At 42.7% G+C, this 119,498-nt stretch overlaps 1 protein-coding gene across 1 annotated transcript; it reads left to right on the top strand.

Annotated features, from left to right (window-relative positions):
* Nucleotides 1-18,165: 18,165 nt before the first annotated feature.
* On the top strand, nt 18,166-110,545 carry LOC124775564 (low choriolytic enzyme-like). The gene is made up of 12 exons (XM_047250397.1): nt 18,166-18,176; nt 25,178-25,358; nt 28,214-28,280; nt 28,710-28,813; nt 32,015-32,096; nt 47,346-47,463; nt 54,496-54,671; nt 70,067-70,135; nt 90,855-90,964; nt 102,016-102,106; nt 102,183-102,259; nt 110,333-110,545. The coding sequence occupies exons 1-12, from the start codon at nt 18,166-18,168 to the stop codon at nt 110,543-110,545; spliced, it is 1,299 nt and encodes a 432-aa protein (XP_047106353.1).
* Nucleotides 110,546-119,498: the final 8,953 nt, after the last annotated feature.

Raw genomic sequence — 119,498 nt, 5'->3', positions numbered from 1 at the left:
CTTCTGTCTTACTTGCCCATGAGTGGTAACAGCAGCACTTACCGATAAGTGCACTGTCATACCATCTCTGAAGCGACCGATAATCTTTCCGGGTCGTCGTGAGTCTAGAAGTGAGTTGGAGACGGACCAGGAGTGCAGTGGGACACGGAGTAGCGTCGGGGACGGAGCGCCAGTGAGGTACTGCTGGGGACACACATGCACTGTCCGACGGAAGGACACGGGAGAGGGAACAACCGTTGGTTGGTCGTACGGTCGGTCGTCTCATCGGCCGACGTGTATTTCCATGTGTGAGGCAGTCGGTCTGCTGGTGCAGAGAAGCGAGGAAGTCTCCGTGGCGCATAGTCAGGCCGGAGTCGCTGGCAGCGTGCACGCGTGGCTGGAGTTGTGAGGCGCTTCTTGCGAGGGTTACGAAGTTCGTCGCCCACCGATCCTGGACGCTAAAGCTGAGTGCTCACTTAACCTACTATCAAGCCTCAACTGCTGTCACTTCTCTCGTTTGATCCTGGTTGTCGCTTTCTGGGAGATTCCTGTGAGCAACAGCGTGTGTGCGCTGGCTAGAATTGCAGCTCTCTTCCTGTGTGGCGTTTAACTTAATTGATATGGTTGAGAGCAGGATACAGGGGCTGCTGGAGTGGATGGATGAGCAACAAATTGAGGATAGATTATAAAATTTAATTTATTACGCAAGAAAATTCATGCAAGGTACTGGTAACAACTTACTGACATATAACTTGTTCAATTTAAATCTACATCAGCTGATTTACCACGAATCATCGACAAGTTATCTAACATCAAACAATCTGCAAATATGAGATTTAAACCTTTCCCAAAATTTTAATGCTTGTAAAATGTCATTACGAAACACAGAAAATTACCAAACTGGTCATGACCTAATGGGCACAATGGCTTACAGGAAACAATGACGTCAAGGGGTTTCCAAAACAGTTTAACACTCAACAGCAGTGAGTAAGTGAAAAGGACCAAAAACAAACACACACGGCACTTACAATTAGCCTTGAATTATTCCTAGCTGTGGTTAAGATTGAAGTAATTTTAATCCAACAGGTAAACAGTGATGTCACAGTAGACTTAAACCTTACTTGACTTGCGTGACAATTTGGGCGTCCCTTAACTGACATAAGTGCAGTAAGAAACTGAAGCCGCGCGGGATTAGCCGAGCGGTCTAAGGCGCTGCAGTCATGGACTGTGCGACTGGTCCCGGCGGAGGTTCGAGTCCTCCCTCGGGCATGGGTGTGTGTGTTTGTCCTTAGGATAATTTAGGTTAAGTAGTGTGTAAGCTTAGGGACTGATGACCTTAGCAGTTAAGTCCCATAAGACTTCACATACATTTGAACGTTTTTTTTTGAACAAACTGAAATGCAATTTAAAGACACTCAAGTAAGGGCATTGTGAGACACTTCATCAACAATTTAAGCAAACACACCCACATAGGCACTCCAGTTCATACGTAAATCAACCAGGGCACAAGTCAGTATTTCGACATGCGGCGTGAGAATACTCACTGCTGAGCAGCGCAAGCCACAACACGACAGAAAGAAGTCTCGCTGTAACTCCACCAGATGAAGATGCACCAAACTAACAGCTCATCTTTAACAATATTAATCCAAATGCCGCTAATAAGGTAATGGCCAGAATAACACCAGCCCGTAGCCACAGCGTGAGGAAGGTTGAACTTGTAAAGAGAACGAACGACAGCGAGTCACTGCAGCACCTCCAGAATGCAACTGCCACACTCACACCACTTGGCCGGCTGAAGTGGCCGTGCGGTTAAAGACGTTGCAGTCTGGAACCGCAACACCGCTACGGTCGCAGGTTCGAATCCTGCCTCGGGCATGGATGTTTGTGATGTCCTTAGGTTAGTTAGGTTTAACTAGTTCTAAGTTCTAGGGGACTAATGACCTCAGCAGTTGAGTCCCATAGTGCTCAGAGCCATTTGAGCCATTCACACCACTTGCCGACGCGACTTCCGCGGTCTTCCGGCGTCGCTCTGCCCAGACCCGCTCGCCTCTCCCTGCCCGAGACACCCTTTCAACTTCCCGCACGGAATCCCAGAGGGCTCACCACCCCGCGCACCGCAAGGCGAATCGAAAGAGATCGAACACACTACACCGGAACAAATAAATCGCAGGAGCACACGGCACATTAATTTAATTCATTCCTTCATTAATGAAGTGTACCAGCGGTATCGTCTGCCTTGTGGCCGTTGGCGTTCCGGTGAACTGCTCTGGTCGTTGACGTAGTTTTTGGCAGTGTATTTTCCTCTTCATGTTGATGCTGTCCAGCACGGCGTGTAGTTCGACAGCTGAAGTGTTGTTAGTAGTTTTGGGCGTTTATTCTGACTTGGCTGGATTGGGCACCAGCATCCAGAACGTTGTGCTATTGACATCTTGTTGTCGTTTTGCTGGTCGGGTGGAGCATAAGTGATCTAGTTGGTTGGTCCGTCTGATGGCTTTTGGGTGGTTCCCTTCCGATTAAGAGGTTGTCGGTCCGGCTTCCTGTCTCACCTAAATGTGTTTTAGTGTTACCTTCCCAGTCCGACCCTTGAAACATTCTGAGCGCCGCTCCTTGTGTTTTACATACTGATTGCCTTTTTAGTCTTAACTACTCTGTGTGGCCTTCAGCCGAGTGTTAGCTTATTAACATTGCAAGGCTTTTCTTCTTAGGCCTTAAGCCGTAAATTTGTTTTCTGCATGATGTGTGGCCTTCAGCCGAGTTTTAACCACTCTAAAATTCAAAATTTAAAATCGTTGTCTTTCTCTTAAGTCGCAAGATTGTTATTCTTTAGTATGAGGCCTTCAGCTGTGTCTTACACGATATATACTAAGGTAAGGCCTTCAGCTTTTCAAATTGAAAGCTCTTCTTCCTAGGCCTTAAGCCGTTAAATTGTTTTGTTGATTTGCGGCCTTCTTCCGAGTTTTCAACCTATTCAGATTTAACACTGAAAATATTTGTCTTGGCCTTAAGCCGCAACACTGTTCTTGATTAATATGTGGCCTTCAGCCAATTTCTATGGAAAAAATTTAAGCTAAGGCTTTCAGCCTATTTATATTGAAGATAAAAAATTTTTTTTCCAAAGAAGTGAAACCTCCTGAAGAACTCCTGTACCTCAATTCCTTGCTTAGGCCTTGTGCCTTGGATTTTCGATGTGGCCTTCAGCCGATCTAAATTAAATCAAAGGAAGTCTTTCGTTAAAACCTCATCAGTTTTGATTCTTGCTTATGTGATTGTGTTTTTCAACAAATAACCATGGACCTTGCCGTTGGTGGGGAGGCTTGCGTGCCTCAGCGATACAGATAGCCGTACCGTAGGTGCAACCACAACGGAGGGGTATCTGTTGAGAGGCCAGACAAACGTGTGGTTCCTGAAGAGGGGCAGCAGCCTTTTCAGTAGTTGCAAGGGCAACAGTCTGGATGATTCACTGATCTGGCCTTGTAACAATAACCAAAACGGCCTTGCTGTGCTGGTACTGCGAACGGCTGAAAGCAAGGGGAAACTACAGCCGTAATTTTTCCCGAGGGCATGCAGCTTTACTGTATGATTACATGATGATGGCGTCCTCTTGGGTAAAATATTCCGGAGGTAAAATAGTCCCCCATTCGGATCTCCGGGCGGGGACTACTCAAGAGGATGTCGTTATCAGGAGAAAGAAAACTGGCTTTCTACGGATCGGAGCGTGGAATGTCAGATCCCTTAATCGGGCAGGTAGGTTAGAAAATTTAAAAAGGGAAATGGATAGGTTGAAGTTAGATATAGTGGGAATTAGTGAAGTTCGGTGGCAGGAGGAACAAGACTTCTGGTCAGGTGACTACAGGGTTATAAACACAAAATCAAATAGGGGCAATGCAGGAGTAGGTTTAATAATGAATAGGAAAATAGGAATGCGGGTAAGCTACTACAAACAGCATAGCGAACGCATTATTGTGGCCAAGATAGATACGAAGCCCACACCTACTACAGTAGTACAAGTTTATATGCCAACTAGCTCTGCAGATGACGAAGAAATTGAAGAAATGTATGATGAAATAAAAGAAATTATTCAGATTGTGAAGGGAGACGAAAATTTAATAGTCATGGGTGACTGGAATTCGAGTGTAGGAAAAGGAAGAGAAGGAAACATAGTAGGTGAATATGGATTGGGGGACAGAAATGAAAGAGGAAGCCGCCTGGTAGAATTTTGCACAGAGCACAACATAATCATAACTAACACTTGGTTTAAGAATCATGAAAGAAGGTTGTATACATGGAAGAACCCTGGAGATACTAGAAGGTTTCAGATAGATTATATAATGGTAAGACAGAGATTTAGGAACCAGGTTTTAAATTGTAAGACATTTCCAGGGGCAGATGTGGACTCTGACCACAATCTATTGGTTATGACCTGTAGATTAAAACTGAAGAAACTGCAAAAAGGTGGGAATTTAAGGAGATGGGACCTGGATAAACTAAAAGAACCAGAGGTTGTACACAGATTCAGGGAGAGCATAAGGGAGCAATTGACTGGAATGGGGGAAATAAATACAGTAGAAGAAGAATGGGTAGCTTTGAGGGATGAAGTAGTGAAGGCAGCAGAGGATCAAGTAGGTAAAAAGACGAGGGCTAGTAGAAATCCTTGGGTAACAGAAGAAATATTGAATTTAATTGATGAAAGGAGAAAATATAAAAATGCAGTAAGTGAAACAGGCAAAAAGGAATACAAACGTCTCAAAAATGAGATCGACAGGAAGTGCAAAATGGCTAAGCAGCGATGGCTAGAGGACAAATGTAAGGATGTTGAGGCCTATCTCACTAGGGGTAAGATAGATACCGCCTACAGGAAAATTAAAGAGACCTTTGGAGATAAGAGAACGACTTGTATGAATATCAGGAGCTCAGATGGAAACCCAGTTCTAAGCAAAGAAAGGAAAGCAGAAAGGTGGAAGGAGTATATAGAGGGTCTATACAAGGGCGATGTACTTGAAGACAATATTATGGAAATGGAAGAGGATGTAGATGAAGATGAAATGGGAGATACGATACTGCGTGAAGAGTTTGACAGAGCACTGAAAGACCTGAGTCGAAACAAGGCCCCCGGAGTAGACAATATTCCATTGGAACTACTGACGGCCGTGGGAGAGCCAGTCCTGACAAAACTCTACCATCTGGTGAGCAAGATGTATGAAACAGGCGAAATACCCTCAGACTTCAAGAAGAATATAATAATTCCAATCCCAAAGAAAGCAGGTGTTGACAGATGTGAAAATTACCGAACTATCAGCTTAATAAGTCACAGCTGCAAAATACTAACACGAATTCTTTACAGACGAATGGAAAAACTAGTAGAAGCCAACCTCGGGGAAGATCAGTTTGGATTCCGTAGAAACACTGGAACACGTGAGGCAATACTGACCTTACGACTTATCTTAGAAGAAAGATTAAGAAAAGGCAAACCTACGTTTCTAGCATTTGTAGACTTAGAGAAAGCTTTTGACAATGTTGACTGGAATACTCTCTTTCAAATTCTAAAGGTGGCAGGGGTAAAATACAGGGAGCGAAAGGCTATTTACAATTTGTACAGAAACCAGATAGCAGTTATAAGAGTCGAGGGACATGAAAGGGAAGCAGTGGTTGGGAAGGGAGTAAGACAGGGTTGTAGCCTCTCCCCGATGTTGTTCAATCTGTATATTGAGCAAGCAGTAAAGGAAACAAAAGAAAAATTCGGAGTAGGTATTAAAATTCATGGAGAAGAAATAAAAACTTTGAGGTTCGCCGATGACATTGTAATTCTGTCAGAGACAGCAAAGGACTTGGAAGAGCAGTTGAATGGAATGGACAGTGTCTTGAATGGAGGATATAAGATGAACATCAACAAAAGCAAAACAAGGATAATGGAATGTAGTCTAATTAAGTCGGGTGATGCTGAGGGAATTAGATTAGGAAATGAGGCACTTAAAGTAGTAAAGGAGTTTTGCTATTTGGGGAGCAAAATAACTGATGATGGTCGAAGTAGAGAGGATATAAAATGTAGGCTGGCAATGGCAAGGAAAGCGTTTCTGAAGAAGAGAAATTTGTTAACATCCAGTATTGATTTAAGTGTCAGGAAGTCATTTCTGAAAGTATTCGTATGGAGTGTAGCCATGTATGGAAGTGAAACATGGACGATAAATAGTTTGGACAAGAAGAGAATAGAAGCTTTCGAAATGTGGTGCTACAGAAGAATGCAGAAGATTAGATGGGTAGATCACATAACTAATGAGGAAGTATTGAATAGGATTGGGGAGAAGAGAAGTTTGTGGCACAACTTGACCAGAAGAAGGGATCGGTTGGTAGGACATGTTCTGAGGCATCAAGGGATCACCAATTTAGTATTGGAGGGCAGCGTTGAGGGTAAAAATCGTAGAGGGAGACCAAGAGATGAATACACTAAGCAGATTCAGAAGGATGTAGGTTGCAGTAGGTACTGGGAGATGAAAAAGCTTGCACAGGATAGAGTAGCATGGAGAGCTGCATCAAACCAGTCTCAGGACTGAAGACCACAACAACAACAACATGTTGAGTGCAACTGACAGTAACTTATTTTGGCCCCTTTGCACAAATATAACTGCATTCGCTCTGTCCTGCTAGCCCAGGGATTTTAGTGTGGTTTTCGTGAGCAATAAAAAGGGCCGAAATTATCTTTATGTTGATCTCTATTCCAGTTTTCTGTACTGGTTCCGGAATTCTGGGAACCGAGGTGATGCAAAACTTTTTGATGTGTGTACATCGTGTCTACACCAAACGGCTGGTTCTATTGCTATTCCACATCTATGTTGCCCTGCAGATGTGGTTCAGGCTCGAAAGATCTGCACCCTTTGTACACACTCTGGCCCGGTTCTAAAAGTAATATTATGGTGCAATATAAAGTTACAGCTGTAACTTGGTTTGAAAATATCTCATAGCTGTAACACTATTCTGATGTTAGTAAGTATCTAAAGATAAGTGTTTGATTCCTGCCAGATGTACAACGGCAGTTTTTTTCCGTTGGTCAGGAAGCGTTGTAGGAGCGAGAGTTTGGGAGGGTGTGGTTACATTGTCATTAGCGCAGCCCTCACTTAAAATGAAGTTACATTGCGATCCCGACTGAAAGTTATAGGAAACTTCAGGTTGTGGATTATCCAGCTTGCGAGTTATCCGTGCATTGTGTGCCAATTTTTGAAACAAATAAAAACAAAACAATAAGTATTCTGTTAGAATCCGAGCAAATATATTGGTATGGAACACAAATGTTTGGTAGCAGAAACGCAGATGACGATATAGTCCGCGATTGGATAAACAGTAGTGTCTGTGCACCAGGATTTGAGTAACTAAATTACGCGGACTTAGTGAACAAGGCGTATTCGGCAGAGGAAGAGAGCGAAGTTGAAGCGACCGAGGGACCAGTTGTGTATACCGGACTGAAATGTGTTCATCTGTTTTTAGAGTATGCAGGACAAAACCCGTTTGACTATACCGATGGTCTGGCTCTTCGGAAAACGGGGACGATCCGTTGTCAGGAGGAAAACTGATTGAAAATCAGAAAACTGGACCCTCATTTTCTGAAAGACAGCTTAAAACATGTAGTTTGAAATACAGTGTCAATTTCCGTCTAGTAAATCGTAAGTTGCGGGGGGGACTGGGTGATATCAGACGCGGTTAATATTGGACAAGAGCCATTTCTAAACTCGGCCAATATAGTCGGCTCCTGTCGCACCACTGATGTGTGAACTGTGGAGGAACGAGATCTGTAACGCGATTTTGAATCAAAACAAATGTGTGTTGCGGAGTGCCAACAAAGTCATCTGCTTCTAGGGAATTTCCAGTTCTTATAGTTAACTTTGGAGGATTGTGGCTCTGGCTCTGAGCACTATGCGACTTAACTTCTGAGGTCATCAGTCGCCTAGAACTTAGAACTAATTAAACATAACTAACCTAAGGGCATTACACACATCCATGCCCGAGGCAGGATTCGAACCTGCGACCGTAGCGGTCGCTCGGCTCCAGACTGTAGCGCCTAGAACTGCACGGCCACTCCGACCGGCGGAGGATTGTGTTTGCTTGATAGTATGTAATATTGCATTTTTATTATACCCTTAGATAAAAGTGACATTATTCTCTACACTGAAAGCTGCGAAAATATCTAACAATAGTAAGAACAATGGGAAAGCGTAAATAACAATAAAACAGTCCGATCTATTATTCAGGAGTTATGTCAGTGTGACGCCACAGACGGTGCTGATACCAAGGACTTCCTTCATTCGCCAAGCAATTCACAGATGAACATTCTTCAGCCGACTGCAGATTTAGGCGGCCTCACCACTTCGTTCGGGCAGTTCCAGTTCCTGTTATGAACGAGTTACCAGCATTTATCAACAAATAACGTTCCATTGTCGCAGTCGAAGCCGGATGTCGCAGTGTGTAGCTATGAATTGAGCCCGAATTAAATTACTGTCACCGACAGCAGTCGCAACTGAACTTGTGTTATATTAGGTAGTCGTCTGTCACTGAGTTTGGTTAGGCCAGTTCAGAACTCTTACTTCAGTACCACTCCCTGTTATCAAACTAAAGTTGCGCATTTATTGTGTACATTCTTTTACTGAATGAGTGTTAACTGTTTCTCATCAAATTGTCAACGTTATTTATATTTTAGTATAATGCTGCCTTGTGACTGGAGAGTTGCAGCGTATAAGCCAGAGGTGTTCACATTACGCCTTTAAACTGGTCATGCTTGTCTGTTAACCAGGTAGGCAAGCTGCAGCAAGTTACCAGCTGAACGTGTCGCCGGCACGTTAGCTCAGCGTGTTCGGTCAGAGAGCTAGCTGCCCTCTGTAATTTTGTTCGCTTTCACTGATGTGTTATGAGTGGAATTCGGAAGTTGATGAAAAGTTTTTCTTTACCCGAGTACCACAAAACGAGGCTCAGTTAAATATACAGGGTGATTATAATTAAAGTTAAAGTTTCAAAACGCTTTACAAATACCACCACCGGTCATAGCGGCGTCAAATTGCAACGGAATATTATTCGAGAAGGAGGAAAACGTGTGTGTCAGAATACGTAAATGGAAACAACTGTCACGCACACGACCCGTTGAAGTTGGTATAAACACGCCGGGTACACGGCTTTTCCTCCTTTCGCGTCTGCGACGTTCACCATGACTGTCTCAATGCAGGATCGCCCTCTGCTTGTAAAGCTATATTACAAGAATGATGACTCTGCACACGTCGCTCTGCAGAAGTTCCGGACACTGAAGGCTTTGAAAAAAGGCATTGGTCCGATGACTGCCGTGGGTCTGGCGAAAATAATTCGGAAATTCGAAAAGACGGGTTCTTTTGGTGTGCAACCTGGTAGACGGAGGAAACGAATTTATTCGACGTCAGCAGAAGCAGCGGCTACAGCAATGCAGGGGTGTGCAAACGTGTAGTGCACGGAGAATGGTCCGAACATTGGACATACCCGTGAGCACGGTGCGTAAAATCCTACGAAACATCCTTCTTTGCTAACCGTTCAAAATTACCCATGTGTACGAGCTGCTTCCTGTTGACCTGCCAGCAAGGGAGACCTTTGCTTCAGATTTTCTTGCTCGCATGGAAGTGGGCAATGATTGGCCGTGGAAGATCTTGTGGACAGGATATGTCAATACACAGAGTTGTCGAAAATGGGAACGAAAAATTCACACGCAAATCAATCAGTACCACCTCATGCTCAAAAGGTCACTGTGTGGGGCGCGTTTACGGCATCATTTATCAGAGTGCCATATTTTTTCGAAGAGACAGGTGCTTCCGGTCCTGTTATCTGTACCGTTGCTGGCAACCGCTATGAGTGTCTTCTACGCAACCACGTCATTCCAGCTCCGCAGCAGCGTGGATGTGTAGATGGGATCATTTTTATGCGTATCGTATTCGTCCTCCGAAGTGGCGTTGTACAGTGCGACCTTTCCTGTTGACCACTGAGGAACTTTACTGGAAGACGTTGTTTTCCTGCTTCTCGATAACGCTGCAAGGTCACGCACGAGGTAGCTGGAGAGAAGGGTATAAATGTCCTGCTGGGGTAATGAGACATCGCATTTCCGTCATAGTTTCTTGGAACAGACATGTACACCAACGAAGAAAAGTTAGTTGTGCTTCTAGTGTATGGTGAAAACAGAAGAAATGCTGTTAGAGCAATAAAGCAATATGGAGAGCTGTATCCTGATCGTGAGCGTCCTACGCGCCAGCTTCTTGCACGTATTTGCAAGAAACTGCTTGAATCGGGATCATGGAACGCCATACAGAGGACAAGGCAGAAAACTGCAACTGGTGAGGTACATGAAGAGGGCGTTCTAGCGTTCGCACATAACGACGCTACTGTTTCGTCGCGACGTATCGCCTCGGAATGTGGTATAAGTCAGAGACGTGTTCTAAGCATATTGCACTGGCATAGATTTCACCCGTTTCACCTCTCATTACATCAAGTACTCTTCGGTGTGGACTTCGAACGGCGCCAGGAATTTTGCCGGTTCGCTCTGTAGCGCCTACAGGATGATCCAACGTTTTTCCAACGGCTGCTTTTTAGTGAAGAACCGACTTTCACCAACCACGGTAATGTTAATTTGCATAATATGCATTACTGGTCAATAGAGAACCCACGTTGGCTTCGACAGAGGCAGCATTAGCAACAGTGGAGTGTTAATAAAAAATAGCACAAGCATGAAATGTGATGTATTCAAGTATCCCCTGTCCCTGCAATTCACTGTCTAAACGGCATCTTTGTATCTGTTATCGTTGGGGAGATAAAAGGGGTGTTATGACTTAGCTGCCTCACCCTGTATATTCCGAATTCTTAATTTCTGCCCAATCACATTTAAATTAGGTTTCTTCATTTTGCTGCTCCCATCGTTATGAAAAATGAGCTGCAGTGAAACCACCTACGCAAACATATACCTGGCTAGTCATGTTGGATTGATAGCGCAACTGTTATCATGTACAACAGGCTGAATGGATCCCGTAAAGCTTGCCAGGCTTGCTTAAACCGAAGTCGGTCCGTTTGAACAACCGTGCTCCAGTAGACATGCGCTCTTGTGTCTCCGTTGAGGCAGGCTGAGCTGGTGTAATGGTTGCGGCAGCGATAGGAGCAGGCAGGCTGGAAGGAGAATTTGTAGATCCCCGGCTGCGAACACGACTCCTCAGTACAACAACTGTTGTATGGAGCTCACTTCCCGCTTCCTGCTACCTTTATGTTAGTCACAAAAACTGTTTGGTGAATACTACAACGCATTACAATCTCATGTCTGACACAACCCGACAAAGATTTAAACGTCCAAATTCAATTATGGAAAAAATGTTAAAAGTAAATGAACGTATATTCTTATGACACTGAGTTTTATAACTTTTTAAATTAATGGTCATAGTACTGTTTAGTGTGAAAAATGTTCCAATAAAATATTAAGAAAGAAATGTAATTTCGAAAAAGCCCACGTGTCCAGTACAGCCAGCCTTCCCTTAAAGGAGTGGCCTTTCTAATGTGACATGTAACATGTTTGGATAACATAGCAAACCAGGGGACCAGTGCGAACCTTTCACACATTTATAGTTGCGGATAATGACAGTATTTGGAGTAAGTGTCGTCTTGGGCTAAGAGTAGTTGTGGCAATGAAGAGCAAACATCTTAAAACAAACCGAATGAAGTGAAAAAACAATAATCATTAATCTATGACACATCCTTGTGTATGCAGTTCTATGCATATAATTTTGAGCAAAATTCCCTACAGAGAATTACAGTACCTCGGTGTAAACGATATGTGACGTGAGAATGTATTCTTCGTGTTCTGTTTGTTTTTAATTTTCTTCAATGAATAAAAAAAGTTAGTTGATTTAGTTACCCTTGAAATGGCTACATACAATTATCTGTGAGCAAAGACGGGATCTGTAAGTGTAATCTCACTCTTTGAAATGTTTGTCCCTGCAACTTGTTTATAGTGATCGCAAATGTTAAAATTAACCTTAAGCGCGAAATCGGTAGGCAATCTTAGAAGCCCGTTAAAAAACCTTTCACAATCATCCCTATACGACTAGTATGCGTTGAGAAAAAAGAGATGTCGTCATATGATAGCAGTTTCCGGCAAAACCATTCGTGTTGTGGATTATCCGAGGATTCTCGGGTCCGCATTAAGGGGACACAGTCGCGAACAGGCTAAAAAAAAATCGATTTTTTTTAGTCTTAATCTATTCTACAATTATTTGGCCAAAGAATGCCGTTTGTTTCATACAAATCTGATTATTAGATTCGGAGTTATTAATTTGTTCGTGAAGCATGGAAACTAGCGCCACGTCCATTTTTGCTGTGTCTTGCGCAGTAGTCAGCATTGACTATAATACAACAATCATTTATGTTCCACGGACATAAATACTCTTTATTTGGGTTGCAAGAGAGAATTGTTATTCTGATGTTTGCCAGCCTGTCTGCACTGTCGACTATCGTTTGTCAGTTTCTTCATCCTAGTTGTTTACGTTTTGGTGATACAAATGTAATGATTTTGTGAAACGTTATAATACAATGTGTAGAATAAGGAAGTTTGGATATAAGCCTAAGTTTCGTGGACATAAATATGCAAAAATAAACCGCGAAACTGCTAGGTTTGAACAGGGGGCAGAAAATAATATTGAAAGTGAAGTCAGTGCGAGTGTCAGTGCTTCAAGCAAGAAGCTTCTAGGTGCTGCCGGTTTTCCAAGTGCCACTCAAATGCGTGACAATGCAATATGTGGTGTGAACAGTGTTTCTGTTGTTACTGACACAAACATTCTGATCTCCATGAGGTTATTACGTGAACTTATCGAAAAACACACAAATTGTAAAAACTGTGGTGGAAACTTACTTTGCACGAAGATGTGGTGAAAACCAAGGGAATTGTTTGTAATTTAGTTTTGACATGTTTAGAATGTAGCTTTACTGCCAATACAATGTCATCCCATGTAACAAGAAGCAGATTGTATGAAAACAATATAAGATTAGTGTACGCACTTAGATCTATTGGAAAAGGGCGAAGTGCAGGTGCTGTTCTTTGTGCATTGATGAACATTCCTCCACCTCCAAGGAAGTTTGATGTTTACAACAAGACTATTGGTGCAGTTGTAGCTGAGGTAAATGAATCTACAATGTTGAAAGCAGCCAAAGAATCAGTTCAGTTGAATGATACGAAATCTGACCCAAGGCAAATTGCTGCTGGTTTTGATGGCAGTTGGCAGAAACGGGGGCATATATCCCTAAATGGCATTGTGTCAGCAACTTCTTTTGATACTGGGAAGGTTCTGGGTATTGAAATTGTTACCAAGTTCTGTGACATCTGTAGCAAAAATCCCACTATACAACATGTGTGCAAAAAGGACTATGACGGTTCTAGTGGAGGCATGGAAGTGGCTGGTGTTGCTAACATTTTCAAAAGGCCTGTGCAGTCAAGAGGTATCCTCTATACAGACTATCTTGGGGACGGGGACAGTAAGGCTTATCAGAAAATGGTAGAAGATAAACCTTATGGGCCTAGAGTCAAAATTAATAAACTGGAATGAATCACGACTTCTAAAGATATGTAAGGAGAAAAAGTTAGGTGGTAAAGGGGGCTGACAGAGGCTGAAATAGACAGGATCCAGACTTAATATGGTATGGCCATTAGAAATAACTGCAACAATGTAGAAGCAATGAGGAGAGCCATCTGGGCTATATTCTTTCATAAAATTTCAACAGAAGAGGAACCACAACATAACATTTGCCCACAGGGACCTGACAACTGGTGCAAATTCAACAACCCAGTTACATCTTCCAGCTATAAGCACAAACATTCAATTCCAGATAAAATCCTGCTAGCCGTGAAACCCATTGTCAGAGATCTTAGCCAACAAGAGCTCTTGAAAAAGTGTCTCCATGGAAAAACTCAAAACCCAAATGAAAGTTTGAATTCTGTCATTTGGACAAGGCTACCAAAAACTGTTTTCGTTAGAAAAGAAACACTAAAATTTGGTGTTCATGATGCAGTGATGTGCTTCAATGCTGGTGTGTCAAAGAAGACTAATGTATTAAGACTCTTGGGAACAAAGGATGGTATCAATACTGAAAGGGGACTGAAAAAGATTGACATGGACCATATCCGTTATGCTGATATTTCTGCAGGAAATGCTACCAAGAAGGCCAGGATAGCCAGAAGATCAAAGAAAAGAAGATAAAGATCAAGAAGCTGAGCCACAGTATAGCCCTGGAATGTTTTAAAAGTGTGTCTGTATGACATTGTACATTACTTTCTTGCATGTAAAACTTTAATACCATTTTTCTCAAAACTACATTTTTTGACCTTCTGGTACACTTTTCTCAAAAACTATGACTGCTACAGACATCAGACTTACAGTATCTCTTGTTAATACAACGATGATTAATTAGATAAAAAATAGACCAGTAGTGATAAAAAGAACAGATTTACAAGCTACAAGATGTTTAGAAAAGTTTTAATTTTTTGTCTTATAGAACAAAAAATGATTACTCAAGAAATATATAAAATACATTAACCATTTTTAATGTGATTTGAGAATGGAGTTTCAGCGGTACACTGTAAAAGTTTCAGGTCTTTATCTCCATTAGTTACTTCAGAAAGTGTACCTGACGTTTGCTCGTTTTGGCATTGATTCCTTATGGGAGTTCCCTCGCGACTGTGTCCCCTCAAGCCGGCTAAGCGGGGGCCCTCTGTGGGCGCCACCCAGCGGGAGTGGAGTGCGCCGTGACGATGCCCGCCCTGTCGCTGTAGGGATTGGAAAAAACCAGCCGGTTAATACCGACATCGATATTTTAGTTCTTGCATAACCGGATTTTTCTTTATTTGTTTAGTTTCATTTATAACAGTCTTATTTATACACTGACAGAAAAATTCACAGCAGCAAGATGGAGTTCTGCTATACAAATGAACGTTAGTAGGTGCGGTTCTATGAGGTGCATTCAAGTTCTAAGGCCTCCGATTTTTTTTCTAATTAGCTACTCACCCGAAATCGATGAAACTGGCGTTACTTCTCGACGTAATCGCCCTGCAGACGTACACATTTTTCACAACGCTGACGCCATGATTCCATGGCAGCGGCGAAAGCTTCTTTAGGAGTCTGTTTTGACCACTGGAAAATCGCTGAGGCAATAGCAGCACGGCTGGTGAACGTGCGGCCACGGAGAGTGTCTTTCATTGTTGGAAAAAGCCAAAAGTCACTAGGAGCCAGGTCAGGTGAGTAGGGAGCAAGAGGAATCAATTCAAAGTTGATATCACGAAGAAATTGTTGCGTAACGTTAGCTCGATGTGCGGGTGCGCTGTCTTGGTGAAACAGCACACGCGCAGCCCTTCCCGGACGTTTTTGTTCCAGTGCAGGAAGGAATTTGTTCTTCAAAACATTTTCTTAGGATGCACCTGTTACCGTAGTGCCCTTTGGAACGCAATGGGTAATTATTACGCCCTCGCTGTCCCAGAACATGGACACCATCATTTTTTCAGCACTGGCGGTTACCCGAAATTTTTTTGGTGGCGGTGAATCTGTGTGCTTCCATTGAACTGACTGGCGCTTTGTTTCTGGATTGAAAAATGGCATCCACCTGTCATCCATTGTCACAACCGACGAAAAGAAAGTCCCAATCATGCTGTCGTTGCGCGTCAACATTGCTTGGCAACATGCCACACGGGCAGCCATGTGGTCGTCCGTCAGCATTCGTGGCACCCACCTGGATGACACTTTTCACATTTTCAGGTCGTCCTGCAGGATTGTGTGCACAGAACCCACAGAAATGCCAACTCTGGAGACGATCTGTTCAACAGTCATTCGGCGATCCCCCAAAACAATTCTCTCCACTTTCTCGATCATGTCGTCAGACCGGCTTGTGCGAGCCCAAGGTTGTTTTGGTTTGTTGTCACACGATGTTCTGCCTTCATTAAACTGTCGCATCCACGAACGCACTTTCGACACATGCATAACTCCATCACCACATGTCTCCTTCAACTGTCGATGAATTTCAATTGGTTTCACACCACGCAAATTCAGAAAACGAATGATTGCACGCTGTTCAAGTAAGGAAAACGTCGCCATTTTAAGTATTTAAGACAGTTCTCATTCTCGCCGCTGGCGGTAAAATTCCATCTGCCGTACGGTGCTGCCATCTATGCGACGTATTGACAATGAACGCTGCCTCATTTTAAAACAATGCGCATGTTTCTATCTCTTTCCAGTCCGGAGAAAAAAAATCGGAGGCCTTAGAACTTGAATGCACCTCGTACATCTGAAAGATGATGTCTATTCAGATTTCGCTCCTGTCTCATAAGGGTGGCGATAGTAGCACCATTTGAGGATGCACACCAAGTTTGCTTTAAATACATGCTGTAACGGTCGTGAGCGTTACTTACTTTTGAGATTGCCTGTGCTGAGTTGGTGCGAGTCAAGAATGCTTTTAAGGCAATAAGGCAACAAAGATGCCCCCGTCAACACCTCACTGAGTCTAAACGAGAGCGTGTAATAGCGCTACAAGAAGCTGGATGTGCCTTCTGCGATACTGCAGAAAGACTTGGCAGGAATGTAACTTCTGTACACGGTTGCTGGCACGGTAGTAACGACATTGTACAGTCGCAGGAAGGCTGGGCTCTGGATGGCCGCTTGACACTACCGACAGGGAAGACCATAGTGTTTGGCGTCTGCTTCTGGCGCATCACACTGCATCTGGAGCAGTAATTTGAGCTGCAGATGCTCCCATGGTGACACAACGAATTGTTACAAATCGGTTACTTCAAGGACAGCTCCGAGCCAGAGGTCTCGTAGCGTGCGTTCCATTGACCCCAAACCACCAACACTTCATACTTCAATGGTGTCAAGCGAGAGCTCATAGAAGCGCGGGGTGGAGGTCTGTTGTGTTTGCTGATGAGAACTGGTTCTGCCTCGGTGCCATTCATGGGCATATGTTGGTTAGAAGGATGCCTCTTGAGAGACTGCAATCAAACCGTATGTGTACCTGACACACTGGACATATACCTGGAGTTATTGTCTAGGGTGCGATATTGTATGACTACAGGAGCTTTCTCGTGGTTGTCTCATACACCGTGACTACAAATTTATACGTCTGTTTGTTGATTCGACCTGTTGTGCTGCCATTCATGAAAAGCATCCCAAGGAGTGATTTCCAACAGGATAACGCCCGCCCACATGCCACTGTTGTAACCCAACATCCTACACACAGTGTCGACACGCTGGTTTGGCTTGTTCGATCACGGAGCTGCCTTCAGTCGAGCACGTATGGGACAACTCCAGCGTCGTCCACAAACAGCTTTAACTGTCCCTGTACTGAGCCACAAAGTGCAACAGTCATGGAACTCCATCTCAAAAACTGATATCTGTCACCTCTTCAACACAATGCATGCTCGTTTGCATGCTTGCATTCAACATTCTACCGGTTACACCGGTTATTAATGAACCAGCATTTCACATTTGCAATGGCTTATCTCGTGCTTAGCTTAACCTGTGATCTTGCAATGTTAACCACTCTGCATTACTCTACATTAATTATTCGTCGTTTAAGATGTTCTGTGGCTTCTGAATGATTGGTTTAGTGTTTGAATGATATTGCTTCTGATGAAAGCAGCTGACTTACAAATCAGCTCATTATAGAACGAGTGCTTATGACATACTGGACAGTAAATATGGGCCACTGGATTAATTCATTACTCAAATTTTAACTGTTGCCACATGATTGTTTCAGATAAACGATCTATTTTGATTACTATATAAAGCGTTCATTTAAATTTTTGAAAGAGCATTCTGAATTTTATCATCAAAAAATGAATTGTATTCAAATTCATGTTTAAAAGTAAGTTAATAATTTGACTATACAACTTTTTTTTTTATAATTCAAAATAATTAAAGTAAACAAAACTCTAGAAGTTGTGCACAAAAGCTTCTTATTTGCCTTCCTTTTATAGGAAGTGATAAAAGTGTAAGGCAATAAGGTAACAATAATAAGTTAAAAACGTAAGCATTCATTTATTGTTTATAAAAAATAGAAAGTATCTGATCTGCTGCCTGTGTCTAGGATTGTCTATTTGTAGTCCTTGGAAATGCACAACACTAAAAGTAGAGTTCTCTAGCCTCAGTTTTCATTCTTTAGCAGTGACTGTCCCTAATGCCCTTAAGGTGAGTGGTCATTGCATCTGACTCCCACGCAGCGGACTCGGGTGGGATCCTGGCTGGGTCGGAGATTTTCTCCGCTCAGAGATTGGGAGCTGTGTTGTCCTCATAGTCATTTTCTCATCATGGATACGCAAGTCTTCCACCGCAGCGGCAATTGAAAAGACTTGCTACTCGGTAGCAAACTTTCCGAGCTGGGGAGTCGCGGTCGTCAATGCTATTCGATCATTTCATTTCGGTATTATGAGCCTCGATTTTTGAGCAGAGTGTCAAAAAATTAGAGTCGCGAGGAGAATACTGCTGGATTTATTACAGCATTCAACCCCTGATTACTTGTCGAGAAAGACAACGAACAGTGTATAGACTAAGTTTTTTTTTTATTTAACTATTTTATTTGACATTTTGATTCGATGTATCATTAAACTTATAATGCATATGACTGAGGAAGTCTTAGAAGTTTTCGGTTATTGTTCGATTTCTATGTCTGTTACCAGAAATAATAGCAATAACGAACCGGAAATTGCTTATTTATGATACTGGTTACTTTGAGCGGTTTTAAGAGTCAGGTTAAACTGGAGATGAAGAAACAGGTTCTAACAACCCTACCACAACAAAGTTCAAAATTTAATAATGATTGTGGTGTTGCTCACGCTGCTAAATACTGCATTTTCGGGCAACAACAAAGTTATTATGTGGCAGGTGTCATTGGAGCACAGTTAATAAAGTCATTTCATGTAATAATGAATAAACTAGGCACTCATCTTTTCGTGTTTCCTACGCTGGTCTCGTAAAATCATGGCTCAATCGTCGAAACTCTAATTGGTGAAGATTCCAAGCTCGGATGCAAAGAGGCCTAGGCTTTATTCTGCGATATTCAAAAGTTTTATAGATGTGATTCACAAACCATTCTTGAAGATTACACTTTTGCAGGACAATGTTGGTGTAAAAAAGTAATCAGAACTCCGAATTTAAGTTACACTTTCTTCTTATTGCTTTTGTTGCAATATCACGTAACACACAAAACATCACTTCACAATGCAAAACATGCTTGAAAACAGCTTCCTCACATTTAATAAGCTAACTACAATATGCGTCTTTCCAACATGACGTCCAAGACTTGACTTTCTCAAGGTCCGACTCTCTAACTAACTAATAATCGCTTACGCGCCCAAAAATCAAGAGTTACAAGTACGACAAAGATCATAGTCGCAAAAGAAATAATACACATAAGAGTAATATCATTGCAATATAAACATATCGATGTATCAAAATACCTCTACATTAATGAAATCAAATCTGAATGTTGTCTCAGAAATATGTCAACTACTTTACAGAAACGCAGTAGAGTATTACTGGTATCGAGAGGTTGAGTTGAGGTGCCATAATGGTTTCATAATTCAAGTACCATTACAACACCCCCCCCCCCCCCCCACACACACACAATTCCATGCACAAACTGCATGGGATTGGGTGTCCCAAATAGCAAGATAATAAGGTATGATAAAGCCTACACTCCTGTAAGTAACTTAGTGCTTTGTGGTCAGAGTAAACAATCACTTTGTACAAGAAGATAATTTTTAAATTTGTTGAAAGCCCAATGTATAGCCAAAAGTTCTTTTTCAGTCACAGTGTAAGTCTTTTCATACTTTTGTAATACTCTACTAGCAAATGCAATGGAATGGTGTTCAATATGATCTCTTACTACTTTTTCCTAAAATAAGTGTGCTATTAATCCTGTATCACTGTTGTCAGTCAATAAACAGAAGGGTAAAGACATGTCAGGCCTATATAGAATTCTGCTCTGTGAAAGTTGTTTCTTTATCTCATCAAATGCTTTTTGACAATCAGATGACCAATTCCAGACAGTATTTTTCTTTAATAGATCACATAAACAAGAAGCGTCCATAGCTTGAGTACTGACATACTTTCTGTAAAATCCAGCAAGACAAAAAAAAGATTTTAATTGTTTTTTATTTTTAGGAACAGGAAAATTTTCTATAGCTTCAATTTTTTTCTCTGTCAGGTTCAATCCCCTTTTCTGAAATAATGTGCCCCAAAAATTTCAATTCACTTACTCCAAATTTACATTTTTCTAACTTTAAGGTCATACTCCCTTCCCTTAATTTTGTGCACACCTGTGTTAGCAATTCAAAATGTTTCTTCCCATGTTTTTCCAGAAAGCAAAATATCGTCTACATATACAGTAAGTTTAGACAGTAGTTCGTCCCCCAAAACAAGATCTAATCCTCTAATAAACTCAGCAACAGAAACGGTTAGTCCAAACGGTAGAACACAGTAATGATAACTTTTTCTCCCATACAAAAATGCAGTGTATTTTCTAGAATTTATTTCTAAAGAAATTTCGTGAAAGCCTGAAGTTAAGTCAAAGTTGCTCATGAATTTCACACATTCAAATTTATGAAACAGTCCATCTATGTTTTCTGGATGATCATCTTCTCTTTTCAAAATTTTTTTAAGGTGCCTAGAATCAAGTACAAGTCTAACACCACCTCCACGTTTGGAAACCGCCACCAAAGGATTATTATAATCACTGTTACTTCTTTCGATTATACCCCATGCTTCCATTTTTTGTATCTCACTCTCTACTTCTTTTCTTTTTGCAAAAGGAATACTATAAGGCTTGAGGAAAAAAGGTTCATGATTTTTAAGGTGTAAAGTGCATTGATAATTCCTGACTCTTCCAGGTTTTTCGTTGACAACATCTTGAAATTCCCACAATAAATTTTCCAACTCTCTCTTTTGATCACCATCCAAATTAATTGCTTCCTCTACTTTGCTTTTAACTAGGTTTTCACAATTTTGACCAGAAAAATTTAGCTCAGATTTGTCACCAAAACAGTACAAATTCTCTTCATAGTCTATGATTTTCCTGACATAATTGCAACCTTCTCCACAGTGTATAATAAACAGTTGTGTACACGCAATAATATTGCTTTTGGGTTCACACACAATTAACTTCATCTCACTCCAGCTAAATGCAGCACTTACCTTTAACACCCAGTCCATGCCAAACAATATGTTCTCTTCTAAACTTGGAATAACAAGACAACCCTGCTCAAATTTTACATCTTCTATTTCAAATGATAAAAATACTTGACTTTTGATGACTTTACTGTGTTTGCCTGTAGCTCCTTTTATCACAGGGGCCTCAACAAAATCAACACTGTCTTTAATTTTATTTCTGAATTTTTCTCAAATGACTCCCTGTATCAATGAGACATTCAGCCGCCCAATTGTTTACTTTAGCTTTAATGTATGGACACCCTAATTCACATTCTTCTACTTTTTCTTTTAATGGTTCATGTAACAGGTCATTTTCAATTTTTCTAAAATAACCCACATTATTTTCCTGATCAGTTTTTAATAGCTTCACACACACATTGACACTTTCATTAACATCATCTATGGATACAACAGTTTGAGCAGACAACAGATATTCATTACATTTTACACTTTGCCACCAGTGAGGATATAACCTCCTACAAATTTTAGCTAAATAGTTCCACAACTCTTCCCTATCTGTTTTGTAATTGCAACTGTTCCACAATATTTTTAAAAAATTTTCACCTTTTCCTACAGAACTTGTATGTGGGTTTAAAATACTTCATACTATTAACTGGCACAACATTACAGTCCTCTGCTACATTAGATTGGTTACACTAACTTAACTTTACCTGTTCTTCAGATGCATGAGTGTCCTCTTCCTCATTACTAACCACACTTACCTCATCATAATGCTCACAATTATCAACTTCATTATCACATAGCTTCACTACTTCACTTGAAATAATCTCGACGAATACCTGATACTCACCCACAGCATTAATTTCACCATTACTTACCTCTGTACACTCTCAACAACATCATTAACTTCCATATTTTCGTCAAAATCAAAACTTTCCTCATCATGCATCCTATACACAGTCACATTAAGTCCCATCTCTCTCTCTCCATATAACTTTTCATTTTCATTAAATAACTTATTCAAATCAGAGCTGTAATATTTGCCAGATACTTCAGAATTACATAGATTATCATTCTCTACCCAATTATAAAATTCTGACACAATTGCAATATCCTCATCTGGTTTGTTCTCAGAAGTAGTTACCTTGTTGCTTTCAACATGATTATTTTCTCTTGTGTATCCCAAAATTTCTGATCAAAATTTAAAGTATTAATTTGGTGTTGAACATGAGTGTCTGTTATTTGTGGTGTGTATTTGTTTTGTCTTTCAATGGTTTTATTATAATAATAAATTACATTTCTCCTTCTTCTTCTGTCTGTAAATTCCCAGTCGTTATTGTAGGTCCTATTGTGATTAAATTTTCTCGCCCCAAAACTGCGGACCCTCATTGAGGCGGTCTGGAGTTTTCCTGCCTGTTTTCTCTGTTTGATCTCCAATTTTTTCCCCCCTGTTTCTATTTCCGAAATTTCTATCCCTATTTCTGTCATTACCATTATGATCCCTATTGTTTCCCCTGTGTTCTTCATGTCTATTGTCTCTGTATTTCTCTCCTCTCTCCATACCTGTTTGAATACCACCCCCCCCCCCTGTTGGTGTTCACCATGGTCAAAATTTTGCATATTCCCTCTTTCTAATGCCCTATCCAATTTATCCACATATTTTAAAAATTCTTCCAAGGAATCATCAGGCCCATGAACTAAATCCCATTGCAATTTTTCAGGTAGCCTTCTTTTCAGCGCATCTATTTGTGTCATTTAATCAAAAGGTTTATCTAAATGTATTAATTTTCTCAACTGATCTTTACAAAATGCTTTCATGATGCCCACTCTCCCTCTGAAAATAGGTCCATTTAAAAATTCATATTTAGTCCTCCCCTGTTCAGACTCTGACCAAAATTTGTTTAAGAAGCTTTTCCCAGAATTTGCAAAGGTTTCCCACTGATCGAAATGTTGGTTAGCCCAGGATAGGGCCTTCCCTTCAAGAAATTTTTTGACAAATTTAATTTTTGAATTATCAGACATTCCTGGCACAAAATTGTCCTTACAATGGTGCAAAAAATCAACTGGGTGCAAATTATCACAAGGAAAACTTTTCACTAACAGGTTCGACCATGCTGGTCCACGACTGTAAAAATTCTTGTTAACAACATATTCTTCAACTTGATTTATTTTAATTTTTAATGTGTCTAATTTATTGGTAAGATTTGATTCTAAACTGTCAACCTTTTTCTCAACACTACTGATTGCATTAACATTGTTTGCTTTCAAGTCATCTAATTTTGCATCTAGTGATTCATTTTCATTTGGAAGTTCCTGAATTTCCCTGATTCTGTTACTATTTTCAGCAATGAACTCATTTTCAAAAACAATTACTTTTTTCTCCATATTGTCTACCCTCGATTCTATCACCTTTAGGTTATCTTGCGGTGTATTTTTGACCTAAATTAACTCAGTTTTTATTACATTTAATTGTTTATTCAAATTCTCCCCTAACCTTTCGTCAATTTCAGCCTTCATTACAGATTTTAAATTATTTATATTTTCATTTTGTTTAGTCAAGAGTTTCAGAATTAACTCTAACTTATCAATTTTTTGATCTCCCCCAACTATTTCTTCCCCTGCATTAATTTTATCTATTATTAACTGTTAACAAAAAATGAACCACTAGAAATGACAATACCAAATTACAAAATTCGTTAGAATTTTTGCTTAACTTATAGCTGAAGTCTTCTCCGTCGGAATCCAGTCGCATTGTTTAATTTAAATCCATTGTCGTCCCATTGTTTTTTGCGTCCATTTTTCGTCCTGTGGTTGTCTCCTTTTGATTGTCAGGTTTTTATCGATATTTTTCATAACAGATTCACTATGTACAGGGGATCACAAATTTACCATTGAAGGGTAGCGTGGAGGGTAAAAATCGTAGAGGGAGACCAAGAGATTAATACACTAAGCAGATTCAGAAGGATGTAGATTGCAGTAGGTACTGGGAGATGAAGAAGCTAGCACAGGATAGAGTAGCATGGAGAGCTGCATCAAAGCAGTCTCAGGACTGAAGACCAAAACAACAACATGTACTTTTCCTGAAACACATCTACAGTTAATTTTTGAATATTTGGTGCTGCCTATCCCGGACGAGCCCCCACATTCTAACAACCCTACCACAATAAAGGTCAAAATTTAATAATGATTGTGGTGTTGCTCACGCTGCTAAATACTGCATTTTCGGGCAACAACAAAGTTATTATGTGGCAGGCGTCATTAGAGCACAGTTAATAAAGTCATTTCATACAATAATGAATAAACTAGGCACTCATCTTTTCGTGTTTCCTACGCTGGTCTCGTTGTAAAATCATGGCTCGATCGTCGAAAATCTAGGTGGTGATGATTCCAAGCTCGGATGCAAAGAGGCCTAGGTTTTATTCCGCGATATTCAAAAGTTTTATAGATGTGATTCACAAACCATTCTTGAAGATTACACTTTTGCAGGACAATGGTGATGTAAAAAAGTAATCAGCACTCCGAATTTAAGTTACACTTCCTTTTTATTGCTTTTGTTGCAATATCACGTAACACACAAAACATCACTTCACAATACAAAACATACTTGAAAACATCTTCCTCACATTTTATAAGCTAACTACAATATGCATCTTTCCAACATGACGTCCAAGACTTGACTTTCTCAAGGTCCGACTCTCTAACTAACTAATAATCGCTTACGCGCCCAAAAATCAAGAGTTACAAGTACGACAAAGATCATAGTGGCAAAAGAAATAATACACATAAGAGTAATATCATTGCAGTATAAACATATCGATGTATCAAAATACCTCTACATTAATGAAATAAAATCTGAATGTTGTCTCAGAAATACGTCAACTACTTTACAGAAACGCAGTAGAGTATTACTGGTATCGAGAGGTTGAGTTGAGGTGTCGTAATGGTTACGTAATTCAAGTACCATTACAAGGTATAACCTAAAACCGGTTGTCTCGACGATAACCGGCGCCCCTGTGTTGCAGGCCGCTGCCGCGCCCCTGGCTGGCGCAATCCCTGTTGGCCGCCGCCGCCACAGCCGCCGCCTTCGACCTGCCATTCGGCGTTCCCGACCACGTCAGTCGCACCGGCCTCCACATCTTCCAGCCAGACAACTTGTTGCTAAAAAGTATCACCCTAAGTAATCCAGCATTCACGCACCACGAGGTACAATACTGAAGACACCGAAAGCCCACATAAATCTATTCTGTTTCTCTACTTACTCCGCACGACACGTAGAGTTCTTATCTTCTTCATCAAACTCACTTTAAATTTGAATTATTGTTTCCGGTCTTATAGAGGGCTCACATTTCTGCAGTCCCCGTCTCAAAGATTCCAATGCCTCACTACCTCACACATCCTGGTATCCTTAGCCCAGCGGTTTCCGCTGTCGTTACCTTGTAAATTGTCTGTCTCTCCTTAGATATTAACACATTTGACATGTCCAACAGAACAGATGAACAGATACCACTGGTGCTACAGCTGCCATATAGAACAAACTATTAAGAGAAATTAGGACATTCGGCCGTCTACAAGCACTGAAATGAATCAACGGTGAAGACCGAAAATTTTTGCGGGACCGGGCTTCGAGCCCAGCTGCTCTGCTTCCCTAGAACGGTAGGCTTAGCCGTCTCGGCCATCTGGACACGCTTCCGGTCTGACGTAGCTCTGAGTCTGTCACGTGCTAGTAGCCCCCTTCTCCTTTAGCATCACTGCACGACTGCTCGCAGCATTCGCGAAGTCCCGCAGGGGTTCTGAATATTCTGAATATACACTACTGGCCATTAAAACTGCTACACCACAAAGATGACGTGCTACAGACGTGAAATTTAACCGACAGGGAGAAGATGCTGTGATATGCAAATGATTAGCTTTTCAGAGCATTAACACAATGTTGGTGCCAGTGGCGACACCTACAACGTGCTGACATGAGGAAAGTTTCCAACAGATTTCTCATACACTAACAGCAGTTGACCAGCGTTGCCCGGTGAAACGCTGTTGTGATGCCTCGTGTAAGGAGGAGACATGCATACTATCACGCTTCCGACTTTGATAAAGGTCGGATTGTAGCCTATCGTGATTGCGGTTTATCGTATCGCGACATTGCTGCTCGCGTTGGTCGAGATCCAATGACTGTTAGCAGAATATGGAATCGGTGGGTTCAGGAGGGTAATACGGAACGCCGTGCTGGATCCCAACGGCCTCGTATCACTTGTAGTCGAGATGACAGCCATCTTATCCGCATGTCTGTAACGGATCGTGCAGCCACGTCTCGATCCCTGAGTCAACAGATGGGGACGTTTGCAAGACAACAACCATCTGCACGAACAGTTAGACGACGTTTGCAGCAGCATGGACTATGAGCTCGGAAACAATGGCTGCGGTACCCTGCATCACAGACAGGAGCACCTGCGATGGTGTACTCAACGACGAACCTGGGTGCACGAATGGCAAAACGTCATTTTTTCAGATGAATCCAGGTTCTGTTTACAGCATCATGATAGTCGCATCCGTGTTTGGCGACATCGCGGTGAACGCACATTGGAAGCGTGTATTCGTCATCGCCATACTGGCGTATCACCCGGCGTGATGGTATGGGGTGCCATTGGTTACACGTCTCGGTCACCTTTTGTTCTCATTGACGGCACTTTGAACAGTGGACGTTTCATTTCAGATGTGTTACGCCCCGTGTCTCTACCCTTCATTCGATCCTACATTTCAGCAGGCTAATGCACGACCGCATGTTCCAGGTCCTGTACGGGCCTTTCTGGATACAGAAAATGTTCGAAAATGATTTCTCACGATCTAAGCACCCAAACTGCGTGAAAATGTAATCACATGTCAGTTCTAGTATAATATATTTTTCCAATGAATACCCGTTTTACATCTGCATTTCTTCTTGGTGTAGCAATTTTAATGGACAGTAGTGTAAAAAATGTTGTTGAGGTTGTTTCACTAGAATATTTTTGTAAGAAAAAATGAATAACTGGGAATCAGGGTTTTGACACTTATTGCGCTCTATGCTTGTTGTGTAGCACACCACGTACAATAGACGTGAAGCACAGAGCAGAAACTGACGTAATCTGGTTCCTCTCACAGTTTCTCTGGTGAACTGGTATCTCGGTTGCACTCTTTAGGCCTACCGTGCCTGTCTTGGCAAATGCGAGGACGTTGTATAATAACATATGAACAGTTAAAACATTCATGACACAGGTGATACAATTCGCAAACATATTGGTTCATTACGTTACTTCCTAAGCAAGATTAAGGTGACGTTGCGGCCACTGGAAGGACAGCTGGGAAAAGAAATAAAACAGACATCCAGGATTGGCCAGGAATACCGCTGTAAAACTACTGCAGGCTACTACCCAATTAGCCTCCTGTCTATTAATTAAAAACAAACAGTATTTATAGAAACAATGAAAATTTCAATGTTTAATTCAGGTTTTATTCGAAAATTGTTGATTTGTAACGTGAAAAAATGGATGTTGTATAAAAAATTTAAAAAAAAATCAATAGAAGTTTATCATGTAGTGCTAGAAAACATAACTGCCTCAAAGAAAAAAAAGGTAAAATTTAAAATAAACGCACAACAAAAAATATCAAAAATCGCTTCGGTACTTCGTCAAGCTCATATGAAACGTGTTTCTGTTATTCACAAATAGCTCTCACACTTATAAATAAATACAGAAAACTTTTGCCTTTAATCGTGATGAAAAAAACAATAATGATTATACAGGTTTTTTAATGTTTTGTATGTAAATTGCGCTTACATCAAAAGTAATTGCTTTGGTTATATAAAAGTGGAGAAGTTACACGATCAAGTTTCTCTCTCATACATTCACTTATGTTTCTTTCTCTGGCAATGCTAGCAATACTACCATTAATCCTACCATTTGCTACATCGTCTATGTTCTCTACCAAAAATACCGAACCATAATTGTGGCAAAGCGCCACTCTAGCCAGGGCCCGTCACCTGTGAGCAGACATGTTGATCGGTGTGCCTGTTGTGTGTGTTGCAGGAAGCAGACGAGCCAGGGGAACCCATCTCTGACGAGGAGTTCGCGCTGTCCGCCACCTCTGCCGCAGGTGCGTGCCGGTACTTCAGCCACTTTAGAAGAACACACAGTCATATAAGTATTTTTCCTTTTCACACTCCGTTGTACAATGGAGGAAACAAATTTTAACATTCCTTGCTCTCTGATTTGCAGGTTGCAGATGTAAATTGTGATGTTTCAAAATTATACATCTGCGACAATTCAAGTGTATATTTACAGACATTTCAGTGTTATTTGAGAGGGGTACGTCAAAAACGTAAGCTTGAAAGGTCACCTCCCACCAAAAGAATTTTTTTGCAGTTGGTGGCTTAATTTATTTCATTAAGTTTGCCTAGAACATTTCGAAATGGCGTGGTATACTCCTGGGCCGGAATGTACGGCTTGGTGCTACCTCGCTGCCTGCGCCGCCCTTGGAGTTCGGAACCAGCAGCGCGATGTGTTGTGTTGTGTGGTGTTACAGCGCTGCAGGAGCCGCCACTGGACGACGGCTCCCCGGACCCCATCCTTGCTGCGGGGCTCTTCGAGGGCGACATCGCTGGGGTCTCCCCGGAGGACGTTCTAGAGGTGAGTGGGCGTCGACACAGTGTACCGCCAACCGTCGATCGGAAGTGCAGCACTGTATCCGAGTCAAAACTCGTTGCCTGTGAACATACCAGGCATAAAAGATGGTTATAGATTAACTTCTTGTTGACATCCGTTGGTTAGAGACATTGAGAGATTTGTCACAAAAATAATCGTGCCTTTTTTCTCTTTGCATTGATTTGTTTCTTTTTCATTGTTTCCATTTTTTTTTATTTGCTGCAGTGAGTTGCACTCTTGAGAATCTACTGCAGTTCGAAGACTTGCAAACAAGAGGGAAATCGCTCCTTTAGAAGCACAATAAATGCGAATGTATTACTGTTTATTTAAAAGACTCTGAAAAGTGGGGTTTTGGCTGTCTCATTCTACCTTCCACTGTACCTTCAAGAACGTTTCCAAAAATTTTTGCATGCGAACATACTCGCGCTTTTTTCAGCATGCAACGCACCTCAAACTCCCTCAAGCTCCCCTAAGCACAACTCACTCACATCCAGCAGCACATCGGTGTTAAGTCGCTCATACCCATCCACTCCCAGTCGCCCTTTCTCTCTCACTCTTTCAGCCCAGCTCGTTGTCGTTGTCTCTTCGTGTCTCTCTGTTATTGTCTCCTGTGTTATAGCCACAGTCCCCTACGTTCTGTGTTACTATTAGTTGTTCTCTATATCTATATAGAACATACATGCAACTCTTAGATCGACGACTGACAGAAATACGAGTAAGTCAGTCTGGTGACAGTCGAACATTTTTCCAAGTCCAGCAATGCTCAAAATATTTATGAGTCCAACTGCAGTTGGAATACTTCCACGTCCCAAGACCTAGCAATTATCAGAATTCCTTAAAGTCAAAAGAGAGCCGAAAATATTGCGAAGTCCAAGACTATCCAACTGGTAGAAGTTTTTTAACACCATACGCGACAGTTTCACCACTCATTCCACAAACTAACATGCCTATCTACAACCGAGTCCTGCAAGAGACTGCCTTCTCAAGAGTTGTAACGTGGTTACTTATTCTAGGATTGAGAACAAATGTGTAAGTTGAAATGACATGTTCAATGTCGCAATTTTAGCACAAAAAATACACGCTTTTACGCAGTTTTCAATTTCACAACATAAAAACAATTATCAGGATAACGCATCTCGCCGATATCAAACAGTGAAATAATCCTAAACACAACAATATTAAATATTAACTCTCAGAAAGAATATTAATCCTAAACACAACAATATTAGAGTTTAATTAGAAGTTTTTTTACAAAATTGTTCCTACACGTACATTATCATGTTGGTCAGTACTACGAAAATCTTCCGATTCCGGTTCATAGTTCAGTACTATTTAGGATGACAATCAAGTCTACGGTGGATGGTTAGTTATGTGACAAACTGAACGAAAGATTACCCAAGGCCACTTGAGTTTATAGTGGACGCAAGCTGGTGAACCAACAAAGTTTATGCATCTGCATGCGGTATTTACCTTAAGCTGCGACGAGCTGCCGTCTGCTAGGCTGCTCTCTTCTGCTGAAATTCCTGTAAAACTAATCAAACCTTTGCTGAACTTTCCAGCAGAAACTTTCCCTATGTTTCTCGTTACGCGAGAAAACATGTACTCAGCCCTAGTCTTTGTAGGTGGCGATATGCACGCACATGGTTGGAGCAGGCTGCATATTACAGTGCCCTCTCAGTTCTCTCAAGAACAATTAATGCTCCATTCTGCACTTAACTTTAGTTCAGGGAAGAGTCCCTGAAAATTTCTCTCTTGTCTTACTCATGGCCGAACTGCCTCCCCCACTTGGGTTCATTCGTTCTTCATGTTCATGGCCTTTTTCGACCTATAGGAGCATTCCTCTTATTTTTTGGAAACTCTCTCTACCAATCGCAATGTTCCTTCCATCAAACTGCGTCAAAACTCCAGTTTTTTTTTCCTAGTGCGTTTCCGCCAATCGGACGTTTTGCGCCCATTATAGACGTCTAAAGTACATTGACCTTCACATGTGTCGCACTCGCTGGACACGTGATCGGAATGCGTCACTGGTTTTGTTCGTATCCCTTTGGAATTCCAAAATGCAGCTTTCTAAAGCTTTTTTTCTGTCCCTCTGTAGATGTGCCGCTACATGCATTTCTCCTGCCTGAGTCACCTCGTTGGGTCATTGACTTTCCACCTGCCACCCCTTTAAGTGGTTTCTGTGGTAACCCCTGTGGTGTGCCTTCTCTTCTGCCGTTGTCCCTCTGGCTTTCAAACTAAATCGCCTCACGCTGCTTGTTCCACCTGCTGCTCAAAGACATGCATTATATAGGAACAGTGTGTTAATTAGCATTGATTGTCATCCCTTTTTGCATTACATACTGATAGGCAAATTTGCTCACAACCGCTGAATTACATTAGGTGTCATATTCACCTTCTCGTTGCGATGCATATAGCCCTCATGTAAGGTGCGAATCTGACTTTCATTTATTTTGCCACCTTACAGAGTTTCTCTCTCCTACTTATGGTCACAGTGACCATTTTTCAGTGCCATTCAATGTATATGTTGCTTTAAGACATAAAATTATTTCAGTTTACTTGTATGTTATACAAATCAATTTACAGGGCTATTCATTCAACATCTCATGATGTGTATATAACGTCCCTATTGTTAATATTTTAGTGTAATGCGTACATTATTGATATTACGTTTGGCAACATAAAATATTACACAAAGGCAGGTAGCTTAGTAATAGTATGAAGTAATTATTTTCTCTTGTGTTTAGGAAGGGCAAATCAGCTGCTTTTATGGCTGGGTGTTACTGAGAGTGGGTGAATCATGTCGGAAACCTTTTCACATAAATTACCTGAGTACAAATGGCAGTACCACCAGTGCACTGCTCTTTTATGCCTTGTGTACGTAATACTACCGCCACATGTATATGGGCATATCTCTATACTATGACTTCTGTCACCTGGGTGTATGATGAGACCGATGACCTCGCTGTCTGGTCTCCTTCCCCAAATAACCCAACCCAACCCTCACCTGGGTGTATTTTGTTCAGCCCTGGATCTGCTGCCATAATTAATTACGACTGTCAGCCATGATACCAGTTCTGGATACCTGGTATGAATGGTTTGCCTTCGAGATGAGTGTTTGGAGTCTTTGGTCAGTGTGTTAGCAGTGTCGCAGTGCTGAGACCCCGCTGTGTGGTGTGTGTTTTTCAGGACCCGGATGCCGCCTACCACGACGGATCGACGCGGCGTTGGGAGGGTGGCGTGGTGCCCTACGTCATCTCTGCAGCCTTCAGTGAGTGTCGCCACCGCATGCCGTCTACAGACCGGTTCTTACAGCTTCCGACGCCGCGCAGTTACACAGAGCTTGTGATTCATGCGAACAGTTTTAATGTGTCGATTATAAACAATTTTTACGAAGGCATTTATCCTGCACTCACGATAATTTACATATGTACGCGTCCATTCTGGGAATTAGCCATTATAGATCTGCTGATAAACGATTAAGAACGCGTATAAAACAATGAGTTCTCTTGAAGAAAAGCGTCTACTGAAGCACAGTCAACACAGATTCAGAAAATATTGTTATCGTGAAACACAACTAGCTCTTTATTCATAAACTGATTCTATATTTATAGCTTTCCAGGAGGCTTTTGACACCATCCCTCAAAACCAACTTCTAATCAAATTGTGTGCCTGTGGATTATCCTCTCAGTTGTGCGACTGAATTAGTGATTTCCTGTTAGAAAGGTCACAGTACTTAGTAATGGACGGAATATCGCCAAGTGAAACAGAAATGATACATGGTGCTCCCCGAGGGAGTGTTATAGGCCCTCTGTTGTTCCCAATCTACATAACCGATTTAGGTGACAAACTGAGCAGCCCTCTTAAGGGGGGACGTTAGCGAAAGCGACGAAAATTGTGAAAAATTTGTTATTGAATCTTCATTTACTACACAATGTTTAAATTTCAATTCTTGAACATTACTTTCCAATTCCACTTCTACGTGGGATAAAAATGACAATTAACAAAAGCTTGCAGGGGGCTACGCACCTTTGTTGTTCTGTATTTCCTCATATTATTTATTCTTGTGGTGTTTTCTTCCAGTTTTATGCAGCCACAATGTGGGAATATTTTGGTGCTTAGCAGATCCAGAACTTCTATAAAAGTGTATTCATGGAAAACCACGCAACCAGACAACATTTCTTTAGCGCATAATGCTTGTTTAGTTTTTAACTGTGCTAATATTGGGAGACTATGGACTCTACAGATGGTAGGATTTGATCCAGGACCTTTCACGCTGTCGATATTCGAGGAAACCGATAACAGGAGGCTTAATGCAGCTGACATTATTGTTGCTCAATTTCAAAACCAGGTTAACCTAAGAGGACAAGGAAAGAAAAGACTGCTTGAGGATGAAGAGGAGGATCCATATGGCTTGCTCTAGTTCACTCATATAAGGTAAGGCCTGATACTAACACTGTCAAATCTGTGATTCAGGTTTTCCGAACTTATGTTTTGGCAACTCTTGTACCTTTTCCTCTCAAACCACTGACATTATAGCACCTAAATTCGACGTTCTATTAGTCAATAATGTAGTGAAACATTTTGTGGAAGGAATTTTCATTTTCTGCAGTAGGAAGCCATTTACGTGAGAGAAAAGTCCTAAGATTTGGTGAATTTTTTTCATAGAAATTTATAGAGCTGTAAAAATGTAGCAAAAGAAGATACCAATATTCTGTTCTATAGATACTTGTAATAATGGTATGTCAAACTCTGCAGAAAAATACATTAATTTCAGCTCGTTTTGTGTTGTAGCGAAACAGCGGAGAGTGTGTAACGGATATGATAAGTGAATTGGGGTGGCAATCATTAAAGAATGCGTTTTCCGTTGCGGCGAGATCTCCTCTGAATGTGAAAATACATAGGGAGAAACGATCATCGTAATAAATTAAGAGAAATCAGGGCTCGTACAGAAAGATTGGAGCGTCCATTTTACCCACGCGCTGGTAGAGGGTGGAACGGTAGAAAAATTATCTGAAGGTATTTCGAAGTACCCTCTGCGATTGTGAATTGCAGAGTAGTCATGTAGATGTAGATAAAGATGATAATTAAGGAAATAAATTTACTGACAATGGTGTCAATACTCTCGTAGAAACGTTTCATTCATTAGGAGGACTTTACTGCGAATACCCTTAATTATGAATTTGAATCGCAATTTACTTTTTGGTACTCTGGTGCACGTTATCGTCAGTAATTTAGCATGACGCACATATTTCTCAGTATTGGCGTAATTGGCTTAGTAACCTACAAGTTGTGGCTTGGGAGGTTTGATTTAGTACTGAACCGATGCTGCAGTTCATACCAAAGATTTTCGATGGCTTCAGTCTAGGTCTCTACACAGGCCAGCGCGTCAGTTACTTCGTACTATGATGCAACAGTTGACTGGAGCATAATCACTTTGGCACAGAAAATGTTGTTACAAATGGCTGCCACAGATTAGGAAACAATTCATTGTTGAAGATACTTTCCTTTTGGTAAAAACCAGTACTAAGGGCCTAAACGAGAAAAAAAGGTCCCAGATTATCAAACCACCACCATCCCACCAACACTCGACTTCTCTGTCGCCTCACTACACTCAGATATAGTTCGGCAGGCAGCCGCCGTGTCCATAACTCGCCCACTCGTATTCATACATGCTCGCCAGATTTTCAGGATCCTACTGTACCATAACATCTGAGGTAATTCGGGTCTCTCTTTCCCTCGTTTTAAACGGGGAACATTCCAGAAACTCCCTGTCATACGTAATAACAAGAGCTCTTTTGTTGAGGAGCTAGCTTTCATCGCTGTTGCCAATCTGTTTCTACGCTGTTCCTATCTCTCACCATTATGCTGTAGGGAGGAACTGATGAGTATTTACTTAAACCTCTCATATAAAATCCGATACGAAATTAGCCACACGCAGCTCACAGATGCAGTATCACCACAATCTCTGTTCGGTCGGCGCAAACATGTAGTATATTTTCGTGGACGGGTGTCCTCTGCACATGCAAACCTCTGATAATGGCGGTCGATACCGCTGACTCACTGCAGTGTCGTCGGGCTGCTTTGTGCGAAGCGTACTCCTATATTGGTTTCCACCGTTTGGTCTTTCCCTCCTAGATGGAAACTGTAATTGATATAGCTAGTACATCAAATGTACTAACGAAAAACAATCGCAACACAAAAAACAATTAGTGTAGAAAGATGAAATTTCGGCAATGCATTCTCTAGGTGACATATTTCGGTGATTAGCATTGCAAGATTATATGTTAATGTAAACGCGAGATAAGGCATTGCAAATGTGAAATGCAGGTGCATTAACAATCGGTGTAACCGCCAGAAAGTTGAATGCAAACATGCAAACGAGCGTAATTTGTGTCTTACAGGTCCCGGATGTTAGTTTGTGGGTTGGAGTTCCACGCCTGTTACACTTTGTAGGTCAATACAGGGACCGTTAATGTTGTTTGTGGATGACGCTGGAGTTGTCGTCCGATGATGTCCCATGTGTGTTCGATTGGAGAGACATCTGGTGATCGAGTAGGCAAACACAACATGTCGACCGTAGAGCTTGTTGTGTTACAACACCAATATGTGAGCGAGTGTTCTCCTTTTGGAAAACACCCCCTGGGATGCTGTTTATGAATGGCAACACAACAGGTCCAGTCACCAGACTGACGTACAAATTTGCAGTCAGGGTGTGTGGGATAACCACGAGAGTGCTCCTGCTGCCGTACGAAATCGCACCCCAGACCATAACTCCAGGTGTAGGTCCAGAGTGTCTAGCACGCAGACAGGTTGGTTGCTGGCCCTCAAATAGCCTCCTTTTAACCAACACAAGGTCATCACTGGCACAGAGGCAGAACCAACTTTCATCATAAATCATACAGACCTCCACTCTGCCCTGCAATAAGCTCTCGCTCGACATCACTGAAGTCGCAAATAGTGATGGTTTGGGGCCGGTGGAATGCACACTAAAGGGCGCCTGGCTCGGAGCTGTCCTTGAAGTAACCGATTAGTACGAGTAACAGTTCGTTGTGTCACTGTGGTGCCAACTGCTTTTCAGATTGCTGCTGCAGATGAAGTACGGTGCGCTGGAGCCATACGCCTCATCTGTCGGTAGTACCACGTCGCCGTCCAGTGACGGTCCTCTTGTGACTGTACATTCCTGTGAATGCCAGCAATCACGTACAGTGCCTACATTCCTGCCAAGTCTTTCTGCAGTGTCGCAGAAGTTTATCGTAAACTCATTGCACGACCTCATTCAAACTCAGTTAGCCGGCCGGTGTGGCCGAGCGTTTCTAGGCGCTTCAGTCTGTAACCGCGCGACCACTACGGTCGCAGGTTCGAATCCTGCCTTGGGCATGGATGCGTATGATGTCCTTAGGTTAGTTAGGTTTAAGTAGTCTAAGTTCTAGGGGACTGATGACCTCAGATGTTAAGTCCCATAGTGCTCAAAGCCATTTGAACCGAACTCAGTTAGGTATTGATAATGACGTTTTTGTAACCTTAAAGGCGTTATTGATTAACATCAACTTACCATTTCCAATCTCAAATATAACTAACGCTCATGACCGTTACAGAGTGTATATAAAGCAGACCTAACTACATCCTCGTAGTGGCGCTACTAGCACGACTCTTATGCGACTGGCGCGAAACTGGAATAGACATCATCTTTCAGGTGCAGAAACACGACTACCAACTTTGGTTTACGTCGCACAACTCCTTTGTAGTGTTCCGATTTTTTTCATGAGTGCACATAGTTTCATCTTTAAAACGTCATTAGGTTTCCTGTTACACAAAGACTTAAAAATCTTTTGAAATAAAAGTTTTTAGCTGCGTTCAGTATATGTGCGTTCCATATACAAAGTGCAGCTGTAGATCCTGTGTTGAGAGTTGTTGTGTTATACTCCTTCTTTCCCGTCATCAAGAAATCTCTATTCTCGAGTTATTCCAGATACCATGGTTACCATCTCCAATATATTGGTAAACCGTTTCCCATATTCTGTTAGTTTCGATTCTATTTAAATACTTCTTCCAGAACAAGCGTTCATGAAATTTTGCCATAAATGCGAAGCAGCACGCTCGCCAAGGGATGGAGTCACATGCTTCTCAGCTATTGAGATGGGTGGGAAACGCAGACCTTTGTCTCGCTGGGGTTTGGATTCAAGTGATTAGCAGCGTGAGGTAGAGTGTGCTCAGAGCTGACACCCTGTTCTCTGATACTTCTGAAAGCTCGAATCTTGCACACTGATGGCAGACGATAGTCTCACGTCAAATCATACAGCCTTCGGCGGCTGACTGTGTCTTATGCAATTCTCGGGTTGATGAAGATCTCTCCCGTGTATCTTCATTTGCTCAAATCCGTCTTTAGAACCATTTTAGCATAAAATAAAGAGCTTTGGATGACTTATAATCAAACAACGAAGCAGGGGTGGATAACAACCTACAGGAGGAATAGTATACACAAGAATGGAAAGGAAAATGAGGCCCTGCTAGAGAACCATCAGCTTCACTCTAGAAAAGATACAGACCGAGGTAAGGCAGTGGTTAGCACACTGGGCTCGCATTCGATAGGTCTAATCTCTGTCTGGCCTTCCATATTTAGGTTATCCGTGTTTTCCATAAATCGCTCCAGGCAAATGCCGTCATACAAGTGGTGCATATTCCTTCTATAGGGTGGTCAGAAACTGTCTGAAGAGCTTTCAAGGGTGTTACAGGGTAGAGTGTTACGAGACGCAACTGTTAAGAAAAAAATTTGATACGTAGCGACCTTATAGAGGTGATTAGGATTGGCGTTAGCTAATTAGAATGTTGCACTCGCAAATTCAAGCGGTTCTTAAAACCGAACAAGAGAGCGATAAAAAAATTGGACTTGGGGCGGTAGTAAGGATAGAACCGGTGGCAAAGGCTGAGCAGTCTCGTGCGCCATCATCTACCTCTGTGAGAGTAAATGGCACTAATTGTATTTGGCGGACCTCTTGAATTTGCGCGCACAACGGCCCAATTGACTCGGAAACGGCACAACGTATGGAATCTTTGTCTTATCAGTTATTTCTCAGCACAGCCTAGCCTGAAACACTCTTACAGGCTCTTCAGGTCGGTTCTGACCACCCTGCACAGTCTGAACACACACTGTCGTATTTTTTAGTAAACATATGCAAAATATGTACTAGCGACTTCCCCTCGTGACTGGTTTTAGGCTGAACAGCGCCACACATCTACAAGTTACTGAAAAACACAAATTCGCATAATATTTTTGTACCCTGTGTGGGTTATGGTGTAATGTGTTGTGCTTTCTACTAGGACTTCCAGAAAGGAGAGGTCCTTATAAATACTCCGAATTGTGATTGTTTTGGTGAATTTCGGAGCCATCTGCGTCATTTAGATTTCCATTTATGTAGCTTTTAGTACGCGCATCAAGGACCTACTACCGAGAAATCTTCAATACTGACGGTTACGATAAATCACCGACGAATGTATCGCCACAGATTTTAAAAAAGAACTGGATAAAATTCAGTGTAAAATATTACTTCATCAAAATAGAAAGACGGAAACAAGTTTACAATTTACCTCCGATGTCTTAGCGTTCAAAATGGTTCAAATGGCTCTGTCCTAAAACTAATAATTAATTTTACACCATTCACTCCTGCAATGCTTCCGAGTAGTGTGGTGCAATGGCCGCATTGCAGTCCGGTAGGATACAGAATTTCGACGCTAAGACATTGCCGGCGGGTGTGCCCGAGAGGTTTTAGGCCCTTCAGTCTGGAACCGCGCGACCGCTACAGTCGCAGCTTCGAATCCTGCCTCGGGCATGGATGTATGTTATGTCCTTAGGTTAGTTAGGTTTAAGTAGTTCTAAGTTCTAGGGGACTGATGACCTCAGATGTTAAGTCCCATAAAGCTCAATGGCATTTGAACTATTTTTTTTTAACGGGCGATATCACTCTCTGATGTCAAAACGTAACTGCAGATCAAGGTCGGAATTTTCGCACTTAATACATAAATAATGAAACAACCGAGCTATCTATGCAGTGGTGATGAAAATTGCGATCTCTTTCATTGCTTCACTGTTGTTGATGCGCTATCCCCTTCCAACTCCCCCTTCCTGTCGATTCCCTCGACAGGACTCACCTCAGAATGTATTAAAATCGTCAGTAGATACGAGGGGCGTAAATGAGTAATATAACGCATATTTTCTCGGCATATTTCGCTTCAAAAATTGCGCTATTTTTTATGGGACATGGTCGAATATTCTCTCTTCCGTTCTTTTAATTACATGAAGTTCCGATAGATGGCGGCGCTCTAGGCTACACTGCCTTCAAAATCCGTCTGTAAAGTTTGTGCGCTCTAAAGGAGACCTGTCATTGAGTTTGTTTCGGTATATATAAATGACTTAGTAGATAGTGTCGGAAGTTCCATGCGGCTTTTCGCGGATGATGCTGTAGTATACAGAGAAGTTGCAGCATTAGAAAATTGTAGCGAAATGCAGGAAGATCTGCAGCGGATAGGCACTTGGTGCAGGGAGTGGCAACTGACCCTTAACATAGACAAATGTAATGTATTGCGAATACATAGAAAGAAGGATCCTTTATTGTATGATTATATGATAGCGGAACAAACACTGGTAGCAGTTACTTCTGTAAAATATCTGGGAGTATGCGTGCGGAACGATTTGAAGTGGAATGATCATATAAAATTAATTGTTGGTAACGCGGGTACCAGGTTGAGATTCGTTGGGAGAGTGCTTAGAAAATGTAGTCCATCAACAAAGGAGGTGGCTTACAAAACACTCGTTCGACCTATACTTGAGTATTGCTCATCAGTGTGGGATCCGTACCAGATCGGTCTGACGGAGGAGATAGAGAAGATCCAAAGAAGAGCGGCGCGTTTCGTCACAGGGTTATTTGGTAAGCGTGATAGCGTTACGGAGATGTTTAATAAACTCAAGTGGCAGACTCTGCAAGAGAGGCGCTCTGCATCGCGTTGTAGCTTGCTGTCCAGGTTTCGAGAGGGTGCGTTTCTGGATGAGGTATCGAATATATTGCTTCCCCCTACTTATACCTCCCGAGGAGATCACGAATGTAAAATTAGAGAGATTAGAGCGCGCACGGAGGCTTTCAGACAGTCGTTCTTCCCGCGAACCATACGCGACTGGAACAGGAAAGGGAGGTAATGACAGTGGCACGTAAAGTGCCCTCCGCCACACACCGTTGGGTGGCTTGCGGAGTATCAATGTAGATGTAGATGTGGAAAACCAGAGCATAGCAAGTACTCACAGGCACTTGCCGAATATCTACGTAGACCTGGCGTGAACGAAAGCACAGTTAGTCGTTGGACAAGACTTCTGACGTCATTGCGACGAGGTCACGCAAACCTGTCCGGTCTCCCGCGTACTGGCCCGCCGCACACAGCTGGGACACTTGCAATGTTGGAACGTGCGGACACTCTCATTTGAGATGATCGACGGATCACAGTCAAATACATCGCTGCTCAGCTGGACGACCCTGACGGTAGCGCTGACGCACTTGTCTACCAATTGGGGTACTCAAATGTGTGGGCTCGCTGGGTTCATCGCCGCCTAACTGAATACCGTAAAGAGCAACGAAGGGCCATCTGTGCGGAATTGCTTGTGCGATACGAGACTGGTCGTGACAATTTTTTTGTAGAAATTTGTCACAGACCACGAAACGTCGGTTCATCTCTTTGAACCGGAAACAAAACGGCAATCCGTGTAATGGTGCCACACCACCTCAACTCTCAAGAAAAAGTTCGAAGCCGCACCATCAACTGGTAAAGTCATGGCGACTGTCTTCTTGGGCTCTGAAGGGGCTATTCGTTTGATATCTTCCGCCATGGTGCAACTATGAACTCTGAAACTGTATTGTACTATCTTCGGGATACTGAAGAAACCACTTCAGCAGATTCGTCACCACAAAAATGCAAACGAATATCTTCTTCTCCTGACAATGCAAGGCCTCGTACACGTCTGTACATCCGGGAGGAGCTCACTAAACTTCATTCGACCGCTCTTCCTCATCCACCCTACAGCCCAGATCTCGCACCTTCCGAATTCCGTCTGTTTGGCTCAATGAAGGGTGCAGTCCATGGGGAGCAGTACGTGGATGATGATGAGGAGGTTATTAACGTAGCAAGACGTTGGCTCTGACGTCGACCAGCAGAGCGATAGCATGCGGGCATAAAGGCGCTGCCAGTGAGGTGGCGAAAGACCGTCGCATTAAACGGATGTTATGTTGAAAAAGAGGATTTTGTAGCCAGACGAGTGGGGAATAATAACGTGTGTTGGAATACTGAATGAAACCAACCTGCATACAGAAAATAAGTGTTGCATTACTTATTAAACGGCCATCAATGCTGCAGGAAAAAATCCTGGGCTCAAGTCGTGCTGGTGGTTGTATCATGCAAGTCAGGACCAGCCATGGGGTGCCGAACTTCGCACGTGCAGCGTGGCGAACCGCGGGTGGGCCGAGGCCCGGCCTGGCACTCGGCTTTGTTCGGCACTTCTCGGAAGTACCCGGTACAGCGCCACGTTTCATTTAGCATTGTGGCGCGGCATTTTTCGGTGGGTACAATTCTCTCAGTTCGACAGAATCGTGCTGTTAGCGTTATTTAACCATCGCTACTTGTTCATGATGTGAAGGACATTCACAAGTCCAGTGGTCGTTTGCACAAAGAGAGGCAGTCTAGTGATCTATCTTTGCAATCCTTTAAAAAGACTGGGGATGAGAATTCTCAATTCGCGTAAGCGACAGGTACTGCTCATTTGCTACAAAACGACGTTACAGTACCATACAGAAAGAATCTAAAAATTTCGTTGATAATGAAAGAGCAAAGAATTACAACGATCGACATACGGATTTAATTGTTCTATACATCAAAAAGCATTTTGTGCTAAATATGATGACCTGGAGCTGTTGAAGAATTTGGTGGCGCGAACAGCAAAATTTTTCAAGTCGCTCGCATTATTTCGTGATCAGTTGCAACAGTTTTCAGTGGAACTGAACGAAGAGTACGGATACATTACTGCAAATTATGTTGGTCAAGATAAGGTGCTTGCCTGAAACGACTTTTCGATTTAAAACTCACTATTGTTGAATTTATGAAGGACAAAGGAGTGCAAGGACGAAACTCAGATCGTTTGGAATGGAGTGTAGACTTCTCATTTTAAATGTGCTTGACTGCACACTGTACGCATATGACAGTGAAAGGTAATTTTTCTGTAATTGGATCCTGATGCATTTAAAAAAGAAAGGCACATTCGGAGGAATGCAGTCCAGTTTCATAAGGTCACTGGATTTAAGGAAAACGTCAAGTTTAAAGAATTCATTGTGGCATTGAAAGAATTACAGGGATAGTTTTATAAAAATTTTGAGGAGACTTTCAGTCTTACATCTGTTTCAGAGCTGTTTTTGAGATCGTTTGCCGTTTCAGTTGAAAGTGACACTTTACATATGCAGAATAATTCAAAATTAATTCCAGTTACGATGACAAATATTTTTACATTCAAACTGTCCAGGATGTCTGCATTGCTTTTCTCAGGTAGAGTTTCCAAGTCACCATAATGAGGTTGCAAAACTGCGACAATAGTTCGATGGACATATTTGGGTGAAAGACCTCTTTCCGATTACGAAACTAAGTATGTCACGATTACGTGGCAACTTAAGTGGGAAAGTCTGAGGAATTGTCTGCGTCTGTCTGTATGCCGACAGTTTGTAACATTTAAAATGATATTATGTCTTGAGAGCCCGAAAAATAATTAAATAGCACTGAAAATTTGTTTTGTTTGTGAGCTTTGTTGGTGAGAGATGTGAAATATAAAACCAAGTAGTATGTAGTGCGACTATACTGCCATTTAAATGGCGCGTTCGCTGTAGTCCCCTCTTCCCTCTCCTCGCGTTCAGACAGCGTAGTGTGGCTGTAGGGGAAATGTGAAGCAATGCTGAGCGCTTTCGCATCCTGTTCAGGCACAGCCCGTGAGCCATAACCTTTACCGCTCCTGATTTAAGTGATTAGGTAGCCACACTACAGTATACAGTAATTTAGCTACTGATTCACTTATTCATGTATGTGGTCTAGGTTCCGTGGTGACTCAGCACTCAGTCATTTAGATCCTGTAGCCCGTAGGGAAATGTACGTGTAGGCATACACGTAAGTATGAGTGTAAACAGAAGACAGCGAGCACTGGAAAAGCAATTTTTAAACGTCACATTATGATTTGAATCTTTAATGTGACTTGTGTCATTGTATGGAGCTAGTGAACTCGTTGCTATCCGCCCCAGAAAACCAATGCATTCGATCCATACAGGCATTAATGTTTCTAAGAATACCAGAGATGGAGACAAGTGACAAGTTTTGGAGTTAAGGTGTGGATGCAGAGTTCGGTTCTGATGGGGTCATAGTTTGTAACTATCTGCACCCCTTCCCCCCCACTCAATGTACCTTGTTGTCATCACTATTTCTAACGTGTCGCAGATGCGTAGGATGTAAGTAATAATAAGCAAAAATGTACAAACTTACATAATACGAGGTTCACTCGAAAAGAAATGCACACTATTTTTTTTAATGCATCTTTTATTCTACATGTTTGAAAGTTTTACAGTGTGTATATACAGCCTTTGGGAACAATATTTTCATTTCTCCACATAATTTCCATCCCTCTCAACTACATTACGCCATCTTGGAACCGGCGCCTGTATACCCGCATGGTAAAATTCTGGACCAACCTGTCGGAGCCACTGTTTGGCAGCGTGCACAAGGAAGTCATCATCTTCAAACCTTGTTCCACGAAGAGAGTGTTTCAGTTTCCCAAAGAGATGATAGTCCCATGGAGCCAGGTCAGGGCTGTAAGGCGGGTGTTTCAGTGTTGTCCATCCGAATTTTGTGATCGCTTCCATGGTTTTTTGACTGACGTGTGGCCGTGCATTGTCGTGCAACAGCAAAAAATACTGCTTTTGTCGATGTGGTCGAACACGACTCAGTCGAACTTTAAGTTTCTTCAGTGTCGTCACATATGCATCAGAATTTATGATGGTTCCATTGGCATGATGTCCACAAGCAGGAGTCCTTCGGAATCGAAAAACACTGTAGCCATAACTTTTCCAGTAGAAGGTGTGGTTTTGAATTATTTTTCTTGGGTGAATTTGCATGATGCCACTCCATTGATTGGCTCTTCATGTCTGGTGAAAAATGATGGAGCCATGTTTCATCACCTATCATGATTCTTCCAAGAAATTCATCTCCACCATTCTTGCACTGTTCCAAAAGTTTGCTGCATACCGTTTTTCTTGTTTCTTTGTGAGACACTGTCAACATCCTGGGAACCCACCTGGCACAAACCTTTTTTAACGCCAACACTTCACAGTATTAGGCCTGCCGCTGCGAGGAAAATCCTCAATATTGCTGTGCCTGATTTCATCACGAAACCTGCTTGCCCACCGACTAACTGTACTGCGATCGACAGCAGCATCTCCATACACCCTTTTCAACCTCTTGTGGACGTTTCCCACTCGTTTTCACAGCACAGGAATTCTGTGACAGCACGTTGCTTCTGACGAACGTCAAGTGTAGCAGCCATCTTGAAGACATGCTGTGACGGCGCCACTCACGGGAACAGGTTGAACTAAGTTTGAAAACGAGCAGGAAGGATGTATCTACACACTGTAAAACTTTCACACATGCAGAATGAAAACTGTATTCTTACAAAAATAGTGTGCATTTCTTTTGGAGTGACCCTCGTAATAACAATAATAAATTGTTTACATCAGTTCTTACCTCATTCACTTTAGTACGACTTCCAGTTTTCAGTTTGGAGGTTTTCATAACTAAGAAGTTCATGTGTTACGCAATTTATTTAAGAACTATAATGGCAACAAGTTCTCACAACATTCTCAACTTCGCAATTTACACGGTCTCAAGTCGACATGCGCTCCCACCATCATTAACACTTTCCACTGCAGTATCGCTGTGAGCACAGATATATACCATCGTGTAACTGGGCGATGGTAAGGCCGGGGGGGGGGGGGGGGGGGGGACGACACCTGTTTCTTTCCACCCACATTCAGTAAAGTCGGTGGTTGTGTTATTTTGTCAGGCTGCATACCTGGTCACGTGGGCAGGCTCTCAGACAAGCAACTGGGAAGTGTCTTACGATAACCACAGCGTGTAATTATGTAGAGTTCCTTCCCACGTCCGAGATATCTAGTTTTCGTAGTAGTTACCTCAGAAATCTGGAAATGGATATGTGCAGTATCTGATCAAAAGTGACTGGACATCCCATTGTAGGAAGGAGAGGATCCAACCACGTACAAGGGGGCGACAAGTAGTATGTTGTGAGAAGAGAAGCAGAAACAGCAGAATGGGTCAGTCAGGTGGGCGCAGTGACTTTGGACGTGAACTAGTCACTGAATGTCACTTTAGTAACAATACCTAAGGGAACTTTTAGCCCTTTTAAAGCTGCCCAAGTCGACTGCTGATGATGCAGTTGTGAAATGCAAGCGCGAAGGAACAGCCACAACTAAATGAAGACCAGACATACCTCATTTGCTGAGGGAAAAGAACCGTCGAGCAGCCCACGAAATCAGCCGAAGGAATCATATGTGAGTTTATAATTACTATACCAGCAGTCCAGCTAGTAGCAGAATCACTGTGCAGAGAGTGCTAAAAATAATGGGGTACAATGGTAAAGAAGCTCTTCAGAGACCACGCATTTCTGTAGTCCATGCTAAATGGCACTTGATGCACGTAAAGAGTGATGCTTCTGTACAGGAGATGAGTGGAAAACAGAGATTTGGAGTGCTGAATCACGCTATACGCTACTGCAATTTCATGGAAGGGTTTGGATTTGGCGAATACCTGGAGAAAATTTACCTTCCAAAATGTGTGGTGCCATCAGGGAAGCATGGAGGAGGTGATATTGAGGTGTGGAGATCTTTTTCGTAGAGAGTTATGGTTCTCTCACTGCGCTTAAGAGAACGCTAAATATGGAACGCTAAATATGGAACGATATTAAAACAATATTATGAAAAGAAAAGTTGCTACTCACCATATAGTTGAGATGCTGAATCACAGAAAAGCACAACTAAAAGACTGTCACAAATAAAGCTTCTGACCAGTGAGGCCTTCGTCAAAAATTGTAATTTTCATTCTGTGTGGGCATGACAACCAAAAAGCTGTCTGTCTGCATGAATCGCGACTGCAAACTGTTTTCAAGAAGTAAGTGGACTACACTGTTGCTGAGCACATGACATCCTTCATTTCAATGACTGCTTCACAGCCTGTGCCGTATGGACCCTTCCCACCAACACCAGCTTTCTGAAATGCACAGGTGGGAACTTCCCCTCCAATACATCCTACGTTCCTGTAACCTTCCTGGCCTCAACCTTTGTTATTCACTGTCCTCACCCACCTGGCCCCTTCCCTGTTCCCATTCCAGCACTACACAGCCCTCATTCCACCATCGCACCCACTCTTTTTACTTTTCTCCTTTTCCACTACCCCTCTCCCCACCTCTCCCCTTCTGTCTAACCTGCAGCATTTCACTGACCACCTCCCCTACCCTACTATCCCTCCCCCTCCCTGCCCCAGCCTGCTCCACCCTACCATATCTCCCATCCCCACCCGAGCCTCCTCCTTACCCCCACCCTGTCGCCATTCCCACCACCCACTCGTGCTGCTGCTCATAGTGTGGTTTCAGTTGCCTGAGACTGCAGTTGTGTGTGTGAGTTGTGTTTGTGCGCGCGCATGTGTGTGTGTGTGTGTGTGTGTGTGTGTGGTGATGTGTTTTTCATCTATTTCTGATGAAGACCTTACTGGGCGAAAGATTTATTTGTGACAGTCTTTTTGTTGTACCTCTCTATGACTCAGCATCTCCACTATATGGTGAGCACGAACATTCCTTTTCATAATATTATTACATTCCAACTTGGATTGTTTGAGGGATATTAAAACATTTATCAAGATTATGTAAAGGAAGTTGGGAGACAATGATTGATTGCATGAGCACTACAGTGCATCCTGTCATAAAGAAACGTTTGGGAGAATAGGGTTTCTGAACATTGATATTCCTGAAATGGACTGGCCTGCTCAGAGTCCAGCGGAACAACTTTAGGACAGGTCAGAACATCGACTTGGCTGAAGACACAAGCGCCCAACATCGCTACCTTCTCTGGTTTCAGCTCTCGAGGGAGAATGCGTTGCTGTTCCTCCACATAAATTGAGACACCTCGTTGAAAGTGTCCTGGCAGAGTCTAAGGCGTAAGAAAGCCGAAGGCTCGACCCACCGGATACTCAGTAATAGCTGTCCGGATCCTTTCATCAGATGGTGTATACTGAAGTAACCTCCCCCCAAACACACCCACACGCACACAGACACTCACACACATTTGGATCTGTAAAACCGGTGAAGTTGTGGCACGGCGCAGCACAGTTGGAAGGGCAGTGAGCGCACAGCGTCTCTGTAGGGTTTTTGTCTCTCCTCTCTTTGCAGCGGGCGACGAGCGGCTGCAGGTGGCGGCGGCCTTCCGGGAGTTCCACGAGCTGACGTGCGTGCGCTTCGTGCCGCGCACCGGGCACACCAGCTACGTGCACCTCCGCAAGGGCGTCTGGTGAGTACAGCCACTGCAAGCTTAGCCATTCGTGGCTGAAATAAGTACAGCGAAGAAAATTCCAGCTCTGACACGGTATAAGTTATTAAAGGCAAACGGCCTCGGGGGTTAATTGTACATCTTCAGCAATTTTGATGCAGTGAATTACAACCAGATGGCATCTGAAGTCAGCAGTATATAAAACAAAGGAGCTAGTAGCAACGGTGGAATTTTATGTACTCTGCAACACAGTATCTGTTGCATCGACGCACGTTGTGCAACAATCATGGACCCCTACCAACTAGTTTACAGGGCCATCTGAAACCCAAGAAACCTGCTAAGGATCCATACAAACAAATCCTGGTTATTCGTTTGACCACCGGATTATACGGTTCCACACAGGTCGTTCTGAGCCAATCCTGATTGACTGGCTCGCACACCATCACCAGGATGCGGCTGAGAAAACACAGACTTTTTCGAAAAGGGTTGAACCCACCGAGGATCAATGACTCTAGCCACCGACTAGCAAGATTTACAACCATCCGACTAAATCAGCCGGTTTCTTTGGGAAATCGTGTCACTGCTGTGGTCCCCTCAACGTGAAATGAACACGAGCGTGCAAATTGCGTTTAACAGTCGATTAATCACAAAGTTCAGAAGAAAATACTCAAATTCCAGCAGCATAGTTTATCACTATTAATTGCAACATAAAACTAAAGTTCTTTATCCTAAATGATCACTGTAAAAACAAGCCAACAATTCCTTCCCACGTGAGTCTCACTGTTAACTGCAGCACGATAGGTAAAGTACTCCGCTACCTCGAGTCCCTCGATAAAGTTACACTTCATAAGCGCGCAAAAATTTAATCGTCGAAACCACCGTCAAATATTCTAAATCCTGTGAAAAGTTAAAGTTGACCATATTCTTACCCGCTACTATTTTGAGTCCAACAAAACATTAAATGAATCCCACATTTATTAAGGTCATTTTGCGACCTCTCGCTTCAGAAACAACACAATATTAAGTCAGTTATTAGATCAATTCATAAACACGCTTCTTTCTGCTTGTGAAAGAATTACACTCCTGGAAATGGAAAAAAGAACACATTGACACCGGTGTGTCAGACCCACCATACTTGCTCCGGACACTGCGAGAGGGCTGTACAAGCAATGATCACACGCACGGCACAGCGGACACACCAGGAACCGCGGTGTTGGCCGTCGAATGGCGCTAGCTGCGCAGCATTTGTGCACCGCCGCCGTCAGTGTCAGCCAGTTTGCCGTGGCATACGGAGCTCCATCGCAGTCTTTAACACTGGTAGCATGCCGCGACAGCGTGGACGTGAACCGTATGTGCAGTTGACGGACTTTGAGCGAGGGCGTATAGTGGGCATGCGGGAGGCCGGGTGGACGTACCGCCGAATTGCTCAACACGTGGGGCGTGAGGCCTCCACAGTACATCGATGTTGTCGCCAGTGGTCGGCGGAAGGTGCACGTGCCCGTCGACCTGGGACCGGACCGCAGCGACGCACGGATGCACGCCAAGACCGTAGGATCCTACGCAGTGCCGTAGGGGACCGCACCGCCACTTCCCAGCAAATTAGGGACACTGTTGCTCCTGGGGTATCGGCGAGGACCATTCGCAACCGTCTCCATGAAGCTGGGCTACGGTCCCGCACACCGTTAGGCCGTCTTCCGCTCACGCCCCAACATCGTGCAGCCCGCCTCCAGTGGTGTCGCGACAGGCGTGAATGGAGGGACGAATGGAGACGTGTCGTCTTCAGCGATGAGAGTCGCTTCTGCCTTGGTGCCAATGATGGTCGTATGCGTGTTTGGCGCCGTGCAGGTGAGCGCCACAATCAGGACTGCATACGACCGAGGCACACAGGGCCAACACCCGGCATCATGGTGTGGGGAGCGATCTCCTACACTGGCCGTACACCACTGGTGATCGTCGAGGGGACACTGAATAGTGCACGGTACATCCAAACCGTCATCGAACCCATCGTTCTACCATTCCTAGACCGGCAAGGGAACTTGCTGTTCCAACAGGACAATGCACGTCCGCATGTATCCCGTGCCACCCAACGTGCTCTAGAAGGTGTAAGTCAACTACCCTGGCCAGCAAGATCTCCGGATCTGTCCCCCATTGAGCATGTTTGGGACTGGATGAAGCGTCGTCTCACGCGGTCTGCACGTCCAGCACGAACGCTGGTCCAACTGAGGCGCCAGGTGGAAATGGCATGGCAAGCCGTTCCATAGGACTACATCCAGCATCTCTACGATCGTCTCCATGGGAGAATAGCAGCCTGCATTGCTGCGAAGGGTGGATATACACTGTACTAGTGCCGACATTGTGCATGCTCTGTTGCCTGTGTCTATGTGCCTGTGGTTCTGTCAGTGTGATCATGTGATGTATCTGACCCCAGGAATGTTTCAATAAAGTTTCCCCTTCCTGGGACAATGAATTCACGGTGTTCTTATTTCAATTTCCAGGAGTGTAAATGAAAACTACAAAATACGTGTGGCGAGCTTCAAGGATGAGCATTCTTGTGCCCTCTACATATATGCCCTTTTGTGCATGTGTTTTACTTGTTATTTACAGCTCCATAGCTATTTAATAGTACTTTTATTAATTTCCATTAAAAAAATTCGCTTAAAGTGTATCTAACAGTTAACTGTAGGTAACCATTATCTGGGCTCATTTGGTGAGAAACTAAGTGACTGACACCGCCTTCATACTATGAGTAACTGTGGAGGATTTGTGGCTGTGGCACAAACGAGTATCTATCTTTCATAATATCGTCTGCAACTTTTGATATCAGCTTACATTTGATACTTTCAGCCTTCATTTGATGTGATCGCTGTAATGGTTTAATTTTTATCATGGGCACGTGCGAAACTTTCGCACTTTTGTAGTAGTAAATCATGACAGTATTTGGAATAAGTATAGTCATTGGGATAAGGGTAGTTGGCGAGAGTGAGAAATATGTTTGTCGTTTCGGAAAGTACATTCGTTTAGAAAAGTCAACTTGTACGACAGGCAGAGGTAATGGATCACCGCAGAGGTCACTGTTATTATCTGTGACATACTGTATAGTACTTTAAAAGGAATGAAATGGTATTTGTAATGAGATAATATGAAAAGTTGCCTGTTACACGTGATTAATAAGTTAGCTTCGTAACATATAGGTATGAAGATGGGCATCCATGATGGCCTTTGCCTATGACGGTTAAAAGGTCTTTTATGTTAACATTTTTTTCACAAATAGTAGGTTTCAGCGCAAAATCGGTACGCAACGGCATAAGTCGGTTAAAAAATTTAACGATTTCTCATTCAACCCTGTACTATTAGTATGTAGTGAGCAGAGCGGATGTTGATATACGATGAATTTCTGTTGCCCACTCTGTCTTAATATATATCGTAGAATCTTGCTTAAAGTTGCAATGGACTCGTCTCACCACTGTCATTTTTATGATGTATTTGGTTTCACTACGTCATTTTTGAATGGGCTGCGATATAGTATTCCTGAACATGCATTAAGCATCTTATATTTCGTTCGCCGTAAGAGCCATTGTGTCTTCCTCACCCTCCTCACGCATGCCTGCCTGGAGCCGCCCTCCACTCCGCTTACCTGGGCCAGCTTGCTCTCTTCGGCCTCTGCGCTGACAGTAATGACCCTTCTGCCAGCTCTCGCTCCGCAAGACGAATTCACGTTGTGTTGTATTGGGTTATTTTGCTTCCGAGGTAGGAGAATTTCTGCGCTTCGTCTTGCACATGGTCCCCAATTACGATGTCAAGTTTGTTGTTAATTTCGTCTATCCTCTGATACGGGAATGTCGGGACAGTCGAACCCGGGACTCAAGATGGACGATCTGAAGCCGGGACCCACCGATCCGCTTTTCGTCAGGAGGCCGAGCAAGTTCAGTAGTATCAAGTGGCAATACAGAGTGATACATAGGTATTTGGTGGCATTACTTTATTGTCATAATTTACAGTGAGGGTGCAGAGTATTGTGGGTAGCCGCCCGAGTGCTGTGCCACACGTCCAGCCGGCTCAGCAACTAGTGGTTTGCTGACACTGCTGCTGCTGTCTGCAAGACCGCTCAGCTGGAACTCAGCCGTGCTCGCCCAGTCGCCAGTCGCCGAGGCGTCGCCTCTCGTGCCGCGTAGCCGCTTGTGAATCCGAAGACTGTTACAGTCCCTGGTCAAATGGTTCAAATGGCTCTGAGCACTATGGGACTTAACTTCTAAGGTCATCAGTCCCCTAGAACTTAGAACAACTTAAACCTAACTAACCTAAGGACATCACACACATCCATGCCCGAGGCAGGATTCGAACCTGCGACCGTATCGGTCGCGCGGTTCCAGACTGTAGCGCCTAGAACTGCTCGGCAATCCCTGGTCCTCACTGCCCCTTGCCCCGTTTGGCCCGCTCTGTCCGACCGTGGGACAAAGGTGGTTGTACTGGTCACTCGTGGCCCTTGGGCCACCGCTGCTCCAAGGACAGATCTGACTCGAACCCACACTCTCCTGGATGCCATGCCGCAACTTGCTGCTAGTGATGCTTGCCAGATGGCGACACCCGCTGCTGTCTCTGGCACTGCTCCAACGCTGTTACGTCTCCCATGGTGTACGCCTCGCCCGGATCCCGGAATGCCAGGTGGGAAGCCAATGTGGCCCATCCTGGATCCACTGCAGACCGCTGTCACTGCCCTCCTTCAGGCAGACCGTTCAATCTCCAAGTACCCAGCTGCCGTTCCGTCCCGCCCCGGTGTTGTGCCCCCAGAGGAAGAAAACAGCCCGAACAAGTACACAGAAATAAAATAAGAACATTTACAACATCGCTGCCTGACTGGCCCCTATAAGCGTGGACCAGCACAGGTCCGTCCCCACGCTCGACTGGCCTAGCACACCTTCCGTCCAAAGGTAAAAGTACCTTATTATTTAAACTGCCTTTTCACTTACCTCTGACGTAGTGTCAGAGAGAGACAGAAAGTATGGCAGAGATACATTCCCAAACGTCAGCCATCTTCAAGTCTCGACTTGGCTCTGGCCTAGTTCCTCGCCTCATATCGCAATAACTTCAAGCAACGCTGCGGTTTGCTGCCTCGTTGTTGCTTCACACAAAACAATTCGTGCGCGCAGTAGCGCCGTTGCAGCATCGCACTCGCGAATGCCATGTTTGCATTTCCTGCCCTACTAGCCGTTGACTGTTTCAACACTCTGCCAGCGGCCCCAGATTCCATCGTCCAACCGCACGTTCATTGACTTTTAACAAAATTTCCTCTTTCCTACGACTACGACTAATACTAGCGCAGCCTCTGGGTTTAAATCTATATTCTGAACTCTGTGGACTGTTGAATCCATTCGACAGGTGCTACAATTCTACCTCGCTTGCACAAAGGATAGTAATGCTATCACTGAGTCTTACGACTAACACCCTTTCACCATTAACTACGTCTAAATCTTTGGAGATACTCTGCAAGCCAAGGTACGGTGCGTGGAGGAGGTTACCCTGTATCACTACTAGTGGTTTCCTTTCCTGTTCCACTCGAAAATAGAGCGAGGGATAAACGACTGTCGGTATGCTTCCGTATGAGGCTTAATTTGCCGTATCTTATCATCGTTGCATGTTGGCGGCAATAGGATCGTTCGTCATTCCGCTGCAAAAGACGTTTCTCTAAAGTTTCTCAGTAGTGTTTCTTGAAAAGAACGTCACCTTCCCTGCGGGGCTGCCCATTTGAGTTCCCGAAGCATCTCCGTTACACTTACGAGTTTTTCGAACCCACCGGTAAGAAATCTAGCAGCGCGCCTCTGAATTGCTTCGACATCTTCCCTCAATCCGACCTGATACGGATCTCAATCGCTGGAGCACTACTGAAGAACAGGTCGCGACAGCATCCTATATGCTGTCTCCTTTACAAGTGAACCACACTATCCTATAATTCTCTCAATAAATCGAAGCCGACCACTCGCCTTCCGTACCAAAGTTCTCACACGATCGTTCCATTTCATATCGCTTTGCAACGCTACGCCCAGATATTTAAATGACGTGACTGTGTCAAGCAGGACACTAGTACTACTGTATCCGAACTTCACAGGTTTGTTCTTCCTGCTCATCTGCCTTAACTGACATTTTTCTACATTGAGAGCTAGCTGCCATTCATGACAACAACTAGAGGTTTTTGTCTAAGTCATCTTGTACCTTCCTGCAGTCACTCAACTTCGACACCTTACCGTACACCTCAATATCGTCAGCAAACAAGCACAGATTGCTGCCCACCCGGTCCGCCAAGTCATGTAGAGAACAGCAGTGATCCTACCACACTTCCCTGGAGCGCTCATGACGAAACCCTGGTCTCTGATGAACACTCGCGTTTGAGGACAACGTATTGGGTTCTATTACTTAAGAAGTCTTCGAGCCACTCACTTAGCTGTGAACTTATTCCATACTCTCGTACCTTCGTCAACAGTCTGCAAAGGGGAACCGTGTCAAACGCTTTCTCGAAGTCTAGAAATATAGAATCTGTCTATTACCCTTCATCCATAGTTCACGGTGTATCATGTGAGAAAAGAGCAAGCTGAGTTTTGCACGAGCGGTGCTTTCTAAAACCATGCTGATTCGTGGATATAAGCTTCTCAGTCTCGAGAAAGTATATTATATCCTGACTGAGAATACGTTCAAGGATTCTGCAGCAAATTAAGACAGGGATATTGGTCTGTAATTTTGCGGCTCTATTCGTTTAGCCTTGTTATATACTGGAGTCACCTGCACTTTTTTCCAGTCGCTTGGGACTTTGTGCATGGCGAGCGATTCACGATAAATGCAAGCTAGGTAAGGGGCCAATGCCGCCGAGTACTATCTGTAAAACAGTGCTCCATCTGGTTCTGGTGATTTTCTGTAACTGCGCTTCGGAACCTTGCTTTAATTTATGGTTTGGTCTTCGATACGCATTACAGGAGAGACGGTGAGATTTGATTACAGGTTTAAGAGGCGGAAACTGCCAGCAGCGCTACGGCAAGTAACTCTGGTCTCTGTGCGCTGTGGCAGGTGCAGCAGCCTGATCGGGCGCGTGGGCGGCGAGCAGACGGTGAGCCTGGGTCCCGGCTGCGTGTACAAGGGCGTCGTGCAGCACGAGCTGATGCACGCCCTCGGCTTCTGGCACGAGCACAGCCGCTCAGACCGCGACGCCTACGTCACCGTGCTGCTGCACAACGTTAGGCGAGGTAGGGATGCCAATTATTGCTGAAAAAACCGGTTTTGGATTATATCGGATTTTTCAACGCCAATTTTTTTAAAAACCAAATTCTGTTCGAACAGGCCTTGAAGGCCCAACGGTACCGGCCGACTGCCGTGTCATCCTCAGCTCATAGACGTCACGTATATGTAAGAGCATGTGGTCAGCACGCCGCCCCCCCCCCCCCCCCCCGCGGCCATTGTCGGTTTTCGTGACCAGAGCCGCTGCTTCTCAGTCAAGTAGCTCCTCCATTGGCCCCACAAGGACTGAGTGCATCCCACTTGCCAACAGAGCTCGGCAGATAGGACGGTGGCCCATCCAAGTGCTAGAAGAGCTCGATAGCGCTTAACTTCAGTCATCTGTCGGGAACTGGTGTTACAAATGCGACAACGGCGTTTGCAACGCCAGTTTAACCGGACTGTTAAAACCGCTAGAAATAACCGGTTTCTGAAATAACCGATTATCGGTTTGTTTTTCTGTTATTTCCTGTAATAATCGTAGAAACCAAATAAAGATTGCAAAGTTTCGACTCCCTCAGTTTCAAGATGCATAGGATTTAAATGTTAAACTAGACAGTTGTGGAATTTCAAATAACTACGCAGCCTCCAACTCACAGTTAAAAGTTTTGGCTGGTTTCGTTGTCTAGGGGCTGGGATATGTAGTTGCCGCATTACAGGCCAAATATTGCTGAGTCTACAGCACAAGATAAGAATACACACATGAATCGAATGGTCGAAGGTTTCTATCACTCGGCAATTGCGAATTATGAATGTAACATATAAATTTATAAATGAAAGATTGCAAGCAAATAAAATCTGCAGGTACTATCTTAACGACTTTAAATGATGAGTACGATAGTAGAAGTACTTTTGAGAATGCCGTATATTTCTGCAAAACACTTATTGGTGTCGATGGTCCAGCAATTGAATAAAATATAAGCTGAATAACAGGGAAACAATAGATTCCTACTGCACGTAATTAGTTATTAACAACAACATAGCTCGCGAGATATTCACTTGTAAACGCACACTACGTCTTCACTGTAGAAGCCACGGAAATCTCACGAGTTCACAAGTCTGCACTCCAAAGTATTTCTGTCTCTCGTGAGCACGCGCAAACCGCTCCACACTGCAAGTCCCTCTCGCGACCGTGCGTCCGCCGCGTCCAGCCCTCCTCCTGTCCCGTAGTGTCCAGAACTCCGCACTGCCCAGAACCACCTTCCATCCAGTCTCCTCATTCACGAGAGCTGTGATTGGCTAGAGTGCTCGCGCCGTGTCTTCAATCCAACGCACTCACACAAAAATAATGAAGCACATTCAAAGTACTGGATTTACATTTAAATAACTTGAAATTAAATAAATATCCCTACAGCTGGACCATAAACACGCTCTAACACACATTATTAGATACATAAACAAATTAAGTAAACATATATTAAAGGAAAAGAACAAAAGGTAGGCCAGTAGCCTAATGTCTCTGTGCTTTCTAAAACACAGTAAATATTTAACCAATTTCTTCATGATTAGTATATATCGGATATAAACAAAGACATAGATGAATAAATACATTTATAAGCATGCTGCAACTTTTTTTTCGCGTAACAGTGGAGTAGTTATGGCCTGACACGATCGATAGTAATCGGCCACTTATAACTCTTGTACTATTCAAGTTACATGCCTGTAATTCATACTAATTTAGGTTTACACTAATAGTTTTCTAAAGACATGGCGATCGACCAAATCGGATGAAGCGTTTATATTTTGGAAATTCGTTGCTCTGTGTTACTTGTAAATTTACCGTCGGATACGAAACTTTAAACTAATAAAGATATTGAAAATCTGATTACGCAATCAGAATCATCATGCAAATAATAATAATGTACATGTTTCTTTTTGAGGTATCACGATTCATCTGGCTACTATTAATTTCTATACGGTCCGTGCGACCACTGCTTCCTAAGAACTTAGAATATTTTCAGGGCACAAGGACTCGCCTGTTACCTCACACAGTCAAATAAAAGAAAATCTAGTCCGTCCACGCTTTTCGAAGTGTGGTGAGTGATTGACTACCACAAAAAATGAGCAATATTCTCCTTCTGATTCTAATTTTTTGAAACTCTTCTCAAAAGCCTTATGATAAACGTGGATCATACCACTACTTAGACATTACGAATAGTCACTGCTAATGGATGACAACTGAGGCTGAAGATCTGTATTTTTCATGTTAATTTGTCAGTTTTCAAGGGTTAAAAGCAGATAAGGGCATGCTGTGTAGAAACAATCAGCATATCAGCTGCTTTCTATTTTTATTGTAAACTATAAATGAACTGTTAGGTATTAAGTTTTCTCTTCGTATTATGTCGCAAGTTTGTTGTGGCTCCTTCTGTTTCTAACCTTTTAAAGCGAATGGAGCATTGTACTTCATTCATACTACACTTTGTAAAATATTTGCAATGAAGGGGTGGTCACGTTCTGTAATACACGTGATGTCCGACGACGACAGTGAGAAACTAACATATAGACCAGAGGGGCCTAACATCTAGTAGGCCACGCCACATGCTAACAGGTATATAATTGTCTCAGAAGGGCTGTGTCAGTTCTTATGCCATTTGTTTGTCGCTCGTTTCAATCCTTATTGTTATTAAAATAGCACTGAAAAATACCAGTTATTCAGAACCAAAATACCGTTATCGGTTTTAACTGGCCGGTTCTTTTCCATCCCTAGCCCCACGCCGTCGGGGCATTCAAAGCCGTGTGACTCTTCACACCACACTACATGCTACCAGTCAGCTGGAGTCCAGTTTCTGCGTTGTCTGGCCAAATGTAGACGTGCAGCTTTATGTACCTACTCACTCTCTCTCTCTCTCTCTCTCTCTCTCTCTCTCTATATATATATATATATATATATATATATATATATATATATATATATAACACACACACAGTAACATGAACATAGTATTCCTACAAACAAAGTTTCCAACACTCCACAGCGACAAGAAGCAACAATTAAGACGTATTTCACATCAGTACAAAACATAAATCCATAACACATCCAACCACACAACAAGTCATAAACATTAAAGTTTTACACTCATGCTCCAGAGGCTGAAAATAACACCTCTCAAGCCCCTAAGTATACACATGAACTAAAAATAAGCTAACAAATTGCTGTTGAAAATGAGTACAAAACAGGCACCATAAACCATCTCAACAACAAAATAAACATGAAAGGTAATGGAAGTGCCACACAAGTGCACATCCAAAGAGGCAGAACACAGGCAACACAACAGACCACATTTCGTCAGAAAAAAACAAATGTTACGCACTAACATAATGTACATAATAAACAATGGAAATTTCCGTGAAATCTTCTCGGGTGATCAGCCGAGTAAAGGCGTCGTCTTCTCGCAACGTTTCGAAGGGTTTCGTACCCATCATCTTCAAGCGAAGATCATCTTCGCTTGAAGATGATGGGTACGAAACCCTTCGAAACGTTGCGAGAAGACGACGCCTTTACTCGGCTGATCACCCGAGAAGATTTCACGAATGGAATACGCCGAGAAAGTCTCAAATCACATTTAATGGAAATATCATGTGAGTAGGATCTTCCATTGGGTAGACCATTCGCCGGGTGCAAGTCTTTCGATTTCACGCCACTTCGGCGACTTGTGCGTCGATGGGGATGAAATGATCATGATTAGGACAACACAACACCCAGTCCCTTTGCGAAGAAAATCTCCGAGCCAGCCGGGAATCGAACCCGGGCCCTTTGAATTGACATTCTGTCACGCTGACCGCTTTTTTTTGCCTTTTGTTCGGTATTGTTCGTTGCATTTCGTATGAGCGAACGTCACAAGACATCCGTTCAAGTTGATTGTTGATTCGTTTACTCAGTTTTTTTTATTAAAGAGGGCAAGCAGCCCTTTGACCGAACACACTGAGCTACCGTCCCCGCATCACACACCTACCAGGGGCGGACATAATAAACAATAATAAAATAATATATAGAACCGGAAATGTAATGAAGAAGCAAGGGATCCTTGTAGCATTCAGAGCAAACGACGCATTACAAGAAAGACTAAGATCAGACAAAGGAACTCCAGACAATTTCAGCAATGCAAGAATATACCAACTCACATGTAACTCCTGTCAAACCCAGTACACAGGGCAAACTTGCAGAAACAAGAAAATACTCAGAACACATGAGATCTCGAAACAGTAAAAGCAGAATTCCGCGTTGGCAGAAGGCTTAATAAATGAAATCCACAATCCTACAAATATCGAAACTGATCTCACATCCTAAAACACAACAACAATTTACACCAGAAATTAACTTTAGTAATAAATTATTACATACGAAAGACTATAGTGAAAGGGAAAACGTAATAAATGAAAGCACAACGCTTTGCAACAACACACTCTTCGTTGCCTTAAGAGAACTGACGCAGGACACAGAAGAGAAATGAAATACACACGCACGCACAAACACACACACACACACACACACACACACACACAGACACACACACACAGACTTAAACGCATGATTACCCCCCACCCACCCAAATCCCACACAGAGACCTACGTAAGGAACAGAAATAGTCAGAATTCGAACTAAGAACACAGGAATTTCCTAACAGGGTACACAGGTCACACGGGAGCTCTGAAGAGTGACATCACACATTCAAATTTCGCAGAGCATTTAACTATGAACCAAAATTTGCTTGCAATACATCTCGCGACACACACCAACATTAAGATTAATTATGACCAATCTGAAAAGATACAACTACTGGATATGAAGTCCGCCTTTTGAGTAAAACACAGTTCCTTCATGTGACCGAAACATGTTTCATCACCTCTGTGCCGTTATCAGTTGGTTTTCATTAGTGAAATCCGTTTTCCTTTTGGGAAAATGTTCACATTTCACATATTTCAATAAAGAAAACCCACTGATAATTCGCAGAAATGGCGTGTTGGATGACACTCCAGAATCTAGATACACACGCTCTTCATTTCGACATTTTATTTAGCTGACCATCATTATGTATTTAGATGCCTTTTCCCGTGTTCATTATGCATGACTTCTTTTTACTTATTTTGGCTTCAGACAGTAATTTATACTTTGATATAATCTCCAGAGCTGTGTGTACTTCTTCTTCACATCGGATCAAGAAGCCTATATAGTCTGCATACGCATTACACACAATTTTTCCATTTCGTATACAATCCTTGTAATTTTTCTGCTAGAGTGGCAGCAAAGATTCGACTGCAATGGCGACAAGCGCCGTGGTGATCGAGCATCCCTGTCGCATGGAGTCGTTTCTCTTTATCTCTGTGTTAGTTGTCCATTGACTATATTATTTGGCTACACCACTGCATAAGATATTTTGTATGATACTGGTTAATTGGCACGGGAGACCCATCGTGCGAAGATAGTGGTAAGCAAAAATTGCTCCATCAAACGGTTTCTCTAACTCTAGGAAGACTATTGCGCACTTTATTTGAAAAGGTTATGTATTCAAAAAAATGAAGGATTTTCTTTTCTCTTCCGAAGCTCATTTGGTACTGCCCAGGCTGTTGTGTCCATCGCAGTTTTCAGTCTTTTCACTAATAACTGCACCATAATTTTGTAGTCGCATTCAAGAGGCTCATTGCCTTTAGATTCCCAACAGTTTTTTCTTCTCTTTTTCGGTACTGACACTATCATTTCCTCTAGGACACAATCGGAATCCCACTGTTTAGATTTATTATCTCGTTACAACTGCACAGCAGTTTAGTCTTTCTTTGTGTTTTGGACTTTGTAAGGTAGCGTCTTTGTCCCAGTCCTCATCAATTTCCATAGTGAAGTTTTCTATTTCCTCGGCACCGAGTTCTCTTCATTCATTGTTTGATAGTATGTATTGAGCATCTTCATTGGAGAATTGTTGGTCTTTAGTGCTATGAGTTGGTCGAATATGGCGGTTTGTATCGTCTCGTGAGAATTTTCCCATCGTTTGGTTTAAGTTCAGTGAAACTATCGTAACAGATGGTATATCAACATTTAATCTTCATCTATCTTGTCCGCGGTCTAGATCTTATTTTGTTGCCTCTTCAGTGGTATTGGTTTTGCTATAATTTGTTTTATCTTTGCATAATTTCCTATTACTTGTTCTTCTGAAAGGTGCAGATCTCTGAGGCAGCTATAACAGAATTCCGTTGTCTTTCTATGCCACATACTTTTATCTCTTGAATGCGACATGATAATCCAAGTTGCGTGTCATGCTTCAATTCCTAAGTATTAGTCAACTGTAGTGCAAGGATTAGATTGTCTAATAACGTCGATTTGTTAAGGTTAGTTGTTTGGTCCTTAAGACGGAAGATCCGGTTAAACCCTCCTGCGAGGATAATTTTTTCTTGAATTCTGCGCATTTTTTAAGGCTCAGTGTTTGGTCCTTACGACTGAGTTGCTGTTACTGTGCAGCTCTCCGTGCCGCTCTATTGCTTGCGAACCTCTTCATCTCTAAATAACTCTTGCAACCTACGTCCTTCCGAATGTTATTATTGTACTTTCCTCTTGGTCTCCCTCTACGATTTTTATCCCCCCCTCCCCTCCCACACTTCCTTCAATACTAAACAGATGATCCAGTAATGCCTCAGAATGTGTCCTATCAACCGATCCCTTCTTTTGATCAGGTTGTGACACTAATTTCATGTCTCCCCAATTCTGTTCAGTACCTCCTCATTAGTTACGTGGTCGACTCACCTAACCTTCTACATTCTTCTCAAACACCACGTTTCGAAAGCTTATATTCTCCTTTTGTCTATTCTGTTTATCCTCCATGTTTCATTTCCATACATGGCTACACTCCAGACAAAAATCTTCAGAAGAGACGTCCTTACACTTAAATCTATATTCAATGTTAACAAATATCTTTTCTTCAGAAACGCTTTTCTTGCCATTGCCAGTCTACATTTTATATCCTTTCTACTTCGGCTTTCATTATTTTGCTGCCCAAATAGCAAAACTCATCTACTACTTTAAGAGTCTCATTTCCTAAGCTAATTCCTTTAGCATCACCTGACTTAATTAGCCTACATAGCATTACCCTCGTTTTGCCTTTTTTTATGTTCATCTTACATTCACCTCTCAAGACACTATCTATTCGTTCAACTGCTCTTCCAAGTCTTTTGCTTCCTCTGACAGAATTACATTGTCATCGGCAAACCTCAAAGTTTTTGTTTCTTCTCCCTGAACTTCAATTCTTGCTCCAAATTTTTCTTTGACTTCCTTTACGGCTTGTTCAATATACAGATTGAATAACATTGGGGATAGGCTACAACCCTGTCTGACACACTTCTCAACCGTTGCTTCCCTTTTAGGAGCCCCTCTACTCTCATAACTGCCGTCTTGTTTCTGCACAGGTTGTAAACAGCATTTCGCTCATTGTATTTTACCCCATCAATCTTCAAAATTTCAGTAAACATTGTCAAAATTAAAACTCTGAAACTGCTAAAGCGTAGGTCTGCCATTCCTTAATATACCTTCTAAGATAAAGCGTATGTTCAGTACTGCCTCGCGTGTTCCTACATTTCTCCGGAATCCAAACTGATCTTCCCCGAGGCTGGCTTCTAACAGTTTTTCCATTCTGCTGTAAAGAATTCGTGTTAGTATTTAGCAACCGTATCTTATTGAACTGATAGTTCAGTAATTTTCGCACCTGCCAGCAATTGCTTTCTGTGGAACTGGATTACATTCTTCTTGAAGTCTAAGAGTATTCTGCCTGTCTCATACAGTTTGCACACCAGATGGAAGAATTTTCTCATGGTTGGCTTTCCCAAGGCTATCAGCAATTCTGACGGAATATTCTCTACCACTGGGGAATTGTTTCGACTTACCATAGATCTTTCAGAGCTCTGTCAAATTCTTCTCATAGTATGATATCTCCCATCTCATTTTCATCTACGTCCACTTCCTTTTCTGTAATATTGCCATCAAGTTCATCTCGCATGTATAGACCCTCTATATACTCCTTCCATCTTCAGTTTCCCTTCTTTGCTGAGGACTGGCTTTCCATCTGAGCTCTTGATATACATACAGCTGCTTCTAAATCCTTCCATTTGGCCTCTGTCCACTCTTGTTTGGCTATTTTTCACTTCCCCTCAATCTCATTTTTTAAACGTCTGTATTCGCTTTCGCCTGCTTCAGTTGCAACATTTTTGAAATTTCTCTTCTCATCAATGAAATTAATTATTTCTTGTGATATCCAAAGATTTATAATAGGCCTTGTCTTTTCATGTATTGAACCCTCTGTTGCCTTCACTATTTTATCACTTAAAGCTACGCATTCATCTTCTACTGTACTCTTTCCTTTTCTAGTCAACTATTGCCTAATGCTCCTTCTGAAACTCTCAGCAACCTCCGGTTCTTTCAACTTATCTAGGTCCCATCTCCTTACTTTCCTTCCTTTTTGCAATTTTTTCAGTTTTAATCTACTGTTCATAACCAATAAATTGTGGCCAGAGTCCACATCTGCTCCTGGATATGTCTTCCAATTTAAAATCGGGTTCCTAAATCTCTGTATGACCATTGTATAATGAATCTGAAAATTTACGATGTCTCCATGTCTCTTCCACGTGTACAACATTAATTTATGATTCTTAAACCAAGCGTTAGCGATGATTAAATTATGCTCTGTGCAAAATTCTACCAGGTGGCTTCCTCTTTCATTCCTTTGCCCCAGTCCATGTTCACCTACTATTTTTCCTTCTCTTCCTTTTCCTGCTACCGAATTCCAGTTCCCGGTATCAACTTAATTTTCATCTCCTTTAACTAACTGAATAATTTCTACACAGTTAAAAGTCTCCTGCGAAGATGATACTTCCATAAGATTTTCCGAAAGAAGGAACTGTTTCACCTTTAAAGAACTCCGCAAACTTGTGCTTATTATTACTTCTGGACTGTGCATAGATAATGTTGATTTTGCTTTTGTGGAAGGTACCGGCGATTCCTCTACTGTCTGGGAGCTGTTCTGTTTCTCTTAATGGTATTCCTCCTCTTTTGAGGGTGGCCATGCCCGTTGTTTCCTGGTTTCATTATGGAATTGCAGTCCCTTAGTTTTTCTAATTGGATATGCGCTACTTTCTGCAGCAAGGCTATGTCTATTTCTGCAGAGGATAAGAAATCTTGCAGATTATTTAACTGTAACGCTGAATGTACTCCAATGATATTTACTGTCTCAACTCTATTCGCTTGCAGTGAGTTCATGTACTGTTTCTCTGGCTGGAGTTAATACTCACCTTTGTAGAGTCAGTTAGGTGCTCCTCTTTCTGATTTCTGTTCCATTGAAGTGTTGTCCTCTCTCAGCATCTCGTGTACTCGTTGGCAGAGTAATGCTTCTTTTATTGCTTCAGGTATCTCCATCACATCTGTATCGTAGACGGTTTCCTCAGTTTCGTCTGTACACTCCCCTCTGCACGTTACTTTGGACTTTTTCTTTGTTATTTCCGTTCTGTTCCAAGAACACAGGCCAGCAAAAAATTTTGTTTGAAAAACTATTTTGATAGCTGATTTTCATAGATTTTTGTGTGATGACTCCAAAAGTAGCCTTTGTTTTTTTGTACCACCCATAGTTTTCGAGCAATATGCTTGTTATTATATAGTATAAAAATCCTGTGCTATACGGTAAATGGGGAAATTAATAAAACATTTTGTTACTACATAAGCATGGTTTGTATTTACAATAAGCTAATTAAAACAATGATATGTGTTAATAGAGGTTTCGCTTGTCACCTGGAATTGGTTTGTATTTTCTTTCTCTTTTTTCTCTGAAGCTTCTTGTGTAGACTTTTCTACGATAAGTCGCTTGCTGAACTTCTCGGTGAAGTTACCAACGGTAGTCCCCCATCACGTTGTTGTTCCAGCGGCCTTGGTACCGTTTTTCCATCACTTTAATGTACTGGTGAAAACGCTTTCCTTGTTCCTCACTAACATCTCCTTTGTTGTCCTGGAAGTAATTAAGGTGACTGTTCAAAAAGCGAACTTTCAGGCTCATTGAACATCCTTAAGTTTTAAACTTCTTTAACATTGTAGCTATAATAGAAACATATTTTGGGTCTTTTTCATGTCCTAAGAACTTTGTAACGACTTGCTTGAATGATACCCATGCTTCTTTCTCATTTAAGGTCATTGTGGACACAAAGTTAACATCAAACATCAATTTTCTAATGTCAGGTCCGACAAAGACGACTTCTTTTAGTTTAGCTACAGAAAGGTGTGGAAACTTTTGGCAGAGATACTTAAAACATGGTCCATCTTTAGGCAAAGCCTTTACAAACTGTTCCATTAGGCCCAACTTTATATGTAGAGGCGACTGGAGTAGGTTTTTTGGATCTGAAAGGTTTTTGTATAGAGTGTTCTTCTCACCAGGTTTTAAAGGCTCCCTTACAAGCCACTTCTTTCTGCGCCAGTGTTGATCCCCAGCCCCACTGTCGCACTCACACAAGAAACATGGAAATTTGTAAAGCCACCTTGCTGACCAAGGAGCATGCATGTTACTTTTAGATCGCCACGTATCATCCACCCATGAGCAGAATAGGCTATTTTCTTTAGCACTATTTCTAGGTTTTCATAGCTTTCTTTCATAATTACAGAATGTCCAACAGGTATAGATGCATATATGTTACCCTTGTGTAATAATACAGCGTTAAACTAGTCTTCCTTTTTGTATTCAATACCAAACTCATTCATCAACAGTTCACTAAATCACCTTCTTGTTGAACAAAGGTGGAAAATTGCTGCTCTCTCTTTCTATACATGTATGTGTTGGTTCCAACTTCCAACAAGTTCTTTTCTTTTAATCTAGAGCCAAGCCATTCAGCTTTTTCTTTCGTTAAGCCCAGACCCCTAACCAAATCGTTAAGCTCGGTCTGAGTAAACAGTTTGGGGGTCTAGACTTTCTTTATCATAATGTAATTCATCATCATCTGGTTCATCTAAATCACATTGTACATCAGAAAATGCTTCTGCTGGAATAGAATTTAAATCATCTGGTGTTTCAGGAACCGGCAAATCCGCACCATGCCCTACTGGTCGGATGGCGTACAGAAGGTTATGGTAGCTTATTACCTTCTTGTTTTTCGAATTATGCCCAGTAATATCAACACTGCTAAAGTAGCAATCATCAGAATGATTTTTTGGCTCCCTCCACATCATAGGAACAGCAAATCTAAAGGTTTTTTCTCCTTCTTGGACCATTTTCTCAGATCTTCAACACACACATAACATACCATATACGTCGCCCAAGATTTATTTTGATCACCAAGTTTAGATCCACCGTATGATAGATAAACATTTTTCACAAAGTCTGTAATGTTCCATTGGTGTTTTTAATCACAAATTCACCGCAAATGTAACAAAAACTTTCAGCTGAGTTTTTACAACAAACATTAGACATTGTACTGAGCACATGTACAGGAAATTGGAAAGTGAGGTTAGGTTGAGAGTAAACAAAACACCATCTGTTAACACAAAAATAGAATCGACCTGTAACCTCCCCCTTACTAATCGACCTATCCAGCTTACGATATAAATTATGATCGTGGATCGCGTGTATACCTAATGGAATTTTTCTAATTGCATAAGGCTATCTTTCCCGAAGAATTAATACCAATAACTAAAGGGTAAGTGTACAACCGATCTTACTGATAGGAAAGTCTAATTACTTTTTCTATTTTTAGTAAATTGAACAGGGCTACAATTTGGAAAAATGAAAGTTATTTTGTGCATTCACTCACGAACAACACTGTACGGAAAAGGGGTACCACTGATCATGAATCCAAAAGTTACACTAATGAACGAAAATGAAATAATTACGGTCGCCAGCCCACAAGGGCGATTTACATCCAAAATTCTGTACGAGATGATGGGAAAGAAAAACATTTATTATTAAACACTGACGTGGCAACTGAAGGATGACACGTTTTTTGACACTAATTTTAAGTATGTAATGATAAAGAAAACTGAGAAGTCACTTTTACGTTAAGTTTGTCATTAAATTTTGAAAAAGGCAATCGAGTAATGATTTGAAAATATCCATTAAGCTGTATGTTAGTATTGAACTTCGTTACGTGAACAGTGACTTTCAGAGATGTCAACGTAACGTCATCAAAGAAATTTAGAGAAAGGCAAGCACTTTTTACTTTGCAGCTACTCAGTTTTCAAATTGGATTTCATATTATTGTCTAAACAACTGAGCCCTTTTTTTTTACTGACCTGAACAGAATTAAATACCAGAATACCCGCTCCCTCCGCGCGCTCTGCGCAACAACCTCCTACCCAAAGATTTTATAACGCACAAGCACTGCTATTATCGTTGCTAGTCGATGCAAATAACAATTCCTTTGCCTTTTTCCCAGTGCTTATAAGTTTCACAGTAAAACACAGATAAATAAAATGAAACGTCAACAGACTTTAACCTAAATGTAGACATACAGTGAAGCAATGTCCTTACTTATTAAAAGAAAGCATTTAAATTACAAATATTTACATACAATCAAAAAGAAATTTACATATCGGTAGCAGGTGCCATGCATCCTGCGTTTTCGGTGTTACAGACCCTTTTTTTTTTTTTGCTAGAAAATGTTTTTCAGCAGTGCTACCAACGTCATCTACATTCATTACACCTCCTTTTTTTAGATTATTTTAACCAGATAAAAGCTGTTAAATTCTTTAAAAAATCGCTTAATTTAATAACATTAACTGTAAAATGTGAAGAAATGGTGGGTGATACAGATTTTTAAGTATCATATTTGGATTTCCCACCCTAAAAAACATAAGAATAAGGTATTATCAGCAAAAAAGTTTTTCCATCGTTAGCCTGTGGAATTATTCTCTTTATGGTCAGGGCCAAAGTTTTTCCTTCCTGCAAACATCCTGCCAGTTGCACTTAAGGAGGAAAGTCTTTCTTCGCTCTGAATTGCGTTTAGCACACCTGTAGTCATGTTGTCTTTCCAGAGGTTTGCTCCATCTGTTTGTTTCCGACTCTTTGAGCTTTACATTAGTGCAGTGTCTGAATTTACAGTGTCGGTAGAGTTCGACCAATGTTGCATCCACATATTGCGACTACCTTTATACAACGGCTATACGATTTACTAGAGTCCTGGTCCAGCACAAATTTTCATATGTTAGCAGTTGGTGAAGCCGTTGTAAAATCGTATGTGCAATTTGCGGATGCATTTCGTAGTCTTTTAGCTTGCTTACATAGTAGTTCACCTATGTGTTCAGTGCTATATGCCGCTTCTAATTCTCCTTCGTTTTTGGAGACGATCTTCCGGTTATGTTTTCAGATTGTCTTGTGGCAGGTTTTGATTGCTGGCTCAGGTTGTGGTGAATCATGGATGCGTACTATGTACTCAAAAGTGATTTTAATCGGTTCTTGGGGCTAGGATTCGGTCGCATATAGTTATAGTCTAACTTTTCTTTCAATATGTGTATTCGTGTTGGTAGTGACATTATAGCATTATACAACAAATCTCCTTAAATTGAATACTTGCTGTCTACAATAGCAAGGCGCTTAACTCACCCATGGCAGTGTTGTTGACAGCAGACAGCAATGAAACGCGGCTGGTCTGCGCACGACTGTTACGACATGCAGACTGACTGACCACTCGGCTAGGGAAGGCAGACAAGATAAGGATACTCTCCTAGCATTTGTTGATGTGGAGGAAGCTTACGTTAATGTATGGTGAAATAAGGTATTCACCATCCTTAGAAGATTACGGCTAAAGTATGGAGACAGACGAATAATACACAACGTACACGAAACACATAGGTGTAATTATAGAAGGTCAAAAGAGACAGGTTCGCCTTAAGAAATGTGCAAGCCAGGATTACAGCTTATCACAACTGTTGTTTAAATTGGGCGTCGAAGAAGAAACCAACGAAGTCAGGAAGCGTTTCATAACGCAATTACAAGTTCCGGGGAATAGTTAAAAACGCTAAGGTTTTCAGATGACATAGCATACCCGCCCTGGCCACGTGTAAGGAAGACTTGGTAAAACACCTGTTGAAAGGAATGGATAGCATACTTTATGCGTCATGTCGCTTAAGGATAGACGGAACAAAGGCGAAAGTGATGAAGACTAGGAGAAAGGAGCATAATAAGTTGCTTAACCTCGGAACTGATAATGTCTCAGTTGTGGAAGTATCCTCCAGTCTACGAATCGAGATTACACAGAAGAGCAGAAGCAACGAAGGCATAAGCAGTCAGATGGTGCAGAGGAGGAGAGCTTTCTTGTGTTAAAGAGCACTAATGATATCATATAGGAAGTTTCTGCAAGTGTACGTTCTGAGCACAGCGTCGTGTGAAAGCTGATCCTGGTAGTCAGGAGAATGAGGAACTGGAAGCATTTGAAGTGCGATACTGTCAAAGAGCGTTAAAAACTTTAGTGGATAGACAACCTGCTAAAAGGAAAGTGTGAGGATAGAAGTAGATGGAGAGCAACTACCAGAAGAAGAGACAGGTTAGTGAGACATCCAAGAAGATTAACCTGCACTGGGAGGAGCTATTGTAGACAGCAAGTATTCAATTTAAGGAGATTTGTTGTATAATGCTATAATGTCACTACCAACACGAATACATATATTGAAAGAAAAGTTAGACTGTAACTTTATGCGACCGAATCCTAGCCCCAAGAACCGATGAAAATCACTTTTGAGTACATAGTACGCATCCATGATTCACCACAACCTGAGCCAGCAATCAAAACCTGCCACAAGACAATCTGAAAACATAACCGGAAGATCGTCTCCAAAAACGAAGGAGATAAATACCGCAAGTAAACCGAGACTAGAAGAGATTATAGAGCTTGAGGGTATTTTTGTTCTGTCGTTACAACTACAAAAATGCGTGATTTGTTTCACCAGGCGCGTTTCCCTTTATTGAGGTAAAGCATTATCAGTGGTCTGTAATTAAGTTATTTATATTTTGATTTGCCTTTAGATCGAAAAACAGTTCGTTGTGTGGCCATTGTGTCTGCAGTTGCTTTACAACTCTTGAGTGTATTTTTGTTGCAAATCAAAATGTAAATAATTTAATTACAGACCACTGGTAATGTTTTACCGCAATCACGCGAAACGCGTCCGGTGAAAAAAGTCACTCATTTTACGACAGAACAAAAATACCCTCAAGAATTACAAAACAACTACGGTCGCTATGGCCACACAAATGAAGAATTTAGATTATAGAGTGTTGTAGATGTGACGTAGTGACGAAGAGGTCAACCCAAGGTAGGAAACACAGCATACCAGCCTAAACACTGATAACTTAAAAAACCAATAAACTAACTACTATTTACACAAAGAGTGAGCATGACTATCTTTGCCCGTTTTACTTTGTCGCAGGTTATGAGTCCCAGTTCCAGAAGCATGGTTGGCACATAGCACAAAGCCTCGGCCTGCCGTATGACACTGGTAAGTCTAATATAAAAACCTGACAGATAGCAGCGCTTTCATCTTACTGTGTAATATGATGTTTCCAAGCTATACACAGCATATATAAATTTAAGTATCAGCTTATGTGCACAACTCTTACGCAATGAGACAGAAAGCAATCGCGCAATGTCTGTAGTTTGCAAGAAACGACAGAGCTTCACATCCTGTCAATGTTATTAAAGGTGAAGCACCGACATTGCTCCCTCAGGACCGAAAGGATGGCTACCATGGCTTTGTCGAAGAGCCGTTCGGCCATTCAATTTGGAAGTTTGTGGTAAGTTCCTATGGGACCAACTGCTGAGGTCATCGATCCCTAGGCTTACACACTACTCAGTCTAACTTAAACTAATTTACGCCAAGCGCAACACACACACCCATGCCCGAGGGAGGACTCAAACCTCCGACGGGGGGAGCTGCGCGGACCGTGGCAAGGCGCCCCACACCGTGCGACTACCCCGCGAGGCTCGGTCATTCACCTCAGGGTGTTAGAGACGTCGCGGTATACCGAATGTGCACGGCTGGGCAGCATTTCAAGCCTGCTCCTACTGAACTCTGCTAATTGGTTACGGAATGTTCTGACCGATATCATGCAACCATTTCCTGTGACATTTTTATTTCTTGTGCTGTGATTAACTAACATCATTATCTTCACTGGAGCGCGTTTATCGACGCATTTAGTATTGTGTTAAAAGAGAGAAATCTTTGAATCCTGCAGTTTTTCGCAGTATTATGCTTGAATGTATTACGTATTTTTACACATAATTCTCAGTAGCAAGAAATAAATGCTACTTAAGTCGTTATCTTGTAGGCTCGATCTAATCTGAAATTGTTTTCATCATGTCTCTTCTGGGAGGAGACAGCTGATACGACGTAAGCAATTTTTTTTTGTATGTGTAGACAAGGACGCTAAATGAGGTAGCCAGAATATCCAGAAATGTTAAAGATGTAATGAAACATCAGTGTACAGTGGAGTTAAGCTTTATTGTGTAACGGATGTTTCTGATACTAAATAGTTATCGAGTTACGGTGTTTTATTACTGCATGTTTCATACGTTCCTTACAAGTGGAGTTCCCCACATCGAACGGCTATAAACGAAAAAAAAATTATTTTAAAATATGAAGTTCTGTCCGTTCCAAGTTCTGTATTTACAAGTTTGAAGGATAACGAATGGATTTTAGATGCACGAGTTGCCGAAAAAAATCCTTGTTAAAGGAGTTATGTGCAGCAGATTCCCAAAACTCATATGTTAGATATTGTGAAACGAAAAGCTAAACGTTTGCTTAAGACAATACCTGTTACCGCATGGAGAAGTTACAAAGCCATGTTTTGCAAAAACAGTAGTTGCTTTCTGTCGTACGTTCTTCCCTTATTCGTCTTCGAAGTACAAATGTGGAGTTTCAGTGAAATGATTAAAACACAGCGGAATGAAACAATTTGTACACCTGATACTCGAACGTTCGACATAATTTTCGGTATATCGGCAGGGCAGTAGTACAGTAACAAAAGCCAGTGTGATGACATTATCCAAATCCTTACCTCGATCTGTTCCATCTAACCAGACACAACTAAATGTAAAAGACGTAACGAGGAATGTACTGAACACGGTGCTAACTAGACTGACATTTCTGGAATATGATGATGTATCCATAATTGTGTCAATTATTGTTATTGTTGTTATTATTAATATGTGCAGTTAATGTACTTCATCTATGGTAATGTAAACTTCCTAAAATTAGTAAGTTATCATTATAGTAGATGAAGTACGTTAACTGTAAATTCTACTACTATATGAATACATGATATTTCAGAAATGTTAGTCTAGTTGACGCTGTGTACATTATATTCCTCGTTACGTCTTCATTATGCGAATAATGAATCCTCACAGAAATGTGTGGCACCAGAATTAAACGAATCTGGAGAAGAAGTTGAATGGATTGGAGAAAAGCAGATACATATTAAAAATACCTACAATCCTCCGCTTGCGAACAAAGTTTTATAGAGTATTTCCATTGGTTTTAAGGTAACGACAGAATTGGAAACCCCCCTCTCAAATATTCCCTACTGAGGATCATTATGCCCCCCTCGCAGCTTCATAACGGATCAAATGGTGGTGGGAGGGTGGGGGAGAGGGGGAAGCTTTTCAGCCACTCACTAAAACGTAAGTACCACAATTATGATGTAGATGACAATGATTACAGGAATTACTTAATAGTGATGGCTGGTGGTAAGATCGAAATTGAGAAAACAACTAGGTCTGCGTACACTGGACGGATTTTCCATGAAAGTTTTTCGTTAATTTCTTGTCTCAGCTCACCTCTCACAGGTCCTGCCTGCGCAAATGAACACATGCTTCCATCACAGATATATGTATGTCGTAGTCGCAAGGTTGCGCTGAGAATTACTGGTTCGTCTCTAGGTAAAGAAAAAGAACTTATTCATCAATATTTGGCCGGTAAAGTGAAGTGAGTTGGTAGCGTACAGTTCCTGACTATCAATCTTCGCGTCAATATCCTCAATTAAATCCAAAAGCTGTCTTCAGTGTCCCATGGGATGAGGGAAGGGGAGTTGCATGGGGGTATTAAAGTCTATGGCTCCCTTCTTCTCGGATTTTTATTTATATAAATTTTATGACATACGACTACTGCAATACTGTAAGTTTTTAATGCAGCGTTCTCACATATTCACGGATCATATAGCTACGTTATCGGCTAATTATTAATTGCAATGAATAATAATAAACATTTGATAGTGATTCTATTCCCCCTTGCGTTTGCAGATGTCAGTGTACTAATAACTGAAAGTAGATAAAACCTCGTTACGTGGATACTAGATACAAACGTATGGCATTAAAGGCACAACCCTAAATTAGTCAGGGGAGGAGAAATCACCTGGACATCAATAAGATGGAGAACGAAAAGATGCTACCAGTAGTCAAAGATTTGACATTCCAAAGAACGTACAGCTGTAAATACCTGAGAAGATTTTCAGTGAATGAAAAGCTCGAAAGCCGAAATTAAGGCGTGAGCAGCGACGAATGGGTTGAACGATTTTAAAGAGAACAGGAAAGCAAGCACTTTCCGATATTCCGCAATTTTATTTATCCATAATCAGGTGTTCGGCTTCTGACTCCAATCCCGAGCCGGGGTTGCGTTGTTGTCAGGAGGTCGAGTGCAGAGCGGGGGTGAGTTATCCTGTAGAGGACCGGGCCGCCAATGAAACGTCATTCAATTGACAATCATTTATTGGCGAGAGTTTTACAATCTGTCTTCTTCCCAGCACTATCGAGCAGCGACCGTACTGAGTCCGCGCTGCTTGAAAGCGCGGACAGCACGTCAGTGTCCGGCGAGGAACTTGCTGAGCACAGGTGCTGACGATGCCTAAGGTGTTTGCCGCAGCCCCGTTGCAGGAGAATGCAGCAGCCGTGGGTCTCAGCAGCCTGGCGTCGCCGTGGGCGCTCGTCAGAGTGCAAGCGCTCTCCAACATTGAAGCTGCGCTTTGGCTCTCAGCTTCAAGAATCTGCACATCCCTGATGTCGGTTGTCGAGAAGGCGTGGAGGTAGAAGGCCCAGCAGCAACAGGAAGGACAGCCCCAATGGCGGTCGAAGCACGCAGCCGCTAAGGTGGTACTTGTACTGTCGCAGTACCGGCGACACAGGCGCTCAGCACCTAAGTCGAACGTCTTGCAGACGGACGGATCTGTTCTTCATCCACAGAAGATCGGCCCAGCCTCTATCGTCAGTCTGTCACATTGCAACCGGACGAAATGCGGTTTGCAAGTCAGAAGTCCTCTGCCCCGTCGGGCTGCTGTGGATTTGCAGCAGTGGACAAGTTGTTGGAAGCTTGTAGACACTTTTTGAATTCACCAGAGTATCCCGCATCTTAACAGAACTGGTCTTCCACCGGCATTCGTAACGCAGGTGCAGGTGCAATGGCCCAACTCTGACAGTGAGCTTGAGGAGGACACAGGTTTTGTATCAGGAGATGACGTGCTTCCCCTCAACCCCTCTCGCCCTCTTTACGCTGGTAATCGATTGTGCCCTCGTTTTCTCAGCCTGTCAGTGCTCTTGGCTGATCTAGTGTTTAACTTCAGGGTTTCAGAGCGTTCCTTTATGAGAAGTTTGCCTCCTGAAAGGCGTTCTTGTGGCATCTCTAAGTAAAGTTACTATATTTAGCCTCATTAAAGTAGCACGTAGCCTGCTCGGCTAGCCGCGCGGTCTAACGCGCTGCTTCCCGGGCGGGAAGGTGCACCGGTCCCCGGCACGAATCCGTCCGGTGGATTAGTGTCGAGGTCTGGTGTGCCTGCTAGCCTGTGGATGGTTTTTGAGGCAGTTTTCCACCTACCTCGGTGAATGGGGGCTGGTTCCCCTTATTCCGCCTTAGACACACTGTGTCGGCGATTGCTGCACAAACACCGTTTCCACGTATGCATACACCATAACTATTCTACCATGCAAACATTTGGGGTTACACTCGTCTGGTAAGAGACGTTCCTTGGGGGGTCCACTGTGGGCCGAACCGCACAATAACCCTGAGTTCGGTGTGGGGCGGCGGTCGGTTGGGTAGGTGGACTGCTGCGGCCTGTTGTGGGGTTGTGGACCACTGAGGGCTACGGTGGGACGAAGCCTCTCTGCCGTTTCTAGGTCCCCGGTTTAATACATACATAGATACATACAGGAGCACGTTCTGTCTGTTCCGTACTGTTGTTGAAGTGCTGAATCGGTTGTTCTTGGCTTCCCTCCCTCACAGTCTGATGAAATAAGTTCACAGCTTATTTGTACTTCGGGTCACCCGTGTTGACATTGAATTAGGGTGCCGTTGTGTAGTCGGCAGACACGCCCCACTTAGCCGCCTCCTTTGGTTCTTAATAAAATTTTATACCTACACTTACTTACTATTCTACTCTGAAAGCAAATGAGTGGATTTACGAAACTCTAGGGAACAAAATTTTACATTTACATTTGTAACACGCCCAGTACTGTCATTCTTCTCTGCTCATTGTTATTTGTGAAGGAGCTAGAACACATCACTACAAAGAAAAGTGGTGAATTGGTTCTTCTTGGATTTCCCTCCCACGTTTATTGTCAGAAACTCCATACCTCTAATGGATAAAGCTAAAGATATAATGTGTCATCCAGTTCCGAACTTCTAACACCTCTAGCTTACTTATGAATTACCTACTGATGAGTGCGTTAATATATCTGCCGACTTTTTTTCACATATCTACAAGAAGTCAAATAGAATTAGATGATTAATATTTGGTATTCAAAAATGCGTATAACATAATTCTTTCCAGTCTGAGAACTCTTCTATAGATTGTCTCATAACCTACCCATGACTTTCCCTTTCAGTCTCACACTGTGAGAAATTTTCGTAGGTAACTTTGAACAAGTTTTCTTACATAAAGCACCCATGAAATGCAAAATTAAATACTGTCTCAGATATGGATAATGTGCTGTGCTAGTGTGCAGGTGCAACTCGACAATTAAAAACATTCTTTCAACATTAAATACCAATATTATTCAATCATTGCACAATGAGCTATGAAGTTGTTCTATAAATTTCTCGGACTTTAATACAAACACCAACACAAAGAAACTCTTTTTTTGTATTTATAAAAAAACAGCGACGTTATATTCGCTGCAGGCTAGCAGCACTCAGAAAATCACTAACACGTAGCTTTCCATTTCAAAGAGTATGGCCACATGTATCTGCTCCATTATATGAAAACTGCCTTCCGAAAATAATTGTGAACAATCAGACTCATTGTGCCCTGCAATGGCTATAGCTATGAACCGACTGATAATGTTCAAAGAATCAAATTTAGTGAAATCATATTACTTCAGTTTGCTAGCCAACATAAACCAGTGCGTAATGACAAAAACTAGTGCTCTGTTCCAGGAGTTGTCAAACTTTCATATAGCCATACAAAAAAGGGTAAAATCTTGCAGTTTTAGTCGTGCATATTACAAGTAACATCGCCAAGGTAATATTCAAAATATTCAAATGTAACCATACCTTTGGGACAAATTGGGGCATGTATGGTCGACTGCAAGAACTGGCGAAAACTATATGTTGATCTGTCAGGCAGAGCTGTGATAATTTGGTTCTCATAATATGAGAGTAGCTGGATCCTAGGGAAAATAGATTCGACTTTTGTGAAAATACGTTTTACCAGAAAAGAGTCATGGGATGTATAGTGTGACTACCCAGATACCGTTAAGAGGTGACACTAATGGAAATACTCGAAGTCAATGAAAATGTGGCACAGAACGCGAGGTTACTTTTTTTCTTCTCTGTTAAATTCTTATTTTAATTTGTTTATGTTGTGCCTTTATTTGTAAAAACTTCGAATCTGTAAAATCTGTGTACGTCACACGCCATTTTATTCGAAGTTGAGACGTTTTGTTTTCACTCGATGCTGGCCTAAGAAACCGAAAACCGGTTTGTGAGCAAATAAATAACACTAACAGAACTTCAAGTAAGTGTTTACAATTTCATTATGCTTGTCACACTATACGAGGTACCGACGAAGATGTAATTTAATGTCCACAATAATGTTTCTGTATAAGATAACTTCACATTGCTTATAATGTACAGTGACTGGAGAAATTAACGGCCAAGGCGCCCTGCCGGTAATGAATCCAACAACAAATGTTTGAGAAAAGCGAGGAAAAGCTATATGATTTGACTGGAGCTAGTAACAATCCAAAATCTGGATTAAAAGGAAAATATTTTCTTTATCTCACTTATTTTAGTAAGCAGCACTAACAAAAGTCATATTAAAGTGTACTTTACAGAGTAAGATGACGTTATGATTAAGGTAATGGACTCATAGTAGGAAAGAGTAAGTTCAAATCTTCAACCACCCTCCAAGATGCAGGATTTCGCGGCATCCCTAACTCACTTACTTGAATGGCGGAATGGTTCCTTTAAAACATTCTCAGCCAATAACCCGCTCTATCGTCATGTAATGCGACCACACGTTCCATCTTTAATTACTTAGAGATCGACAGGGCGTTAAACTCTGAATGAGTGCCCAGTGGCGCAGCCGGTGTAAACAACGGGGAAACGCCTACGTGGCGCGCCACCACACTGCCGACGTCTCCCCTTTCACAGTTGCTCAGTCTGCTTATTCCCTTATTGAGTTCAACATGACTTTATAATGAAGTAAAAGGTGCACATTTCAGTCATTGTTTTTTCAAGCAATTCACAGCATGGAACAACACACTCTCCAAAATCGCTCTGTTTACAACAGTAACACGATGCCGTTTTCACTGTTTTATTGCTGATAACTGTTGTGTTGTAATCAACAAAATACTAAACACAGAATGTACTGTTTGCATTTCGTTACGATGGCGTTCTTGGCCTCCACCTTCAAGTCGAGAATAAGACAAAAACATCTCCTTACCAAGGAAATGTAGGTCTTAAGATACTCTCGCTCAGCACAGTCCAATGAGAGTCTCTTCTTGATATCCTTCTCAGCACCCTTTATATCTGACTGCCCTATAGCACACTCCCTTCTTCTATTTCTTCTCCTTCCTCCTATTTCCAACTTTAGCCCTTACTCATTTCATTCAGTTGTCACTAAACCTCGTCCAGACGGAAACTGTCTCCTGGGCACGTGCCCCGGCTTCTACAGGGTGTTACAGAAAGGTACGGCCAAAGTTTCAGGAAACATTCCTCACATACAAAGAAAGAAAATATGTTATGTGGACATGTGTCCGGAAACGCTTACTTTCCATGTTAGAGCTCATTTTATTACTTCTCTTCAAATCATATTAATCATGGAATGGAAACACACAGCAACAGAACGTACCAGCGTGACTTCAAACACTTTGTTACAGGAAATGTTCAAAACGTCCTCCGTTAGCGAGGATACATGCATCCACCCTCCGTCGCATGGAATCCCTGATGCGCTGATGCAGCCCTGGAGAATGGCGCATTGTATCACAGCCGTCCACAACAAGAGCACGAAGAGTCTCTACATTTGGTACCGGGGTTGCGTAGACAAGAGCTTACAAATGCCCCCATAAATGAAAGTCTAGAGGGTTGAGGTCAGGAGAGCGTGGAGGCCATGGAATTGGTCCGCCTCTACCAATCCATCGGTTACCGAATCTGTTGTAGAGGAGCGTACGAACACTTCGACTGAAATGTGCAGGAGCTCTATCGTGCATGAACATGTTGTGTCGTACTTGTAAAGGCACATGTTCTAGCAGCACAGGTAGATTATCCCGTATGAAATCATGATAACGTGCTCCATTGAGCATAGGTGGAAGAACATGGGGCCCAATCAAGACATCACCAACAATGCCTGCCCAAACTTTCACAGAAAATCTGTGTTGATGACGTGATTGCACAATTTCGTGCGGGTTCTCGTCAGCCCACACATGTTGATTGTGAAAATTTACAATTTGATCACGTTGGAATGAAACCTCATCCGTAAAGAGAACATTTGCACTGAAATGAGGATTGACACAATGTTGGATGAACCATTCGCAGAAGTGTACCTGTGGAGGCCAATCAGCTGCTGATAGTGCCTGCACACGCTGTACATGGTACGGAAACAACTGGTTCTCCCGTAGTACTCTCCATACAGTGACGTGGTCAACGTTACCTTGTACAGCAGCAACTTCTCTGACGCTGACATTAGGGTTATCGTCAACTGCACGAAGAATTGCCTCGTCCATTGCAGGTGTCCTCGTCGTTCTAGGTCTTCCCCAGTCGCGAGTCATAGGCTGGAACGTTCCGTGCTCCCTAAGACGCCGATCAATTGCTTCGAATGTCTTCCTGTCGGGACACCTTCGTTCTGGAAATCTGTCTCGATACAAACGTACCGCGCCACGGCTATTGCCCCGTGCTAATCCATACATCAAATGGGCATCTGCCAATTCCGCATTTGTAAACATTGCACTGACTGGAAAACCACGTTCGTGATTAACACTAACCTGTTGATGCTACGTACTGATGTGCTTGATGCTAGTACTGTAGAGCTATGAGTCGCATGTCAACACAAGCACCGAAGTCAGCATTACCTTCCTTCAATTGGGCCAACTGGCGGTGAATCGAGGAAGTACAGTACATACTGACAAAACTGAAATGAGCTCTAACATGGAAATTAAGCGTTTCCGGGCACATGTCCACATAACATCTTTTCTTTATTTGTGTGTGAGGAATGTTTCCTGAAAGTTCGGCCGTACCTTTTTGTAACACCCTGTATAACAAAGATAAGGCATTGCCCTGAGTGGTTTCTTTTCTTAGTTAAAGGGGCCATACGTACTTTGTCACTGACTGGCTCCAATTGTTATGGGAGCCTGTTGTTGAAGGTATGCCGGAGCGTGACGCGTTCTTTGCTCAGAGATATAAGACAAGCCTCTCAAACATTTGATCTCTCTGCCAGCTGTTCATTTCATGCATGTGAGTGCTATCGCTATTCTCATAAGTGGATAGATACCAGTGATGTGACTATAATGATACTCGGTTCAATAGATTCTGACCTATATGAAGCCTGCGAATATCATTTTGTGGTCTGAATAGTACGTCCTTGCACAAAAATTATGTTTTCTAACAGAACTGATTTTGAAGTTCTCAGGTGTTGTGCCAGACGGGGGTTGTGGAAGCCACACAAAATTTCAACGATACACCTGCTCGCCATCTTAATTTGCGACTGTGGAGACCTGTAGTGGCTCGCCAGCTTATACATTCTTTTATAAGAAAAGCGGTGCCTACCTGAATGGGGAAGGGCTGTGACGTTCTCGCAGGGAAAGGTGACAACCAGAGCCCCCTGCAACATAAACGTGCAGCGGACTGCGCATGCGCACCTCAGGAAACCTCAACCTCAAACCGCGGACTGTAGGGTAAGCGAGCGGGCAAGATGCTGGCCTCCGGCGTCGAGCCCTCATACAAGTAGATATGAACTTACTGAGCTGCAAGTTCCACCACAGCACCAGACGCATCGCCCGAGATCCTTTCAAGCCACAGACAGCACATTTGGACAGGGCTGAGAGCAGACAGTTTGAAGATAGTAGATCACGTTATATCAGGAATCGGATGTGTGCGAAGTAAAGGATCTCACGTGTACAACAGCTGCTGCTGGTGGACAGTAACGTCGTCGTAAAGCTCTCCTACCGCTCAATGTTTCTTCCTGACCGCACCATAATAACATATACTGTATGTATTCAAAAATACTACACCAAATGGATTTCTTTGGAGAAATAAATACGCTCAGCGTCGCTTTGCAACGAAATAAGGTAACTATTCTTTTTATTTTTATTTTTTAGTCGTCTGTCTTCTGACTGGTTTGATGCTGCCTGCCACGAATTCCTCTACCTGTGCCAACCTCTTCATCTCAGAGTAGCACTTGCAACCTGTGTCCTCAATTATATGCTGGACATATTCCAATTTCTGTCCTTGTCTACAGCTTTTGCCCTCTACTGGTCCCTGTAGTACCATGGAAGTCATTCCCTGACCTCTTGTCAAAGGTCCTATCATGCTGTCCCTTCTCCTTGTCAGTTTTTTTCCATACATTTCTTTTTTCTCCGATTCTGTGAGGAACCTCCTCATTCCTGACTTTATCAGTCCACCTAATTTTCTACTTTCTTTTCTAGCGTCACCTCTCGAATGCTTCTATTCTCTTCCTTTTCGGTTTTCCCACAGTCAATGATGTGCCCCATACGTACATTACCAGAAATTTCTTCCCAAATTAAGGCTTATGTTTGATACTAGTAGACTTCTCTGGCTCAGGAATGCCCTTTTTGCCGGTACTAGCCTGCTTTTCATGTCCTCCTTGCTCCATCCGTCATTGGTTATTTTGCTGCATAGGTAGCAGAATTCCGTAACTTCATCTACTTCGTGACCATCAATTCTGATGTTAAGTTTCTCGCTGTTCTCATTTCTGCTACTTCTCATTACTTTCGTTTTCTTCGATTTACTCTGAATCCATGTTCTGTACTCATTAGACTGTTCATTCCATTCATCAGATCATTTAATTCTTCTTCACTTTCACTCAGAACAGCAATGTCATCAGCGACTCGTATCATCCACATCCTTTCACCTTGAATTTTAGTCCAACTTCTGAACATATCTTTTATTTCCATCATTGCTTCTGCGATGTATATATTGAATAGTAGGGGCCAAAGGTTACATCCTTTTTAATCCCAACACTATGTTCTTGGTCTTCCACTCTTATTGTACGCTCTTGCCTCTAGTACATATTGTATATTAGCCGTATCTCCCTATAGCTTACCAGAATTTCGAACATCTTGCACCATTTTACACTGTTGAACGCTTTTGCCAGATTCACAAATCCTATGGAGGTGCTTTTATTTTTCTTTAGCCTTGCTTCCATTATCAATCACAATGTCAGAATTGCCTCTCTGGTGCCTTTACCTTTCCTAAAGCTAAACTGATCATCATGTAACACGTCCTCAATTTTCTTCCCCATTGTTCTGTATATTATTCTTGTAAGTAACTTTGATGCATGAGCTGTTGTAATTCTTGCACTTGTCAGCTCTTGCTGTTTCGGAATTGTGTGGATAACATTTTTCCAGTGATCAGATGCTACGTCGCCAGACCTATACATTCTACACACTGATGTGAATAGTCACTTTATTGCCAATGATTATAGAAATTCTGATGGAATGTTATCTTGTCCACCAAAGTAATCTTAAACTCTGATTCTAGTACTGGGTCGCCTAGCTCTTCAAAATCGATTCCTGTTTCTTCTTCTATCACGTGAGACAAATATTCCCCTTCAACGTACTCTTTCCACCTATCCGCTCTCTCCTCTGCAATTAACTGTGGAATTCCCATTGCACTCTCAATACTACCACCTGCGATGGGGCGGGGGGTCGGTCGTCTGTGTTGTTTTTAATGCTATCGTTCAGTCCACCTACCTCGATAGGATTCTTCTCGATGTCCCTTCACTCTGTGGTAGCAGATACATGCTAGGCAGTGTAAAGCAGCATCGATGAAACCACTACCTAATACCTACCACACAGAGGCCGCGTAACTAGTTGAAAGTCACTTCCTGAAAGTTCATGATTAAAAAATCGGGTGTTCGGGATATTCAGTCTACTTGGAGAAAAGCATTTAAAATTAGATTAACTCTGTTTTTTATTTGTATTGAAACTCATGAAATAGCTATCAAGTCCTTATTTAATATGGTGAAACATCATCATTGAAAGTTCACTGTCTGTATAACAAATATTCACTCGAAAAGCAGGCAGAATTTTAACAAGTCCGACCCGACTAATTTTTACGTTCTACCAACCACAGACCCACAACTATTTGCGAGTTAAACACTCGTTCGTTTCAGTGGTCTTCTTCGTAAGAAGTGCTCGCCAGAGTATTTAATAGAGAGCACGAAACACGCCACGCGGAATTGATACTACGACCAGAAAGTTTGCACGCTCCTATCTCTCAAACTATTTAACTTAGAAACACCAAATTTTCATTAAAATGTTCGTAACTCCAGCCGCTTCAGTCACGATATGTTCGAACCGAAATTAGCTCACTGTTTCCTGATCTTACAGAATATTTTCAAGGAGCGATCTAACATCGTGTTACCCATAGGCTGGCTAGCAAGCTACTCTATCGAGGTACTCTCCTGTCTGACCACACCCCTATTTGCACGGGAACGGCTCAATTCTGATTGGTTGTAGATCTAAACGGCCAAACAGAACATTGCTTCCTGATCATTCTAGCGGAAAATCTTGCCTTATCCAATCACTAATTTGATAGTAATTAATGTCAGCAAAACTTCAATTTCTTGTATTCTGTTTAATCAAAATAAACAAAGTGCGAAATATTCTTCAAATTGATAAACTTATTCCGCCTCTAACTGCCATTCTGGCTGCTTTTATACAAAAGCATGCTCACACAGACATACGTCACCTGAATCGTGGTTGCAATATAACTTTCCCACGGTTCGTTTGTACAAGGTTTTACGTAAAATGAAATATTAGATTTTAACGTATGTCCCACATACACTCTCTCAATCCTTATCACGCACTCACACAACAAAATATAATAAAATAATAATTTTGACCGATTTTTGTATTATGTAACGCAAAGTGACTAAAGTTTTAAAAAGAAAATTCTAATTAATTAATTTTTATGGACTGACAACTTTGTAATGCTTCAAATGATAATGAAAGTCAATCTGTTACTGTTCCTAACCTAGTTTTAAAAAACAAGCGTAGGTTTTAGGACTTTTGGATAATACACTTTATCTCCAGAACTGTAATAAATAAAAATCTGAAATTTTGACAGCGTCATTCCATTAATAACAAAAGGCTGTGTACGAAAATCTGATAATAACTAATATGGATTATTTAGATTAGTAAAGGGTATGAATCTTCGTATCAACTGAATGTTACGCTATGCAATTCTCACGGCAGGTAGCGTCAGCTATGCTGTGAGCAAACTGAAGAAAAAAAAAAAATAACAAAGCCATCCTGCAGCCACCGTACAAGATGGTTGTGTGCCTAACTGCAACGAATGTCATCCCGTAATAACTTGCTGTGTTACACGCACCCCATGAACCTAAAATTACTTTTAAGTGCATTTAAGGTTCATGTAACGGCAATGTTATTACTGAATTCTTTAACTGAACCTACAAATTTAACTATGGGATTTTTAATGAAAATTGTTCCTACTTACAAGTTCTTCAAATGAACGAAATATCAAAAATACATTACAATTTTTCCGATGTTACATCAGATTTCAAAGGCTTGGACCTGATAGCGAGTAATAAAATTGATTTACATTAGCAAATATTCAAGTTTTCCTCGAAATTAAATTATACTTTAACCAATTGCTTGACAAATTTCTATATCATTTTGCAACGAAATAAACCACTTAATGCTCTTTACAGTCGGTATTGTACAGTTCATGAAACCTAATATACACCACTGGCCATTAAAATTGCTACACCACGTAGATGACTTGCTACAGATGCGAAATTTAACCGACGGGAAGAAGATACTGTGATATGCAAATGATTAGCTTTTCAGAGCATTCACACAAGGTTGGTGCATTTTATAGTGGGAGAATTCCTAAGCAAGTTCCCGCTGAAAGCAATACTTATTACTATGTAAGCAAGCCAAAAAAAAAAAAACAATTTTTTTTCAAAAATTTATGTTTTCTTTAACTTTTCTTTTCAGAAAAAATATTTACCTTACAGTTGCTATAAAATATCTTATCACTTTACGTAAAACAAGTTATGATACACAGAGAATGCAAAATTACTGGAAATGTTGAAAATATTCACGCCAACTTATGTGGCTCTCAAATAAACATCAGATACATAATCTATTTACTTACTTCTACTAGGCACTTTTCTTATGCCCTTTACCACAAACATCTTCAAACATCATTTCTACCTGTTCTGAAAATGGCTTAGAAATCACATATTAAGGAGTCACATTACATTATTTTTTCAGTATATCTTTGTACATAGCTTTCACTCCACATTCATTGGTGTTAGTCTTTAGTAATCATTTACCTCCAAAAATATCTTTCTTTTACTAGTTCCCTTATTATCTGATGGCATTTACTCTCTTTGTACAATTTTATATACATTATTTACTACGATAGGTAAGAAGGAAAGAAAATAGCAAAAAAGTTCTGATTGTTGAAGAGTTTGGTTGATAATACAAAACGAAAAAGAAATTATATTTTCAACAACTCAGGATGTCTGGTGTTCGTCATACACCTGACGACGCTAAGAATGTGCGTCTCCTTAGGTCTATTAACTACTTCTGTCCCCATCATCCTTCTGTATGTACTTTTTTAAATCAGTGATATTTCGCAATCCCAGAAGTTTGTGCAACTTAACATATTCTAGTTTATATGCATTGGCGTGAGGCTTGGCCACAATTCTAAAGGACCCCACATACTCATCTGTGAACTTTTTTGTTTCTGCAGTAAGCTTTTTAGTTTTTTCCTTGGTTTCACCAGCACTAAATCACCTACTTAAAAACTTGTAGGACACGCTCTCGCATCATGTCTTCTTTTTTTTCCAGAGCCCTTTTTCTAATACTTTCCCGTGCTATCCTCTTTTTCTGCTCCATGGCCATTTCAGAAAGAGTGTGAAATTCAAAATATTCTAAGTAGTTGGCTCAAGCTCAGTGCTTCTAATGACAATACGTCCTACAGAGTCGATTTAGATTCGTTATTCTTTTGCACATATTTCCCTGGGTAAAATAGGCTGAAATCTTTATTTGTTTTATATTCCTTTTGTTTAAACATTCATCAAACCTCTTGGACATGAATTGTGGTCCATTATCTGAAAACATGGCTTTCGGCACCCCAATGTTAACAAAATAATCTTTCTCTAGTTTACTAATAGTTACTTTGGAGTTTGCCTTTTTAATAGGGTAGAACGTAACATACCTCGTAAATCCATCTACCGGTACAAAGACATATTCTCAACCCCACCCTGAAACAGGTAAAGGGCCAAACATGTCCACAGCTACAAGATCTAGCCTATTCTGAGGTTCTACAGAATATGTTTGTCCCTGTACGATTGTATTATTTGCTCGCACCTTCTGACATCTGCCACAAGATTCCAGCCTTTTCTGTACCCTGCGCCACATTATATCGAAAATTACTACCTTATTCAGTTTCGCAGTACTTTTTCTGGCTTCATAATGCCCGTGCTTCCTACGCACATAATCTACCAGTAAGTCCACATGTTGTTCTGGGAAACAGATGCGTCATTATTCCTCGTCTTTCATTCTTCGCCTCAATCATATTTCCTGATGTATTTTGTAATATTCCGCTATTTTCGGAAAATCTGGATGACCTAGCCGGCTTTTTACCAGTTTAATATTGTCATCTTGATTTTGTTCCCTCCTGAGGTTCTTACAAATGCGATTAAGCGGTCGTTCTTTCTCTAATTGTATTCTTGTCAACAGAACATCACTCCATTCCCATTGTCCTAAAGGAACTAATTCTTACCCGTTTTCTTTCACATTTCCAGACAATATATCGGCTGCAATGTTCTCTGAGCCCTTTACGTGCTTTATATCAAATTGCTGAAGATTCGTATACATTGACCACCTCCTCAGTCTGCCGTGTTTTAGTTGGCATGTCTGCAAATATGATAAGGCCCGATGGTCACTGTACACTATTACTTTGTGGCCTAATAGGTAATGTTAAAATATATGTAGCCCAAATATAATTGCTAGAGCTTCCGGCTCCGAAATGTCATAGTTCTTTCCGCCTGTTGCAACGATCGACTAGCAAGCGCGATCGTTTTGTCATCTTGGTTTTCTCCTTCTGTTTCAATTTGGAACAGTTCCACCCTCAGACCAGAACCACATTCATCTGATTCAAAACAGAAAGGCTGGCAAAATCAGGATGGTTACGATCTGACTATTTAGCGGCGCCTCTTTAAGTCCTTCAAAGGCCCTCTGACACACACTTGTACATCTAACGGTACATTTTTCTTTAATAGTTCTCTCAGACAAGGTGCATTGAATAATTGTCCAGGCACATATTTTCGATAGAATCCAAAAAAACCAAACATACCTTTTAATTCCTTTCGGGCAGTAGGTGCCAAATAATTCCTAATCGCTTTAATTTTTTAAGGATCGGGCGTAATTCCTTTTCCACTAACAGTTAGTCCCAGGAATTTTATTTCTTTCCTCACAAACTCCGTTTTGTCTAATTTGAGTTTCATTCCACCCGTTTCTATTGCTTCTAAAACCTTATCCAACAACATACGGTGTTCTTCCCAAGTGGGAGTTGAAATCAACACATTGTCCACATAAACTGTAATTCTTCTTAATAACTGGTCACCTAGCACTAGGAACATTGCCCTAACAAATGCACAAACGCTGATGTTTAACCCAAAGGGCACAGCCTTGTACTGATAGCACCTTCCCTCGAACAGGAAAGCTGTGTATTTCCCAGATTTCTTCGCTAAGGGTAGGTTCCAATAACCACAAGTTACATCAATCGATGTGAAAAATTTTGCACCTGTAAGTTTTTGCAATAATTCTTCTATATTTTCAGACCTCTCACTCTCTTGCAATATTATTTTGTTCAAAGTTCTAGCGTCCAAAACAAGCCTAATAGAACCATCTTTTTTAGGCATGACAACCAATTGGTTGTTATACACACTAATTCCCCTTTCTATAATGTCTGCTTTAAGCATTTTCTGAATCATATCTCTCACAACTTCTTTGTGTACTTCCGCAACAGCGAATGGCTTTCAGGAGAAATGTGCATCCTCTTTTACAGTTAGATAACATTCGTAATCTCGAACTAGTCCTGGCTGGTTAGAAAACACTTCCTGATGCCTGCTCAAAATTTGTTTTAGCTCATCCTTTTGTGTTTCTGTCAAATCCGATAATCCCTGTACTTTTCCGTTAATTCTTATTCGGATGTTTTCTACCTCAGAAGGATCTACTTCCTTCCTTTCACAATACTCATTATACCCCACAATATCCTCTTTCTTTCTTTTGGCGGTAACATATAGGTCTGTCACTTTGCTCGTCGGATTCATATTGCCTTTTACCAATAAAAGGAATAGCTACTGTTCTTCCCTTCACCACAATGACCGCTTCATTACGTCCAAACTCCACTTTTCCTTCGTACTTTTGTAAGAAATCTGCTCCCACCAGCATTCCCACGCTTAAGCCATTCATTATCAGAAAATTGTGGTCCAACTGTACATCACCGATCCTGACAGGTAGCATAACTTCATGTTTAACTTCTTTCTTACTTTTCCCTGTGGCTACAATATTTATGCCATTCACTGTCATTATAACCACTCCTTACTAGCGGGGAGAGCATTCACAAAACCCTGTGACACTGCACATAAATCGGAACCACTATCCAGTAAACAAGGAACCTTCCCATTAAAAATAATAACTTCTATTATAGGCTGTCCTGCAGTTTTCTCTCTGACTTCAGAATCAGGTTCATCTAACAAATATTGCACTACATCACGTCTATTGAATCCCGCACCTTCTGTGGAAATTACGCACATATTCACGGAGTCTTCTTCCTCTTTAAATGTGGCAGATTTAATTAGTCTGTCCACTACTGACAAATCAAAACCCTTCTCCCAACACTCTCCTTCTTTAATAATAATAATAATAATAATAATAATAATAATAATAATAATATAGGATTATGCAAACTTTCCTATCGTTTTGCCAGAATTATCAAACTAACCCCCTGCTTCCTCCACTTCTGTTTCTTCTTCGTCACTATGAGACACTACTCCTAATCTATGTAAAACTTCCTCTGCCTTTCTATATTCTTCCTCAGGTACCTCTAATACCGTTTCCCCTATTACAGTGCTAATTCCACATTTCACTGTAAGCTCCTCATCTGCATTGCAGTGCTCACTCACACTAACATCCTGTTCTGAATCGTTATTTTCTAATAGCTGTTCCTCATTAACGTGGTTCCTGGAATCGCTGTTATGACCTTTTCTTACACTACTACACTTCAATGAAAAACACATATTTTAACAGTGTCCCTCTCCTCTGCAACATCTGTTTTTACTATACGAACTCCAAGATGTTCAGTTGGTGGCTGCCTTACAAACGGTTCTGCTAGCGGATTTAACCTGTGGTGCCACATCCTGCAAATGCCATTAGTTTTCCCCCTCTCCTACGCGGTCATTGTCACTGACATTTCTTTCGTCTGGCTGTGTACGGCACTCCGCGCAGTCAGTAAACTGCTGCAGTCTATATTCAACGTTTCGTTCTCTGTCATTACACCTACTTCGAACAGCACCCCCTCGCCCTCGGTACCTGGTTCTTTAATTACTGGATCTTTGCAGTCTTGTTCTATTTGCATGTGCCTCAGCTCTGCTTTCATTTTGCTTAACAGGAGGCCTATAATCCCTCCTAGCATTCTCCTCCTCCTTTAGAAGATTTTCTACCTTCTCAACATAATGAATGAATTTATCAATATCATCCGTAGGTTCAGGGATTAATTTATTACGCCAGTACAAAGGCAACTTATTCTCTATCTCTCTAATGATCTGTTCCGTCTCCACTTTAGAGCTCAAATATGACAAAGTTGTGACCGATTTTTGCACAAACTTCTTAATAGTATCTTTCTTCGGGTGATATTTTTCATTTGACCATCTGCTTCCGTTTGCCCCAATATTCCTCAAAAAATACCTGTTTAAAATCCTCTATCTTGTCATATTTATCTACTGCCCAATTTCCCCACACTCTAGCTTCACCCATCAAATTTGACGCTATAAAGCCAATTTTTTTGCTTGTCGTTCCATGATTTTGGCAACACCTCCTCAAAATCATCCCAAAATTCTTTAGGATGTACATTTTTACTTGGATCAAATCTCACAAACAGACGATGTGTCACATTTTCAATTTCTGAGGATTCTACCACACCATTAGATATTACATAGCCACTACTGTTAGCAACACTTGGTTATACTCTTTTTAATCTACCATCATGGTTACGTAGTTATTCACCTACAGCTGTAGTAAATTGAGTTTTGTTAGTTTCCAGGTTAGTAGATTTAGCAGCCACTTGCACACCAAATTTCTCGCACACATACTTTCCTTCCTTGATTTGATTTCCCATTATGGTGTGCATATCCTCCCATTGTTTTTCCAGATTATTTACTTGTTCCTGCATTTTATTTAAATCTGTATTTGCTTGTTTCCCTAACTGTTTGCTGTCATTAGCAGCTAACATTTTTCCTCTCATAATTGTTAAGACAAGACTTTTAAATGAGCCTTGCTAAAGATTGAACTTGTGATCTCGCACTCAGGGGGTCCTTTTAAGACCACTTAACACTGAATGGGCGAATATTTTCACATAGTGAAATTCGAGCCAAGGTGCAATTAGTTGTACTCTGAAAAGATAGCAAAGCGGAACGGGCAATGTTTGGACGGTAGGGTGTTGGCGAGTATCGATTATTATTGGAAAAGGACTTTAAGAATACTGATTCTATTCGCTGCGACAGACAGTTGCGAAAGTAGATTTTTAGATTGTAGCAGCAATGAAAACAAGAAAGGAATGAACTCAGGGCACGACACAGGATGTGCATATGGAGAGACCAAACCAAATATAAGTAAAATTGGTTATAAATTAGCAGTGCCAACCATCACAGCGACTTATTACCTCTTGTTTCCATAAAACAGCAACATACGGGAATTCGAATGAACTAAATAGAATTTATCTTTCATCATTTAAAAATTAGTGCTGTAAATTTTTTTGTTAATTGGAAAGATTAGTTAGGTGCTAAACTTTGTTGGGCTATTTGATCTAGTTCAAGGATAGTGGTCCCAGAAGAGATTGAACTACTGTTATAGATAGCCAGGAGTTATTCTTTTCTTTACTTTTTACTCAGTAGGCTTCGTGGAACCATACTAGCCAAAGCTACTCGATCGTGGAATGAGTCAGTGCGTGGTATACAGAACGTTGAGCAGAAACTTTATAAACAAGAAAAACAAGAAAGTCATAATTCATAGCATGTGGTTTGCACATGTCACGGCAGTTAGGTAATAGTGGTTGTTTGGAGCTTTTGCTTGTGTCTTTTTGGAAGTGAAAAACACACTTATCAAGCAACAAAATGGAATTTTATGAAATGGAGTTGCATGTTTATTGCATACCTGTCTGTCCCAGTGCTGTTCGTTAGCTTTGTGAGTGCAGAGACGTTGTTGAGATCTGCAGCGGCGGCGGTGTCCGCGTGTTGCAGGCTCGCTGTTGCACTACGGGAGGCTGGCATTCTCGCGCGACGGCCGCTCGCCCACCATCGTGCCCAGGGACCCACGAGCCGCCATCGGCCAGCGGCTAGGCTTCAGCGAGGTGAGTCACGACACGCGGCGCTCATCACTTCTTAACACTCTCGACAACTGGGACGCTGCGGGTGTTCATCCTAGTTTTAGAGAGTCCGAGATGAAAGAAACGAAGTTATGCCGCAGCTCTGTCTGGTTACAGCACATGCACAGCAAGTAGTAGTCGTTAAAGCCGAGTCCAGACACATCTGCATTCATCCTTCCATATCTCAAAACATTTCGTTGCTTTTTTCCCGTCAGAACTCTCAGAGCTCTGCGTTTTTGCTGTTTTCCCTCCTACCATAGCAAAATTTCTCCCTTTTAAAACAGATCTGACAGAACAGTGCGAGACGTAAAGAGTACGTTATAGGAACTTGATGTTTTTACTAGCAACGCACTGCTTCCCTACTAATGCGTTTAGGGGTTAACCTTCTACGTCGCTTTGTTGTTTACGCAAGGTGAATACACGTTGCGCCGTTGTCTGAGCTGCCTATCTTGATCATGTGCGCACCTCATTGGACGCTACTGCCGTCCGCCGGACTGAACTACTTTTCTGGAAACCTTCCTTACAGAATTCCACACATTTTTGGTTTTGGTGAAGCAGTTATTTCCTTTCGAAAACTTTTGCCATGATCTCTGATTGCTGTTATTATCCACAGAATTTAAACTCTCGCATTTCGAAGGACTGAAAGGCTATCTGTAGATGCACTGTTATCAAGAGAACAGCCGTTCTTTTAAGATATTCCGATGATTTTGCTACGAACTCATTAGTGCCTTTGAGTAATAGACAAGGTGTATGTTCACCCAAATATAGACAAAATCCTGGTATTCAAAGAAAATTAATTGATTCTGCATCGAACCGTTTGTATTTCTCAGAATATAATCTCTGAGGTTTGCATGCGTGTGCTGGTGTTTCAGCCGAGCGGGATTAGCCAAGCGGTCTAGGGGCTGCAGTCATGGACTGTGCGGCTGGTCCCGGCGGAGACTCGAGTTCTCCCTCGGGCATGGGTGTGTGTGTTTGTCCTTAGGATAATTTTGGTTAAGTTGTGTGTAGGCTTAAGGACTGACGACCTTAGCAGTTAAGTCCCCTAAGATTCACATATATTTGAACATTTGAACTGATGTTTCAGAGATCGGAAAATATTCAGTCAAACGGAGTATGGTATCACTTCTACTGCGGTGGATGGAAAACAAAAAGAAAGATCAGTGTCAGAGGATGGTTCAAATGGCTCTGAGCACTATGGGACTCAACATCTTAGGTCATAAGTCCCCTAGAACTTAGAACTACTTAAACCTAACTAACCTAAGGACATCACACACACCCATGCCCGAGGCAGGATTCGAACCTGCGACCGTAGCAGTCCCGCGGTTCCGGACTGCAGCGCCAGAACCGCTAGACCACCGCGGCCGGCCAGTGTCAGAGGAGAGGAGAGGAAAGAGAGAGAGAGAGAGAGAGAGAGAGAGAGAGAGAGAGAGAGAGTATGAAAGAGAGAGAGACCATTATGCTCTACTGTAATACGTGATTTTGCCTTACTCTAATTCCCTATATCTTCGCTGGGACTGTAACCACACCATCAGTGGTGCACGTATGGATAGTTTCAGAAGGGAATACTGCGCAATGAGAAATAAAACAAGAAATGATCGAGGAAGCTGGGTCACAAGCTCAATGAGCGTTTCATTTCTCAAGGCGTGCAATTGTTGGAAGAAAAAGGGAGAGTAATGACCTGGACAATGGGGAGTAGATGGCGACAACAGCACTTTGTAGTGTTAGTATTAAAGGAATAGGTAATATGTAGTAGATGCCTGAAAAAGTAATCGCTTTCCTCCTCTTCCCTTCCATCAACCGGATCGTATTTTATTTGGAATTCCCTTTCATTTCCGGTAGAGAAAGGTACTATTCCTGACGAGAAAAAAAGGAAACTAGAGTTTCACGTCCGATCGACTCCGTGGTCATTAGAGGTGGAGCACGAGCTCGGATTACGAAAGGAGGGGGAAGGAAGTCCGCCGTGCTCTTTCAAAGGACGATTTGCCTTGAGCGTTTTGGGGAAATCACGGATAAAATAAATCCAGATGACGTGACGGGAATTTGAGCCGTCGTCCTCCCGAATGGGAGTCTAGTGTTCTGAACACTGCACCATAGACCTCGACCTGACGAGAAACATTGTATCTGTTGTATTCATTCTCAGTCTGATGATGGCGATAACTGAAACATCTGAAGTCGTACAAGATTGCCAACAAATTTTGAATCTGCACTGAACGTCATTAACACACACAGCACAATATTTTGGGTAGCAGCTTCAGCTCTTTATTAAGTGTACAAAAGAAATATATGGCAGCGTAGTACGAGGGGGAAAGATTTACTACAGAGACTTTTGTTGCTCCCATCTATTATACACCCATATGATGGGAAAAGAAGAACAAAGGGTGGGAAGTTCGTAGAACTGAGCGGTTCACTCGTTGCAACTTCGACGCCAGGTACTGAATCGTCGATATGAGTTCGCGGGTGTCATTGAATGTAACATTTGTGCCTGCTACCTTCCTCCCTGTGGTTTTTTTTTTCGATACACTAGGTTTCTCTAAGGACACAGGACGCAGGCAGTCCTCAACGCTGCTGCTGCCTCGCGAGATTTCTCAATCACAGACGTGGTGTGCTAGGCGAATTATGCGACCTACTGCTATGTCGATATGATCGGAAACGTTTATTGGTGGACCCAGATCAATTATATGCAATGCTACACACGTACCATCAGTCTCATAAGGGCGTCAGCATCGCCCTGACTCTTGAGAAAGCGTTAAAACTCACTACTCCTATAACATTAGTCAACGCCCTATAGTGATTCAATTGTTTTCTTTTAAGCCAGGTCTGGCCACTGCATAGGAAAACGAGCATCACAAAAAGTGACAGCTCCGTCTTAGTCTGATTTCTGTCCTCTACAACCGATACATTAGGTGCTCGTAGAAGTAACAGAACCTAATACGTTGTCCTGGGCTGTGAGAGTTCATCAGAGACAAAGACGGCGTGTGCAAAGCGTGCCAGGTCCGCTCTTGTCCTCTACGTACAACATACGATGGACAGGGTGGGCAGTGATCTATGACTGTTTGCTGATGATGCTGTAGTGTAGAGGAAAGCATTATCGTTGAGTGACTGTAGGAGGATACAAAATGACTTACAATTTCTGTTTGTTGTAATGGACGCCAGCTTATTTTTACGTGTAGAAAATTGTAATTTAATGCACTTGAGTAGGAAACACGGTAATGTAATGTCCCAATAAAGTATTGGTGGTGTACTGTTTGACACACTTGCGTCCATTAAATATCCAGGCGTAACGTTGCAAAGGGATATCAAATGGAACGAGCGCGTGAGGACAGTGTTACCGGTACGTTCGATCGACACTCGAGTACCACGGAGATGATTCGTGAACTCAAATGGAAATCCTTTGAGGGAAGACGATGACCTTTCCGCGAAACACCAATGAGGAAATTTAGAGAAATGACTGACTGTACAATGATTCTACTGTCGCCAACAAACATTTCGCGTAAGGACCAAGAAGATAAGAGAAATTAGGTCTCGTACACAGGCATATACACTTCCCTCTCTCCTTTTGCATGTGGAATAGAAAAGTGAATGACTAGTATCAACAAAGGTACCCTCCGCAACGCATCATGTAATGACTTACGGAATGTATTGGGTGTGACGGTATAACTACAGATATTTATTTTTCTGACTGAGGATCTACATCTACATTTATAATCCGCAAGCCACAAAACGGTGTGTGGCGGAGCGCACTTTACGTGCCACTGTCATTATCTCCCTTTCCTGTTCCAGTCGCGTATGGAACAACGACTGCCGGAAAGCCTCCGTGCGCGCTCGAATCTCTCTAATTTTACATTCGTGATCTTCTCGGGAGGTATAAGTAGGGGGAAGCAATATATTCGATACCTCATCCAGAAACGCACCCTCTCGAAACCTGGACAGCAAGCTACACCGCGATGCAGAGCGCCTATCTTGCAGAGTCTGCCACTTGAGTTTGCTAAACATCTCCGTAACGCTATCACGCTTACCAAATAACACTGTGACGAAACGCGCCGCTCTTCTTTTGATCTTCTCTATCTCCTCTGTCAATGCGACCTGATACGGATCCCACACTGATGAGCAATACTCAAGTATAGGTTGAACGAGCGTTATTCTCGTTCTATTCGAGGCTGGTGTACTAAACAACATTACATCACTATTTTCGTCATCTGCAGACTAATAATTATAGTTATTACAAGTCATATGTTTTTAGGTTGGTTATTACCTCTAAGTATGTTCAAATGTGTGTGAAATCTTTGGGACTTAACTGCTAATGTCATCAGTCCCTAAGCTTACACACTACGTAACCTAAATTACCCTAAGGACAAACAAACACAACCATGCCCGAGGGAGGACTCGAACCTCTGCCGGGAGCCCTCAAAGTGTGCATTGCACAAATAATCCATTGTTTATTCTCCCCTGGGCAGAAGATCAAGTATTAAAATGTGGTATAGTTACGATCACACAGAAATCATCAGCGTGTGAAGGTTGTGACATGTCTGCGGGATTACTGTTTGACACACACACACACACACACACACACACACACACACACACACACACACACGCACGCAAACCACTGATATGTGTACATATAAAAATATCAGCACTTATACACACTACACCCTGTGAGTCCTTGTATATGTGCAGAACAATTTTATTGATTCCTGAGGATCACTAACTACCGAAGTCCGAAGCACTCTTTTAAAACACCAACTCCGCCCCATATGGCCCACGTCTTCTGTTATCTTCCCAAGGGCTGTTGGCCCATTCTCAGTTCCACTGCTCCTAAATTCCCCAGGAAATTATTTAACATTCAGCCCTTTCGGCTTTCGGGATCAGAACGTACACATCTCCATTGGTGATTCCCTACTCCCATTAACAGCATTTATGTAAGGTGCGGCTTCCTGCCCGGAATTCCAGGTTTCTCTTCAACGGCTGTCGGAAAACTTCTGCCGTCCTGGAAAGCCACAAGCGTTTAACCTGGTGTAGCGGGGTCAGACCACAAATCTATTAGACAGATTACGCCTGGGGAACAGCCTCCGTTCCCCAGATTACGGAAAACCAGCCCTAGTGTTCGTGTTTGCAACCAGCACGACCCGATAGTCGCGGCCGCGGAATGATATGCTACCATCAGACATGTGGTTTGCTTTCGGGGGACTTAAGCCTTTGCTGAAGCATTGACTTCCACCATCAATATGACGTCAGTTTCAGTCATTGGTTTCCTTTTAAAAGCGCATTTGAAACTTCAAAAGGAGGCATCAGGCACTGCATTGTCGATGTTGTAGGATAATCATTTCAACGAGATACTCCCAGTACGCTCTTGGCACTGAGGAATGTAAAAAGTTGAAATTCTGAACATTTAGTATTTCCTGGTATCAATAGTCGTGTTGTCAACGTCACTCCAGCGGGCGTTTCACAATACCTGCAAGAAACTAATCGAAAGATCTAGCAACACTGCTTCTATCTATAAAATTTTAAAGCAATGCTAATTCACAATCTTCTACGATCCAATGGCGTTCAATTGTTCAGTTTTGTCACTATAAAAATTACAACGCTTCTTCTTGACGCTGTAAAGTAGCTGTGCGTGAATAATGCTCTCTGAATTTTCTGTACTAGTTCCTCTGCGGATTCCCTAAGACATTTAAGACTATAGTGGATAGTGGACGCCAATATAGTATTCGTCTGGACGTCAGATACGTTTTCTCTACAGTTAAGTGCTATAGTGCGCGAACTAACATACATTACTGGCCATTTAAATTGCTACACCAAGAATAAATGCAGATGATAAACGGGTATCCATTGGACTAGAACTGACATGTGATTACATTTTCACGCAATTTGGGTGCATAGATGCTGAGAAATCAGTACCCAGAACAACCACCTCTGGCCGTAATAACGGCCTTGATACGCCTGGGCATTGAGCCAAACAGAGCTTGGATGGCGTGTACAGGTACAGCTGTCCATACAGCGTCAACACGATACCACAGTTCATCAAGAGTAGTGACTGGCGTATTGTGACGAGCCAGTAGCTCGGCCACCATTGACCAGACGTTTTCAATTGGTGAGAGATCTGGAGAATATGCTGGCCAGGGCAGCAGTGGAACATTTTCTGTATCCAGAAAGACCTGCAACATGCGGTCGTGCATTATTCTGCTGAAATGTAGCGTTTCGCAGGAATCAAATGAAGGCTAGAGCCACGGGTCGTAACACATCTGAAATGTAACGTCCACCGTTCAAAGTGCCGTCAATGTGAACAAGAGGTGACCGAGACGTGTAACCAATGGCACCCCATACCATCACGCTGGGTGTTACGCCAGTATGGCGATGACTAATACACGCGTCCAATGTGCGTTCACCGCGGTGTCGCCAAACACGGATGCGACCATCATGATGCTGTAAACAGAACCTGGATTCATCCAAGAAAATGACGTTTTACCATTCGTGCAGCCAGGTTCGTCATTGAGTACACCATAGCAGGTGCTCCTGCCTGTGATGCAGCGTCAAGGGTAACCGCAGCCATGGTCTCCGAGCTGATAGTCCACGCTGCCGCAAACGTCGTCGAACTGTTCGTGCAGATGGTTGTTGTCTTGCAAACGTCCCCACCTGTCGACTCAGGGATCGAGACGTGGCTGCACGATCCGTTACAGACATGCGGATAAGATGCCTGTCATCTCGACTGCTAGTGATACGAGGCCGTTGGGATCCAGCACGGCGTTCCGTATTACCCTCCTGAACCCACCGATTACATATTCTGCTAACAGTCATTGGATCTCGACCAACGCGAGCAGCAATGTCGCGATAAAATAAACCGCAATCGTGACAGGCTACAATCCGACCTTTATCAAAGTCGGAAACGTGATGGTACGCATGTCTCCTCCTTACACGAGGCATCCCAACAACGTTTCACCAGGCTACGCCGGTCAACTGTTGTTTTGTATGAGAAATCGGTTGTAAACTTTCCTCAGGTCAGCACGTTGTAGGTGTCGCCACCGGCGCCAACCTTGTGAGAATGCTCTGAAAAGCTAATCATTTGCATATCACAGCATCTTCTTCCTGTCGGTTAAGTTTCGCGTCTGTAGCACGTCATCTTCGTGGTGCAGCAATTTCAATGGCCAGTAGTGTAATTATCTACTGAAGATCAAAGTAAGTAATTGATTATAGTGAAAACTACCTAAGAAACGGAACTCAGTAAATATTACTCGTTGACAAACAGTGTCCGTTCCACAGACTAAGTAAAGGCTTTTATATTCAAGGAAGTCGAAGTGTTGGAAAAGCTTCGTGGAATAGAAGAGACGCAGATGCTTAATGCTTGTTGAAAAAGATTGCTAGCTGACATTCGAAGTCACAAAATTTAATTTAATTTGACAAATCAGCGAAATATGTCTATATTGTTTCCTTATACAGTATGGAATCATTGAGCCGTGACAGTAAAACCACTAAAGACATCCATTCAAAGCAATTTAAGATTGAACAATTACATAATTATGTTTCTTGGGAAGACAAGGACGACCACATTCCCTGAAAGAATCACAATCGACGCTTACGAAACGGCAGGTGTGGCTACAGCATTTTTAATATAATTTTAGTTTTGTGCAGTTTCAGCCGCACTGCTTTCGCTGATACTGCTGCGTACACACGACTTGGCTTTTCATCTTTCTTTGTCACACGGTCATAATAACGACAATAACTGTAAATATGGCATGGTACTAACGGTTGGAATATCGTCTAGGTAGATCGTGCCTGCAGGTCACACGTGTTTGTAATGTTGCATCTAAGAGTTTTATGCCGGTGGCTCTGATGAATGCTTGTCTAATGACACGTCGTGTTTATGTCATTCTTGCTGAGAGAATAGAAGTACGGGTCTGATATTCGATGCTGAAGCACACCACATTCCGCTTGAATGGCAGCAAGAGGTTCACACATAGTTTGAAAGTCCGTGTGGAGATCACCAAGAACAGTTTCATATACTCTTACTCCACCAAACATCCTGAGGAAGTTTGTAATTTAGTCCAAAAGTGTGATAATCAGGCTCCGTAAGCCACGACCATAGCTTCCTTGACAGGCTAAGTACTGATGGCTCAAACAGTTTCTATACAGAGTGTCAATTTTAACTGAAGACATTCAAATGTCTGGAAAACTACGCATCGGACCAAAAAAAGGTGTTCCAATTTATTTGTCTCAAAAGGGGACATACAACGACACCATACACGGCCCACCATCCCAACCCGTGTGTGAGTGGCTTTGAAATCTTCAACGGGAACCTCCATTTTTATTGCAGATTATGATTCTGCGGTAAAACCTTCACATGTTTTGTCTGAAGCATTTTCTTCGTTTCGCCACAGATGGCGCTGTAATCGGAGGAACAAAAATGTAAACACAGTCGTAATTCACGAAATGCTACTAAAATGGCCCTTGAAGCATTCAAAGACTCGTGGAACCCCGCCTCCATGCTGCAAGGGTAGTACAAGCTAGTATTTCATAACTTCTAACACTAAGTGTCTTCAAGTTGGCGGTACAACGTTTGAACCCTTACTCCCATTGGAAAAGTAAATTAGCGTTCGCCTCGATCCATGGATGCAGTGGCGCGTTGAGTAGTCCCCTGTTCGATACGTCATGTCGGAGGAATACAGCATCACGAATGGGGTTTCCAATTAGAAGTTATGAAATATTGCTGTGGAATCGTAATCTGCAGTAAAAAAAGGGGGTTCCCACTGAAGATTTCAAAGTTGCCTCCGCCACCCACGCGCTTGATGGGATGGAGTATCGAGTGTGGTATCATTGGATGTACCAGTCCGAGACAAAGCAATTGGAATTATAACTTTTTTTGAAGCAATATGTAGTTTTTGAGATATTTCAATGTCTTCAATTAAAAAGAACCCCTTGTAGAAGGACCAGAACCGAACATCTTAGGGTCAAACTCACCGGTGTGCGTTAGCGCTCCCGCTACGGAGTGGGAATCTAACGGTACTGGTAACAAATGTGTTAGCAGACCTTCTTCCTACATCGCTAAGTTTAGTTCACCAGTGAATTTCGTATCTTTCATTACATTACATGCAATACGTTCAGACACGTGTAGTAGATACGTGGCTGTTGTCGCAGACGAATTATTTTATGAAACAGATCTGATGATGATCATTAAGGACCGAAAGCGGTAATCTGATAACAGTTTGTGACCATAGACGTAAATTGAAGGAAACGAATCAACTTCGTCAGGTGCTGATAATACCGGGTGATCAAAAAATCAGTATAAATTTGGGAACTTATAAACCACGGAATAATGTAGATAGAGAGGTAAAAATTGACACACATGCTTGGAATTACATGGGGTTTTATTAGAACAAAAAAAAACTGCTTGACGCGTGAAAGATCTCTTGGGCTCGTCGTTTGGTGATGATCGTGTGCTCAGCCGACACTTTCGTCATGCTAGACAAACTTTTAACTAAAACATGACAGATGCGTGTGGTGACCTGCAGGCACAATCTACCTAGACGTAGTTTTCCAGATACTTGAATGTCTTCCGTTAAAATTGACACTCTGTATAGAAACTGTTTCAGCCATCAGCCTGTCAAGGTGACCAAGTCGTGGAATAGCGGCGTGCACATATACAGAGGGCAGTTCTATCGTGTACACGTGGTATAAAAGGGCAGTGCATTGGCGGAATGGTCACTTGCACTCAGGTGATTCATGTGAAAAGACTTCAGACGTGATTATGGCCGCACAACGGGAATTAACAGATTTTGAACGCATAATGGCAGTTGGAGCATGGGAAATTCTGTTTCGGAAATATTCCGAGATTCGCAGTGTCAAGAGTGTGATGACAACACCAAATGTCAGGCAGTATCTCCACCACGGATAACAAAGTGGGCGACGGCCTACACTTAACGAGCGAGAGAGACGGGGTTTGTTTAGAATTGTCAGTGCTAGCAGACAAGCAAAACTGTATGAAACAAGCGGCGAAATCAATCTGGGACTTTCGACGAACGTGTCTTTTAGCACACTGCGATGAAACCTAGCGTTATGGGCTATGGCAGCAGACGACCGAAGCTAGTGCCTTTGTTAACAGAATGACATCGCCTGTGGCGCTACTCCTGTGCTTGAGATCATATCAATTATACCCTAGACAACTGGGAAACTGTGGCCTGATCAGATGACACCCAATTTCAGAGATAGGATCTGATTGTAGGGTTCGAAGATGGTGAAGACCCCACGTAGCAAAGGACCCGTCAACAAGGCATTGTAGAAGCCGATGGTGGATCCATAACGGTGTGGGCTGTGTTTACGTAGATGGACCTGGTTCTCTGGTCCAACTAAACCCATCACTGACTGGAAATAGTTATGTTCGTCTACTTGGAGACCATTTACAGCCATTCATGAACTTCATGTGACCAAAAAATGATGGAATTTTTATGGATGGTAATGTGTCGTGTCAGCAGTCCACAATTGTTCGCGTTTGTTTTGAAGAACATTCTGGACAATTCGAGCGAATGGTTTGCCATCCACATGAGTCCCACCGAACATTTACGGGCCACAACAGACAGGTCAGTTCATGTACAAAATGCAGCAATCAACACTTCTGCAATTATTGACGGATACAGAGGCAGTATGGCTCAATATTTATGCAGGGGACTTGCAACGACATGTTGAATCCGTGCGAGGTAGAGTCGCTGCCCTACACCGAGAAAAGGAGGGCCGACACGATATTAAGAGGTATCCTATCACTTTTGTCGCCCCCTTTATAACGCCACTAAATATTCGGGCCCATTAAGCTATCCACGCGGTTGTTGGCTCAGTTGTGAAGACGTCCACATCAAATGGTGAGGAATCGACCACAGCCTCTCAACTCGGAAGTTGAAGTAATACTTGGCCGTAATACTAGTAACCTAACTTTCCTTGTATTATCAGGTGTTCGTATTATTTAGTCCAGTCACTGTAAAAATAGTCCTCGATAGCATGATAAGGCGTGGAGCTCACGCTTCGAGCTGGTGACGTGCGCGCACGTGTTGCAGGTGGACGTGGCCAAGATCAACCTGCTGTACGGCTGCCGCAACACGCTGGTGAGGCGGCCCACGCCGCCCACGCAGCCGCCCCCGCGCCCTGGTGAGTACCCTCAGTGTTCCTGGCTGCTAGCCTGGAGATGAGCTCGCCCTGCAGACGCCTTCCTCTGTTCCAGCAGTCTGCGCCGGCAGCGACCGCTTCTGCAACCATTGGGCGCGCTTCGAGCAGTGCCTGCGCCTTCCCTTCTGGATGAAGGTGCGCTGCTTGGACTCCTGACGCTCCTGCGGTGAGTCTCCAACTTTAAGCGATCCTCTTTCCAAAAATATAAGAAGTTCTTGCAGTTTTTATCAACTTTTACATACTGTTTTAGCTCGTAAGTGTGGTAATGTAGTACATCGGAAAGTTACAGAAAGAGCGGCCCCGCACCACCCAAAACAGAATTTGATGAACATTATTAGCGTAAGATAAGTACTCATTTTTTCGTTGTTGAGAATGCTTGCTCGTCGCCTTGGTAGGAGATGACTTGGTCTTCAGGCTGTTTATTCTTCAATGAAAACGCTATTCTTTGACAATTCTTCACATTCTGTTGCACATCTGTCTGGTCACAAAAGGAAAACGTACCATTCACATTATTGCACATAAGAGAAATTGCTGCGCAACACTTTTCAGAACAGAAGACATATTACTGTCGCTCAAAGACAAAAGATAAAAAAGCGAATTGCAGACATAATGGCTCCCAACACTCGACTGGACTGATTGCTATGGGCAACTGACTGTGGACTGACTCCCACTGGCTACTCTCTCTTTTGCAGGACATTCAATTCTGTGCAAAACAGAATTGTTTTTCTTAAAGTTCTCAAAGACGTTTTATTGAAATAATGTTTTATAGCAGCATCCAGTTTTACAAACATTAATCACCTTTAGCTTTTTATGGTAACAAAAACGTTAGAATAAAAACAATAATAATAAAATTCTCCCGCCTTGCAGCCACGTAGAGTGGTTTAAAATCCACGAGCTCTTGGCCCAGTACTGCTCGGCCATTAGCAAGTGGTGACTGTCTTTGGTTGCGGCTACCGTCCTTAGATAGCCGCGCTGCCTTTTGTGACGTGACCGGTGCTCGCTCCAGCGCCATACAAGGCGATGTTTTCTACATCTACATCTACATCTACATCCATACTCCGCAAGCCACCTGTCGGTGTGTGGCGGAGGGTACCTTGAGTACCTCTATCGGTTCTCCCTTCTATTCCAGTCTCATATTGTTCGTGGAAAGAAGGATTGTCGGTATGCTTCTGTGTGGGCTCTAATCTCTCTGATTTTATCCTCATAGTCTCTTCGCGAGATATACCTAGGAGGGAGCAATATACTGCTTGACTCTTCGGTGAAGGTATGTTCTCGAAACTTCAACAAAAGCCCGTTCCGAGCTACTGAGCATCTCTCTTGCACAGTCTTCCACTGGAGTTTATCTATCATCTCCTAACGCTTTCGCGATTACTAAATGATCCTGTAACGAAGCACGCTGCTCTCCGTCCGATCTTCTTTATCTCTTCTATCAACCCTACCAGGTGCGGATCCCACACTGCTGAACAGTATTCAAGCAGTGGGCGAACAAGCGTACTGTAACCTACTTCCTTTGTTTTCGGATTGCAATTCCTTAGGATTCTTCCAATGGACCTCAGTCTGGCATCTGCTTTACCAACGATTAACTTTATATGATCATTCCATTTTAAATCACTCCTAATGCATACTCCCAGATAATTTATGGAATTAACTGCTTCCAGTTGCTGATCTGCTATTTTGTAGCTAAATGATAAGGGAACTATCTTTCTATGTATTCGCAGCACATTACACTTGTCTACATTGAGATTCAATTGCCATTCCCTGCACCATACACCCATTCGCTGCAGATCCTCCTGCATTTCAGTACAATTTTCCATTGTTACAACCTCTCGATATACCACAGCATCATCCGCAAAAAGCCTCAGTGAACTTCCGATGTCATCCACAAGGTCATTTATGTATATTGTGAATAGCAACGGTCCTACGACACTCCCCTGCGGCACACCAGAAATCACTCTTACTTCGGAAGACTTCTCCCCATTGAGAATGACATGCTGCGTTTTGTTATCTAGGAACTCTTCAATCCAATCACACAATTGGTCTGATAGTCCATATGCTCTTACTTTGTTCATTAAATGACTGTGGGGAACTGTATCAAACGCCTTGCGGAAGTCAAGAAACACGGCACCTACCTGGGAAACCGTGTCTATGGCCTTCTGAGTCTCGTGAATGAATAGCGCGAACTGGGTTCACACGTTCCAAAATTCTACAACTGATCGACGTTAGAGATATAGGTCTATAGTTCTGCACATCTGTTCGACGTCCCTTCTTGAAAAAGGGGATGACCTGTGCCCTTTTCCAATCCTTTGGAACACTACGCAATTCTAGAGACCTACGGTACACCGCTGCAAGAAGAGGGGCAAGTTCCTTCCCGTACTCTGTGTAAAATCGAACTGGTATCTCATCAGGTCCAGCGGCCTTTCCTCTTTTGAGCGATTTTAATTGTTTCTCTATCCCTCTGTCGTCTATTTCGATATCTACCATTTTGTCATGCCTGTCTGCCGCACCTGCATCTGTCTCCCGACGGGCGGGTCCCAGACCGTGTTTAGCTGCAGGCCACCATCTTTATTGATGGCTTTGTCACAAATTTTTTATCTCGATCGCTTCTTTAAATACGCTGTCCCTGAAACTGCTAGTCCAGAGACATCAGTCATTATACGAACTAGTAGTTTCAGGGATAGCGTGATTAAAGAAGCGATAGAGATAAAAATTTGTGACAAAGCCCTCATTAAAGATGGCGATCTGCAGCTGAACACGGCTTGGGGCCCGCCCGCCCGTCTCAAGATTGGGCATCTGAATATGACAGCAACAACCAAAGGCAGTCACCACTTGGCAATGAACGAGGAGTACTTGGCCGGAAGCTTGTGGATTTTAAACCACTTTACGCGGCTGGAAGTAGAAAGAATTTTATCAGTACGTGTGGCCGCGAAACCGTGCATTCAAAGATGATAATGACTGTTATTTTATATAGCGATAAAATAGAATATACATTTCAAGATATACCCCGTCACAATGTTTGTTTACATTTTGTTATATAAAAATTTGACTCGGACATAAACTGTTTACGAAGAAGTTAACTGTCTTTTTGAAATATAATAGTGGTTCTTTGTCTAGTGAGCAATGCAATGATATTTGATATTAGGGAAATTAAATTCGGAAAACAAAGTCCACGTGATGTTTGTTATAAATCATATAAAAAAGAAACCAAATTACATTTCTCGTAGTTCCAAACTCTTCTGATTATATTTTTTTACGTTAGATCTATAGGATGACTACTTTTAATAATGTTAAACATTCGCATAGTAGTATGCAAAAAATATAAAATTTCGTAAATACTTCATGGTATAGTGTACTTATGTGAAGATAATGGATCCGAGTATTTTACTTTCGAAATCAGAACAAACATTGCCGGCAGGAGATGAGGGATCGCAGTTTTTGATCAATTCAGGATGGTACGTAAGCTCGGTTGCCATAGGACCCATGAATCTTTGTTATAAAGTGTACGGTATTTCCAGTGCAAGAAGGTGAGGATGGCCTGAGTGCTTATAGGATTCATTGCAGGTCGCGATGACGATGCGAGGTGTTTGGTAGGGCAGCAGGTACGTAGAACCAGATGTACGGCCGCCATAACATCGTAGAAGCAAGGAGAACTCAACTGCACTTTTATTCATTATGAGCAGCACAGCAGCTGACGTGACGTCATGCTACAGTGAGAGTCCAGCAGCACAGGCTGGTCCCAGAGAGTAGCGGGTGTGCTCACTTGCTAAACAGAACAGTCGTGATCCATTGAAGTACAGGGTTGTTGCAAGCTGGTCAAGCCGTTTGTTGCAAATGTGCGGTCAGCTCAGGGAGAACTCAAGCACAGAATCGGACTGAACGACCACAGCACAGGATGGAAGTTTGTGTTAGCAAAGTGATTGTACGCGGGTAGAGGTTGTGGCTAAGTAGTAAGGGTGCGTGTACGAATCCTGGAGCTCCGGGTTGGTGCCGTGAAGCTGGTTAAGTCAACCACCAGATAGCTCCCACCTGGAAGGCAACCATTCGGCTCCTGGCAGCATCAGGCATTGGCGCGCCCCCTAATTTCACAACTAGCGGAGTCGCCGTCTAATGGCATGAGGCTGGATGACCCAGATCGGCTCCACGAATGTCGTGAAGTACCTCTCGAAGCTGGCTGCGGACTATGACAGATACTGCGTAGGCCGAACGGTTGGTATTCATGATCGCTCGACCACATTTTGTTCTCACAGGACACTGTTTTCGATCGCGTAGACCCCAGGAGCAGTCCAATGCCAGGGATGGTCAGGGCGCAATCAGGGCCACTACCGTGACGGCCTGACCCCTGTGTAAACAGTGTTCCAGCCACGCCAGCAGCAACGGGGCCTTGATGTGTGGTAACTAATCTCGCTTTAGCGGCAGAGCGGAGACTCTCGCAATGTCCGTACGGCCTCTCTGCAGCTTCTTCTTGCATCACAGCGTGGCGATGTCTTTCTGGTTGTTTGGCCACAGGTTACAGACGCCAATTTCAAAGGAATTTGTTAAACATTAGGTATCACAAGCATGTCTGCATAACTTCTAACTACACTGAGATGGCAGAACTCATGGGATAGCGATATGCACGTATCCATATGACGTAGGTATCGTGTACACAAGGTATAAAACGGCAGCACACTGGCGGAGCCGTCTATTGTACTCAGGTTACTCAAATGAAGAGGCTTCACTACGGGAATTGACAGAGTCTGAACGCGAAATGGTAGTTCGCGCTAGACGCATAGGACATTCCATTTCGGGAACCGTTAGGGAATTCAGTATTCCGGGATCCACAGTGTCAAGCGTGTGCCAAGAATACCAAATGTCAGGCATTAACTCTCACAACGGACAACGCATTGCTGACGGTCATCACTTAAAACCAAAGGCAGCGACGTTTGCACAGAGTTGTCAGTGCTAACAGACAAGCAAGTAAAATAACCGCAGAAATCAAGGTGGGACGCACGGCGAACGTATCCGTTAGGACATTGTGGTGAAATTTGGCGTTAACAGGCTATGGTAGCAGACGACTGACACGAGTGCCTTTGTTAACTGTGTAGCATCACCTGCAGCGCCTCTCCTGGGCTAGAACCATATCGTTTGGACACTAGAAAACAGTAGCCTTGTCAGATGACTTCCAATTTCAGTTGGTAAGAGCTGGTGGCAGAGTTCGAGTGTGACGGTGACGCAGACGCCACGAAGCCGTGGAGACAAGTTGTGAACAAAGCACTTTGCAAGCTTGTGATGGCGCCATAGTGTTTTGGGCTGTGTGTACGTGGAGTGGAACGGGTCCTCTGGTACAAGTGAACCGATCGTTGACTGGGAATGTTTATTTGTAGCCATCAATGAACTTCATGTTCCCTAGCAACGTTGTCACGTCTTCGGGCCGCAGTTGTTCGCGATTGGCTTGAAAGGTGTTCTGGACATTCGAGCGAATGATTTGGCGACCCACATCGCCTGGCACGAATCCCATCGAACATAATCGAGAGGTTATTTCGTGCAAAAAAATCCTGCAGCGGCAACAATTTCACAATTATGGATGGCCAGAGAGGCGGCAAGACTCAACATTTTTGCAGCGAAAGTCCAGAGGCTTGTTGAGTCCGCACCACGCCGAGTTGCTGCGCTACGCCGGGCAGAAAGAGGCCCGACACGGTATTGGGAGGTATCCGATGACTTTCGTCCGGGTTAGTGTACATTTCTTCTGTGAAAAGTGAAACATTACGAACGAAACATGACACTGGAGTAAAACAAATAGGATACCGATATTAATACGTAATCTGTCAAATGACAAAGAAAGTAGAGCGATAACATGTGGACTTTCAGGACTGTGCAGAGAATGAGTCACGTTATACTCAAACAAATTTGAAAAAAAAGGGGAAGCAGGAACTTGAAGCGTAGTCTTCCTGTTGATGATGAGAACAGTGGACGCACAGCACAAGCACGGATGAACGGAAAAGGAAAAAAAATAGTCGTATACTTTTAAAGAAACCGTCTTGATATTCACCTTAAGCAGTTAGAGATACCATAGAAATTCTAAATTTAGGTGACCGGACGGTGATTCCAATGGCATTCCCCGCAAAGAAGAGACTAGTGCTGCTGCGGCTCCTCCGTCTGTTCATATACTGGGTAACCGGAAATGAGCCGAGCAAAAGAAATATGTTTATCTTGGAAACTCCTGTTTATTACATTGTTGTTTCCACAGATAATAAGAACAACTCGCAGAGTTGTAAAAGACTTTGATTTGAGAGCACTGAGTAGTGTGGATTCTGTCTAGAAGATACTCGATTTCCTGCCACACATTTGCAAGAACAAATGGTGCCATCAGTCCTATTGTAGTTCTCTACGCAGATTTACAACGTCCACACAGTGATTGATAAAGTACTGGAAAATTTTAATTTATCTTCGAAAAAACGTTCTTTTGAAAAAGTTGTACGACCCACACAAGAAGAGAGGCGGGAAGGAAAATTATAATCATTCCTAGCGGCAGGTCGACAGGGACAGTTCTAGTGAGAACACTGATGAAATATGTCTGATTCATGTTGTGCCAGAACAGCTTCGTAGGTACTAACGACTGCTCAATAATCTCTTTTCCGTCACCAACCTCTTCTTGCAGGAGGTCATTTCCTGCAGCCTCCTTGGGTCATTCACCCGTTTCCTCTCTTTGTACATGTGAATTTTGCGTCTTTTACATCATAGCATTCAGTTCTTTTACTTTTACTCCATTACTTTCCCTTACTTCCTGCCCTGTTGTTACGTAATCCCTTCTATGAACCACATAAACACAAACATCATCCTCTTCATCTTCATTATTATTATTATTATTATTATTATTATCATCATCATCATCATCATCATCATCTAAGGGACCAAATTATTCTGCAATATCCGCGCTTCTGTCCACAAAACACTATTTTTCAAGAATCTCCGCTCAGTGCTACAGCCTTATTGGGAAGACGTGTATGCCCGCATGTTACCACTGTGCTGGTCGACGTCGGAGCCAACGGCTTGCTGCATCAATAATCTCCCTATCATCCATGTACTGCCTCCTTCGGAGAACATCTAGAAGTTTTTAAGGTGCGAGATCCGGGTTGTAGGGTGGATGAGGAAAAGCAGTCAGGTGAAGTTTTGTGAACTAGTCTGTGTGTGAAGACTAGTGTGGGGCCTTGCATTGTCGCAGAGAAGTTTGTTTGTATTTTTATGTGATGAACATGCTGAAGTCGTTTCTTCGATTTCCTGAGGGTAGTGGAATACACTTCAGAATTGATCGTTGCACCATGATGGAGGACATCAAACTGAATAACCCCTTTCAGAGTCCCAAAAGACCATCGCCATTATTTTATCGACTGAGGGTGCGGCTTTGAATTTTTTCTTTGGAGGAGAGATAATTGGCGCTTCTCCATGCGTTACTATTTTGTTTCCAGTTCGAAGTCATGAACGCATGTTTCATCATCGTGATGATGTTCAACAAAAAATTGTCGCCATCTGCGTTGTAATGCGCGAGCAATTCCGCACAAATGGTCCTCCGTTGCTCTTTATGGTCTACTGTTAGATGGCGAGGAGTCGAGATGGTACACACCTTTGAATACCTCAACTGGTGGGAGACTGTGTCAGGTCTACCAACAGACACGTCCAGTTGACCAGCGACGTGTTTGATTGTGATCCATCGATCACTTCAACTGAGAGTGTCCGCACGTTCCAACATTGCAGGAGTCAATGTTCTGTGTGGCCAGTCGGCACGCGGGACATCTGACAGGTTTGCGATGATAACAGACGCCTCGCCTAACGACTCACTGTACGTCAGCTCTCCCTAGACATTCTGCGAACGGCTATGAATATCTGCAATGCTCTGGTTTTCCGCCGAAAGAAACTCAGTGATAGCTCTCTGCTTGACACGCAGCTGCGTTGCAGACGTCATTGCGATGGATACGTTTCGCGCCGCTACCTGTTGGAACTTCATGAAAAAATAGGGGCTGAAGCGCGAGTATTCCACCATGTAGCATAACAAATTCCGCACTTTTTCAGTCTCAAACTGGCCGAGAAAAAAAAAGTTTTACATTACTTATTGAACGAACCTCGTATAAGGAATATCAGAAATTATGCTAATAAGTTTCCATCCTTATAAAATATTAGTTGTTAGGAGTTTTTATGATTTTGCTGATTGAACAGACTGCTGAGTGACATCTGCAGCTGCGGCTCGTAAGAGACACTGTCGAGTCATGTCGTGTTGCAGGCGTGGCGGCGGACCGGGCATGCGCCGACGAGATCGAGGAATGCGAGCGCTGGGCACAGCAGGGCGAGTGCGCGACCTCCGCAGACTACATGGCCGCCTTCTGCCCCGCCGCCTGCGGCACCTGCTGGCTCCCGCCCGCATGCACCACAAACATGACGCTCTATGCATAGCCATTGCCGCGTTACTAGTGCAAAAATAAATTATTGGTAAAAATTGTATCTGATCTACTGCTTTCCTCTCCAGTCCAACGGCTACGGCACTCAGGTATCCATATGAGTCGAATGAATGACTGTATGACCGAGATTACAGACTATACATTTGTGGCGCAGGGTTTCAGTGGGTGTGGAATTTGGCTGGTTGTTGTACAAGCGTGGGCTCTGAAACAAGTACATTGATTTGTTAACACAGAACTTTCAATGCCACAGTGCATGCATAAGTAAACACAGCAAGCATTTGTGTTCAATACACCAAATTAATCAACTTCCGATATAACAATATAAAACTGATAAAATATAATTACTCACTCACCGGATTAGAGAATTAAAACTGCAATGGAATATCAAAGAGCAACTTACCCTAAGATACTTAAAGTAACTTTGCAGAGGGGAAACTGATAATTCTGCAACAACAACACTGGGTCATCAGATATTACAACAACATCCAGCTACAACCAACACCTTAATTAAACACCAGATGCACCAACATACCCAAACAATGCATTCTACACTGACACACAAACTGTCATTTATTTCAAGCTAGAAAGGAATTAATGAGATTTACCTGTCAGTGGGAACCGAGCGACTGCTACGGTCGCAGGTTTGAATCCTGCCTCGGGCATGGATGTGTTTGATGCCCTAAGGTTAGTTAGGTTTAATTAGTTCTAAGTTGTAGACGGCTGATGACCTCCGAAGTTAAGTCGCATAGTGCTCAGAACCATTTTTGAACCTGGTTTCATATCAGCGCACACTCCGCTGCAGAGTGAAAATCTCATTCTGGAAACATCCCCCAGGCTGTTGCTAAGCCATGTCTCCGCTATATCCTTTCTTTCAGGAGTGCTAGTTCTGCAAGGTTCGCAGGAGAACTTCTGTAAAGTTTGGAAGGTAGGAGACGAGATACTGGCAGAAGTAAAGCTGTGAGTACCGGGCGTGAGTCGTGCTTCGGTAGCTCAGTTGGTAGAGCACTTGACCGCGAAAGGCAAAGGTCCCGAGTTCGAGTCTCGGTCGGGCACACAGTTTTAATCTGCCAGGAAGTTTCATTTTTGAACCTGTCAGTGGGCATTGATTAACATCACTGAGTACAGTTGAAAATTTGCGCCAGACTGGAATTCGAACCCGTGCCTCCTGCTGACTGGCCAGGCGCTCTGATCGCTAAGCCGTCCAGGCACAGTGGTCATCGCAACTGCGCGGACTACACGAGCACGCCTCCCGTCAGACTCGACTTCTCGACTTATCCATACGCTACTGACGTAATGTGTCTGCCCATAATCCTCATTACTCGCGGTGCTTCGCTGAAGGTATCATTGGCCAGCTTCGCCTTAATTGTACAGCATGTACAGAAAGTCCGGGAACACTTTCTGTTATTTATTGCACAAGAACTAAACATCGTACAGATGTCATATATACAGGGTGGGTCACCTAACATTACCGCAGGATATATTTCGTAAACCACATCAAATACTGACGAATCGATTCCACAGACCGAACGTGAGGAGAGGGGCTAGTGTAATTGGTTAATACAAACCATAAAAAAATGCACGGAAGTATGTTTTTTAACACAAACCTACGTTTTTTTAAAAATAGAACCCCGTTAGTTTTGTTAGCACATCTGAACATATAAACAAATACGTAATCAGTGCCGTTTGTTGCATTGTAAAATGTTAATTACATCTGGAGATATTGTAGCCTAAAGTTGACGCTTGAGTACCACTCCTCCGCTGTTCGATCGTGTGTATCGGAGAGCACCGAATTACGTAGGGATCCAAAGGGAACGGTGATGGACCTTAGGTACAGAAGAGACTGGAACAGCACATTACGTCCACATGCTAACACCTTTTTATTGGTCTTTTTCACTGACGCACATGTACATTACCATGTGGGGTGAGGTACACGTACACAGGTGGTTTCCGTTTTCAATTACGGAGTGGAATAGAGTGTGTCCCAACATGTCAGGCCAATAGATGTTCAATGTGGTGGCCATCATTCGCTGCACACAACTGCAATCTCTGGCGTAATGAATGTCGTACACGCGGCAGTACATCTGGTGTAATGTCGCCGCAGGCTGCCACAATACGTTGTTTCATATCCTCTGGGTTTGTAGGCACATCACGGTACACATTCTCCTTTAACGTACACCACAGAAAGAAGTCCAGAGGTGTAAGATCAGGAGAACGGGATGGCCAATTTATGCGTCCTCCACGTCCTATGAAACGCCCGTCGAACATCCTGTCAAGGGTCAGCCTAGTGTTAATTGCGGAATGTGCAGGTGCACCATCATGCTGATACCACATACGTCGACACGTTTCCAGTGAGACATTTTCGAGCAAAGTTGGCAGATCATTCTGTAGAAACGCGATGTATGTTGCAACTGTTTGGGCCCCTGCAATGAAGTGAGGACCAATGGGGTGGTCGCCAATGATTCCGCACCATACATTTACAGTCCATGGTCGCTGTCGCTCTACCTGTCTGAGCCAGCGAGGATTGTCCACGGACCAGTAATGCACGTTCCGTAGATTCACTGCCCCGTGGATTGTGAAACCCGCTTCATCGGTAAACAGGTAGAACTGCAACGCATTCTCTGTTAATGCCCATTGACAGAATTGCACTCGATGATTAAAGTCATCACCATGTAATTGCTGATGTAGCGACACATGAAACTGGTGAAAGCGGTGACGATGCAGTATGCGCATGACACTACTTTGACTCAGTCCACCGGCTCTCGCAATGTCCCGTGTACTCATGTGTGGGTTCATGCCAACAGCAGCTAACACACCAACTGCACCCGCTTCTCCTGTGACGGGCCTGTTACGGACCCGTTTGCGTGCTACGACGATACCTGTTACATACAGTTGGCGGTAGATTTTTTGCAATGTGCGGCACGTTGGATTCTCTCTGTCCGGGTACCGTTCTGCATACACCCTGCAGGCTTCAGCTGCATTTCGTCGACATTCGCCATACATGAGTATCATCTCCGCCTTTTCAGAGTTCGAATACACCATGGTCACAGTTCCTACAACACTACACTATCACAGACGTCTGGTAACACGGTGTACTACAGTTGGTCTGCGTGCGGAGACGAATGCAGAATAACAATAGCAGCAAGCGCTACATGCGGACACTGCGACAGCTAGACCAAACTACAACAGTGCCCTACAGCCACACTCGTAAACACAGTCGTCATCGTAAACATGTCCCTGTAGATGCTGCTCGCCGACCGTGGCCCGTGTTTGTTACAACGCGCAACTGAACGTCGGAGGTTTCAAGCGTCAACTTTAGGTTCCAATATCTCCGGATGTAATTAACATTTTAGAACGCAAAGAACGGCACTGATTACGTATTTGTTTATATGTTCAGATGTGCTAACAAAACTAACGTGGTTCCATTTAAAAAAAACGTAGGTTTGTGTTAAAAAACATACTTCCGTGCATTTTTGTATGGTTTGTATTAACAATTACACTAGCCCCTCTCCTCACGTTCGGTCTGTGGAATCGGTTCGTCAGTATTTGATGTGGTTTACGAAATATATCCAGCGGTAACGTTAGGTGACTCACCCTCTATATTGCGTTTTGAAGAGAAACTCTGAAAGGTTTTTTTTTTTTTTTTTTTTTTTTTTACGAACATTCGATTTGCGAACCATGAGTGACCCGGCAGACGTCAATACGCTAATCAAATTATTGCAATACCCGTCCCAGCACTCGCATTCGGGAGGACGACGGTTCAATCCCGTCTCCAGCCATCCTGATTTAGGTTTTCCGTGATTTCCCTAAATCGCTTCAGGCAAATGCCGGGATGGTTCCTTTGAAAGGGCACGGCCGATTTCCTTCCCAATCCTTCCCTAACCCGAGCATGAGCTCCGTCTCTAATGACCTCGTTGTCGACGGGACGTTAAACACTAACCACCACCACCACCACCACCGTCCCAGCAAGGCATCGTCGACTGTGGCAGTCGCTTCCCGTACTCTCTCCCGGAGCTCTGCTACATCACTTGGTAGAGGCGGTACATACACCAGATCTTCAATGTGCCCCCCATAGAAAGAGTCACTCGGAATGAGATCTGGCAATCGGGGAGACCATTTCATGAAACAGTAAACTCCAACACACAGAAAGCCCGCCCCCCGCACATGAACTCCCCATATTTGCGACTAGCGCTCTCAGCAAATTACCAAACTACGCTGTAGCGGTATACAGGAAAAAAAAAAAAAAACTTTCAGGGTTTCTCTTCAAAATGACATATGTATGATATCTGTACAATGTTGGTTCTTGTGCAATAAATAATTGAAAGTGTTCCCGGACATTATGTACACCCTGTATATGAGGTGTTTGTTCTTTCGGAGCGGTTGGAAAGGACTAATACCACAATTATGGCAATTATTGACTTGCTATTCTCTTTTAGGCTTTTACCTAGATACAACACAGACCAAACGTTATTCATGAACTGCCATCAACATAGCACATTATTTGAAATGTAGAACTAAGCATTATGGTGTTTTATGGGGAAAATATACATATAATATCTAAGTAGAAGAAAAAATAAATTTAAGAAAGAAATGTCTACATACACCATTTTCCCATCTCGCACAAAGATATATGTTCACCTGGAATCCAGAATCCACACGCTGTTGGTATACTACACTATGCTCACTGCTCTATCACAAATGCTGTAATTTATAATTCTGAAGTACACTACTTTACAACACTACACTACACAGCACTACACATTACTACTCTACACTACTACAGTAGGTATCAGAACCAAGATACATTTCTCATCTGTCAAGATCCACCACCGAGCAAGGTGATGCAGTGGCTCACACACTGGACTCGCATTCGGGGGGACGACGGTTCAGTCCCGCGTCTGGCCATCCTGATTTTGGTTTTCCGTGATTTCCCTAAATCCCTCCAGGAAAATGCCGGGATGGTTCCTTTTAAGGGCACGGCCGACTTCCTTCCCCATCCTTCCCTAATTCGATGAGACCGATGACCTCGCTGTCTGGTCTCCTCCCCCAAACCACCCCAACCCTCAACCCAACCAACGATTCACAGGGGCTGCGCTGCTGTGCCACGCAAGGTGTAGAGATGGGAAGATGACTGTCACTAATATACAGTCAACTATAAAGGTACGTAAACTGGCAACAGCCTCACTGAAGCAAATCACGAGGATACAAATGGATCACACCACGGCCCCACCACACTTTATTAAATATAGTACAATTGCAGTACGATCGGAACTCAACACGGCCTTGCCATGCCTTTTACATTCGAGTACAGTTTTATGAGACACTGTTCAACCAAAACAGGCACACAACGACTTCTGTGTGTTTCGATAATTCAACTCTCGAACAGGCATTGATGCAAGCACAAATGCTTTTACCATCACCACGCAACGGCACAAGTCACTCTTATGCCCTGCTTGCTAATGGTCATAACACAAACTCTCTTTGACGATTCCTCTACGGCTTCCAGCTGTTGTATCCTCTGGGTGTACAGAGGTGAACACCCTCTGCTGCTGCAGCTCAACGATCCCCTCCGTTACAGACGTCCACACCCCCAGTCGGCCGTTCTGAGTCCAGTTGCTCTGCTCCCTCCAGTTCGGTGTGTCCAGGGTGCACACACTTTCGGCGGCGTTCCCCAACTGTCACTTGGTACCGCGACCGCTTCACCCCATGGCTACAATAGCCATATGTCCTCCGACAACGTGGAACCACGCCCCCTCTGAGTGCAAACACACTAATGTACATAAAACAGGCTTGACAGTGCACCGCCCCAGAAAGTGCACCCTGCACGGTCCCAGTGTCGAACCGAGTCTTCTCAGCCGCTACTCGCGGCGGACAAGTGCCAGTAAAACATTGAAGTGGATTGCGGGGTGGGCGGGAATTAAAACGTGCCGTGGATTGGCTATAACACGCCACAAAAAGTGTCACACTGCGTTTGTTATCTATAGGCATTTATGGAAACTGAACAGAGACGACTTATCAAGGCCTAATGGTCTATAATAGAAGAAACGGAGGTAAAAACATTGATTTCTCAATCTGGCATACAAATTAGCACCAACTCTTTGGCACTCTTAGGAACACTACTTAAAGTCTGATTTAATCCAAGTCATTGGCACATAGTCTAATGGAGATAGCCATTAGTTGAAGGAAAAACAACCTGCACGCAATATGAGTCAAAGTTGTGGGTAACTTGGTTATACTCACTTACAGCTTGGGCATGTATTTAACATCTGTTCAAAGGCCTCACTTTGGAAACTGTGAACGTCATGTTTCCAGTTATATAATTATTTATCCAGCGGTTGAAGTCTTTGTATTTCGGTTCCATGCATTTACTTGTGAGCTGGACGTGAAACTAACGAAGCTTTGCCGTCATGTGCTGGTGACATATTTTTTATTTATGACAATTATTTTTAAGAAACTAAGGGAGTGGTTTTTGGAAGCCCATTATCCTGTATAGTCACAAATTTATTTTTAGAAGATTTTGAAGACACGACGCTGAGAACTGCAGTTTTAAAACTTAACTTTTTGTGAACATAGGTTGACAATACTTTGATGGTATGGCCACATGGATTAGACGCTCTGCACTGTTTGCTGGATCATTTTAATTACCTTCTTCGCTGCATCAAGTTCACGATGATGCTCGAAATGAATAGAAAGCTTCCATTTATAGACATACAGATCTACAGAAAGGACGACGGAACTGTTTCTTAATAGAAACCGGCACACGCGTACCCGTATCTGCATGCAACAATTTGCTATCCATAGTGTGAACGCGTGGCGACCTGTACAAGTTGGCAAAAAGGGGTTTCGTCATTTAAGATGCGGAAAGTTGACACACGTGTAACAGCAGAATTCCTACACAGACAGCAGATCTGTCGTGCCTTCCAGTTTGGACCTGCGGCACAGTCACTAGAAGATGCGTGTAGATCACTGGTTTTTGTAACATATACTTGGGGAAAGGTTTCAACAGTAGGAAGAATAAAAAAAGAGGAAATATCAAAAGTGTATTTCGTCCGCTAGCCAAGAACAGAGCGCTTCTTGGCTTGGTAAAAGAAGACCTTTACTCCATTCGGTGAGAGAAGAGGTCTGACAGATGGCAGCGCGGTTGAAACTTCCTGGCAGATCAAAACTGTGTGCCGGACCGAGACTCGAACTCGGGGCCTTTGCCTTTCGCAGGCAAGTGCTCTACCAACTGAGCTACCCAAGCACGACTCACGCCCCGTCCTCACAGCTTTACTTCTGCCAGTACCTCGCCTCCTACCTTCCAAACTTTACAGAAGCCCTCATGAGAACCTTGCAGAACTAGCACTCCTGAAAGAAAGGATACTGCAGAGACATGGCTAAGCCACAGCCTGGGGTATGTTTTCAGGATGAGATTTTCACTCTGCAGCGGAGTGTGCGCTGATATGAAGCTTCCTGGCAGATTGAAACTGTGTACCGGACCGAGACTTGACTCGGGACCTTTGCCTTTCGCAGGCACGTGCTCTACCAACTGAGCTACCCAAGCACGACTCATGCCCCGTCCTCACAGCTTTACTTCGGCCAGTACCTCGCCTCCTACCTTCCAAACTGGTGAGGTACTGGAAGAAGTAAAGCCGTGAGGACGGGGCGTGAGTCGTGCTTGGGTAGCTCAGTTGGTAGAGCACTTGCCCGCGAAAGGCAAAGGTCCCGAGTTCGAGTCTCGGTCCGGCACACAGTTTTAATCTGCCAGGAAGTTTCATATCAGCGGACATTCCGCTGCAGAGTGAAAATCTCATTCTGGCAGCGCAGTTGCTTGTATTCGACATGAAAGTGCAGTGGCGGGGAGCGGTGTCACAGGCGCACCCCTACCAACCTTCAGTCCCGCGCCAGCCAGGGCTACAGAGCCTAAAAAAGCAATCTTGTTGGCAGCACTCTACTGAGCAATGTGTTCCTCGATCACATGTTTCTCCTCTTGTGCTAGCAGTATTTGCCTCCTTACACAAACACACAAATAGATTAAATGTATTCGCAGTTGCGAATATGGGTGACCGTCAGATGTATAAAGGGATGATCACAATGAAAATCTGCTCCGGATTTCCCGCTTATCGAGAGTGGTCAGCCTTAACATTTGGCTACCTGAGCACAACTCGCCACCAGACCCAAACTTCCATGTGTTGTCAACCATGTGTCTCCAACATGTGCTCTTATATCCACTATGTATATTCCCGTACAGGGGAGACATTTTACTTGAAAGTCACTTACCCAGTGTCGGGCGGGTAAATACAGTTTTGCAGTACCTGTGTTATTCTGAATTATAATGCAAAGTGCCTTCGGACATGCATGTCCCCTCTGTATGGGAATATATATGGTGGATGTACGAGTACAGGTTGCAGACAGACGTTTGATGACATATGGGAGTTTGGGTGTGGTCATGAGTCATGCTCAGGTAGCCAAATGCGATAAGCGGGAAATCCGAGTTCGCGTCCCGGAATGGCACAAATTTTCATTGTCGTCATTCCATTATACACCTAATAGTTGTACATATTCGCAACGACGAACACATGTCATGTATTTTATAATGGCTGTAGTTCCCGCAGTGCTGTCGACCGCTGTGGTGCTTCAGTCGGGCACCGCACTGCTGCTACAGTTGCAGGTTCGAATCCTGCCTCGGGAATGGATGTGTGTGATGTCCTCAGGTTAGTTACGTTTAAGTAGTTCCAAGTCTAGGGGACTGATGACCTCAGATGTTAAGTCCTATAGTGCTTAGAGCCATTTGAACCATTTAGTTCCCGCAGTGCCTGTTCCTTCCGACATGCACGAATCTGCGAAGGAACTTCGCATCGTCCTTTCAAATAACACAGACACGGCAATATCATACACAGAAATAGATTTTTGACATTAACAAGGTACAACAAAACTCAGTGGACTTTCAGCCGTGATGCCGTGCGGACGGG

The sequence above is a fragment of the Schistocerca piceifrons genome, chromosome 1, assembly GCF_021461385.2.
Source record: "Schistocerca piceifrons isolate TAMUIC-IGC-003096 chromosome 1, iqSchPice1.1, whole genome shotgun sequence".
NCBI classification, from domain to species: domain Eukaryota; kingdom Metazoa; phylum Arthropoda; class Insecta; order Orthoptera; family Acrididae; genus Schistocerca; species Schistocerca piceifrons.
This window is presented reverse-complemented; position numbering and strand designations above follow the sequence as displayed.

Coding starts and splice junctions, on each gene's coding strand:
- LOC124775564 (XM_047250397.1), top strand. Junction 28,281..28,709: donor GTCCGCCACCTCTGCCGCAG/GTGCGTGCCGGT, acceptor GTGGTGTTACAG/CGCTGCAGGAGCCGCCACTG. Junction 102,107..102,182: donor GCAGCCGCCCCCGCGCCCTG/GTGAGTACCCTC, acceptor CTGTTCCAGCAG/TCTGCGCCGGCAGCGACCGC.